Source organism: Staurois parvus, unplaced genomic scaffold (assembly GCF_062004578.1).
Source record: "Staurois parvus isolate SC_StPar_1 unplaced genomic scaffold, SC_StPar_1.0 ptg000581l, whole genome shotgun sequence".
In the NCBI taxonomy this organism is placed as follows: Eukaryota; Metazoa; Chordata; class Amphibia; order Anura; family Ranidae; genus Staurois; species Staurois parvus.
The window spans coordinates 8114208-8242295 of record NW_028318377.1 but is presented as its reverse complement, the minus strand read 5'-3'; the positions used below and the strand labels follow the sequence as shown (position 1 = coordinate 8242295).

Genomic DNA, 128088 nt, shown 5'->3' with positions numbered 1-128088 from the left:
ATCCGCACCAAAAAGGTGCAGGACCCTTTTTTGGTCTGCACTACAATCGGATCACATAGGTATTCACACTCATGTGGTCCGATTCTGCACATCGCACCGCGTTTTGCAGACAAATTTTGGGATGTTATTAACTTAACATACACACCCGCCGCGGTTCGCATGAACGGGGTGCGATTGTGATACGGTGCGGAATTTGCACAGAAACCGCTGCAAATTCCGCAGCTCATCAGTGTGAACCCAGGCTTAATGGGGCACTATTCCTTCCACTGACACCAATGATCGATTCATCCCACTAATACCAATAGTGGGGCACTATTCCTCCCCCTATTCACCAAAAGCACTATGTAATTTTTTTACTCCCACTGAATACTAAGTCTGAGACATTATTTAATCAAAATGATGCTGAGGCGTTTTCTACTCCCTCTGGGCAGTTTGGCCCCCTAAAGTATGAAGAACATTAAAGTGGTTGTAAAGGTTTTTTACCTTTGTGCATTTTATGCATAAAGATAAAAAAACCTTCTCTGTGCAATATCACTCCTCAGCCCCCCCCCAATACTCACCTAAGCCCCCTCTCCATCCAGTGATGTGCACTGGAGTCTCGGCTATCCTGGGACTCCCTCTCCTCATTGGCTGAGACACAGCCAGTGAGCCAATGAGAAGAGAGAGGGGGCTGGGCCAAAGGGATGAACTTCTATCTGCAGATGATGCCATTTAAAGCAACCTGGCAACTAAAAAGTTTGTTTTTGTTTTTTTCATAAAATGTTCCTCTGTTTAACCCTTTATTAACCCTTAGTTTGCTTAAATCTACCCTATATAAGCTATTATTCTACTTCTCCATTCAATTATTATTTTCCTGCTGATTTTTTTTGTTCTTTTCTTTTTTATTAACCATTGATATTTGAACTTTTTTGTTTTTGTTTGTTTTGTTCATTAATATTTTATTTTTACACCTTTAACATATAATGCAGGCACTGTTTGCTTATTCTGACAACCGTGGGTGCCAGCTGTCAGAGGGTGCCATGCCAAAACTGCACCCCTTCCCTCAAGTTTGGGGGTGCATCTTTATGCAGAATTTTGTATTCATTTGAATTGCTCCATATGCACAGCTATGTCATCCAGGTCTGGCACTGCTCACAGCGAGTTCCTATATTTTCCATCTGCCACTGTGGCTGAGGGATTATGCAGAGTGTGACGGCCATCCCTTCTCCCTCTTCAGTAGAGATAAGCTTGGGTGTGTTTAGATCCTAGTCCAAATCCATGTGAATGAGCCCTCCAGGAAGCCATCACTGTACTGGGCCAATCATCTGCTGCCAAGGAACTGCTGCAAAGGAATTCACTTGTGTGACGGGAGTCACTTTGGGTGGGGGGCCCATGGAATTCAGCTCACTTTGGAGAGGTGGGGAGACCCCTGTCTCAGCTCCCCATATCCCTCTTATGTGTAAGTCACCCTGTGCCTGTTAGAGGTACAGGGTGATCTGTCCTAATATTGTGTGGGGGTTGTGGATTGTTTGGTGTTATGTGGTTGCATCCCATTGTTCTATTGTTTGTCTTGCTTGGGAGCAAACTATTATGGGATGTATGTGTTTATGTGTATTAGATTGGTGGGGGGGGGGGGTCTCCAGCAGCCCTCCCTCCTGATGGGACTGTCTGTTGGTGTGAAGTTTGAATACCTGTGTGTCTTTTGTTACTAAATGTAGATTGCCCCGCCCTGTGTCATTATGTGGGGGGGGGGGATTTATCCCCTGAGTGTATATATCTTGTATCCGTGTTAAAATAAACAAGTCTTGTATGGTCAGTTGTGGTGCCTGTTGTCAGTGTTCGGACGGGGAAGCGGTATTCTAACGGAAGTAGCCAAGCGTAGTCTGGGGTCGGTTCCATTACACCTTGTATAAGCATGGCTGCAGGGAAGAGGATGTCCTGATTACAGGTGATTGGTCCAGTACAGGTGGCAGCTTCCTGGTAGGCTCACACATGTGGGTAGGGAATAGGATCTGAAAATACTCATGCTCATCCCTACTCCTCAGTATATCACACTGCTCTGTAGTCCAGCCGCACTTCATCCAGTCCCAAAATATCAAGTCTGTATTGAGGTCCATTCAGGGTAAAGCAACAGGTTTGCTTTAACCACTTGCCAATCGTGTTATAGCTGAAAGACAGTTAACGCGCAGTTGGCTAGTTCTGGGAGGGCGTCTATTTCTGGGCGGGGCATGCATCGGGCGTGCTCTGTGACCACTGTGTTCTTCAGACACAGCTGATCACAGATCGCTATAAAGGGCCAATCACCCTTTACCATGTGATCTGCAGTGTCCAATCACAGCTGATCACTTTGTAAACAAACCTGCCAGTTATTGGCAGTTGTTCCCTCATGTTCTGTCCCTGTCCTAATCCCATCAGTGCAGCCTGTCAGTAACCATCAGTTTAGTCTATGAGTGCCCATCAGTGCAGCCTATCAATGCCCATCAGTGTTGCCTACCAGTGCCTGTCAGTGCCTCCTCATCAGTGCCCATCCGTGCCTCCCCATCAGTGCCCATCAGTACAGCCTATCAGTGTCCATCAGTGAAGCCTATCAGTGCCTCATCATCAGTGTCCATCAGTGCTGTCTCACCTGTGCCCATCAGTACAGCCTATCAGTGCCCATCAATGAAGCCTATCAGTGCCCATCAATGCAGCCTCATCAGTGCGTATCAGTACAAAAAGAAAAATTACTTATTGCAAAATTTTATAACAGACACTAAGAAAAAAAAATGTTTTCAAAATTTTTGGTCTTTTTTTTGTTTGTTTAGCAAAAAATAAAAAAGCCAGCGGTGAATAAATACCACCAAATAAAAGCGCTGCTTTAAAAAAATGATACAAATTTAATTTGGGTACAGCATTGCATGATCGCACAATTGTCATTCAAAAGGCCGACAGTGCTGAAAGCTGAAAATTGGCCTGGGCAGGAAGGGGATGAAAGTTAGAGTTGCCACCTCATCCCTTTAAACCCGAACACATATTAAATACACAAGCTCTGTGACTGATTAAGGTGGTAATTAAACTCACCTTGTGCCTTATCTGCATTAAATTAGCCTCAGAACCTGTGTAATTAATATATGTTTGGGTTTAAAGGGATGACGTGGAAACCCTAGTGAAAGTACCTGGTAGACAAGTGGTTAAACCATCCTTCCCTAGCAGGATACACTTACCTTCTCTTTGTTCCCACACAACTCCACTCAGCGTACTCCATGGGTCACTCAGCTCTATCACAAAAGAAATTCATACCCTGTGTAAGCTACAACTCCAGTGACTCTACACAGGAGGCTTACATTCCTTTAATTCTCACCCTAGGTTCACATCTGTGCGGGTGGTGCCGCCGCGGATCCACACAGAAATACGTGCAGCCGCACCACCCGCATAGAGGAATGCGGACCCGTGGGTGGGTTCCATTAGTTCTAATGGCACGCTGCCCGCACTGGAAAACGCAACCATACTGGGAACTGAGGTTCCCATGCGGGCTGCGTTTTCCGAAGAAGTGCAGGGATTTCTTCCCTGCATGTCACGGGCATGGGAGTCAATTCAAATGAATGGGCTCTCATGCCCGTGCAAAATGTGGCCCGCACGGCCGCATATATGTGAACCAGGGGTAAGCTGCTGAACAGAGTGGGAAGGGGTGGGGGTGGGGGGGGGGAGGTTAGTGAAAGGAAGGCAAGCATATGCAGCTGTCAATAAAATGGGGGATGGTTAAAATGAATGTACATTTTTTCTGTGTGTGTCTAATTAGGAAGATTTCCTTTCCTAGACATGCAGCAGGAAGTGAGAGGAAATTTCTAAAAGAGAAATCTCCTGATAGACAACTGTCACTGGAACTGGTGTGCCTATTGCCCTTACCTCCTGTTCAGGTGACAACTCAAAAATGTTGGATCTCCTATTCTTTTAGTCTTACTGACAATAGTTACCAGAAAAAATAGGGTAGGTAAATCTACCTAGCGTGGCCACAGGCAGCTATAAAACATTACAGGGCTTCAAATACTTACAGTATGTACTCTAAAAAGAAAAAAAATTGGCTTTACATATCATTTACGTTTTGTTGCACACTGTCACAAATGGCTGTATAAGTTACAATACAGCTGTATTCTTCTCTACCGGAAGTGACAACTGCAGCATAAAGCTGTCGGCATTCAGCCTGTACAAATCAATGGCAGGCGATGGCTGGACCCATAAATATGCAAAATATGCAGATCTGATCAGTGGCAAGTGTAGATGCCATATGCACCTTCTCAAACGCAGTCAGCTTATGGGGAGTTGCATGCAGCCCTGTACCCATGCAGCCACTCCCATTTGTGTAAATTTGTATATATATATATATATATATATAAGTACACTTAAATATAAATAGGTGTGCCTAATAAAGTGGCTGGTGAGTGTATATATATATATATGTATATATATATATATATATATATATATATATACACACTCACCAGCCACTTTATTAGGTACACCTTGCTAGTGCCAAGAAAATATCCCCCACACCATTACACCCCCACCACCAGCCTGAACCATTGATACAAGGTAGGATGGATCCATGCTTTCATGTTGTTTATGCCAAATTCTGACCCTACCATCTGAATGTTGCAGCAACCAGTCTACCCATTCTCTTCTGATATCAACAAGGCATTTTTGTCCACACAACTGCCACTCACTGGATATTTTCTCTTTTTCGGACCATTCTCTGTAAACCCTAGAGATGGTTGTGTGTGAAATTCCCAGTAGATCAACAGTTTTTGAAATACTCAGACCAGCCTGTCTTGCACCAACAACCATGCCACGTTCAAAGCCACTTAAATCCCCTTTCTTTCCCATTCTGATGTTCGGTTTGAACTTCAGCAAGTTGTCTTCACCACGTCTAGATGGCTAAATGCATTGATTTCCTGCCATGCTATTGGCTGATTAGCAATTTGTCTTACCAATAGTGAAAAAAATGGGTGCTAATGCACTTATGGATGTATCAAATATTCCCAATAATCACTTGCAGCAGTACTAAATTGTGAACTTATAAACAAAACGAATAAATGAATAACCATATGGACCGCGCATAATAAGTGCAAAAATCAACATAAATTATATAGACAGAATGAAATAAACTTTATTAGAGTTTATTTAATTGTCTATATAATTTAAATTGATTTTTGCTCTTATTATGCCCGGTCCGCACAAAAATCCGTAGAGCCACACCACCCGCACAGAAGAATGCGGACCCGCGGGCGGGTGCCATTAATTGTAATGGCACGCCGCCTGCACTGGAAAATGCAACCGTACTGGGAACTGAGGTTCCCTTTTCGGCTGCGTTTTCAGAAGAAGTGCAGGGACTTCTTCCCTATGTGTCACAGGGCACGGAAGTTAATTCAAATGAATGGGCTCTCGTACCCGCGCAAAACGCAACCCGCACAGCCGCATATATATGAACCGGGGCTCAGAGAAGATACGGCCATTTGTGACTGTGTGCATGAAGCGTAGATCCGATATTTCTCTTGGTATTCCAGGGTTGATTTATTAAAGGAGGACTTTTTTCCTAACCAGTTTTCACCCCTGATCACATGCAAAGGAATTAATTACAAATGGCACGGGATCCTTGGCACGGGACTGGATGACTGAGTATAGCTTCAAAGAGCTAAGTGAAAAACATATCCATGCATACAAGACTAGAGTGAGATTTCTAAACATTCATGTATTCAAAGTGCCAACATCTTATAATAGATAGTATTCCAATAAGGAGAGATTTTAGGAAGAAAAATATAAATAGCATCAGTCCTAAGTGGAAAATGCAGATGCCAAATTCCTCCTTTATCTGAAGCTCAGCAATACCCAATTCCAGACCCTTGAACACAGATGTAATATCTAAAAATAGCTGACAATAGATATATGTATTTTTACTTAATCCAGGCTCCCAGGACAGGCCTAGGTGACAGCTGCTAGAATTAGACTTGTGCTGCCAACACTAACTTGATTTTCCTGGTAACTCTACACTAAGCTGGTTGTGAAACATATTCATGTGATTGTTAAAACAATTGCCAGGCTATTATAAAGCCTTGGAAGACCAAAGGACACTGAAATATCTAGTAAAGAAAAATCTATTAAATGTAATGTTGTTTCAGCTCCAGAATAATTATAGGTTGCTTCATTAGCCCATGTTGAAACTGCAACCTGGTTTTACATATATTTTCTTTTTTTTATTATTATGGTCATAACTAAAAACACCACCACTCCAGAGGATTTACCCCCCTTCCTGACCAGGCCATTTTTTGCAATATGGCGCTGCGTTACTTTAACCACTTCCTGACCAGCCGTTGCATATAAACGGCCGAACGGTGGCACTGCAGGGTCGGGTGGCTGTTTATAAACGGCCTCCCTGCACCCTGCTTGTGCGCGCTCCCTGGGAGCGCGCAGCACCGCGATCCGGTGCCCCGGTGATCACAGTGAAACACCGATCGTCGGACGGGACCTCTGTACGAGGTCCCAATCATGTGATCACTGATTGGCCAATCAGTGATCACATGCAAAGTAGTAAGCAAGATGTCACTTGTGAATGAATGATCACAGAGGTCACATGGTACAAGGCTATTCACAACAGCCTTGTACCATGTGACAAGCTGTGACCAATCACAGCTCACTCAGTACTTCTCAATGAGTGCAAGAATGCAGACAGAGAGAAAGAGAAATGATTGCTTTTACATCCTATATGGGTGTAAAAGCAATCAGTGTAAAAAAAAAAAAAATGTTCATCACCCCCCACAAGTAGTACAGTGTCACCATGGTGACACTGTACTGCTAGGGTGACAGTATGTAAAAAAAATAATAATAATAATAATATAAAAATGTTAAAAAAAATGTTTAAAAATTATAATTGTTGGTTATAAACTAATTTGGATTTTTGTTTTTTTTACTAAAAAGATAACGGAATAAATTTTGGCCAAGATTTATGATGAAATATTATTTATTTGCAAAATTTTATAAAAAAAACACTTTTTTTCAAAATTTTTGGACATTTTCATTTACATAGCAAAAAAAATAAAAATCCCAGCGGTGAAAAATACCACCAAAATAAAGCTTTATCTGTCTCAAAAAAATGGTAAAAAATTCATTTGGGTACAGTGTTGCATGACCGCGCAATTGTCATTCAAAGTGTGATAACGCTGAAAGCTTTAAATTGCCCTGGTCAGGAAGGGGGTAAAAGTGTCCGGTCTGGAAGTGGTTAACTGACAATTGCGCGGTCATGCAACACTGCACCCAAATTAAATGTACGTCCTTTTTTTTACCACAAATAGAGCTTTCTTTCGGTGGTATATGATCGCCTGTGCGTTTTTATTTTTTGGGCTATGAACAAAAAAAACCTGACAATTTTGGAAAAAAAACTATATTTTTGACATTTTGCTATTAAACATGGCTAGTAAAATGTTTATTTCTAAAACAAAGACTGTAAAAAAACAAAATTGTAAAATCAAGTTTAATCCCTGGTGCACATTGATGCAACTTCAAGAGTGACATGCAATTTATAAATCGCAGCTGAAGTTGCATCTCATGTACTTCTATTGTATAGGGAGGATTGTACCTCCTTCTCAAGTTATTCTATTTTTAAGGAAACCTGAATAATTACCTGCAGACGAGATAAGGCTCAGAATTATATGTATTGTTGCATATATGTATATGGGAAATACAGTGTCCGCCCTCATTGTATTCCACCTGCCATAGAGATTTTCTCCATTTATATATATCCTTTCTTGTCAAATAGCAACAGATGATAAAATGTGACACAGGGTGGAAAACAGCGGGCACTCCCCATAAAATGTTACACAAGCCTGCTGGATATGCATTTGTGTCGTTTGCAATAAACAACTAGAAGCATGCCTGATGAGACAAAATGGAGTACACAGAGCATCTTATAATATTTATATATGTGACTCAGTAAGGATCATAGTTATCCCTATACACCAAAGGCATTGAATTCAAATTCAAGGAGGTCTGGTCACTAAAATTATCTTCTGGCTGAGGTCCGAATAGGGTGTGCCTATCAGTGCGCCCCCTTACATTAGATGTCGCCACCAGAGTGCAACTTCACATCATGTATTCCCATCACATCAAGTGTGCCCATCAGAGTGCTCCTTTACATCATGTATTCCCATCACATCAAGTGTGCCCATCAGAGTGCTCCTTTACATCATGTATTCCCATCACATCAAGTGTGCCCATCAGAGTGCTCCTTTACATCATGTATTCCCATCACATCAAGTGTGCCCATCAGAGTGCTCCTTTACATCAGTTGTCCTCATCAGAGTGCCCTTTACATCAGGTATCCCCATCACAGTGCCACCTTACATCAGCTATTCCCATCACAGTGCCACCTTACATCAGGTATTCCTGTCAAAGTGCCCTCCCTCACTCAAAGTACCCCTTTCCATCATATTTTCCCCGTCAGATTGCCCCTTTGCATCATATTCCCCAACAGAGTGCCCCTTTTCATCACATGTGCCCACCAGAGCGCCCCTTTGCACAGTATGTGCCCATTTGTGCCCCCTTAACATAACATGTGCCCATCAGAGTGCCCCTTAACATAAAATGTGCCTACAGAGTGTCCCTTAACATAAAATGGGCCCATCAGAGAGCCCCTTAATATAAAATGGGCCCATCACTGTGCCCCTTAATATAAAATGTGCCCATCACTGTGCCCCTTAACATAATATGGGCCCATCAGAGTGCCCATTAATATAAAATGTGCCCATCAGAGTGCCTCTTAACATAAAATGAGCCAATCAGAGTGCCCCTTAATATAAAATGTGCCCATCAGAATGCCCCTTAATATAAAATGTGCCCATCAGAGTGCCTCCTAACATAAAATGAGCCCATCAGAGTGCCCCTTAATATAACATGTGACCATCAGAGTGCCCCTTAACATAAAATGAGCCCATCAGAGTGCCCCCTTAATATAACATGTGCCCTTCAGAGTGCCCCTTAACATAAAATGTATCCATCAGAGTGCCCCTTAATATAACATGTGCCCATCAGAGTGCCCCTTAATATAAAATGTATCCATCAGAGTGCCCCGTAACATAAAATGTGCCCATCAGAGTGCCCCTTAACATAAAATGTGCCTGTCAGAGTGCCCCTTAACATAAAATGTGCCCATCAGAGTGCCCCTTAACATAAAATGGCCCAATCCAGCAAAGAGACATCCCCAATCCAGCAAAGAGACATCCCAAAATATTTAGTAAAGAGACATCCCCAATCCAGCAAAGAGACATCCCCAATCCAGTAAGAAGACATCTCTAATCCAGCAAAGAGATAGCCCAATCCAGCAATGAGACGTCACAATATATTCAGCAAAAAGACATCCCCATATAAACAGCATAGACACATCCCCATCCAGCAGAGACATCAACAGTCCAGCAAATAGACATCCCAAAATATTCAGCAAAGAGAAATCCCCAATCCAGCAAAATGACATTTCTAATACAGCAAAGAGACATCCCAATATATTCAGGAAAGAAACATCGCCATATATCCAGGAAAGAACCTGTGCAATTAATATGTGTTTGGGTTTAAAAGGATGAGGTGGCAACCCTAGTGAAAGTATCTGGTAGACAAGTGGTTAAACCATCCTTCCCTAGCAGGATACACTTACCTTCTCTTTGTTCCCGCACAACTCCACTCAGCGTACTCCATGGGTCACTTAGCTCTATCACAAAAGAAAGTCATACCCTGTGTAAGCTACAACTCCAGTGACTCTACACAGGGGGCTTACATTCCTTTAATTCTCACCCTAGGTTCACATCTGTGTGGGCGGTACCGCTGCGGATCCACACGAAAATCCGTGCAGCCGCACCATCCGCACAGAGAAATGCGGACCCGCGGGTGGATGCCATTAGTTCTAATGGCACGCCGCCCGCACTGGAAAACGCAACCCTACTGGGAACTGAGGTTCCCGTGAGGGCTGCGTTTTCCAAAGAAGTGCAGGGACTTCTTCCCTGCGTGTCACGGGCATGGGAGTCCATTCAAATGAATGGGCTCTCGTGCCTGTGCAATATGCGGCCCATCCTGTGCCCCTTAACATAATATGGGCCATCAGAGTGCCCCTTAATATAAAATGTGCCCATCAGAGTTCCTCTTAACATACAATGAGCCCATCAGAGTGCCCCTAATATAAAATGTGCCCATCAGAGTGCCCCTGAACATAAAATGTGCCCATCAGAGTGCCCCCCGTAACATAAAATGTGCCCATCAGAGTGCCCCTTAACATAAAATGGGCCCATCAGAGTGCCCCTTAATATAAAATGTGCCTATCAGAGTGCCTCTTAACATAAAATGAGCCCATCAGAGTGCCCTTAATATAAAATGTGCCCATCAGAGTGCCCTTAATATAAAATGTGCCCATCAGAGTGCCCCTTAATATACAATGTGACCATCAGAGTGCCTCTTAACATAAAATGAGCCCATCAGAGTGCCCCTTAATATAAAATGTGCCCATCAGAGTGCCCCTTAATATAAAATATGCCCATTATTTATTTATTTATTTATCAAGTTTATATAGCGCCAAAGGGTTTGCTCAGCGCTGTACAATAGAGGGGGGACAATACATGAAACAGAACAGTAACATCAAACAGTACACAAGGGGTAAGAGGGCCCTACTCTTTCGAGCTTACAATCTAGGAGGGAGGGGGTAGAGGCACAGGAGGAAACGGCTGTGGGGGATGGAGTGGTAGGAGGAGGGAAGGGCAGCGGCTGTTAGGTGAGGGTGGGGTAGGCTTCCCTGAAGAGGTGGGTTTTCAGGGAGCGCCTGAAGGTGAGGAGGGAAGGTGACAGTCTGATGGATTGGGGTAGTGAGTTCCAGAGGATGGGGGAGGACCTGGAGAAGTCTTGCAGTCGTGCATGGGAAGAGGAGACCAGGGAGCAAGATAGAAGGAGGTCCTGTGAAGAGCGAAGGGTACGGGTAGGGTGGTACCTGGGAATCAGGTTGGTGAGGTAGTTGGGGGCAGTGTTGTGAATGGCCTTATAGGTCAGGGTGAGCAATTTGAATTTAATGCGTTGGGCAATGGGGAGCCAGTGGAGGGAGAGGCAGAGGGGGGTGGCAGAGGTGGAGCGGCTGGTGAGATGGATGAGTCTGGCCGCTGAGTTCAGGATGGTCTGAAGCGGGGAGAGCCTGCACTGGGGTAGGCCGGTAAGGAGGGAGTTGCAGTAGTCCAGGCGTGAGATAATCAGGGAGTGTACTAGTAGTTTAGTGGTGTCTGGGGTAAGGAAGGAGCGTATCTTGGAGATGTTCCGGAGGTGGAGCCTGCATGTGTTTGTAAGTGATTTGATATGAGGTTGAAAGGAAAGGTTTGAGTCCAGAATGACGCCAAGGACCTTGGCTTGCTGGGCGGGATTGATGGTGGTGTTGTTGGTAGTGATGGAAAGGATGGGGGAGGGGCGCGGGCTGGGGGGAAGACGAGAAGCTCGGTTTTGGAGAGGTTGAGCTTGAGGAAATGGAACGACATCCAGTCAGAGATGTCGTTTAGGAGGTGAGTGATGCGGGCGGAGAATGTGGGGGTGAGGTGAGGGGTGGATAGGTAGATTTGAGTATCATCAGCGTAGAGGTGGTAATTGAAGCCGTGGGAGTGTATGAGTTTGCCAAGGGAGGAGGTGTAGATGGAGAAGAGAAGGGGTCCAAGGACAGAGCCCTGGGGGACCCCAACAGAGAGGGGGAGGGAAGAGGAGGTGGCATCGTTGTAGGAAACGCTGAAGGAGCGTTGGGATAGATAGGACGAGAACCAAGAGAGAGCGGTGTCTCTGATGCCAAGGGAGAGTAGTTTATTAAGGAGGAGGGGGTGGTCGACTGTGTCAAAGGCCGCGGAGAGGTCTAGGAGGAGGAGGACAGAGTAGTTGCCTTTGGCTTTGGCGGTTAGTAGATCGTTGGTGATTTTGAGGAGGGCAGTTTCGGTGGAGTGTAGGGGACGGAAGCCGGACTGTAGTGGGTCAAGGAGGTTGCTGTCAGTTAGGTGGGCGCTTAGGCGATCGAAGACCAAGCGCTCAAGGAGCTTGGAAGTGAGTGGCAGCAGGGAAATTGGTCTGAGGTTGTTGAGGTCAGTGGGGTCCAGGGAGGGCTTTTTGAGTATGGGGGTGATGTGCGCATGTTTTAGGGGGGAGGGGAAGACGCCAGTAGAGAGGGAGAGATTGAAGATGTGGGTAAGGGAGCGGATGAGGGAAGAGGGGGGTGACCGGAGGAGTTGAGAGGGGATAGGGTCCAGGGGGCAGGTAGTGAGGCGGGCTCCTGAGAAGACTCTGGTGACTTCCTCAGTGGTAGTAGGGCTGAAGGAGTGCAGTGATGGGGGGGTTACGGTAGGCAGGGCCTTGGGTGTGGTGGAGGGCAATGCCGTTGCGAGGTCAGAGGAGGGGAGAGATGAGGGGGTGATGGAAGGGGGGAGGCTAGATGGGGAGGTAGATTGCAAGTTGACTATGTCCTTGCGGATTGCGTCAATCTTGTTGTGGAGATGAGTGGCAATCTCGTGGGTGGTAAGTGAGGTACTGAGTGGAGGAGGGGGGGGAGAGAGCAGGGAGTTGAAGGTGGAGAAGAGTCGGCGAGGGCAGGTGGAGAGGATGTTAATCAGGTTAACGAAGTAGGCCTGCTTGGCGGCGTGGAGGTGTAGGTGAGGAAGGTAGATTTGTAGAGGGAGAATGCATGAGGGGACCTGGTTTTGCGCCATAGTCTCTCCAGCACACGACTGCGACGTTTGAGGCATTTAGTATGGTCGTTCTGCCAGGGTTGGAGCGGTCTGGGTTTGATGTTGCGTGTGGTTAGGGGTGCCAGAGAGTCTAGGGTAGCTGATAGTGAGTCGTTGTACGCGGTGGTGGCTAGGTCAGGACATGACAGTGGAAGGATGCTGTCGTGTAAGCAGTCGGCAGCCGAGTGGAGGGGGGCCGGGTGCAGGTTGCGGAGGTTGCGGCTGGTGATGGTTTGGCGCACTGGGGGGGGGAGTTAGGGGAAGGGGAGATGGAGAACATGAGGAGGTGGTGGTCGGAGAGAGGGAAGGGGGTGTTAGTGAAGTGGTTAAGGGTACAGAGGTGGGAGAAGACGAGGTCCAGGGTGTTCCCATTGATGTGGGTGGAGGATTGAGTGTATTATGTGAGCGCGAAGGAGGAGGTTAGGTGGAGGAGTTGGGAGGTAGCTGGGGTGTTGTCATTGATGGGGATGTTGAAGTCCCCGAGGATGATGGTCGGTAGCTCAGAGGAGAGGAAGAAGGGAAGCCAGGCGGCGAAGTCATCCAGGAAGCGGGCTATGGATCCGGGGGGCCTGTAGATCACTGCGATCCTTAGGGGGGTGGGTGAGAAGAGCCGGATGCAGTGAGCCTCGAAGGAGGAGAAGGTTAGGGAGGGGGGGTTAGGGAGGACCTGGAAGGTGCTCAGCGGTGATAGGAGCAGGCCGACACCACCACCTTTGTGACCGCTCAGTCTTGGTGAATGGGACCAGACAAGACCTCCATGGGAGAGTGCCGCTGGGGAGGTAGTGTCAGTGGCCTGAACCCAGGTTTCGGTGATGGCTAGGAGGTTGAGGGAGCGGGAGATAAAGAGGTCATGGATGGCAGTTAGTTTGTTGCAAACCGAACATCAGAGTGCCTCTTAACATAAAATGAACCCATCAGAGTGCCCCTTAATATAACATGTGCCCATCAGAGTGCCCCTTAACATAAAATGTACCCATCAGAGTGCCCCTTAACATAAACTGTGCCCATCAGAGTGCCCCTTAACAAAGAATGGGCCAATCAGAGTGACCCTTAATATAAAATGTACCCATCAGAGTTCCCTTAGCATAATATGTACCCATCAGAGTCCCCCTTAACATAAAATGTGCCCATCAGAGTGCCCCTTAATATAAAATGTACCCATCAAAGTGCCCATTAATATAAAATGTACCCATCAGAGTGCCCCTTAGCATAATATGTACCCATCAGAGTGCCCTTTAACATAAAATGTGCTCATTGGAGTTCCACTTAATATAAAATGTACCCATCAGAGTGCCCCTTAACATAAAATAAGGGGCACATTTATATTAAGGGGCACTCTGATGAGCACATTCAATGTTGTGCCCATCAGAGTGCCCTTTAACATTCAATGTGCTCATCAGAGTGCCCCTGTAAGACTACACCCTACCTTGAGGGCAGACAGGAGCTGTGCCGGGATCCTTGCTGAAGGATGTGTACAGGCAGCGAGCCGGAGCGACAGTGAGCTGCAAGGGGTGTGATGTCATGTTGCTGCAACGACTGCCCTACTTCAGCATCTGGGATGCGCATGAAACACCTGCGCATCCCAGACACTGAAGATGGCCTCATTGCATGGGCAGACAGATCAGTACACAGGTGCAAATGAGGCCACGGAGAGGATGAATCTCCCTAACAGGGGCACAGACATTAATAAAAACCTGACAGGTGCTCTAATCCCTCTCTGCTCTGTCCAAAACTAAAAAGAAAAGTTTGGCTTTTAGTTATATGGGGGGGGGGGGGGTTTGGTGAGGGGTAATAAAACCATGGCTCAACAGTAAATTTTTATTGTCGCTGATGTGAATGAACCTTTAGGCCTCATTCACACTGGCATTCCTATGTTTAGCTTCCATCTTCACCAGGTCTTCCTTTCGGGTTCTCAGGCTTCAGCCGTTTTTATAGCTGAGCCACAATGATGCGACTCCTGTGCATGCGCACGGAAGTCACGACCACAGCACAGAATTCTGTATGGACATCAGAGCCCAGTGTGCATGAGCTGGTGATGTCACCGGCTGCTGCTAAATATCTCCTAAACGGTTTGCTGCCTGTGTCCCTGTTAATGAGGTTCACTCTCTATATTTATTCTGGCAATCGTTATCACTGAAAGTGAAAAAATATCTCACATTTTGGGTTGTCCCCAGAACAGGAATAGAGGGGAAACCTTCCACTGGTGACACTATTTCTAGTGATCTTACCAATAATACATAAGGAATGCCGGGCCATCTCAAGAAATCCTCATGACATAAAGTCACTGTCACTGCGTTTCAAGGATTTCTCGAGTTGTTGCAGCATTATTTATGTAATATTGTTTTTAGCATGGTGGGAACACAAGTTAATGTTTGCAGGCACTAATTGCATTCATCTATTTAGATATACACAGAGTTTTTTTTCTCAGAGAAAAGGTGCAGGAACTTCCCCCCTCCCCTGGCTTGTCGCCAGCCCTGGAATCGCCCCCTTTAGAGAACAGGAAACTAAGTATAATTTGGGGGGCTGGTATGAGCCCTTAGTTGTTACTGCAGTAAAGGCAATGATAGACCCACTACAGCAAGAATAGATCCCTTCAGCAATAATAGACAGTTCCCCATATATCCAGAAAAGAGACATCCCCCATATATCCAAAAAAGAGACATCCTCATAAATTCAGAGAAAAAGCCCAATCCAGCAGAGACATTCCAAAATATTCAGCAAAGAGACATCCCCATATATTTAGCAAAGAAATGGCCCAAATCCAGCAAAAAGACAGCCCCCATATATTCAGCAAATAGACATCCCCATATATTTAGCAAATATGTGGCCCAATCCAGCAAAGAGACATCCCCAATACAGCAAAGAGACACCCCAAAATATTTGGTAGACAATTCCAATCCAGCAAAGAGACATCCCCAATCCAGTAAGAAGACATCCCTAATCCAGCAAAAAGATAGCCCAATCCAGCAAAGAGACGTTACAATATATTCAGCAAAAAGACATCCCCATATATCCAGCAAAGAGAAATCCCCATCCAGCAAATAGACATCCAAAAAAATTCAGCAAAGAAACATCGCCATATATCCAGCAAAGACACATCCCTGTCCAGGAAAAAGACATTCTCAATCCAGCAAAGAGACATTCCAAAATATTCAGCAAAGAGACATTCCTAATCCAGTAAAGAGGCAGCCCAATCAAGCAAAGAGACATCCCAATATATTCAGCAAAGAAACATCACCATATATCCAGCAAAGACACATCCCTGTCCAGAAAAATGACATTCTTAATCCAGCAAAGAGACATCCCAAAGTATTTAGCAAAGGGACATTCCCAATCCAGCAAAAAGACATTCCTAATCCAGCAAAGAGACAGCCCAATCAAGCAAAGAGACATCCCAATATATTCAGCAAAGAAACATCGCCATATATCCAGCAAAGACACATCCCTGTCCAGAAAAAAGACATTCTCAATCCAGCAAAGAGACATCCCAAAATATTTAGCAAAGGGACATTGTCATACATCCAGCAAAAACACATACCTAATCCAGCAAAGAGACATCACAAAATATTCAGTAAAGAGAAATCCCCATTAATTCAGCAATGAGACATCCCCAATCCAGCAAAGAGACATCTCCATTTATTCAGCAAAGAGACATCCCTGTATATCCAGCAAAGAGACATCATCATCCAGCAAAGAGACATTCCCAATCCAGCAAAGAGACATCCCCATATAGCCAGCAAAGAGACATCCCCATTCAGCAAAGAGACATCCCCAGTCCAACATAAAGACATCCCCAATCCAGCAAAGAGACATCCCCATTTAGCAGATAGACATTCCCAATCCAACATAAAGACATCCCCAATCCGGCAAAGAGACATCCCAAAATATTCAGCAAAGAGACACTCATTATGCAGCAAAGGGACATCCCCAATCCAGCACAAAGGCATTTCTAATCAAGCAAAGAGACAGAACTACGGATTGCCACACTTTCTCTTTGTCTCTGGCCTGGAGGAAGTGCTGAACACCATTCCAGCACGTTCTGCCACAAAAGAAAGCCCTGGATATAAACTTATATTTGTTCATTTAAACAATGTTTTGTGTTTGCCTATAATGATACACCATTACACTTACTCATCACTAGGTAGTGTGGGAGTGTCACTTTCGGGTGATCTTGGTGACAACCAAGGATTCCCTGACTTTGGAAGGATTTCCTCTCACTTCCTGTTTTGGTTCTGGGACAGGAAGTGAAAGGAAATCTCCCCAACGGGACGCAGATGGCATAAATAAGCCTTACATTGGGGTATTACCCTCCCCCCTACTGAACATGGAGAAAACGTTTTGCCTCTAGTTCTGGTTTAACCTTCAAGTTTCCAGGCGTGCTGTAAGTCTGAGGGAAAGCTCACACGACAAATCGCGGCGACCAAAATGTTTTCCGTTAACTTTTCATCACAAGTTTATTTTTATTTTATTTTTTTAATTAAAGAACGTTGTTTGCACGTACCACGTCTACAGGAAGCCAGGGGGGCTCTTGCCCACAACAAAGATGGCGATAGTAGTTCCCACGAACCCCGCACGACTTCCGGTCACGGGAGTCGCCCAGCCGCTGGGATCTGCCCTGCGTCACATGTGACGTCACGGCCTACACCCTGCTGCTGGCCAGTCCCTCCGGAGGGGTGGGGGAAGTAGGAGAGTGAGACATGGCGTCGGAGGGTGCCATCATCCCGCAGCTAGTGGAGAGTATAACACAGAGCAGCAGCCCCTCTGCAGCCACTTGTAGCGTGCCCATGGCGGGGGGTGACATTAGTAGTAGTGCCCAACCCACCATCCCCTGCCAGACAGGTGAGTGTGAGTGAGCCCAGCCAGGGAACAGGCCCCAAACATGGAGGAGGGGGAGGGGAGGAGGGACTCAGGCTGTCCCATAGGGCTCTGTACGCCTGCTGTTGGGGGGGCATGCTGGGACTTGTAGTTGCCCAGTCCTGAGTAAGGTTTGTGTTGTGATGACATTAGTCTTTATGTACTATTATTATGGGATTGGTTGCCTAGACTACCCATGTTTGTTTATGTTGTGGGACTCCCCTTGGTCGTCCCTGTAGGCTTATTAATACCTGTAGCTGTGGGGTAGGCAGCCCCTGGCTGTCCTGGGTTGCCATGGAGCCCCCCAAGTGTCCCCCACCACTTCAACCACAAAGTCCCAATCTGTGGGTGGTAGCATGGGTGGTGTAAGGTGCTCTGAGCCCCCATCTGTAGCCTCAGCGTGCAAAAATATCAGGGGGTGCGCTGCTTGCCGCCACCCGTCTGAGTGCCGGAATCCTCTAAATGTGTCCTTTTAGGGGTCGTGTACACTTTCAATTGTGGGGGGTAAAACTATGTGGTTATTATACAGGATTTATATAGCGCCAACAGTTTGCTCAGCGCTTTACAATATAATGGGAGACAATACAGTTCACTACAAGAGGGTGAGGAGGGCCCTGCTCCTCGGAGCTTACAATCTAGGAGAGGTTGGGCTGCATTTTTTACCATCCCTCAAAACCCCCACCCCTATTTTGTTGCGGCGGCCGGGGGTACACACATTATAAAGTTTTGGTTTTATACCCCTGTCCCGCTTGGTCGGCGATACCGTCTGCTGACCATGACCCATTGAAGTGATTGGGGCCTATGCTGCAATGCACTCTGGTATTTAGGGGGTTAAAGCAGATGGGGAGGAGGTGACACAACGCCCCTCACAGATTTGTCTAACGACGGGCACACTGCGATTTGAGTGCAGCGCAATTTATCCCATTCACTTCTATAAGATTGTGCGGTTTCATGAAGGCCCAGCAATGTCCTGCATGGTATACCTTTGAGCGTTTAGAAAACGCACGGTCTAGCAGAAGTCAGTGCCGCGGCGTACCAGTGTGAGCCCAGTCTAATGATCTCTGTACAGCAAAGCAGCTGTAAATGTCCTCTAAGTACCTCGGTGATCAGTCCGGAGCACCTAGTGCTAGGCTTTCTCACACCTTGCAGCTCGCCTTCACAAATCCATTCCATATTTGTTTTAAATTGCGATGGAGTCCCTTCATTTTAAATGCCCCCCCCCCCCCACGCATAGATGTAAGCGGTCTGTGCCTTAAAGCGGTAGTAAACCGCAGGAAAGGGGGGGGAAAAAAAAGTCCCCTGCAAATTAACGTCATAATGTGCTGGTGTGCATCACATATTAGTACATTATATAAAACCTTAAAACGAAGCCCTCCATCGGCGCACTGTCGCCACTACAGAGGCTTCCATCTTTACCCGGTCTTCCTTCCAGGTTCGCGAGCTCCAACCGTCTGACAGGCCGGGCCACGATGACGTCACTCCCGCGCACATAGCTCTGAAAGAACGGCACAGGTATGCCATTCCTTCAGTGCACATGCGCCGGCTTTAGATGAGAGAGAATATCTCCTAAACGGAGCTCATTTAGGAGATATTCATTTTACCGATAGGCAAGCTTACCTGTAGGTAAAATTTAAAAAATGAGTTCCCTACCACTTTAAATAGTTACGTAGAACCTCAGTGAACGGCTGTTCTGTACAAACAGGTCTGGAGTACCTAGTGCTTGACTTTCTCACACCTCAGTCGTTCTTCAGAAATCCATTTGACGTCTACCATAAGTTGGGATGGGGTGCCTTCATTTTCAATGGCCCCCCCCAAAACACGGATGCAAGTGTTCTTTGCCTTACATTGTTACATAGAACCTCAGTGATCAGCTGTTTTGTACATGCAGGTTCGGAGAGCCTAGTGCTAGGCTTTCTCACACATTACAGCCTGCCTTCAGAAATCCATTCCATGTTTGTTATAAATTGTGGGGGTGCCTTCATGTAGAATGGTCCCCCCAACACATGGATGTAAGCGCTCTGTGCTTTACAGTATACGGCTTTGGGAAAACAAAGGTGTAGTAGCGCAACATTGACCATAGCAGCCACAGAGCTGCTATGGGGCCCAGGGTAGGAGGAGGCACTGATAGACTGTTAAATATGTTTAGGAGTGGCAGCTACAGATGAGCTTGGGAATCCTCCATATTCCTCTCTAAACCAGACTCGGGCCTGTGAGCTGTTGGTTTGGTCTTTCCCCTGGTCTTTCTGAATATGAGAATCCTCTAAATGTGTCCCACTAAGAACTTCAATTATTTGTTCTGTAGTCGGTCCAGATCACCTAGTGCTAGGCTTTCTCACACATTACAGCCTGCCTTCAGAAATCCATTCCATGTTTACCATGAGCTGCGATGGGATGCCACCCCCTCCTCCCTCTACGCACAGATGTAAGCGAACTAGCCTTATGGTATATCGCTTTGAAAAAAGTCCATGCAACTGCTATGGAGCCTGGAGTGGAAGGGGACCCCAATAGGTAGGCTGTTGGGTAAGGTTGAGGGCCTCTTCACATCTAGTGACTTGGGATCACAGGTAGTATGAAATTCCAATTCACGCTGTAATCAAGGCAAAATCCAGCACGCTTGTTTGTGTGGCATTCATTTTTAATGGCACCTAAAGCGTGGTACGGTTTTGTCATGATAAACCGTATGGTGCAAATCTTGTCACCCAAAAACCAGCTGGAGCTACTTTTGGGTAACAAGCATCGCGTGATGCGGTTTGCTGTGTGATAAATCACAGCACAACCGCACCGCTTTTTAGGTGCCATTACATTACATTTTGCCTGGATTGCAGTGCAGTTTGGAATCGCAGTAGTTCCATCCGTGATCCCAAATCACTAGATGTGACCAGGTTCTGATGGTTGCAGTTAGAGATGAATTTGGACGTCCTTTAAACTTCTAAATTTCTAACCCACACTTGTGCATTTTTGTACTCCTTGTGAGCTTCAGGGTAATGACCTGGCATGCAGCTCATTGGAGTGTAAAAAAAAAAAATGCAAGTTTGGGGAAGGAGGGGAGATGGTGGGGCCAAGTTAGGGGAGGGGGGGAGATGGTGGGGCCAAGTTAGGGGAGGGGGGGAGATGGTGGGGCCAAGTTAGGGGAGGGGGGGAGATGGTGGGGCCAAGTTAGGGGAGGGGGGGAGATGGTGCCTTAAAGCGGAACTTTCCCTTTTGGGTGGAGCTCCGCTGCTGGGAACCTCAATGTGAATCCAGCCTTGGCATTCATAGTGCTGGTGTACCTTCAAATAGGCTTTTGAATCATCGTGTTTTGGTGCCATGTCTTTTTACTGCAATACCAAAATGACACGGCACCAAGATTCTGACATTGGAAGGTCTCACTTTGAGACTTATTAAAAAAATAATAATCTGAGACATATTCCACTTAATACTGCTCAGTTTCTGCAATAAAACAGCTGATTATTAGACGTTCTAAGTAGGAAGCTCTTTCCAATTAGCAACAAGTGGGGGATGTCTAGCCTGCGTGTAATCGACACCATACACTCTCCTCGATCCAGCGTACAGTTTGGGACTTTGTGGATTTCTTTATTGAAAAAACAAGAATCCTTTCCCCAGTAGAAGCTTCAAATCTCTTTTATTTATGTCCTGGGAGTAATTATAGTCTCATTAATGTATGTTATGGGAGTGGGATTTACCGCGCAGTGTGATTTGGGAGTAGTGCTCTTTCCAGTTCTCCTGGATGCACAGTATGTGAGTAAGAGATTCTATAAAAACTATCTTCTGTTTATAGTATGCTGATGGGAATCTCTTAAAGGTTCCAAAATGCGTAATCTGCATCTAGGGATGTAACCAATATCCTCGGTGCAAGTATAATCACAGCAGTCAACACCGGTGTCCCTGGAATAGTAAGTGTATAATATATTGTGAGACGTCCTGTTCCTCATATATGTCTATTCTTGACACAGTGTGTAATAGATTCAAAAGGGCCCCTGGAATTAAATTCCCATTAATTTTTTGCTTGGAAGTTCCTAAGTTTGAGTGGGACTTCATTATACACCAATTTCATTGTTTTTTTTTGTTTTGTTTTCTACATAGCTGAAGTTTACACCCTACTATTTTGCTTTCATATATGATGTGATTGGGAGCCCCCTGGATCTGGTCTACGGTACATAATGGAACTGGGGAGCCCCTTTATCATTTCTATATATGGAATAATAAAGTTAACCACACCCTCCTTGACAGCCTCTCCATGTAATATGACTTAAATATACAGTTTTTGTTTAGCTTTGTGTTTGCATCCTTTGCATTTTTATGTTGAGAGATGAGCACTTCTGTGCTCTCCGTGTTATTAGAACTAGGGCTGGATACATCTCCGTAGCTAATAAACCTAATTGCAACCACAACTTTTGGAGCATCATTTGATGTAGATGTTCCCTGGCACCTTCAAATTGTGAGACTGGACCTACTGTCTCCTAACTTCTGTAGCAGCTTGTCCACCTCCAGCGCCGTGTTTGGTTCATTCTTAATACATGCAGGCCAGTGGTTCTGGGCAACTCTAGAAACTTATGGCATTTTAGTTTTGCTTCTGTCAGTTGAGCCAAAATCTTTCCTTTCGGTTTTGTAATCATTAATTCAGCTGTATATACATCAGCTAGTCCATGCTGACCTGTAGTTTTTTCCTTGCTCTTCTAGCACCATGGCCTTATGCAAACTGAGCTTTTTAACCCTTGTGCTTGAGATCTGTGTTGTGTGGGTAGAAAACACAGATGTACCGTCCGGCCCTGCTGCTGGCAGCCTGTAAAACTAGAAGAGGAAGAAAGCTGCTGCAGCTGGATGGTGCACTGAGTGGTACTAACATTTAGGCCACAGTGCCCATGGACAAATGCCTGGAATGCTGACTACTTGTATTGCAGGTATTCGTCCCTGGACGCCTACCGCCCTAAACGTTATTACCACTTTGTGTACCATACAGGCGCAGGAGCATTCGGCGTCTCATAAGGCGTTATTTACTAAAGCTGTAGAGTGCGAAATATGGTGCACCTTTTCATAGAAGCCAATCGGCATCCAGGTTTTAGGCTGGCCATACACTATACAATTTTCTGTTTAATTTCTGCCCAATTTTCTTTAGATTTACCTTCAGCTATATAGTGAAAGGCTGGCCATACACTATACAATTTTCTGTCCAATTTTTTCCCAATTTCAATTAATTTACCTTCAGCTATATAGTGAAAGGCTGGCCATTTACTATACAATTTTCTGTCCAATTTTTCCCCAATTTCAATTAGATTTACCTTCAATTATGTAGTGCAAGAGCCTGCCTAATTGGATACAATTGAAAGTATTGTTAGGTTTGACCTGCTATTATATGGTTTTTGGTAAATTTAAAACAAAAATCTCAGGAAAATTGTATAGTGTATGGCCAGCCAAAGGGCCTGCCTAATTGGATACAATTGAAAGTGTTTAGGTTTGACCTCATATGGTTTTTGGTAAATCTAAAGCAAAATTCTCAAGAAAACTGTATAATGTATGGCCAGCCTAATTGCCAAAGCTGAGGTTAGAAGCTGCGTGGCTTTCATGCACAGCTGCACCAGATTCTGATTGCTCCACTTTTAGTAAATCTCCCCCTATAGAGTTTTACAGGCTGCGGGCAGCAGGGCTGGACAGGTACATCTGGGTCTTCTCACCTGCACAGAAGCGACAGGATCTCATGCTAAATGACCAGTGTACATGAGGCCTATGTCAGCCACTTTTTCTAAGACACATATAACATGTAAGGCAAAGCCTAAAATTCTGAGTTTGGTACTTTTTTGACCAGTAGGAATGTTTTAAAGGATAGGTTCACTTTTGTAAAAAAAATTGCATTTATTTTTTTACTAGGAGCTTGCAAATCATTGTACCTGTGACCAGCACATCATGGGTGCAATGCAGGGCTCTTGCATACTGTCAGTGTAAGCTGTCTGCTTGTACAGGCAGGCAGTTCTAAACTAACAGGAAGCGTCAATGGACTACTGTATCTAGAGCACTCAACAGCACCATGGTAGTTCATTGAAACCTACAAGCCGACAGACGCAAAAGCTGACAGTAGTTGTAGTTCTCCCATTCACAGAACACTGTAGCTGTAAATGAAGGACATAGCTGGGTGAGTTCCACATGTCCGCGTTTTTCTCCCTACGTCTTCCAGGACAGCCATCTGAGACCTAGGGCTCCTCCCTCCGGATCAGGAAACACACCATCCCCCATGCCTTTAAAAGGCGGGCCTCCGGGCCTCACATCCAGTTTTTTGTGTTTCCTGAGCGGAAGGATGCACGCCGTAGGAGCCAGGGTGATCCTCGCACCCTCAGGAAGGCTGGCCTGGAAGGGTGTTGTCGGTCTGTACCTCCGTCCCCGGTGTCTTCCACGTGGTGGGGCTAGCATCTGGTGGTGTCCTTCAGGCCCAGGTGGGTAACCGACACTGCCGCGTGTCACTGGGGCTTGCCCCGATCGTTTCCTCTCCTCTGACCCGGCATTCAGTGGAATGTGCAGGGGAGAGGAGGGACTTCCTGTTGGGCGCGGCCTTGCGTTCCAGGGACCGGAAGTAGTAGGGCGGATGCGCTCCACAGGCGCATTTTTATATTGTGACTGTGAGCGCTGGGAGATCAGGGGTGTGTGGGTTCAGCTGCAACAGTAACATGTTACGTGTTCTACCCTGAGTATGGGTGTAACATGTTACAAAAGGTGATTGTATCCTTATAGCTGAGAATGTACAATATATGTAAAGTGCTGTGTAAATTCATGGCGCTATGCAAGTACCTGTAGTAGTAATAATTATTATTATACAGGATTTATATAGCGCCAACGGTTTGCTCAGCGCTTTACAATATAGTGGGAGACAATACAGCAACAATACAGTTCAATACAAGAGGGAATTGAGGGCCTGATCCTTGATAATAATAAAGCGGTATTAAAACCAAAAATGTATTATATTGCAGCTTACCAATCATTAGATGTGATGACTACATTAGTTTTCTTTTGACTTAACTCTCGGTTTTCAGCGGGTGATCTTACCCATTAACACACCTTCTGTATTAGTTGAAACACCACTCTGGAGGAAAAAGCCAGGACACAGCAGATGTCAGGCGGGGGGCAAGGGGAGTGTTAAATGTATTAGCAGATTTGAAGACAAACTCCAGCTTACACTTCATAATCAGTTACAGCAAACCGTTTCTTCCTTTTGGGATAAAGGTTTACATGAATAAATAAAAGCTGGTCATTTCTATCACTCCTGCCTGTGGTAAATGGTCTCATCCATGTAAAGCTAATACCTCCTGCTGGAAAGCAGAATTGCTGGCTGAATCACCACATGAAACTAGAAGAAGGCAAGCCAGAAAAGAAATGAATACAGCCATCACTAATAAGAATTAAGCTGCAAAATAACATTTGCTTTTAATACTGATGTAACTTTGTGTTTTAGTTGCTATTACCCAGTAGGAAAATTTCCCTTTTTCCTGTCCTCGTCAAACAGGACAAGCTATTAGGGTCGTGAGTGTCACTGGAACAAGGAGAGATGGTAATAAATATCTGACAGTTTCTCTTACACCAGCCTTTTTTGGCCAGGGTTTGTTCAGAGGATGCTGGGAGTTCCTCAGATTGTGGCTGATTGACCTATGTGACTGTGTCTGCACAGTTCTGGGTATAATGCTACTGGGCACATTCAGCAGCTTGACACTAGTGATATTCTTAGCTATCTAGAAGGCCCCTTTCAGGCAGGCATTCTGATCAGGTCTGCCTGTCAGGTGGACCTGATTGGAAAGTTCATTGATCCCTGTGGGCAGGTGGACTTGTTTCTGTTTACACCTGTCTACCGTTGTGTTCGATGCCCGCTAAAATAAAATGGCAGAGTACTCCATTCTCTAACATTTGAGCGGATCGGAGGTAGCTGGGTGTAAAAGGATAGCGGAGTCTGTTTACTCCCAGACACCCATAGAGCAGAGTGGGCTCTGCAGGTACTGAGCAGACACGAATGTGTCATCTGCTTGCTCTGATCAGCTCACAGATCCCCTTCTGATCGCAACCAAATCCACCCTATGGAAAAGGGGCCTAAGGGTGGGTTTCGGACCACAAAAGGAGCATTCATTTACTGACCACCAATATAAGTGGCGTTCTCCCAATCACCCAAATGAATTGCCCTTAGCAGGGGATCCCTGGGGTAATGGCTTTAAAAACAAAGTTTGTTTTTTTTTTTGTTTTTTTTTTATCATTTACCTAGGTGGATGCACCATCTAGCCCAGTGGTTCTCAACCTGTGGGTCGCGACCCCTTTGGAGGTCAAACAACCCTTTCACAGGGGTCGCCTAAGACCATCGGAAAACACATATTTCTGATGTGTACAGAGCAGCTACTGTGTAGAAAGCAGCTACTGTGTTGAAAGCAGCCGTATTGGAGGTAAAACGACACATGAATTATAATTACTGGGTAAAGAATTTTATGGTTGGGGGGGTCACCATAACATGAGGAACTGTATTAAAGGGTCACGGCATTAGGAAGGTTGAGAACCACTGCTCTAGCCGATATGTCATCTATCCTCTGCTGGTTCTAAGGGTGCGACCTGAGCGATCAGATACCACTAATTGTTACTGCTGATATTTCATCCTAGGAAAGACTCCGTGGGATACATCCAGTTCTTCCTCCAGTCTAGTTTAGTTCAGCATTAGGAGTTGAATACCATCAAAGAGCAAATCTCAGTCGTTTGGCCCCTCATACCTTAGGGCCTTTGTGCAGAGTGTTGCACGTTGTTTAGCCCTGTGACCCCATGGAACTTTAACCTGGTTCTTTCAGCCTTTCAAGGACTGCTATCACCTCTACACGTTTACATTTTACCAGGTGGATGTTCAAGCCTCCTCTGATGCCAGTTTCAGGCGTGAGATGCTACAAGCCGCTCTCTAAATTCTGGTGAGACCTTCTTCACCTATTATTTGGGCTGGTTGGCATTTTTTTTTGCTTGGTTGCCCACCCTGCTTTTGGACATCTAATGGTTAAAGATCAAAGATCCTGTGTCCTATACTATACAACTAAAAAAAAAAAGGCTTTGTGATTTCAAATCAATTTCTTTGAGTACAGTACAGGACACCGGACCTTCCCCTTTATTCTTTATGATCTCCCTATAGCTTGCAAAAAAACTGAGGCTAGCTGGAGGTGTGGAAGGGGTTATGTAGAGGATGTCCCTTCAGCTTTCTTTTTTTGTTTCCCCGGTGTCCAATCAGCTGAAGCTAGCTGCATATAACCCATGGTGAAAAACCAAGCATCTTGTGTCCTATACTGTACTTCAAGAAATAGATTTTATCGGAAAGTCGAAATTTCTGTTTTTCTGAAGGTAGTCAGCAGTGGCATCTCTATACATGCTTCCTGTAAGCTTCACTGTGGTGTTCCCTGCACAAATGACAGCTCTGCCAGCAGTCTGAATGGTAGTATTTATTCATGTTTTCCAGTGATTGCTAGGATTGGGGATTAACAAGGAGGCATGACAGAGGCTAGTATCTACAGCGTACCCTGAACTGCACACCGTGTGCCCCTGGATATCCTGAAAATGTGCGCTACACTGGATATGGGGGGATAGAGCATTTTCACCAAACATCTTCCAGGACAAGAATATTAAAAATGATTGGTTGTACTCCCTACAGCAAACACAAGTGTACAAAAAACCCTACTGCTCCCTCATACCTCAGTTTAGTTTTTGGGGGGTTTTCTGTCTGCCAATACTGCACCAAAATTTTAATTTTCCTCCTGAATGGAATGGTGTTGAGTCAGTGGTCTACTTCTAGTTCCAGTATTGCTATAGTCTATCTGGCTTAATGGAAAACTTATATCGCTGTGCTTAATGTAAATACCAATTTGAAACTTTATAACTGTATGAAAAAGATAGGGGCATCCACCAATATCCATAAACTGATAATAATAAATACCAGTATATGACCAATATGTGTTGTGCTGTCACTTTAAAAAAAAAAAATTGCCAATTTCATATCATGTGCAAAACATATAATCAAAAACTTAACCATATAAAAGGTATGCGCAAATAGTGCTACAACATATCAAACGTTTTAACATAATAGGGAATATGACTCTGACTTTTAAGGGATCAGTAAGGAAATCAGAAACGTGCCTCAAAGTGACCAGTGAATATGTGTATTAAAGTGGTTCTAAAGGCTGAAGGGTTTTTTTTTTTTTTACCTTCATGCATGAAGGTAAAAAAAAAACCTTCAGCGTGCATCTCCCCCTTAGCCCTCCTAACACTACCATGTCTGATCTTGATCCAGCGATGTGCACGAGAGCAGGGTCTTTCCCTCCTCATTGGCCGAGACACAGCAGCATGATCCATTGGCTCAATTACAACTAGTCAGGAGGGAGTGGGGCCAAGCCATGCTCTGTCTTAGACACAAGGGGCTCGGGGGCTAGCACACACAAGTGCCCCCCAGAACAAGCCGTTTTCTTTCGGGGGGGACCTAAGAAGAGGAGGTTCGGGACTGCTTTGTGCAAAACCACACAGAGTAGGTAAGTATGACACGTTTGTTATAAAACGAAAATTTGAACACTTGTTCACCAACATGAAAAGCACACCTTTTACCGGAGCATGAGATCCCTTAAAGGAGATCTATTGTGCCTTCCCAAACAAGGGGTTAATATGCATGGCATTATTATACAGGATTTATATGGCGCCAACAGTTTGCTCAGCGCTTTACAATATAACGAGAGACAATACAGTTCAATACAAGAGGGTTAGGAGGGCCTGCGCCTTGGAGCTTAAAATCTTAAGCATCCCCAGGAAGGTTACTCCAACACTTCCACAGCATCCGATTAAGCAATGGCCAGATTAGGAAAAGAGAGCACCCCACTTAGCATGCTATCATAACTTGGATTTACTAAATAATGTCAATACTCACAAAGCATGAAAACTGGCATCTTTGAAAAGCCGCACTACTCCGCATCTGTGCGCGGTGACATCCGATTGTATGCTCTGTCCTACGTCTTTCATCAGAATTGACGTCATCAGGGGCCAGGGACTTCCCTCTAGTTTGACCTATCCCTGTAATACAAGGTCTGCTCCCTGGTTATCCTCATTGCTCTTTCTGCAGCTAGCTTGCAAGTGTACACAAAAATTTTCAAGGTGCAGGTAAAGCAGTATTTTTGGTAGAAGAGATTTATAAGTATTCCTATCAAAAGTGTTGACTTTAAATGTGCCTACAGTTACTTTAAAATATATAAAAATAAAATAAATATATATATATATATTTTGCAGTGTAGCAGCTTAGACGTAGCACTACAATAGTTTTTTGTTTTTCGTGCTCTTTTTCTTGTTACCTGGTGATCCTGCCTGACAGTGCATAATTACATAGTTAGTCTGCCTGAAAAAAAAAAGTTATCCTACACCCACAGTTGATCCAGAGGAAGGCAAAAAAAAAAAACTAGCAAAGCATGATCCAGTTTTCTCCTGCTTGGAAAAAAAATTCCTTCCTGATCCCCCGAGAGGCAATCGGATATTCCCTGGATCAACCTTTACCTACATATGTTAGTATCCAGTTATATTCTGTGTATCTAAGAAACAATCCAGGACTTTTTTAAAGCAATACACTGAACTGGCCAGAACCAACTCTTGAGAGAGTCTATTCCACATTCTCACAGCTCTCACTCTGAAGAAACATTTTGGTGTTTGGAGATAAAATTTCTTTTCCTCCAGATGTAAATTGTGCCCCCTTGTCCTCTGTGATGACCTCAGGGTGAATAACTCTACACCGAGTTCACTATATGAACCACTGATGTATTTATAGATGGAGATCATATCCCCCCTTATGTATTATACATGGAGATCATATCCCCCCTTATGTATTATACATGGAGATCATATCCCCCCTTATGTATTATACATGGAGATCATATCCCCCCTTATGTATTATACATGGTGATCATATCCCCCCTTATGTATTATACATGGAGATCATATCCCCCCTTATGTATTATACATGTTGATCATGTCCCCCCTTATGTATTATACATGGAGATCATATCCCCCCTTATGTATTATACATGGAGATCATATCCCCCCTTATGTATTATACATGGTGATCATATCCCCCCTTATGTATTATACATGGAGATCATATCCCCCCTTATGTATTATACATGTTGATCATATCCCCCCTTATGTATTATACATGGAGATCATATCCCCCCTTATGTATTATACATGGAGATCATATCCCCCCTTTTTTATTATACATGGTGATCATATCCCCCCTTATGTATTATACATGGAGATCATATCCCCCCTTATGTATTATACATGGAGATCATATCCCCCCTTATGTATTATACATGGAGATCATATCCCCCCTTATGTATTATACATGGAGATCATATCCCCCTTATGTATTATACATGGTGATCATATCCCCCTTATGTATTATACATGGAGATCATATCCCCCCTTATGTATTATACATGGTGATCATATCCCCCCTTATGTATTATACATGGAGATCATATCCCCCCTTATGTATTATACATGTTGATCATATCCCCCCTTATGTATTATACATGGAGATCATATCCCCCCTTATGTATTATACATGGCGATCATATCCCCCCTTATGTATTATACATGGAGATCATATCCCCCCTTATGTATTATACATGTTGATCATATCCCCCCTTAATCTCCTCTTCTCAAGAGAGAATAAATTCAGTTCCTCTAATCTTTCCTCATAGCTGATCTCCTCCATGCCTCTTATCAGTTTGGTTGCCCTTCTCTGTACTTTCTCCAGTTCCCCAATGTTCTTTTTGTGAATTGGTGACCAAAACTGAACTGCATATTCCAGATGAGGTCTTACTAATGATTTGTACCGGGGGAAATGATATCTCTCTCTGGAGTCTATACCTCTTTTAATACAAGAGAGGATTTTGCTCGCTTTAGAACCCGCAGCTTGGCATTGCATGCCATTATTAAGCTTGTGATCTACCAGAACCCCCAGATCCTTCCCCACCATTGACCACTCCCCCCCCCAGATCCTTCACCATTGATCCCCCCAGTTGTACCCCCCCTAGTATGTATAATGTATGCATATTCTTAACCCCCAAGTGCAGAACCTTACATTTATCAACATTAAACCTCATTGGCCACATAGTTGCCCAAATAAACAGTGCAATTAGGGGCACTTTTATAAAGCAGTGACTCTATTTACTGACATTCTCTTCAGATAATTTTGTTGTATGAAAGTGATTGATTTACCACCAGTGAATGTTTGAAAATCATTTTTACTGCTTTATAAATGTTTCTCTTAAGGCTTGTTTATATGTGCAGCAGCCCTTGCCACCTCTCTTAAAAGCATTCTGTGGTGTATTGCCTTACGGAGGCATCTGACAGGCAATGAAGTGACCTTTCTCCTTGCTGCCGGTTTAAACCATGAAAATGCCGACCCACTGTGTTGCATTCAGCACTGAATGTGACATGCTATTTAATTTTTTCCATGTGTACAGCATGCTTTTGTCTAGTTGGACAGTAAAACTGCTGCGTAAATGCCTGCTTTTACCGCCCCCTGGTCTCCCATGTGAACAATCCCTAATTGTATCTATATCTATGTAGAAGTAGCAGTGTCACCCTAGACTTCTCGTGATTTATACGAAAAAAAGCACTGCAAAAACTTGGATGAGGTCTAAAGTAATGGGTTCAATAGACTGGGTTTTTTTTGGGGGGGGGGGTTTTGTGCTATTCTTCGCAAAATAAAACCCCCCTTCCATCCTTTTCTTCCCACCTTCCTCTATCCCATGCTGCAAGGTTTTCCTCATCTGCTGAAGGAAGTTATACTGCCATTTCCAGGTGTGGGACCGCTAACCAGCACTACAGATGCACCCGACTACCTTTTCCCTCTGCCAATGTTGCTCTTCTGGATTTTGATATGACTGTCACTGTAGAACCAATAGGAAGTGCCCATGTCATTCAGGGACATTTTGTAGATTTTTTATTTTTCTTGCGTTCCAGCGATCTGTTAGAGTGGGATAAACCTAATCTTGGATCTGGGCTTTAATATTCTACAGAAACAGTACTTGTAGCTGATTTTATATTGCAATCTGTTCAATCAAAGCAAGACAGAAGTCACCCACTGGGAAAATAAATGATAAACCGGCACCATTGATAAGGAAACCGAACAGTGGGTGTACATGCAATAAGTAGAAATGCAAGCTCAACATACAAAATAGATGTATCAATCTCATAATGAAAGTGTGAAATCATAATAAAAACCGCTTTCAAATGGTTTATATGCAGAAATCTGCTATAGTTTGCTTTACGTTCAGTAAACCTAATTTATAGCAAAGATTGGTAGAAGATTCAATATATAATCAGCATAACACAGATTATCGCTCGAAGGCAAAAAAAGTTTAGAGGAGCTATAGGAAAGGTGCTCAAGAGGCCTCACTAGTTTGCCAATAAATGGTGAATCCGTGGGTCCCACGTTTTGTGGACCTTGGCTTGGTTATTTTGAAGGGTACTTGTGAGTTTCACTAATAATCCAAATCAATTTTTGTTGAGGATTATAACCATTGACTGGGTCCAACAGCAAGGACTATGTAACAGGCCAGGCTTCAGAAGATGAATGTGGATGTAATTTGGCCACCCTAGTACGGACCAAGTACCACCTTAGTAAAGGTTTATAATTGGATTCCGCTAGGATTGTGTTGACACAAATGTTAGACAGGCCATTACCCATGTACTGCCATTCTTAACATGAAATTGAGATCTCTGTCCCATTGTTACGTGTGGCAGCTTATGATTAGGATCCGTGAGAAGCCTATCCTGATAGCGTTCTAGTTTTGCACGAAAACACAAACCTGGTCAGATATTAGACATACAGTATGTTTTAATTTAGCTTTAGGTAAAGATGTAATTTGGTTATAACAGAACGTCTGGTTTTAATTTGAGATCTGCAGGTAGAAGGTCTTACTTAAAGCTCTAACTTGACATGAAAACCAGACGGCTAACATGTATAGAAAGACAGCTCTGCAATGGCCGCCTCCATACCTCAGGACAAGTTTCCTTTAGTTTTAGTGTCTTAGACTTCAGTTCACAGTGAAGAGTATAATCAAAAAGAAAAAGCCGCACATCAATGACATCTTCACAGGCAAAACTTTAGCCGACAAGCTTCAGCACATAGGCCCATCCCTTGGACCACTCGTCTGACATGCTTCACCCAATGGACTTAGGTGTCCGTTTATGAACCAGCGGTAAATAATCGCTGCTCAGTTCTCCGGCATTCTTGGAGAACACAGTTCTCCTGTACATGCCTTTTATGAAGCGGTGTAGATCAGTTCTCCAAACGAAGGGAGAGCGATCTACAAACGCTGGAGAACGATCTCCAAACGCTGGAAAACGGCTGCTTTTACTATAATCTCGCTAGATTACAGTAAGATCAGTTTACTAAACAGAGGTAAATTATCGCTGCTTAGTTTGCGGTTCCTCCGATTCTCCAGCTCTGGGATGGAGAATCTGGAGGGAGAACACATCTCCAGTGAAGGGCTGACATCGCTCCTTGCTGATCTCCTGAGTGTCATAAACTGAATGACCAGAGAGTAGCTGCGATCCTCTGAATCGCAGCTATTCTCTGTGTCCTAAACGGACACCTTAATCATAGAGGATCGTTGTAAGCGGGAACACAGAAGTGGCCATTTCAATTGAAGGATGAGCTGGCACCTTTTGAAGTCCATCTGTAGTATTGGGCTGTAGGGAGAACTGTGATTTACCAGCTACTAAATGCTGGTTATAGATGATACATTTTTTTTTTTCCATTCAATCAACAGGTTGAATGATAAAAATGAACTCTATTCCCTTACCCACCCATTCCAGGTGGATGTGGGAATCCTTCCTGCTGACTGATTGTATTCTGATGGTGGGGATACTCACCTGCCATCAGAATACACAGGTTAGTGCTGCCAACTGTAGTTTGCAGCGCTGACCGAGCAGGGCCGAAAGGGCGTTTGTACAGAAGTCGATCAGTAGATTGACTTCTGTACAACCTCCATGCCCATACATAGATTGAAATTCAGCCAGTCCTTGCTGAAGCAGACAAATTTTTGATCCATGTATGGCTGGCTTCAGTTAGAGCTGTGCAACATAAACTTGTCAGATTGACACCTTCACTATAGGGGCTCTACTGTATTGGTGGCTGTGTGCAAACAAATTGGGTTTTGAGCTGTATTGCCTATATATTGATCTGATACAAGCCTGTTATTAGAGATGTATGGGGGCTGCCATAGCTAAATTGAATATGCTAGTATCCTGGCTGTTACTCTGAGCCCCTAGGTTTAAATGATAGCTGCATCGTCTCCTCTATTGCTAACCATCACCCCATCTCTCCTAAACTAAAGTGCACTTACCCTCCAACCCAGCTTTCCCACTTACCTGTGTATCATAGGCATGACCTACTCTGCTGTTTACATCTTTTGCCAGCTTTGGTGCTGGCCTATAGACTTGAATGGGGCTTTATATCAAAATCAAAGGATGAGGACCCCACTCCTTGCAGTTTTCGACCTTGGTAATAGATGGGTGCTCATAGTGACTGCAGCGGATGATGCCATGTAAATCACAGTAAACATCACCAGCACTCCTTTCCTGAAGCCTCGTAGACACGATGAGATTATGGTACGAATGATCGTACATTTTTTATTACATGCTAGTCTCATATGAAGAGTTTACTAAAGTTACAAAAGTTCTTGTATGACAGAACGCAACTTCGGAAGTTTTGTAATGTATTCTTTCAATTCCGAATGAATACTGTGCTGATTAAACAAAAATCGTTCGTTTTGGTATTGAGAAAAGATATTGCGTATGTCGCTTCGGACACTGTTGCGATCAGCTCTTGAAATCTGTGTACTAACAATCACATTATTGGACGATTGCTTCAAAGGCAGGATTTTTCATCCGATTTTCTCATCCTGTGTACGGGGAATGAGATGTGCTCAGCACTCCTTTGCAAACATATACACTCATTATTATTGTCTTGTTATTCAAGGCCTTAATAATGAGGCTATTTTTTGTATATGGCCCCATTCAAGTTATTGGGCATGGCATTAGAGAAAGGTGAACTTGCGACTAACCCAGAAAAAGTATGCTGATCAGGAACCTCAGAAGTCTCTATCTAAATGTCTGTTCAGGGCCAGTGACTCAAATTATTGAAGTCACAGAGCTCGTTTGGTGTCCAGACCACTAGTATTTTCTTGAGAGAAGCTTTGCATTGGCAGCGTGCCATTTTTTTCTCATGACGTGTTTCTGGCGTATCGGCGCATTTGTTTATACCACATGAATAGCATATTCTAGCGTATCGGCGCATTTGTTTATACCACATGAATAGCATATTTAGTTTATGTTTGAAAAAAAACATTTTCTTAAAAGCGAAGTCCACTTTTTAGACCATGTTCCACCCATATCTAAGAAGTAACATGTTACCAAACTGCTATTCCCCCCCAAAGTGTCTTAGAGTTCTACTTCCCAGTGGCCGTTGTCACTCTTGAATTTTGCACAGCTGTCTGATGTGTAATGTAATAAACTACAAATCCCTTCTTCCACAATGTCAGTGGAACTTGTATTCCAATGATACTCACTCCAGCTCCATAACCTTGATATGGACATGAAGCTGGAGACAGAATCTTCAAGAGCCTGTGCATTGCACCAAATTAATGAGGTTGTATTGCTTTGTAGGCTCATATGCAAAAATAATAATGCAAATGAGGGTGTAATTTTTTTTCCCGAATTGCAAATATGGGTGCATTTATGGTTAAGTGAAAAGCTACACTTGGATGTTACTGGTGCAAAGGTTCAGGGATCTCATAGTATAGGGGAAGTGCCTACATATTGTGGATGCGAAGTAGGCTTTACCTTGGTGAGCAGAAAGTTGGTTGTTTCACATCAAACCAATAAAATATTTACCTTCACAAAATACAGCTTTATTTTTATGTATTTTTTTATACATGTAATTAGGCTGTCGTAATGTATTTTCCCCCTTATTTATATACTGGTAGCATTTTTACCACTTTGGTACTAGCCTAGATAGACTCCTTCATTACCAGGCCATTTTCAGTGCTTTGTTTGAAAATTCCAACACTATACCAAAATTAATTTTATATAATTTTCTTGCTATATAAAAAAAGGCCAAACTTTTTGAAATAAAAACTTTTCCTTTCTGTTTATAAATCATATCAAATTAAAATTCCAGAACAGTACAAAACCCTCAAAATTGTCCCAGGAAGGTAGACACCCCAGAATGATCTCTTTTTTGCCACATTTTTGTGACAATGTACAGTATCTCACAGAAGTGAGTACACCCCTCACATATTTGTAAATGTTATTCTATCTTTTCATGTGACAACACTGAAGAAATGACACTTTGCTACAATGTGATGTAGTGAGTGTACAGCTTGTAAAACAGTGGAAATTTGCTGTCCCCTCAAAATAACTCAACACACAGCCATTGATGTATAAACCACTGGCAACAAAAATGAGTACACCCCTATGTGAAAATTGTGTTAAGTGTCAGTATTTTTTGTGGTCACCATTATTTTTCAGCACTGTCTTAACCCTCTTGGTCATGGAGTTCACCAGAGCTTCACAGGTTGCCACTGGAATCTTCTTCCACTCCTCCATGATGACATCACGGAGCTGGTGGATGTTAGAGACCTTGCGCTCCTCCACCTTCCGTTTGAGGATGCCCCACAGATGCTCAATAGTGTTTAGGTCTGGAGACATGCTTGGCCAGTCCATCACCTTTACCCTCAGCTGCTTTAGCAAGGCAGTGGTCGTCTTGGAGGTGTGTTTTGGGGTCGTTCTCATGTTGGAATACTGCCCTGCGGCCCAGTCTCTGAAGGGAGGGGATCATGGTCTGCTTCAATATGTCACAGTATACAGTCAGGTCCATAAATATTGGGACATCGACACAATTCTAACATTTTTGGCTCTATACACCACCACAATGGATTTGAAATGAAAAGAACAAGATGTGCTTTAACTGCAGACTGTCAGCTTTAATTTGAGGGTATTTACATCCAAATCAGGTGAACGGTGTAGGAATTACAACAGTTTGCATATGTGCCTCCCACTTGTTAAGAGACCAAATGTAATGGGACAATTGGCTTCTCAGCTGTTCCATGGCCAGGTGTGTGTTATTCCCTCATTATCCCAATTACAATGAGCAGATAAAAGGTCCAGAGTTCATTTCAAGTGTGCTATTTGCATTTGGAATCTGTTGCTGTCAACTCTCAAGATGAGATCCAAAGAGCTGTCACGATCAGTGAAGCAAGTCATCATTAGGCTGAAAAAACAAAACAAACCCATCAGAGAGATCGCAAAAACATTAGGCATGGCCAAAACAACTGTTTGGAACATTCTTAAAAAGAAGGAATGCACCGGTGAGCTAAGCAACACCAAAAGACCCGGAAGACCACAGAAAAGAACTGTGGTGGATGACCGAAGAATTCTTTCCCTGGTGAAGAAAACACCCTTCACAACAGTTGGCCAGATCAAGAACACTCTCCAGGAGGTAGGTGTATGTGTGTCAAAGTCAACAATCAAAAGAAGACTTCACCAGAGTGAATACAGAGGGTTCACCACAAGATGTAAACCATTGGTGAGCCTCAAAAACAGGAAGGCCAGATTAGCGTTTGCCAAACGACATGTAAAAAAGCCTTCACAGTTCTGGAACAACATCCTATGGACAGATGAGACCGAGATCAACTTGTACCAGAGTGATGGGAAGAGAAGAGTATGGAGAAGGAAAGGAATTGCTCATGATCCTAAGCATACCACCTCATCAGTGAAGCATGGTGGTGGTAGTGTCATGGCGTGGGCATGTATGGCTGCCAATGGAACTGGTTCTCTTGTATTTATTGATGATGTGACTGCTGACAAAAGTGTTTTGGGCAATATTTTCTGCTCATATTCAGCCAAATGCTTCAGAACTCATTGGACGCCGCTTCACAGTGCAGATGGATAATGACCCAAAGCATACTGCAAAAGCAACCAAAGAGTTTTTTAAGGGAAAGAAGTGGAATGTTATGCAATGGCCAAGTCAATCACCGGACCTGAATCCGATTGAGCATGCATTTCACTTGCGGAAGACAAAACTGAAGGGAAAATGCCCCAAGAACAAGCAGGAACTGAAGACAGTTGCAGTAGAGGCCTGGCAGAGCATCACCAGGGATGAAACCCAGCGTCTGGTGATGTCTATGCGTTCCAGACTTCAGGCTGTAATTGACTGCAAAAGATTTGCAACCAAGTATTAAAAAGTGAAAGTTTGATTTATGATTATTATTCTGTCCCATTACTTTTGGCCCCTTAACAAGTGGGAGGCACATATGCAAGCTGTTGTAATTCCTACACCGTTCACCTGATTTGGATGTAAATACCCTCAAATTAAAGCTGACAGTCTGCAGTTAAAGCACATCTTGTTTGTTTCATTTCAAATCCAATTTGGTGGTGTATAGAGCCAAAAATTTTAGAATTGTGTCGATGTCCCAATATTTATGGACCTGACTGTATGTTGGCATTCATGGTTCCCTCAATGAACTGTAGCTCCTCAGTGCCGGCAGCACTCATGCAGCCCCAAACCATGACACTCCCGCCACCATGCTTGACTGTAGGCAAGACACACTTGTCTTTTGTACTCCTCACCTGGTTGCTGCCACACACGCTTGACACCATCTGAACCCAATAAGTTTATCTTGGTGTCATCAGACCATAGGACATGGTTCCAGTAATCCATGTCCTTAGTCTGCTTGTCTTCAGCAAACTGTTTGTGGGCTTTCTTGTACATCCATCAGAAGAGGCTTCCTTCTGGGATGACAGCCATGCAGACCAATTTGATGCAGTGTGCGGTGTATGTTCTGAGCACTGACAGGCTGACCCCTCACCCCTTCAACCTCTGCAGCAATGCTGGCAGCACTCATGCATCTATTTCCCAAAGACAACCTCTGGATATGACGCTGAGCACGTGCACTCAACTTCTTTGGTCGACCATAGCAAAGCCTGTTCTGAGTGGAACCTGTCCTGTTAAACCGCTGTATGGTCTTGGCCACCATGCTGCAGCTCAGTTTTAGGGTCTTGGCAATCTTCTTATAGCCTAGGCCATCTTTATGTAGAGCAACAATTCTGTTTTTCAGATCCTCAGAGAGTTCTTTGCCATGAGGTGCCATGTTGAACTTCCAGTGACCAGTATGAGAGTGTGAGAGCGATAACACCAAATTCAACACACCTGCTCCCCATTCATACCTGAGACATTGTAATATTAATGAGTCACATGACACCGGAGAGGGAAAATGGCTAATTGGGCCAAATTCAGACCTTGTCACTTAGGCTGACCATACATTATACAATTTTCTTGAAAATGTTGCTTTAGATTTACCAAAAACCATATAATATGAGGTTAAACCTAAACAACGCTTTCAATGTATCCAATTAGGCAGGCCCTTGCACTACATAGTTGAAGGTAAATCTAAAGGAAATTGGGCAGAAATTGGACAGAAAATTGTATAATGTATGGCCAGCCTTAGGAGTGTACTCACTTTTGTTGCCAGCGGTTTAGACATTAATAGATGTGTGTTGAGTTATTTTGAGGGGACAGCAAATTTACATGTTATACAAGCTGTACACTCACTACATTACATTGTAGTAAAGTATAATTTCTTCAGTATTGTCACATGAAATGATAGAATCAAATATTTACAAAAATGTGAGGGGTGTACTCACGTCTGTGGGATACTGTACATGCTCATCCTGAAGTGAATAAAACGGAACTGGGTAATGGTTCACCTGTTGAAACATTTTACACTTGTATTTGGGGCGTAACATGTTCTCTCATCCCTGATCCCATCCCCATGTGACAGTGGGTGGGTGTTCCTCTCCCCTGCAGCTGCTGTCACATTTTATAATTGGCATGGTAGATGGACTTGTAGTTTCAGTGGACTGTGAGCATGCTGATTGGCATGCTTGTTGTCCCTTCACAAGTCCTGCAGCTTTCAAACAGAGAAACCAATACAGGAGAGAGCTGCAGGATTTGTCTGCAGAAGCCTGGCATTGCACCCGAGACCCACTGACTGTGAGTGCAATGCTTTGCAGGATACTGGGGAGAAAAAAAACTGCACTTTTTTTTCCTTGCAAAAATATGCCAATTTATTATTGTTTTTCCTCAAAAGTAATTGTAACCTTCAATATACAGGCCACATATAGTGGTAGTATAGGGATAAGGAGGTTAATGTGTAGAATAAGGGAGGGTGAAGGCTTTAATATACAGGTTAAAGTCAGGATAAAAATATGATGTATAGTTCCCACAAATTCCCCCCCACCTTGAATATGTTGCTTACCCTTTATTCATAATATATATATGGGTTAGACAAAAATGGAAACACTACATCACGTGCGGGTGTCAAAGTGACAACATGTTTCGTGTTGAAAACATGGGAGACACGTCTGCACCCTGTGTGAATGGACTCTTAAAGTGTACAACATAAAGCTGATCTAGCAGAGCTCTAAAGCCCAGTACACGCGATAAGAAATTGGATGAACGATCATTCAGTTATCCTCGATGTTTCACAGCAGGTTGAAATGAAAATTCTTGCACTTTTTTTTTTCTTGTTTTTCTGATCATGCACAGTCTTTTGTATCTGATTTTTCTCGTTCGAAAACAGTACACATTAAACAAAACTTGTTTGTTCTGTTCATGTATGAGAATAATTTCCCTATGGAAATTTTCATTTGGAATGTCAGATATTGAAAGTTGTGTACACACCATAACAAAATCGAACGATCATGCCTTGTAAAGAAATTTTTTCATAGTGTGTACCCACTTAAAGCAGAACTCTGTGCAAAAACTTCTTTACATGTCCTTGTTGCTGATTTCCCACCTGTACCGACTGTCATCCATCTTCTGGTTCACTCAGTAGTTGCTTTGAAATAGCCTATTCATTTTCAGATCAAACCATTAATTCTCTTTGGTTTCTTGCTTGTAAGACCGGTGCCTGCTATGCCTCCTATTCCCCCAGCCTCTGGTCTTGGCATATCTCTTCTGTAGTTCTTTCTCCAGGATGCAATGATGTGATTCAGCCCCACTTGCAGTGGTGGGTGGATCGAGACTCTCAGACACATTCATCAATTACAGGCCTAGTGTACCCACCCACAGTCACTACAATTCCCCGTGATTGATGGGAACTGTAGTTTCCTTTTACTTGAGAGAGAGGAGAGGATATCATATAATCCCGGCTGTTGCACCTCCTCCTTTGCAGAGCAGATTCTGTTATCTTTTGCATTACAGAGATGAGGTAATAAAAATTCAGTTAGACTTTTACTCCTAAATGGTAAGGATTTCCAGAATGTTATTAGCAGTTTGGTGTAGGGGGTGTACTAATGGGTGTGGTTTTTTGTTTTGTTTTGTTTTTTTACCTATCTCTGAGTTCTTCTTTAAGGCAAAGATGTGCACAAAACTGGAAAAGAAACCATTTAACCTCTTTTCCATGTTCCTACCTATACCTTTTTTTTTTTTTTTTTATGCTTTTTTTTTTTTTTGTTCACACCCCTATTTACCTGGAAATTGACTTCCAAATTGTACTCACATGATCTCTTCCTGCTTCTCCATTCAGTAGCGTAAATGGGTGAAGTAGAGGGGTGCACACAGGGAAATTGAAGCTGGGCTTTTAGGGTCCATGCACACTGGCCTAAAAAAAAATGCCAGCTCTTGGCAGAAAAAAGCTAATTTTGAGCATTTTCTTGTGCTAGTGTCAAGGCACGTTTAGCATTTTTTTATTGCCAGAAAACTGCTCTCAAAAATTCAAAACAGAAGGGTTTTAGTTTGCCTCTAAACATTAAGTTTAAAATATGGCTCTTAACGTCCTAATATGCATTGACACACAGGATATCATTGAGCTCCTTCTACAGGCGAAACGCTAAACTGCTTGTTGAAGCAGCGGTTTTTTTTTGGGGGGGGGGTTTAAGCCAGTGTGCATGAACCCTAAATCTATCATTCTGTGTGTGTATTGGTTTCCTCCTCGCTCTCAAGCCGAATTCCCCTGCCTGTCTTCAGTGCTGGGTGCAGGTGGTGTCTGGAGCTGTCCATGCTCCAGCACATAAAAAGAGGCTGTCTCCATGATTGAGGCCTTTTGGGTGAAACACATCAGCAGGGAGTTCCCATGGGCGGGGACTGTTACAGTGGTTGTGAGCTTCAATAAACTAGGATTTATGTGAAATCGTCAGCTTGCGGTTTACATAGTTACTTAGTCTGCTTGAAAAAAGACAAAAGTCCATCCAGTTCAACCATTAAAAAAAAATTAAAAAAAAAATTATAATCCTATACCCACAGTTGATCCAGAGGAAGGCATATAAACCCAGCAAAGCATGATCCAATTTGCTCCTGCTGGGAAAAAAATTCCTTCCTGATACCCCGAGAGGCAATTGGATATTCCCTGGATTCTGTGTATCTAAGAAATAATCCAGGACTTTTTTTTAAAGCAATCCACTGAGCTGGCCAGAACCAACTCTTGAGGGAGTCTATTCCACATTTTCACAGCTCTCTGTGAAGAAACCTTTCCGTGTTTGGAGATTAAATTTCTTTTCCTCCAGATATAAAGAGTACCCCCTTGTCCTCTGTGATGACCTCAGGGTGAATAGCTCTACACTGAGTTCACTATATGAACCACTGATGTATTTATACATGGAGATCATATCCCCCCTTATGTATTATACATGGTGATCATATCCCCCCTTATGTATTATACATGGAGATCATATCCCCCCTTATGTATTCTACATGGAGATCATATCCCCCCTTATGTATTCTACATGGAGATCATATCCCCCCCTTATGTATTATACATGGTGATCATATCCCCCCTTATGTATTATACATGGAGATCATATCCCCCCTTATGTATTATACATGGCGATCATATCCCCCCCTATGTATTATACATGGAGATCATATCCCCCCTTATGTATTATACATGGAGATCATATCCCCCCTTATGTATTATACATGGAGATCATATCCCCCCTTATGTATTATACATGGTGATCATTTCCCCCCGTATGTATTATACATGGTGATCACATCCCCCCTTATGTATTATACATGGTGATCATATCCCCCCTTATGTATTATACATGGAGATTATATCCCCCTTATGTATTATACATGGAGATCATATCCCCCTTATGTATTATACATGGAGATCATATCCCCCCTTATGTATTATACATGGTGATCATATCCCCCCTTATGTATTATACATGGTGATCATATCCCCCCTTATGTATTATACATGGAGATCATATCCCCCCTTATGTATTATACATGGTGATCATATCCCCCTTATGTATTATACATGGAGATCATATCCCCCCTTATGTATTATACATGGAGATCATACCCCCCCTTATGTATTATACATGGAGATCATATCCCCCCTTATGTATTATACATGGTGATCATATCCCCCCCTTATGTATTATACATGGAGATCATATCCCCCCTTATGTATTATACATGGAGATCATATCCCCCCTTATGTATTATACATGGAGATCATATCCCCCCTTATGTATTATACATGGAGATCATATCCCCCCTTATGTATTATACATGGAGATCATATCCCCCCTTATGTATTATACATGGAGATCATATCCCCCCTTATGTATTATACATGGAGATCATATCCCCCCTTATGTATTATACATGGAGATCATATCCCCCCTTATGTATTATACATGGAGATCATATCCCCCCTTAATCTCCTCTTCTCAAGAGAGAATAAATTCAGTTCCTCTAATCTTTCCTCATAGCTGATCTCCTCCATGACTCTTATCAGTTTGGTTGCCCTTCTCTGTACTGTCTCCAGTTCCCCAATGTTCTTTTTGTGAATTGATGCCCAAAACTGAACTGCATATTCCAGATGAGGTCTTACTAATGATTTGTACCGGGGTAATATGATATCTCTCTCTCTGGAGTCTATACTTCTTTTAATACAAGAGAGGATTTTGCTCACTTTAGAAACCGCAGCTTGGCATTGCATGCCATTATTAAGCTTGTGATCTACCAGAACCCCCAGATCCTTCTCCACCATTGATTCCCCCAGTTGTACCCCCCCTAGTATGTATGATGCATGCATATTCTTAGCCCCCAAGTGCAGAACCTTACATTTATCAACATTAAACCTCATTTGCCACATAGTTGCCCAATTAAACAATGCATTGAGGTCGGCTTGTAAGTTGAAGACATCCTGTATTGGATTTTTCCTTTCCTATCAAATTTAGTTTTTTTTATTAGTGAACTGAAGGATTAAGTACATCTTTTTTAACAATAATTTTTCTTTGCCAGCCATGACATCAAAACGTTATCAAGCATGCTCAGAGAATCCAGTTACAGCCATGGTTTCCATATAAAAATAGTGTGAGGAAAAAAGTTCCAATGATAGTAGGTGCTGTAAAGTGTCCAAGTGGTTTGACAATACAGGCAGTCCCTGAGTTACAAACGTCTGACTTGCATACAACTCATGCTTAAAAGCTGATGTCACGCTGGTCCCAGAAACCGGAGGTTGGACATCTAACTGCTCACCGTAGGCTGCCACCTACTGTCCGGCGGACCTGTCAGCAATCCCACGTCACTGTATGGCCAGTTAACCCTTCCCTATACAATCCAATACTTAAAAATAATTTTTTTAGCTAGTTACACTTAAAAAAATGTAGCTGTTCAAGCTTACATACGGATTCAACTTAAAGTGGAATTTAACTCCCTTAATCAACATTGATTATTTGTAATCCTTATGCTGCTAGCACTAGTGAATAGATAGAATTTTATTTAATTTCTTCAGTTGCTTCCTGAGTTCAATGCCTAGGCAAATGATGTCATAATTCTCAGGAGTCTTCAGGAGGGAAGAAGGGGTTTGCTGAGCTAAGCACACCTTTCTGCCTGTATGCCTGAGATAAGGGCAGATTGATTCCAGGAAGTAAATGCTACATGAATCTTCTGCACTTATTTAAGATGGCTGTAGCCAAAAATGCTAGAGGGTGTTTTTCAAAGTGATTTCTCAGTAAAATAAAGCATGTAGACATGGAATGAATGCCACAGTTTGCTTTGAAAAACAAGAATTAAATAGCGTGTTTGATACATATATCACCAATATCAATCATCATTCAAAATTTCCAAGTAGACTAGAACCAAACACAATGTTACCTTCAGATCAGTTCATTACAAGGAATTGATAATGTTATCAAATTTAAAAACCATATATACCTTTTTTATTATGTTTTTATATATATATATATATATATATATATACTGTATATTACATACACACACACACACACACGCACACCTTATTGTGAGTTATGAGGTCAGCTGTCTCTTGGAATTACCATATACAGCACATAGATCTGTCTTTTTCTTTAGATGTCTAGGGGGGTCTGTATGTAGTCTTCCCTGACCACTAATGTAAAGGGCATTTCTCCCACTGACCTCTGATAAATTCATTTTTTCAAGGGGTTTTCTTGGGTAAAAAAGATGAGAGAAGCTGATCTAAGGGGGACTTGAAGAGGTTTTTTCTAGGGATGCTGGCAGGGTAGTAGGGGTGCCCAGCAGAGAGTATTTTCACGAATACTCATGAAAATGCTCCCGATACATGAAACTGATACTTTGTGGTGCAATTTGCATCCATACAAAATATGGACGCAAATTGCACCGTAAACATAGCATGAGACTTAAGCAGGAATGCGATTACTGTCCAAATCACATTTGGTTTCCTCACTGCTCATGTGTGAACCCAGGCTGTCATAACCTGAGTTCACACAGGAGAGGTTCTGGAAACCTCCCTGCACCGATCCCATGCTGTCACATAAGGAAAAGCTGGGGATTTGAAATCCCTGCAGCTTTTTATCCTCTCAGTGCAGGGATGACAGTACAGGCTAGATGGCTTTTCATTGGTCAGCACCGCCATGATCAGAAGCCGTCTAGCCCATACTGTCATCCCTGCAAGGAGAAGAAAGAGAGCCACCAGAATTTCAAATCCCCAGGCCTGTGAAGTGCTTTATCTCCTTTCCTTGCAGGGATGATAGTATGGGCTAGACGGCATTTCATTGGTCAGCATGGTGGCGACCAATCAAGAACCATCTACAGTGATGACGAACCTTTTCAAGACCGAGTACCCACTCTGCAACCCAAAACCCACTTATTTATCGCAAATGCCAATGCTGCAACTAAACCTGAATATTGAGGTTTTAGAAAACAACCCATACATTAACATCTTTTGTCTTAAAAGAAAAACACAATAACAGCGCCTCCACCACTGGCCCCAGCACAAGGGGGCAGAGTTCCACTGGCCCCCAGCACAAGGGGGCAGAGTTCCACTGGCCCCCAGCACAAGGGGGCAGAGTTCCACTGGCCCCCAGCACAAGGGGGCAGAGTTCCACTGGCCCCCAGCACAAGGGGGCAGAGTTCCACTGGCCCCCAGCACAAGGGGGCAGAGTTCCACTGGCCCCCCGCACAAGTTAAAATCTTGTGTTTAATAACGAATGTATTAAAACTCACAGGCAGTCTAATATATACAGTATGTGTATATATATATGTATGTATATATATATATATATATATATATATATATATATATCCCTGGCAGCGCAATGACTGGCCATGCGAAAGCTTGGACGAGTTGCGGCTAGTGACGTCATCGCCTGGCGCCTCTACTCCTTTCCCAGCATGCGCATGGCCCCTATGTGCGCTGTTATCTGATGCTCGGCTGCTGGGGCAACTTGGCTCACGTGCTGACAGACGGGGCTCCGCGCGCCTGCTGTAGCACGCATGCCATAGGTTCACCACCACTGATCTAGCCCATACTGTCATCTCCCCAAATCCTCAATTTTTCCTTATGTGATCCATACAGGGAGATTTCCCATACTGCTCCTTTCTAAACTTGGGCTATGACAAACCTGGGTTCACACAGGAGCAGTGGGGAAACCGCATACAATTTGGACAGGAATTGCATTTGTGTTCAAATCGCATGCTATTCTTTGTGGTATTGGCGAATACTTGACCAAAAGTATTGGTACTCTTATTCACCGATTTAAAAATGGGTATCTGTGCATCCGTAGATTATACCCATTCACACCTGAGTGTTACTATTGCGCAACAAGCCGAATCACATTGTTTGTAATTGTCGCTCAATGAGAGTGACTGTAAACCATGACGCACGCATTTTCATGTGGTTTTATGTCTCAATAACTCCTCTACAACTGTTCTATTCTCTTTGCTCAGCCCAGGAAACACCTACAAAAAACTCATCAAATGCTTTTTAAATATTAGAAACAAAGCTCCCAAATCACCAGGAATCCACTCTGCTCTGGTGTGAATGCAGGCTTAGTATATTGCAGTCTAATGCCATTTCCTCAGATTATGTGTAATCTTTGGAAAGAAGCTGAAGTTGTGACTCTGCCAACCCTGTGCTGTGCCAAGAATATGAAGCGAGCCAAGTCTCCAGACAGCGGTACATGGGCTTGCTCAGGTGCTCCCTACTCCCCAGGTGTGAGACACAAAACATTGAAATGCTGTAGGGCTCGTTGTGATAGATAACCACTAGGGATCATGAGATGTGTATTGCCACTTTCAAACCTGCTCTACATAAAAGCTGCTGTTATCTGATTTTTTTTTTTCTGCAGCATTTTTAAATATGAACTCCTTTTTAAAGTGATGCTTAACATTTTTAGCTGGATGACCTGGGCATTGTGGCTGTAGGACCCTTTTTTCTTCCTGCGGCAAGGTGAAAATATCAGGACCCGATTTAATTAGAACTTCAGGATGAAAAGCTATCTAGGTCACAATCTTAAAGGTACATTTAATTATACTTTACGTGTTCTCATGATCCAGTGTTCTGGATCTCTAAAGTACCAGTTGCAAGCTCAGATATTGTCTCAGATGTGTTTCGCAATCTCAGCAGCAACTGGGGCAAAGCAGAACGGTGGGCAGAGGACAGAGGTGACATCTTGACTCTATGAAGATGCATATCTCTGGATCTTCAACACAGTGGTAAGTGTCCTTTAGTCCATTACAACTCTACAGATCCTTTCTCTGGACTTGTCCATCGTCCAGCAAGAACCAGTCTGTAGTGTACAAATCTAAAGGATATGCAGAGCTTGGTGCACTGTATAGACTGGTGCAGCTTGATCCCCAACTGTATGTAGATTGTGGAAGATTCCCCTCCAGGTGGGGCTGTGGAGGACTAGAAGGGGATCTTGCTGCACCAGACTACTATGTACTTCCTGCTGGTACTTATTGTTATTAAAACTTTGTTGCCAGGTGGTTGAGGACTACAGGACCCCACCCCTCTGTGTTGAAGAAGAAGAGAGGGGTGGAGTCCTGTTGTTGCCCTATTCTATTTCTCTTGTCTTAATACAATGGGTTAAGTGATCGTTATCACCTTGGGAAATGAAGTGTCTTACTGACAGGTCACCAGGTGAAAATAAAGGAATAAAGCTTGAAAGAAGAAAACTAATGCAACCACATTGTCTAAGGACTGCTAACCTGCAAGGAATGGCAGTGAGACCCTGTCCACAAACAGGGCTGGATTTTTTTTTTTTATTTGGACACTATAGGCCATGGTTTAGGGCAGGGGTCTCCAAACTGTTACTAACCTCACTGCTCCAAACTTTGCTAGTCTTTATCCAGCCCTTGGGGCACTATTCCTCCGACTGACACAACAATGGGGCACTATTCCTCCGACTGACACAACAATGGGGCACTATTCCTCCGACTGACACAACAATGGGGCACTATTCCTCCCACTGACACAACAATGGGGCACTATTCCTCCGACTGACACAACAATGGGGCACTATTCCTCCGACTGACACAACAATGGGGCACTATTCCTCCCACTGACACAACAATGGGGCACTATTCCTCCCACTGACACAACAATGGGGCACTATTCCTCCGACTGACACAACAATGGGGCACTATTCCTCCGACTGACACAACAATGGGGCACTATTCCTCCCACTGACACAACAATGGGGCACTATTCCTCCCACTGACACAACAATGGGGCACTATTCCTCCCACTGACACAACAATGGGGCACTATTCCTCCCACTGACACAACAATGGGGCACTATTTCATCCACTGATAACAATCAGTATGTACTGTTCATCTCACTAATACCGATGATGGGGCACTACTACTCCTCCTGACCACCAACCCTGAGGCCATGTTTATTCTCAATGATGCTGGGCGCAGGACATTTTGTACCCCCACTGACCACAATCTGGCCCCCCTAAAGTGTGAAAGACCGCAAACTGGTCCATTGTTTAAAAAGTTTGGAGACTCCTGGTCTAGTACACAACCACCCACAAATCATGTTTCCTAGCTTTCGGTTCTAGCGGTACTGATACAGAATGGGCAATCTGTGTCTTTCAGCCTGTCCACCCCTTGCCCTGTTGTGGATATGATGTCTTATCTTGTTGATGTGTTACTTGGGTTATTAAAAAAAGTAGTAAACTGCACCAAGAAAAATAAACAAAGTGGGCTCACTGTCTAAGTCATATTGTGCTAGTATGCACCGCAAACTAGAACATTATGACAGACTTACCTGAAAACAAAGCCCGCCAGTGACAACCAGCGCTTCTATCTTCACCTGGTCTTCCTCCAGGGTTCGCAGGCCTTGGCTGCATGAATGGCTAAGCCACAATGACGTCACTCCTGCGCATGTGTACAGTCACGGCACGTGTATGCTGTTCCTTCAGAGCACATGTGATGGTGACGTCACCGACTGCTGCTAAAGTAAATGTTTCTAAACCGTTCATGTTTAGGAGATCTTTACCTATAGGTAAACCTTATTACAGGTAAAATTCTACAGTGTGACTTTACTATCACATTAAGGCTCCATGCACACTAGTGGTTTTTATAAGCTCACCTAACGCTAGGAAAAAAAGGCTGATGATAGTGGTTTCGTGCTGGCTTCTAGTAGCATTTAGGATTATTTTTACTAGTAGTAGCTTTTTGTTTGTATTTTTACAGTACTTGTAGGAAAAAACTGTTAGGAGCTTTCAGTTGTTTTTTGTTTTTTTTCTCCCGGAAAAACGCTCCCAAAAACTAAAAGAAACCCAATTTTAGGAACTTAAAAAAAAATGCTTGTGTGCATGGAGCCTTAGTGGGACTATAGTTGAAAAGTAGCTCTTTATTGCAGAAGACACATGCTGTCTGTTATTAAAACAAACTTGCTTGCCTGCTTGCGAACTTCTTTAGGCTCCATTCACACTTGTGTGATTTGTCATATGACTTTGGACATCAAACTCTCATGACAATTTGCAGCCTATTCTTTTCAATGGCACCCATTCAAATAAGTCACAGTGACTTAGAAAAGGTGCCTGCACTACTTTGATGTGGCTTTTGATCCAGGGAGTGTAGGAGTCGCGTTGGAAATTATGCCTTTTGGAGATGCGGAAGTGTGAATGGAGTCTTAGAATGAACTGAGCCAAAGACTGGGCACTCAGAAGAGGCAAGGGAGATTCTACCGGTATTGGCAAGGGACCGTGTGGACTATCACGTCGCTGGAGCGGATGCTAGTATGTGTGAAGTTAGTCTACTTTATCTGCTGACTGTTTGTGGGGGAAGGATGGCTCAAGAAAACCTGACCTAGGGTAGCAGGAAATTAAATACGGCCCTGGCCAAAAGTCCTTGCAGTTTGGTTATGATCCGTGTGAAATTTTAAGCACTTGGAAACTTTCAGACAGCTGTTGTCTTGTCTGCATCTTATTACTGGTTTCTTTTGAAAATGAATGTGGAGTGTGCGACAACTACACACTTTCCTAACATTACTTTGCGAATGGCACACATCACATAATACGTATATGTACATTGTAAATGGCTGCCTGTGCTTAACCACATATGCCTTATAAAGATTTAAAGGGTAACTTCACTTTTTTTTGTTGGAAAAAATGTGCAAAAAATTTAAAATATTAGCATATATAATTGTAATGTAAAGCAGAGCTCCACCCAAAAGGGGAATTTCCGCTTTAAGGCTTTGTCCCCTGCTTCCCGTTAAGGATAAGCACCTTCGAGGGGTTGGGGGGGGAGCAGATATCCAAATGCGGTGCAGTCGCCTAAGGCAAACGGAAGCGGAAATTGTTCTCCCTCCCCGTAATCTTCTGGGACACGTGACAGGTCCCAGAAGACTACAGGACCATTTACAAGGCGCAGCAATACTCGCGCATGTGCAGTGGGTACCTGGCTGTGAAGCCGCAAGTTTTCACAGCCGGGTGCTCACACAGAAGATGCCGGAGAGAAGACAGCCTGTGAAACCAGCCGTGGTGAGAACATCTCTGGAGAAGGACAGGTAAGTGTCTGTATTTTAAAAGTCAGCAGCTACAGTTTTTGTAGCCGCTGACTTTTATTTATTTTTTTTTTTAATTCAACTGGAACTCCACTTTAAGTCATATTGTAATTGACTGTTATTAAGAATGACCTTTCCTTTTGAATCTGCTGAGCTGTAAATTGCAATGAAATATGGCTACCTTTTGGCATTCTGTACACAGATGGTGTACAGAACGCCCCCTCAAAATGTAATTTCCTGCTTGTGTAATTGACTTACTTTCCCAGAAATCTGCACTAAGGTACAAGTCAGATTTTTGGCATTCCCTGTAACAAAAATGGCATCTTTGATTAGATCCTCCCAAATGGAAATCACGTCTAAAGTGAAGCAGATCCTATCCTCATTAGACCCCTGCAAGTGAGGCAGTTTATAGATCATTATAAAAACACTCCCATACAGATTCACTCTGCACATGGACACAGACAAACAAACAGCTATTTGTTTTTGTTTAGAATAACAGTTATGAATCTGCTACAAAGTTTAACCACTTGCCCTCCTGAGGATTTACCCCCCTTCCTGACCAGGCCATTTTTTGAGTTACGGTGTTGCGTTATATTAACTGACAATTGCACGGTCATGCAAGGTTGCATCCAAATGAACTTTACGTCCTTTATTTCCCATGAATTGAGCTTTCTTTCGGTGGCATTTGATCACCTGTGCATTTTTTTTTTGCGCTATAAAAAAAGGGCCAAAATTGTGAGAAAAACAATATTTTTGACTTTTTGCTATTAAACATATCCAGTAAACATTTTTTTTAAAAATCAAATTTAGTCATTTAGGCCAAAATGTATTCTGCCCCATGTCTTTGCTAAAAAAAAATCCCAATATGTGTAAATTAATTGGTTTATTTGAAAGTTATAGCGTCTACATATAGTGCTATATATACTGGGATTTTGTTTTATTATTTTTACTAGTAATGGCAGTGACCAGCGACTTATAGCAGGACTGCGGTAGACATTCTGACAATGGGGGGGGAACTGACTTGCTGTCACTGACATCCCCAGTGCTAAAGGAAAAAAAAAAAAAAAGCACCGACACTGTACTAAGGGCAGGGCACTGGGCAGGAAGGGATAACCATGAGGGACGATCAAAGGGTTAACTTTGTGCTGGAAGTGTTTTACTGTGGGGCGGTGTCTGTGTGCTTCACTGTAAGCACACTGCTTTGGATGGCTGTGCTGTGCACAGCCATCCAAAGCAGTGTGCCTGAGTTTACAGGGAGGAAAACTGTTAGTAGACATAATCGTTCTCCTCCCCATCAGAGATCCTCTGTAACCACCGGCCGGGACTCGGTGAATGGCGGCGCGGGTAGGGAGTGCGCCTCCTACCCAGAAATGCAATATCATATATATATATATATATATATATATATATATATACCTGATTTTGCACTCCCGTGCCCCATGTACCTCTATTTCCGCTATAGATTGGTGAGGAAACGGTTAAAATCTATGCAATGTACTAAGATCATCCTCATTTTCTCAGCAACAGTGGAGTTATTCTTTAATTTTAAGCAGAGCATATGAACTGTACATCATTACTGGACAAATTCTATATTCATTTATATCTAATATCTATATTTAATTCATTCAGCCATATTCATTAGGCTTTTCACACTGCTCCTGGGCAGGCATTCCGTCTCTTGTCACATTCTTCTCTGCAGTGCAGCAGCATCCCTTTTATTCTTCAATGTTTGTGGGCAAGGTTGCAGTCAATGCAGGAGACCGAGGGAGCTGCATTTGAACCAGAGAAGAAACCGCACTGCATTTCTACAGTCTAAGAATCCAGACCATTTAACACCTGAAAAGACTCCATCACCTTGCCTTGAGTGCTGCACCTTTTCTTCTCCATAGACCAAAACAGAGAATGATTCTTTGGCACAACAGATTCTTTTGTCTATCGGACTATACATTACTTTTTGACATCAGTAGCTCAGGTCAAGGAATTTGTAGCAAACTCCCATTGACAAAATCAAACTTGAACATTACTGTGGGACACACCTTTTTATCCCCAAGTATTACCTTTCCCCAGTGCTTTTCCTCATCCTCACATTAACATGTAATCTTGTTCCTTTTGGCTGTTAGAGGCATGAGAACCGCATAAACACAGAAGCTTAGATCTTTTTTAAATGAATTTACTTTGTGTCGTTTAACCACTTCCTGGCTAGCCAATGCTGATCAACGGCTGGGTGCTCTGTTATTCTGGGAGGACATATGGTATGTTTGCTGCTCACATGCCTTGCACCTGCCCCCTGGGGGCGCCACTGGACACAGTGGATCATAGTGCTTGGCACCTGCCTGCCACGATTGGTCCAGGTAACGTGATCTTTGTGACCAATCACAATGGTAAACCACAATTCATGAAGGAAAGCCATGAAACCATTTATTTTTCACTGTAATAAGCTATTGGTTAAAAAAAAAAAATCACCTCCCCAGAGTAGTAGTCTCATTATGAAACTGTACTACTCAGGCGACAGTATGTAAAAAAAAAAGTGTGTGTGCATGTATGTGTGTGTGTGTTTTGGGGTGCAATTATAGGTATGCCTATGCTGTGTGTGAGCCTTAACTTGTTTGAAATGAAAACTTTGTGAAAAAAAAACAATTCTTTCCTCATTTTCCAAAAAAAGTGACAAAAAAAATTACAACTTCAAAAAACCCAACGTACCTCTTACTAAATACCTTAGACTGTCTACTTTCCAAAAAAGGGTCTTTTGGGGGGTATTTGTACTTTCCTGGCATTTTGGGGATTCATGAAATGACATAGGCAGTCAGTAAATAAGGGATTTTTTATTTGTTTTACCTTATTGCAGGGGTCTCCAAACTGGGGCCCTCCAGCTGTTGAAGAACTACAAGTCCCATCATGCCTCTGGGAGTCTTGCCTGTGGCTGTCAGTCTTTCAAGGCCTCATGCGACTTGCAATTCTTCAACACCTGGAGGGCCATAGTTTGGAGACCCCTGCCTTAATACATTCTACTTCTTGGACCCCCTCATCCCTAAACACCTGAGTCCTGTCAGTGATTCAGCGCTGTCCTGGCTGCAGGTCTTCTCCCTTCACTTCCTGGTGACACAGGCAGGAGCCCATAGGAGGGAATGGGTGACGTGGCTGAGCTGTTTGCATTTATGGATATAGACAACCTGGCTCGGGAGCGTGCCTACACAGGTGCCCCCTCAGCCTTTTAATATCACTTGAAATCTCAAATATCAGCAGCACTGTCCCATATTTCTATTTGGAAATTTGGAAAATGACATATTTTTACAAATTATGGAATTGCAGTTAGTGTTTTTTTTTGTTTTTTTTTAATCTGGTAATTTTTATTAATCAGATTTTTTTCAAAGACTCAAAAAAAAATACACATTACAAAAATTGCATTCTACATTTAGAAAAAAAGTACTACACTTCAAATACCAAATACTGAGCACATAATTCAGCATATAGAGAAATATGCTGGACAATTACAAAGAACTGTTTCTTCCATATTGTGCAATACATAAAGGACAGTCTACAGTCATCAGAGAAAAAGAAAAGTTACCTCTGAACAGCAACCAGTAAGGCTATATCAGAATTACTAGAATTTGCTGGCTAACTTTATCCGCTCACCAGATTTTAGTCCACCAACTCCATGACTTAAGCACACAACACATTGGCTCTGCCTACTTTCAGCCATCCACCTCCTCGCCCTGAGAATGAGGAAGGTGGGAGGGATTTTTGGATTCCAACCACCAGGACCAAATGTTTTTATATTTTTGTGGACATCCCCTCTGTTTATAAGTAAGCTCCTCTGCGTAGTGTGAAAGCAATGGCATCGTGCCGTTGGGTGAATGTAGGGGTGTGTGAGAGCCACTTCTGTAACAAGAGTTTACGGGCCAAATAAAGAGAGACCGTGTCCACAATAAATTAATTTCTTCAAGTAGCGCCCCCTCCTGGAATGATGCCCAATAAAATGTTGTTACCTTAATGCATTTTCTGCATGAAGGTAAAAAAAAAAAAATTTCCCATAACATTGCTCCCCCACCCTTTTGCCCATAAACACTTACCTGACACCATTCTCGATCCAGCATAGTCCTCATCGGCAGCCCCACTCTGCTCTCTTCCTGCATTTTAGGGGCTTTACTGACTGTCAAACCCTGTGAGGAAGGAGTAGGGCCAAGCGGTGCTGTGTGTGTGCGTCTATGGAGATACACAGCCACAGCCTATCTCTGGACAGCATCCGCACGAGTGCCCCCACAGCAAGCAACTTGTTCTGGGGACACTTGGAGAAGAGGAGGAGCCAAGATTGTATGCAGGAGACCCCAGAAGAGGAGGTTCAGGGCTGCTCTGTGTAATATCATTGCACAGAGCAGGTATGTTTGTTCTTTTTAATTAAAAAAAAAATGTAGCCTTACAATCACTTTAGGATACAGTTGATTAACCTCCCTGGTGGTATTCCCAAGTGTAACTCGGGGTAAAGTTTCAGTACCACAAGCGGTAACCCCGAGCTACACTCGGGAATACCATGCGGTGTTGCTCCGGGATCTGTTCTTCTCTTACCTTGTCCTGTGCTCCCGCGATGTCCCTCCTGCAGTGTCCCCGGCAATGTCCTCTGGCGGATGCTGGCATCTGTCTTCTGGGTCCCGTCCCCTGTGACATCGGGGCGTACGGGGGACGGAACAGCGGGAAATTTGAAAATGACAAAAAGTGACATTCACTAAAATCACATAGTATAACATTACTATATCAAACCATTTCACATACATTTTGTCCCGAGTGCTTTGTCCTGTGCACTGCCTGCATTTTTACTGTTCTTTCTGCCTGGAAACTGAGAAACGTCCATGGCGTCCAAAAAGCGTCCCTTTAGGTCAAAAGCGGTTTTAGACCGGCTAGAGAACAGCGATAGTAAATCAGAACCACTTGCAGAATTGAGTGATAATGATACGTGGGGGAAATTCATCATCAGACACTGAAAACGATTTTGCGACTTTGCTCAGTGATGTGCGAACTTGGCGCTCTATTTCAAATTTCAGTGTTTTTGGTTTGATTATATTATTGAATTAAATTTATTATATTATTTTTTTATGATTATTAAATTATAATTTATGATTTGGTGTTTCATTTTTTAACATACCCGGGATGTTTACTAGACTCTTGTTCGGACAGATTTCAGTGAGTTATTTCTAAAAATTACAGGCCTACAACAAAAAACATATGTCCATGCAAAAAAATGTACCGCTTTGAGCACAGAAATATGGACATAATCAGACCACTAGGGAGGTTAATTATAGTGGAATTGAGTGACGCATGTCAAGGGGGGGCACTATCACTATTGTGCAAATCTCTGTTTATCCTGCTCTGGGAGTGATAGCTCTGCATTCGCCGATGCACGTGTGCTACCAGTACCATCTTTTACAGAGTCTTGTCACTTTGCCTCTTTAGTACTACGCTTTGTTTTTGGTTTTTATTCTTCTAATTGATTTCCCTTCTTGCTTCACAGAAATTGTTTTGGATGAGAAAACCAAAAAGGAACTCTTCACAGACACCTTCTGTAGAGTGTGTGGAGCAGTTCTACAATTTGAATCCCACAGAAATGCACATTATGAGGTATGTTACTAGTTCTGTCTTCACCACGTTTCCCTGTGTGTAACTCGACATGCAGCTAAACCCTCCTTTTCTGCATTAAGCCAGACTGAATGTAATCTTTAATTTTTAGTAACCACTTCTTGACTGGCCATTGCATATAAACGGCCGGACGGTGGCAGTGCAGAGTCGGGTGGCCGTTTATAAACGGACTCCCCTCACCCTGCTTGTGCGTGCTCCGAGGGAGTGCGCAGCAACGCGATCCAGTGCCCGCTGTGTCCTCCGGACACAGTGAAACACCGATCATCAGATGGGACCTCTGTACGAGGTTCCGATCATGTGATCACTGATTGGCCAATCAGTGATCACATGCAAAGTAGTAAGCAAGATGTCACTTGTGACATCATTGCTTACTACGTGTGAAATCTGTGAATGATCAGAGGTCACATGGTACAAGGCTATTCACAACAGCCTTGTACCATGTGACAAGCTGTGACCAATCACAGCTCACTCAGTACTTCTCAATGAGTGCAAGAATGCACACAGAGAGAAAGAGAAATTATTGCTTTTACATCCTATATGGGTGTAAAAGCAATCAGTGTAAAAAAAAAAAAAAAAATCTTAATCACCCCCCACAAGTAGTACAGTGTCACCATGGTGACACTGTACTACTAGGGTGACAGTATGTAAAAAAAATAAAAAATAATATAAAAATGTAAAAACAAATGTTTAAAAATTATAATTTTTGGTTATAAACTAATTTGTATTTTTTTTTTTATGCTAAAAATATAACGGAATAAATGTTGGCAAAGATTTATGATGAAATATTATTTATTTGCAAAATTTTATAAAAAAAAACTTAAAAAAAAAATTTTTGGACTTTTTAATTTACATAGCAAAAAAAATAAAAATCCCAGCGGTGAATAAATACCACCAAAATAAAGCTTTATCTGTCTCAAAAAAAAGGTAAAAAATTCATATGGGTACAGTGTTTCATCACCGCGCAATTGTCATTCAAAATGTAAGCGCTGAAAGCTGCCCTGGTCAGGAAGGGGGTAAAAGTGTCCGGTCTGGAAGTGGTTAACAAAACAAGGTAGGTGAAACTATTGGGGAAAAACATATAAGTACATACAATCAATATATGAAATATACAAACACAGTGAAATGAATAAGCTGCGGATGGCAATACGTCCTTGCTCACCAGCAATGCTGCCTTTAGGGGATGTATGTTTAGTCTACAATAGGGGTAGGCAACCTTACAGTATGATAATAAATATAGACCCTTCATTTCTTTGTAAGTGGGCAAACTTACAAAATCTGAAGGGGCTCAAATAATTATTTTCCCCTCTGTACAAGCTGATCATAGTGAGCACACCTGTCAGTGTTAAATGGTTTGACTTATCCCTGTAACTGCATCAAGAGAGCTTGTTCTTTTGAAAAACAGACTTACTGGCTGGATCGCCAGATGTGTCTAAGACCTAAAATATGAAAACTGTTCTTGAATATGAATTTGACCTGTTCCTGAAGTACATTGTCCTGCAAAATGGCTTGACTAGACAACATTATGAGTTGAGCACATCATGATCATGAATCTCCTAGATTGTAAGCTCGAAAGAGCAGGGCCCTCGAACCCCTCGTATATTGTTTTGTTACTGTACTCTCATGTACTGCCCCCCACTATAATGTACAGCGCTGAGCAAACTTTTTGGCGCTATATAAATACTGTATAATAATAATCATGATGCAGATGGGTCTCAGGCAGTTTGCATCTACTTACACATATTCTCAACATTGCTACATGAGTAAGACAGCATTGTTCAATATAGATCTTTTCTGTCAGATCAGGGAGCGATTCTATCCACAAACCCAATCCTATGCCAGGCCTCAGAAGACACGTGCCTGCCTCTCAGAGCTTTCCTCTTCCGGAAGCAGAATCATGAGCACTTGCCCAGTGTTTTCAGGAATTACCATGAAGTTATGCTATGCAGTCACTTTTAGATGAAAATAGTTCTTAATGGAATTCTTGTTTAATGATTTTCTTACTATATTTTCAGGGAAAGAGACATGCTCAGAAAGTTCGCCTTTACTTCTTAAATAAAGAACTGGAAGAAATGGCATACAAGAAGAAAATAGATGAGAAAGTAGAGCGCATTAATTCTCGTGTAAGATTTCCTCTTTCTCCAGTTTTTCCATATTTTGCGTTTTATCTGGTAATCCAATGAACAGAGCCATGGCATCTAGCTTTATAGCAATACTAACTTCAGAAAAGCTGGTATTTGTATGGCTGTAGCAGTGGGAGCGGTAGGCAGGAGCACTGTGTACTGTGAAATGCTATGCAGCTGCAGAGTTACTTTGCTTTGTGACCCTTTTAACAGGTTTACATCTAAGCTCTATAATTTTCAGCCTGGTACTACAGTTGTTTAAAAAAAATGTTTTTCATTAATCTACACTCAGTCCCCTATAATGACAAAGTAAAAACAGAATTTTAAAAATTGTCTATGAATTTATTAAAAAGAAAAACCTGAAACATCACATGTACTTAAAGTGGTTCTAAAGGCAGGCTTTTTTTTACCTTAATGCATTTTATGCATTATGGTAAAAAAACCTGCTTGGTTCAGCTCCCCTCCTCCCCCCTCCTTCAGCACCACCTCATACTTAGTTGAGCCCCATCTTGTTCCAGCGATGCACATGAGAGCAACGGCTCTCCTGGGTCTCTCCTCATTGGCTCTCACAACAGTGGGAGCCATTGACTTCTGCTGCTGTCATTGACAGTCAGTGAGCCAATGAGGAGAAAGTGAAGGGTGGGGATAGCCGCTCTCTGTATGTGAATGGACACTATCCATTAAAAGAAGCACGGTTCGAGAGCAAGCCTGTTCAAATGCCCCCATAGCAAGAGACCTGCTAGTGGGGACACTTGGCAGGGGGGAGGTGCCAGGACTGCCAGTGGGGGACCCAAAAAGAAGAGGATTGGGGTTGCTCTGTGCAAAAACATTGCACAGAGCAGGTAGGTACAACATGTTTGTTATTTAAAAAAAATGTACAGCCTTTAGAATCACTTTAAGTATTCAGACCCTTTACGCAGAACTTTGTAGCAGTCTTCTTGTGTATGATGCAACAAGTTTTGCCACACCTGGATTGGAGGATTTTCTGCCATTCTTCTTTGCAAATCCTCTCAAGTTCAGTCAGGTTGTATGGGGTCTGTCGGTGGACAGCCATTTTCAGGTCTCTCCAGAGATTGTTCAATAGGGTTCAAGTCCGGGCTCTGGCTGGGCCACTCTAGGACTTTCACAGAGTTGTCACTAAGCCACGCCTCTGTTGTCTTGGCTCTGTGCTTAGGATCATTGTCTTGCTGAAAGGAGGACCTTTGGCCCAGTCTGAGGTCCTGAGCACTGTAGAACAGATATCTATGTACTTTGCTCTATTCAGCTTTCCCTCAACCTTCACCAGTCTCCTGGTCCCTGCTGCTGAAAAACACCCCCCACAGCATGATGCTGCCACCATTATTCTTCACTGTTGGCATGTATTGGGCAGGTGATGAGCTTCCTACAGATGTAACATTTAGAATTGAGGCAAAGAATTCAAACTTGGTTTCATCAGACCAGAGAATCTTGTTCCTTAGTCTGAGTCCTTCAGGTGCTTTTTTGCAAACTCCAAGGGGGCTTCCATGTGTTTTTCACTGAGGAAAGGCTTCTGTCTAGCCATTCTGCCATAAAACCCAGATAGAGGGCTGCAGTGATGGTTGTCCTGCAACTTTGTCCCATCTCCGCACAGGATCTCTGGAGCTCAGTCAGAGTGACCATCGGGTTCTTGGTCACCTCTTTACTAAGGCCCTTCTCCCCCGATTGGTCAGTTTGACCACGTGACCAGTTCTTGGAAGAGTCTCGGTTGTGCCAAATGTCTTCAGTTTGTGAATTATGGAGGTCACTGTGCTCTTGGGAACCTTCAGTGCAGCAGAAATTTTTTTGAAGCCATCTCCAGATCTGTGCCTTGCAATAATTCTGCCTTTTGAGCTCTGCATGCAGTTCTTTTTGACCTCATGGCTTTTGCTCTGGTATAGTATACATTGTCAGTTGTGAGGCCTTTTATGGAGAGATGTGTGCCTTTCCAAATCATATCCAATCAGTTTAGGCTACCACAGGTGGACACCAATCAAGGCGTACAAACATCTCAGCAACAATCAAGAGAAATGGGAGGTATCTTGGCTACATTTCAAATGTTGTTGCAAAGGGTTGGAATACTTATGCCAATGTGCTATTTCGGTTTTTATTTTTTCATACATTTGCAAACCTTTCTAAAATTGTTTCCACTTCGTCATTATGGGGTAATGAGTGTAGAAAAAAGTGAAAAAATGAATTTAAAACTGTAGTATCAGGCTGCAACATAACAGAATTGAAAAATAATGAAGGGGGTCTGAATACTTTATGAATGCACTGTATGTAGCCATCTTCCCAGGATGCAGTGTTCGGGACTGAAGTGGCCAGTTGCTAGATCCAAACACTTTCATTCCTGGAGGGCAAGCCATTTCTGTGCACAGCCATGCAAAGCAGTGTCCTTACAGTGAGGCACAAACACAGAACATCAAGTAAAACAGCACACAGTTAACCCTCTGATCACCCCACATGTTAACCCCTTCCTGCTCAGTGCCATTAGTACAGTGTCGGTGCTTTTTATTAGCACTGATCACTGTATTGGTGTCACTGGGGATGTCCGTGACACCAAGTCAGTTCCCCCCAGTGTCAGAATGCCCGCCACAGTCTTGCTGTCCCACTATAAGTAGTTGATCGCTGCCGTCACTAGTAAAAATTAAAAAAAAAAAAAGCCCAGTGTATATATACCGCCATTTTGTAAACTGTATAACTTTCACGTAAACCAATTAATTTACATGTATTGGGATTTTTTTTCCCCCCAAATACATGTAGCAGAATACATTTTGGCCTAAATTTACAACGAAATTTGATTTTTTTTTTTTTTATACTGGACTTGTTTAATAGCACACTGATTTGGGTTATTTTTAGCAAAGAAATGTAAAAATACTTTTTGGCCTAAATTTATGAAGAAAGATTATGTATTTGCAAAATTTTAATACAAAAAACGTTTTAGTTTTTTTTGTAAATTTTCAGTATTTTTTAATTTATACAGGATAAAATAAGAAAACCCAGTGGTGATTAAATATCCCCAAAAGAAAGCTCTCTTTGTATAAAAAAAGATAAAAATTTAATTTGGGTACAGTGTTGCATGACCAAGCAATTGCTAATTTAAAGTTGCACAGTGCTGAATAGCAAAAAAATGTCATGGTCATGAAGAGGGTAAAATGTTTTGGGAGGTCAAGTGGTAATGTTGCAACAAGCAGTTTCTTTAGCTTAAACAGATCATTTGTTTTTTTGTTTTACTTTTGTGTATAGTGTGTGCTCCGCCGTCAGACACATTGTTAAAGTATACGTTAAAAAAAAAAAAGGTTTATTGAAGCTTGCCATTCTTTAGATGTGTGGGCTGCATTAGTTTTCTTTTTTAAATGCATTAAAAAAAGAACATACCTTTTTTTTATCTTTCCTGAAATACTGTCCTTTAAAAAATTTCTGTGAGCTAGAAAGACAGCAAAAGCAATCTTCCTTTTCTTGCATAACCTCTAACTCCATTAACTGCTGTGTAATGGAGATGAACAATGGTGGACATGTTTGAAGCCCAGCTTGGATGGCAACCATGCTCCCTCCCCAGATACAGTGGAGTGGTGTATGTGGCCACAGAAGGACAGAATTACCAGGGGAAAACAAAGTGAGAAAAAAAATAATGTAGCCATCATTTGGGCTAGTAAGTTGCACACACTTTGTTTTTTGTTTACGTATTCTTTATTTATTACAAATATTTATAATTCACATCAGTCCCTGCCCTCAAGGAGCGTACAATCTAAGGTCCCTAACTCACATTCCAACATACAGATACTAGGGACAATTAACCTACCAGCATGTCTTTGGAGGGTGGGAGAAAACCGGAGTACCGGGAGGAAACTCATGCAGCACAGGGAGAACTTGCAAACTCTAGGCAGGTTAGTACCATGGTAAAGCAAACTTGTTTTCACCAGGTACATGAAACTCAGACACCTCCTGATTACGTCTGTGACAGATTGCCTGTCACCCCAATTGGGGCGTTTCCGTCAGAGAGCTGCTTCCTCACCACTGGGACTCAGTATTGGGACCCAATACATTGGTCCCAGTCACCACTGGGACCAAGGTATTATAGCTGTGCATTGCACCCAAGAACTGGATGGCACTAGCTCAGGTGCAACTGGAACTACTTTATTGAACAGAAAGGCATGGAGGAGCTCAGCTATGAGGAAAGATTAGAGGAAATGAATTTATTCTCTCTTGAGAAGAGGAGATTAAGGGGGGATATGATCACCATGTATAATACATAAGGGGGGATATGATCTCCATGTATAATACATAAGGGGTGATATGATCACCATGTATAATACATAAGGGGGAAATGATCCCCATGTATAATACATAAGGGGGGATATGATCTCCATGTATAATACGTAAGGGGGGGATATGATCGCCATGTATAATACATAAGGGGGGATATGATCTCCATGTATAATACGTAAGGGGGGGATATGATCACCATGTATAATACATAAGGGGGGATATGATCCCCATGTATAATACATAAGGGGGAAATGATCCCCATGTATAATACATAAGGGGGGATATGATCCCCATGTATAATACATAAGGGGGGATATGATCTCCATGTATAATACGTAAGGGGGGGATATGATCCCCATGTATAATACATAAGGGGGGATATGATCTCCATGTATAATACATAAGGGGGGGATATGATCTCCATGTATAATACATAAGGGGGGGATATGATCTCCATGTATAATACATAAGGGGGGGATATGATCACCATGTATAATACATAAGGGGGATATGATCACCATGTATAATACATAAGGGGGGATATGATCACCATGTATAATACATAAGGGGGGATATGATCTCCATGTATAATACATAAGGGGGGATATGATCTCCATGTATAATACATAAGGGGGGATATGATCTCCATGTATAATACATAAGGGGGGATATGATCTCCATGTATAATACATAAGGGGGGATATGATCTCCATGTATAATACATAAGGGGGGATATGATCTCCATGTATAAATACATCAGTGGTTCATATAGTGAACTCGGTGTAGAGTTATGCACCCTGAGGTCCTCACAGAGGACAAGGGGGCACTCTTTACGTCTGGAGGAAAAGAGATTTAATCTCCATACACGGAAAGGTTTCTTCATAGTGAGAGCTGTGAAAATGTGGAATAGACTCCCTCAAGAGTTGGTTCTGGCCAGCTCAGTGGATTGCTTTAAAAAATTCCTGGATTATTTCTTAGATACACAGAATATAACTGGATACTAACATTTGTAGGTAAAGTTGATCCAGGAATATCTGATTGCCTCTCGTGGGATCTCAAAGGAATTTTTTTCCCAGCAGGAGCAAATTGGATCATGCTTTGCTGGGTTTTTTGCCTTCCTTTGGATCAACTGTGGGTATAGGATTATAACTTTTTTTTTTTTTAATTGTTGAACTGGATGGACTTTTGTCTTTTTTCAGCCAGACTAACTATGTAAAATACTTATTTTCATACACTTCAGGAATAGGGGCAGTCCTCGTGAACAATAAAAACAAATATTATACATTAGGATAAACATCCCACAATAGTTTGGTAACAAGGTAAAATGGACATAATAATCACATCTCTAGCAGACAGACAAACAATAGGTGACTCAATTAACTCTATTAACAACGGGACAAGGACACAGTAAACACATACCACCTTAATAAATAGAATACAGCAAGAGACCTCAGAATCAGGTTGTTTTGAGCTGATTATATCAACATCATCTTAGAGTCTCTGAGTCTAGGAAGGGTGGGGTTGAAGCAGTCAATGCTGGTTTAGGCACAGCAACCCCAAATCTGAATCCTGGTACTCTAGTTCTGAGTGTGTGTTTTGGGGAGACATGGACTCGATTCCGAAGTAAACTACTCCAAAGGTTCCCCCCAGGCATACACCTCCCAAAGATGTCAGGGCAATGGTCAGTAGGCAAGTGACTAGCCTGCAGTTCCCTCTAAAAGCCCCTGTCCCGGGTTGGGTCTGTCACAGTGTCACACAGAGTTGGTAAAGTGTCTGGCTAACCTGACAAACAGGTGCTGTATTAGGGTAAGATTGAAATAGTAGGCTAAATTCTTACCCCATTTTGAAAAAGTAGTAATTGTTATATAACATTTTAACAGCATTATAAGTGACTGTAAAGGGATTGTTCAAATTAAATAAAAAGGTTTCTTACCGGCTCCATACAGTGGTATTGCCCGGAGCGGTCTCATACGTCCCCCACCGGTATTCTCTGCCTCTCTTATACGGGTACACACAGAGATACATACAGCACAGCTTGGCCACTCCCCCATGATCACCCCTCACAGGATTTGTCTGACAGCAGCAGCAGTCAATGGCTCCCACCACTGCCTGAGTTTCCTGTGAGACCAGGAAGTGAAGGGAGAAGACCTGCGGCCAGGCACAGCACAGCACATCACTGGATCAGATCATGTTTAAGAATTGGGGAGAGGGTGCAAATGTAAGAGGTTTTTTTGTGCATGAGATGGAGAACAACCACCATATCGCATGAAAAACTTTAAATGGGGGGGGGGGGGGTCTACTAAAATACCCTCCACATTTAGGATGTTGGGGGCACTGCTGCATATAAGCACTGCCCAGGAAGAAAAGGTATGATACGTTGAGAAAAGTATACATATGAAATAGGTGGGAGTGAATTATGGTGTCTATGGCGTATGCGCAGCACAATCTGCATTCACGGGATTCCAGAGAGCGCCTTATAGCAGCCGTGCCGTGACTCCCATGGTCTTCCCAATCAAGCGGACAGAAAGTGAAAACCCCAAAGGAAGACCAGGCAAAGATAGAAGTGGCGCTTTTACATCTTTCCACAGCATACAGCTGGCTGTCCATTTTTTAAAGGATAAGTTCACATTTTTGGGTAGATTTTCACTTTTCATAATAAAGAGAAGCGTTTTCCATTGCCATTTCTGGCCCAGCCTTCCCAATCTGCTTTTCTCTCACTTACTTCATCCACAGGCAGTTTTATTTTTGGTCAGGTTATGTGAGATTTTGAACAGATTTTCAGATCGCTCATTTCCTGTAGATGATAACTCAGCATTCACTTCCTGTAGACCACCTCGCAGAAGCCTTCACTTCCTGGTTTCAGCACAGAAGAGGGTGTGATAGGGCGAGTTCACCACTTTGGACCACACCTCCCTCATTACAATACTACCTTTCTCCCATTAGCCATGTAGTACAAGGGCCCGTCTGATTTGATACAAATTGAATGGATTTTGTCAGGTGTGACCTCCTACTCCATAGTTCTGGTAAATCTAAAGGAAATTGTACAATCAGATTGCATAATGTATAGCCATCTTTATACAAGTACATAGGAGGGTGTGGATGGAGACACTCGGTTATCAGGCCCCGTTCACATCGCCACGTAGTGAAGATTCACATTCACGTATGCGTTTGTTTTGGGTGTTTTGGAGTGTTTTCACTCGTGACGCATAGGGTAACCCATTCACTTCAACGGGCTGCCATACATACAACAATCGCCCCAAAAAAGCTCCAGAACTTTTTTTTTTGCAGTGGAGCACCATGTGATACTGAAGTTTTTGGGGTACCTTTAACATGTAGTGACAACACAAACATGATGCACATTTACAGCGTGTTTCTGAAGCGCATGGCAAAGCGTGCATTTTCTGTGCAGTTTGCCATGCATTCAGAAACACACAGATGTGAATGGAGCCTCATTGTTTTGTGTAAACGCACCAATTTCACTTTCAGGCCCCATACACACTGAGAGTAGCAGGAGCACATGTTTTTTGGTGCATTTTTCCAGTGATAACACATAGGGTAAACCATTGATTTTAATGGGCTGCTCTACATATGGAAAAGTTGCTCATGGGACATTTTGGTGTGATGCGTGTTGTACATTTTTTTACTGCGCATTTTGCTGCATTTGTCACCCATTTTTTCATGTGGCAAAATGTGTGCTCGTTTCTGTGTTTGGTGCGCCATAAACAATTAATGACACTGAAAGCGCAACTAGGTAATTTTAGGTGTATAAATGTGGCCATACATTATACAATCTCTTTTAGATTTACCAAAACTATGTAATAGAACTACACACCATCTATCCAATCACTCTATATTCAATCAAGCAGGCCCTTGGGCTATACCAGGGGTGTCCCTTGGGCTGCATGTGTCCTGAACCCATCTGTAGAGACATTGGGGTACTATTGCAACTCCCTTCTCACTGGCCTACCCAAACAAACGCTATCCCCACTCCAGTCGATCCTACACTCAGCGGCCAGACTCATCCACCTCACTAAGCGCTCCACATCTGCCTCCCCCCCCCTCTGCCAATCCCTTCATTGGCTCCCGATTGCCCAACGCATCAAGTTCAAGCTGCTAACCCTGACCTACAAGGCCACTCACAATGCCGCCCCGAACTACATAACTGACCTGATACCCAGATACTACCCTACCCATGCCCTCCGCTCCTCACAGGTCCTCCTGCTCCCTGGTCTCCTCCTCCCACGCCTGACTGCAGGACTTCTCTAGGACCTCCCCCATCCTCTGGAACTCCCTACCCCAATCCATCGGAATGTCACCTACCCTCCTCACCTTCAGGCGCACCCTGAAAACCCTCCTCTTCAGGGAAGCCTACCCCAACCTCACCTAACACCCGACCTCACCCAACAATTACCTCCACCTCCACTCCACCCACCACTCCATCCCCCACAGCCATCTCCTCCTGTGCCACCTTCCCCTCCCTCCTAGATTGTAAGCTTGAAAGAGCAGGGCCCTCGAACCCCTTGTGTAGTGTATTGTTACTGTCTTGTCTCATGTTATGTCCCCCTGCTACTGTACAGCGCTGAGCATACCCTTTGGCGCTATATAAATACTGTATAATAATAATAATAATTGGGGTAGCCAGGCAAATGCACATGGGGAAAGATCCCGGGATGCTGTGAAAAAATAGTTGATGGGTGAAGGAAGTGTACTGATGAGATCAGTGCAGGATGTGTGTGCTAATGAGGTCAGCTGGTAATCTGCTTCCAGGGTCCTACTGGCTCCTCTGTCTACATTCCAGGCATTGAAAAATTTAAGAAATTTACCAAAGGCTAAGGCCTTGCTCTCCAGATCAAAGAGAGCGTGTATATTTTTGCAACTGAGGTATATTAATGGTATATTGATGAATAGGGGAGCTGGATTTTACATTAAAAAAAAAAAGTGAACTTGGCCTTTTAAGAAACATTTCATATGTTCTGCAATTAGACATGTCCAGTCTTTCCTACAGATAAGCACTTGTTCCTCATGTCTATCCGTATTTGTTTTAGATTTCAAGGCCTCATTCACAGACCAGCAGTTCAGTAAGTATAAATGTATAAAACTGAAGTGAAATAAAATTGCTTTTACTGTAAATTTTTTTTTTTTTTTTTTTACAATGTATTAACCACTTTTCTGGGTAGGGAGCATGCACCGCTATTGGCGGTTATGGATGTCCATCACCAGGTCCCGGCCAGAGATTCCCCACCGGCACCCGTAGATCACCAAGTAACACTGACGGGAGAGAGCCATGTGTAAACAACACGTCTCTCTCCTGCCAACAAAAACATGCTGCTGTGCAGAGAAATACGCAGCAACATGTTTCCCTAGTAAATCACAAACCGCACATAGTTAACACTTTGATCGCCCCAGACGTTAACCCCTTCCTGCCCAGCGTCATTAGTACAGTGTCAGTGCTTTTCATTAGCACTGATCAAGGTATTAGTGTCATTGGGAAATCAGTGGCAGTTAAGTCAGTTTCCACCCAGTGTCAGAACGCAGTTACGGAATAAGTCGCTGATTGCCACCATTACTAGTATAAAAAAATAAATATTCCAGTATGTATACCGCCATTTGCAGACACTATAACTTGCATGTAAACCAATTAATTTACACCTATTCTGTGTTGTTTTTTTTTTTTGCTTTTAGCAAAGACGTAGCAGAATGCATTTTGGCCTAAATTTATGATGAAATTTTATTTTATTTTTTTAATGGATATGTATAATAGCAAAAAGATATATTTAAAATTTTTTGTTCAAAATTGTTGGTCTTTTTTTTTTCTCTCCTTTTTTATAATGCAAAAAATATTCGCACAGGCGATAAAACACCACCGAAAGAAGACTCTATTTGTGGGGAAAAAAGGGCATAAATTTATATGCAGCGTTTCATGACCGCAGAATTGTCAGTTAAAGTAATGCAGAGCCGTATCGCAAAAAATGGCCTGGTCGGGGGGGGGGGGGGGTAAATCCCCCAGAGGGCAAGGGGTTAAATCAAATTTAGTTTGTTTACCAAATTGCAAAGTGCTCCAGTAATAATAATTTGAAATTACCCATGATGAGATTAGTGTTTGTATTATATGTTGGTGTGTATTGAATCTGTAATCCATATGTTTATCTTTTAGAACACATTGGATTTACTTGGAATCTAATGGAGCTGTGCATGGTAGCTAGTCATCTTCTAACTTCAGCTTCAATTAGGCTTTGACCTTCCTGGAAGCAGATTGGTTTCTGTGCAGAGCTGCACCAGATTTGCACGCTCCAGCATTACTACATCCCAATTGTGACTATGCAGATGAAAAGCAAAGACCCTGTTGTGTATCACACCTTTAGGACTCAGTAGCATTGGGCTGTGTTGCCCAGCACTGTCCCAGTACAAGAAAAATGCAATTTGATTTATGTCCTATGGTTTCTGTTCACATTAACACATCATTTTCATGCAGCACGTTCTGATGCACTATGATGCTTTGCAATGCGCTGCAGATCATACTCTGCAATTAGAGCAGAGATTAGAGGCTGCTGTAGTGTAGTAAGATCAATGAAGGTGTAAAATAGCATCAGGGGATGTCTCTTTGCTTCATGGAAGTCTAGGCAAATGTGTAAACTAGTATAGTCCATTAAGTGTGTGGTCAGTATATCCTAAATAGAAATGGAAAAAAAAATTTAATTTGAAAATGTCTATCTTTCTATCAGTTATCCTTTTGCACACAAAGTGATAACATCATCTCAGGCTGGGAGTGTGTACAGATTGATGGGAAGCAAAAATGGGTGACAGACTGAAATCTGTAGTCTCTCTGTTTGTCATTTGTACAATTGAAGTAGAGTTAAGCTGGCAATGCATTGCTTAAATTCTGGCCAACTCCTGCTGATTTGAGCTGAATTGAACTGTGGTTGGACCCTTTTGACACAACCAGCTCATCAGAAGCTAATGGAAAAGATTCAAAGTCAGGTTGAAAATTATCGGCAGAACAGTGACTGGATACTCTCAGATGCAGTCACTGTTCGATGTTTCAGACAGCTGTGTATGCTATGGCTGGCTGAATACAATAGCTTTCAGGAGAGATTTCTCCATCCATGCTGTTTATTGTGTGTAAAGGAACATGCCCTGCAGGCTGAATGAGAGAAATCTAAATGTGTATGGCTAGCTTTAAAGCGTATCTAAGCCCAAATGCAAAAATGTAATACATTGCTGCTTACTAGTCTTTAGATGTAGTGGCTTTTTTTCCCCCTTTTTTCACCTGGTAATCCTTCAAGCAGGGCTACTGTTAGAAAAAGCAGGGCCCCATACAGTCAACCTGACAGAGCCCCCCCCCCCCCCAAAAAAAAACCAAAAAAACAGTTTACTATGCTTTAGTTACAAATGAACACAATGAGTGATCAGTACCGATCACTCATTGTTTTCATTCTGGAAAGGTAGGGACTGGTAAATGTGGCTTGCAGCTGCCAGAGGAAAGGAAAGGTGGGAAGCTGGCATCACTGTGGGTGGGGGGCACAAAGGAGGGCCTGGGCTGCAGGGGGAAATGTATGGTGCATTGGAAGGGTGCAGGAAGGGCAATTCCTGGACCCGATGCCCTGTATGGCTCTCTCTGCAGCAGCTGAAAGCCAGTGGGAGGGAGAGGAGAAGAAGCCAGCTTTCAGCTCCTACAGAGAGAGCTTTTCGGGGGTTCCAGTAATTGCCCCCCTGCCATGCCAATCACCCTCCCTGTCCACATCCGATTCACCAAGCTGCCTTAGCCCTATACAGGAGGACTGGTGGTACCCCCTTATCCATGGCCCTGCCTGCAAATAACACGCTTCTTGTCCTAGGGTGACTACACTCACTGCACTGTATTCTGTCACACTAGGCTGATCTCCTGCTTTTGGATTTATACTGACCACCTTATTTATTTATATATTTTGATATATTAGTTGAGTGCAGGAAGTGCCGAGGACACTGCATTTCTAGCAACATCAACAGGTATTTACTGTACTTGCTGAAAATGTTCTTCTGAAAAAAACAAAACTTTACTTTAAACATTGTGACAGGAGGTGGCACATACAGTATACTATACAGAAAAGCACAAAAAAATGTATAAATCTGATCTCCAGTTTTAGTGAAGTTTAAATGGTTTGGACCAAGGTGCTCCACACAAACAATTACCTTCACTAATAGATCAACAGCTGGGAGTGCTGTATAACCTGTATGTGGCCTCATCTACATGCAGTGTGTGGCACTGTGCTTCGGCAGTGGGATGGGAACTTTCCTTCTCACTCCTGAATAGAGTAAAATAAAATAGAGTTGGGCAGAGTGCTGCTCAGCCATTCACATGGAATGAATGAATACAAAGCTTCCTCTAGCTGAGGTGGGCGAATCCCGACATGATCTTTGACTCCTAGAATGCAAACCTCCCTGTGAAAGGCCGAGCACTGCTTGGCCTGACTCAGTTTTATTCCAGGAGTGGGACAGGAAGTTCCCATCCTACTACCGGAACACAGCGTTGTAGTATATACAGCGCTCCCAGCCGCTGCATCTCGTAATAGTTCACTTGGACCAGCTTGGTCCAAACAAATTGTTTAAACTTAAAGTTGGAGATCAGCTTTTTAAGCTAAAGCAGCCATGGGAGCACCGATCGAGAATCAACTGTTTATACAGAATAAAACTGCAGGCTGGTAGTTTTCAGTACTTCTTGAGAATCTCTCTACTCTTGTCTGACTGTTCTCCTTTATGGAAACCTTTATTACAGGTGTCTAACACTACTTTCTGATTTCAGGCGGATCAACAATTAGCCCAGGATAGAAACAAGTTTTGTAGCTTGTGCAACATGGTATTCAGTTCTCCGGTTGTTGCCCAGTCACATTATGTGGGGAAAATTCACAGCAAAAAGCTGAGGCAGTTGTCTGGGGAAACAAATGAGTGGACAGCCGAAGTCGGTGAGTCCTCAATGACCGCTCCTGATGAAGCAGGTGAGAATGTGTGCTAAAGAGCTCTTTGCTCTAATTTAATTCCATATAAAAGTTAGTAATCACACTTTTGGTCCAGATCTGTATTTTGAAGAGTGTATTCTGGAGCCATATTTAGGTATACTCAGACAGCAGAGACCACTTCCCTGTTTCCCCATAGCCTCTAAGGTCTTGTGATTTTTTTTTTTTCACACGAGGGAACTCCCAAACATAATACAGGCAATGTAACTGATATGCAGTGCCTTGAAAAAGTAATCATACCCCTTGAAATTCTTCACATTTTGTTATGTTACAACCAGAAATGTAAAGGTATTTTATCGGGCCATTATGTGATAAACCAACACAAAGTGGTACATAATTTTGAAGTGGAAGGAAAATGATAAATGGTTTTCAAAATTGTTTACAAATAAATATGTATAAAGTGTGACGTGCATTTGTATTCAGCCCCCTTTACTCCTAATACCCCTAACTAAGATATAGCGGAACCAATTGCCTTCAGAAGTCACCTAATTGGTAAATAGTCCATCTGTATGTAATTTATTCTCAGTATAAATACAGCTGTTCTGTGAAGCTCTCAGAGGTTTGTTAGAGAACATTAGTGAACAAACAGCATCATGAAGGCCAAGGAATACACCAGACAGGTCAGGGATAAAGTTGAGGAGAAGTTTAAAGTAGGGTAGGTTATAAAAAAAAAAAAAAGTATACCAAGCTTTGAACATCTCATGGAGCACTGTTCAATCTATCATTTGAAAATGGAAAAAGTATAGCACAACTGCAGACCTACCAAGACATGGCCGTCCACCTAAACTGACAGGCTGGGCAAGGAGAGCATTAATCAGAGAAGCAGCCAAGAGGCCCATGGTAACTCTGGAGGAGCTGCAGAGATCCACAGCTCAGGTGAGAGAATCTGTCCACAGGACAACTATTAGACTTGCACTCCACAAATCTGGCCTTTATGGAAGAGTGGCAAGAAGAAAGCCATTGTTGAAAGAGAGCCATAAGAAGTCCTGTTTTGCAGTTTGTGAGAAGCCATGTGGGGGGACACAGAAAACATGTGGAAGAAGGGGCTCTGGTCAGATGAGACCAAACTTTAACTTTTTGGCCTAAAAGCAAAACACTATGTGTGGCGGAAAACTAACACTGCACATCACCCTGAACACCCCATCCCCACCATGAAACTTGGTGGTGGCAGCATCATGTTGTGGGGATGCTTTTCTTCATCGGGGACAGGGAAGTTAGTCAGAGTTCACGGGAAGATGGATGGAGCTAAATACAGGGCAATCTTAGAAGAAAACCTGTTAGAGTCTGCAAAAGACTTGAGACTGGGGTGAAGGTTCACCTTCCAGCAGGACAACGACCCGAAACATCCAGCCAGAGCTACAATGGAATGGTTTAGATCAAAGCATATTCATGTGTTAGAATGGCCCAGTCAAAGTCCAGACCTAAAACATTTTGAAAACCATTTACCGGTTTCCTTCCACTTCACAAATATGTGCCACTTTCTGTTGGTCAATAACATAAAATCCCAATAAAATACATTTACGTTTTTTGGTTGTAACATTAAAAAATATAGAAAATTTCAAGGGGAATGAATACTTTTTTCAAGGCGCTGTATAGTACTGCTCCGTGTGTTATTGCATAAATAGTATCTGTAGCATCTCCTTAAAAATGGAGTACACTGCACATGTATGCTAAATACTACAGTCCAACATGTCCACAGTGGCTATTGTTTTATTGTTTCCCATCTAAAAGAAATTATTTAACAAGTGGCAATAGATTGTCCAGTACAGATGGCAATATGTGGCCGTGAATGGGATTTTACACAGTATACAGCTACAAGCTTTTAGCTGGGCCTCTGGACTGAAAAATGAGAGGTGCTATCTAATGGGGTAAAAATACTCTTGTGATGAAAACTTCCAGGTAAAAAAGGATGAAAAAAAGAATATAAACCCTGGATGTTAATACTCCCCATATACAATTACAATTGAATGGAGCATTGAAACCTGTCATGAACACTGTAATGAGACAATCAGAACAGGGATCTCCAAACTTTCAAAAGAAAGGGCAGGTTTACTGCCCTTCAGACTTTAGAGGGGGTGGGGGACCATGGCCAGTTGGAGTAGGCAATGTTCTGGAATCAGTGGGAGTAAACAAAGTGTGGGAGAGCTACCAGATTTAGGTCTGGCCACTGACCTGCAGGACAACAGAATATAGATATAGCTGTGCTCAGATCGCAGTAGCTTGTACATGCATATAATCTATCAGGTGCCAGACCTAAACCTAGTAGCTCTTCCCCACTTTGTGTCTGTTTGCCCCATTTTGGCATTGTCTCCACAGTAGCATTTGAGTTGGCAGCGCAGGACTGGCCAGGAGGGATTACTTTGACGCAATTGGCCAGCTAAAATGTGTATTGCAATATGTGTGAAGAAAAGATCCCTTTATTGCAAAGTTTGCTAAAAAGCGTATATAGCAGTGTGCAGAGGGTTTATCCAGAATTTTTCGTGGGAGGAATAGGGCCCCACCTTTGATGATAGTGTGAGGAATAGTTGCAACATCATAGGAATCAGTGGGTGGAATAGTTGCCCCATCATTGATGTCAGTAGGAGGAATGGTGCCGCATCTTTGGTGTCAGTAAGAGGAATGGTGCCCCATCAGTGATGTCAGTAGGAGGAATGGTGCCCCATCATTGGTGTCAGTAGGAGGAATGGTGCCCCATCATTGATGTCAGTAAGAGCAATGGTGCCCCATCATTGGTGTCAGTGGGAGGAATGGTGCCCCATCATTGGTGTCAGTGGGAGGAATGGTGCCCCATCATTGGTGTCAGTGGGAGGAATGGTGCCCCATCATTGGTGTCAGTGGGAGGAATGGTGCACCATCATTGGTGTCAGTGGGAGGAATGGTGCTCCATCATTGGTGTCAGTGGGAGGAATGGTGCTCCATCATTGGTGTCAGTGGGAGGAATGGTGCCCCATCATTGGTGTCAGTGGGAGGAATGGTGCCCCATCATTGGTGTCAGTGGGAGGAATGGTGCCCCATCATTGGTGTCAGTGGGAGGAATGGTGCCCCATCATTGGTGTCAGTGGGAGGAATGGTGCTCCATCATTGGTGTCAGTGGGAGGAATGGTGCACCATCATTGGTGTCAGTGGGAGGAATGGTGCCCCATCATTGGTGTCAGTGGGAGCAATGGTGCACCATCATTGGTGTCAGTGGGAGGAATGGTGCCCCATCATTGGTGTCAGTGGGAGGAATGGTGCCCCATCATTGGTGTCAGTGGGAGGAATGGTGCTCCATCATTGGTGTCAGTGGGAGGAATGGTGCCCCATCATTGGTGTCAGTGCAGAAACTATTGCCGTATTGCTGGTGTCAGTGGGAGGAATAGTGCCTTGTTTCAGTGGCAGAAATGGTCCCCCATCGGCCAGATAAGGCACACAAAAGGGCTCTGTTTGGAGACCACTGATCTAAAACATGAATAAGTCAGATGGAAGCTTTATACATTTATCTTCTGCCTCCTACTTACATGGCAATGTTCAGGACTGCGGATTGACTGCATCCTGGGAGAAGATTGCATTCTCTCCCATACCCAGAAAAACAGAGTATTTATTTAGAGCTCCATTGGAGTGATGAGGAAGCAAGACAAATATAAGGGGGGGGGAATCTTCCTATAGGACCTGAATGGGCAAAGTGACATATTCTTTTTAAGATAATGTACAGCGCTGAGCGAACTATTGGCACTTTATAAATACTGTATAATAATAATAATTCAATGGTTAGTTAGCCTTTATATCTAATGTTGACACCTTTTCCACAATACTATTTATTTATTGTGAGATTGTATTGATGCCATTTCTGAGTTTATATTCGGAGGTCTGCACACCTGTGCTTATTACAGTTTAACTGTTGGATTGTTAATTTAGTATTTTTAAAAGTATACCAAGAAGAAAAAGATGTAGGGGGTTTGCCAGATGGTACTTGGGTGCAGCAAATACTGATAGTATTTTACAGTAGAGAAAATGTTTGGAAAAAACTTCTGGCCCCTTGTTAGTAATCTTTTGTTGAGTCTCCGCTCTCCTGACTTGTTTCAGTAACCTCAATTATGTGTACATCTCACAGTCTGTAGTGCCAGTTGCTTTTCAGCTGTTTACTTCGCCTTTCTCTGCACTATTCCAGCTGTTCCACCTGTCAATGAGCAAGATGATGTCACGTCCCCTCCGTCAGAGAAATCCAACCAGCAGGAAGCGAGCTCCGAGCCATCCCCTGCTGATACTGAGATTGATCTCAGTGACCCTAACAAGTACTGCAAGCTCTGCTGTGCCTCTTTCAACAACCCATCGGTGGCTCTGCAGCATTACAATGGCAAGAAACATGCTCGCAATGAGTTACGACGGAAAATGATGGAGGAGATGGAAGATACGGGGCTCTCAGTGGACTCAGGGGGTAAGATTAGAAAAGTATACACGACCTTCAAAGTTCTACATAAACACCTATTATTTGGGTTTAATAAAACACACAGCCAAATGAACCCACCATCTGCAGAGGGAATCTTTGCCATAACCTACTTGCACATTAGTGAGGACTCACCTTTTACCCTCCTCCACTCCTAACAGTTCTCTGCTGTCCCTTGCCGTTTTGTTCGCTCCTGTCAACATTTTCTCTGGCAAGTCTTTTCCGTCTGCCATCTTCCTGCTCTGGCTTTTCAGCGGTCACTGATGATGTAACTTCTGTGCATGCGCAATGAAGTTTCATTGTCACAGAACCTGGCTCCATTCATATTTTGCAGATGCAGGGGTTGTACATTGCACTGTACAAGAGAGTGCACACAAACATAACATTTGCTAGGAGAAGAGATTTTTTTTTTTGAAGAACACACTTTTTCTTTTTTTTTTTCCCAATTCGCTTTAATGCACTTAAAGCCTCAGGGAGGGCAAATGGCCTAGCATTTCTTAGGACTTTAATGTAGGACCTTTAGACCTCCATGGACCTTTCAGTGTAGTATTGAAATTTTATTGGGGCTGGTTAATTAGGTGGCGTTGATGTGACTACCACTATAGTAACTAGGGAGCCCAAGTTGTGCAAGGCTGCATGGGGGTCTCTGTATTGATATTTAAAGGATATAGCCAAGAGGTTGTTTCATGTGGTGTCCCATTTTTGTCATGTGGGAGAGATTTTGATTTTTCCACAGCATAGAGGCTTTTGATTTTGGAGCTAATTTTGCAGAGTCCCTCCTTGTATAGTGCCACAACTTTGGGTGGGATAGATTGTTGTATTTTTATCTCCCAGGCTTCTTAGAGGTGCGTGGGTATGTGCACCCCCCAATTTTAAGTACATGTGCATGCCATATTAAGGGAGACTTAAATTCATAAGATACAGCAGCTATTAGGTTAAGTAATCTTTTGTTAGTTTGCTTTGAGATTAAAGACCAGTCAGTTAATTCACAGGTTGTGTCTATGAATATAGTGTTGGACAGGCCAATTGGGATTCAAGATTTGCTTCCAACATCTCAGATCAGTCAGTAGTCAATACATGTATCTATGGCGATAAGCTAGTAAATTGACTTTATCTGTAAAAAAAATATTAGTTAGAATGTTATTGTGGTATATTGTTTTTACTTCTGTATTCCTTTATTCAGACCAGACTTGGGCAAATTGCAGCTGGCCCTTTGGCTGTCCCTATCCGACCCTCGATGGCTCCATTGTCAACATGCCTCTCTGAACCTGTCAGCTTTCTCACTGAGGAAGCTGACAGGCTCAGAGGCATGCTGAAAGATATCCATGTGGAGATGTGCAAGAACTGGAAGGAGAGAGCCCAGGGAACTGGTTAGTACAGCGGGGAGGCTCAGTTCTGGCGGCAGAATGTTCCCTAGGAGACATCTTCCCGCCACTCTGCTACTCAGCCAAGTTCTTCTTATGTTAGCGTCTGCATACTGCAAACCCCAGGAGCCATGCACCAGATCTTCACTGCAGGTCAGGATCTGCAGAAATCCCTGCAGTATGGATCTGCAGAAATCCCCGCAGTATGGATCTGCAGAAATCCCCGCAGTATGGATCTGCAGAAATCCCCGCAGTATGGATCTGCAGAAATCCCCGCAGTATGGATCTGCAGAAATCCCCGCAGTATGGATCTGCAGAAATCCCCGCAGTATGGATCTGCAGAAATCCCCGCAGTATGGATCTGCAGAAATCCCCGCAGTATGAATCTGCAGAAATCTCGCAGTATGAATCTGCAGAAATCTCGCAGTATGAATCTGCAGAAATCTCGCAGTATGAATCTGCAGAAATCTCGCAGTATGAATCTGCAGAAATCCCCGCAGTGTGGATCTGCAGAAATCCCAGCAGTATGAATCTGCAGAAATCCCCGCAGTATGGATCTGCAGAAATCCCCGCAGTATGGATCTGCAGAAATCCCCGCAGTATGGATCTGCAGAAATCCCCGCAGTATGGATCTGCAGAAATCCCCGCAGTATGGATCTGCAGAAATCCCCGCAGTATGGATCTGCAGAAATCCCCGCAGTATGGATCTGCAGAAATCCCCGCAGTATGGATCTGCAGAAATCCCCGCAGTATGGATCTGCAGAAATCCCCGCAGTATGGATCTGCAGAAATCCCCGCAGTATGGATCTGCAGAAATCCCCGCAGTATGGATCTGCAGAAATCCCCGCAGTATGGATCTGCAGAAATCCCAGCAGTATGGATCTGCAGAAATCCCAGCAGTATGGATCTGCAGAAATCCCAGCAGTATGGATCTGCAGAAATCCCAGCAGTATGGATCTGCAGAAATCCCAGCAGTATGGATCTGCAGAAATCCCAGCAGTATGGATCTGCAGAAATCCCAGCAGTATGGATCTGCAGAAATCCCAGCAGTATGGATCTGCAGAAATCCCAGCAGTATGGATCTGCAGAAATCCCAGCAGTATGGATCTGCAGAAATCCCAGCAGTATGGATCTGCAGAAATCCCAGCAGTATGGATCTGCAGAAATCCCAGCAGTATGGATCTGCAGAAATCCCAGCAGTATGGATCTGCAGAAATCCCAGCAGTATGGATCTGCAGAAATCCCAGCAGTATGGATCTGCAGAAATCCCAGCAGTATGGATCTGCAGAAATCCCAGCAGTATGGATCTGCAGAAATCCCAGCAGTATGGATCTGCAGAAATCCCAGCAGTATGGATCTGCAGAAATCCCAGCAGTATGGATCTGCAGAAATCCCAGCAGTATGGATCTGCAGAAATCCCAGCAGTATGGATCTGCAGAAATCCCAGCAGTATGGATCTGCAGAAATCCCAGCAGTATGGATCTGCAGAAATCCCAGCAGTATGGATCTGCAGAAATCTCGCAGTATGAATCTGCAGAAATCCCCGCAGTATGAATCTGCAGAAATCCCCGCAGTATGGATCTGCAGCTCTCTCCTTCCAGTCACGGTACTTTCCAGAGGGCATATGGCAGGCACTGAATAAAAAATGCAGCGCTCTAACATAATACATATAAATATAAAAGTGAATGTGTTTATGTAAACCTACATGTGCAAACATCACATACTAAAACTAGCATATTAGGCAGCCAGGCTGTGTACAGTCCCACCAAGAAATATTGATAGAAGAATGCGCTGGATAGCGCCCCAGTGAGTGTATGAATTGCGTCTGATTATGGTGTGTAGGTGATAAAGTTCAAAATTCAGATTGGTAAAAATCCGTGCTCCAAGTGAGTGTGGAAATGAGAATATATTGCACTAACCAGATAGCGCAATAAAATGTGCCTTTTGAGTAACTCAGACCACTCCTGGTGATCATCATCCTAGGGTAACCACGAGGAACATCCGGCATATGTCTGCACGTCAGCTGATCCTCCACTGCTACTCTCTGGACTCCAGGGAAACTCCACTCCAAAAGTGTGTGTACCAAATAAAAGCACTTAAGAAATCCACCTTGAAAGCTCAGAATAAATGAGCCAGGAAGACAAAGTGCTAATATAGTGCAGTAATTTTATTAATAATTGAGTAATAAAAGAGAGATCACTCACATCTGGAATACAGGAATGCTGATAGTATACATGGATCAAAATCCAGCTTTAAAGATGGCCGCTAGCCTTCCTCATGGCTCATGTAGTGTCTGGCTTGGCTCCTCCCTAATGCATTTCGTGCACTTGCACGTTTTCAAAGGGACCATGCCATAGCCAGGATCTCGTATTTATATGATGCTCCGCGCATACTGGATTTTTATATAAAAAAAATATATATATAAAATATATAAAAATCCAGTATACACCGTAGTTTGCTATAACTTTCATACAGACCAATCAATATACACTTATTGGGACTTTTTGTTTTGTCAGGCATGTAACAATACATTTTGGCCCAAAATTATGAAGACATTTGATTTTTGTAGCAGAAATTAAAAAATATTGTTTTTTTTGTTTGTTTTTTTTCATTTATTGTGCATAAAAAGGAAAATAAAACAGCAGTGATCAAATACCACCAAACGAAAGCTCTATTTGTGTAAAAAAAAATTATACAAGCTTCGTTTGGGTACAGCGTTGCATGAACGCACAATTAGCAGTTAAAGTAGCACAGTGCTGAATAGCAAAAATGACCTGGTCTTCCAGAGCTCAAGTGGTTAAATATGTATTTTTTTTGGAGTAAATGATTAATACCTGTTGATAATGCCAGTTTCTGCTCTCTTTGAGGCCTCCTTTAAAGTTGAACTTAAGGAATATTAAAAAAAACTCACCCTGTGGTAGGGCTTCCCCTCTCTGCAAGAGTTAATTGATTGTTTTAGCTTAGAGTAGCATTAAAAAACAGCTTTACCTACCTTTTATCTCTTGCTTACATTTTTTTTTTCCTCAAACAGGAGATGGGATGTACGTGTGTCCAATCTGCAGCATTACCCTCACCTCCATAGAGATGTACCAATCCCATATGCAAGGAAACAAGCATCAAATCAAGTAAGTATATAGTGCTGGTCAAATGTATTCAACATGCAAGGTGCTTATCCCAAAATTGCAGAGCCATAAAAAAACATACAGACGAGGAAAAGAGATTTTTTTAGCACCAAAACTAGATAAGAAAAAAAGTCGTATATAAAAAATAGAAATTTATTGAACATAATACATCAATACAAACGATATGGACATGATACATGAAACAATTTTTTGTGTGTAAATGGCGATGATTAGGCTACATATTACCAAAGAGGAAAACCCCAACACGTTTCAGTTCATTGGATTTATATTTTGAATCTTCAGGTGGGAAAAAGGTGAAAAGCCGTGTACAATATTCTAAAAAAAAAATGAAATATAACAAAAAAAAAAGCAAAAAGCACCACAACAAACCATATTAAAAGTGACTCACATCGCCATTCATTTATATATATATATGAGATAGATAGATAGATAGATTGAGATATATATATATATATTTTCCCTCCCCGGGTCACAGCAATTTCTTTTGACATTGGATGATCAATGACATTTTGAGTTCACTTTGCCAAGTATCAAATGCTTACATAAGTGAACACATTGTCATTCAAATTTTTTTTAGATAACCTGTAAAAGAGTTGCCATTGGGCTAATTAGTACATAAAAGCAACATAATCTTAACATTGCATTACCAGTTTACTAAAACTGTTTTTTCACCCTGTGTGTCCCCAATTTGGCAACGAAAGGGGAATAATGCTCTCTTAAACCGCATTTGAGTTTTACCATTCCATTGTGTTACATGAAAGTCAAACTAATGTGAAATAATTCTAATCCGCAATTTTTGCTAATTATTATTTGGGCTAAATATATAGCGGATGCACAAATTATATAACTGATACACTTGGAAGAAATGACAGGAAAAAGCAAAATTGCTACCATACTAAACCCCTATCTCTCCATTAAAAAAAAAAAAATAAGATATGTAATATGTTAGTGTAGACTACAAAACCTTAAAGATTTTTTTGAGGTCCAGAGATTGAAATGGTTGAAAAAAATGCCTTTTAATATGGAGGATAATTTACACATGTACAATTTCCAAGATGTTACAGCTTGGTAGCTCACTGGAATATGGGGAAGGGTCAGTGTGGTCTTGATGGCTGAAATTGAAACATTTCTATGAGTTTCAATACATGTTGTTCAACTTATTCACTATAAACCGATACTGATAGAGACCCCCATCCTTCTATCCCAAATGCAAACTGGACAAGGGCAGTAGTCAACAGAGGACCTTGCAGCCCCCGCAAGTTCAGCTTTGCCAGTTTAAAACAAAATAAGTACTTGGATATAGCCCGAAATGACTCCTGATTTTACTAGAATGGCAGAGTTAGCCAGCAGGTGGCATGTCAGCCTTGAATTTGGCTTTTTACTTTCAGATTCTGTTTTTCACATTTTCACTGCTACTGTTTTGTTCTCATTTGGGGTAATTTTGCATTAGGGTAGGTTCACGCTTTGTGGATGCAGGACTGCATGTAAATTGCACCTGTTCCCGCACCCACAACCAAACCACACTGCTCTTTTGCAGACATGTGTTACTTCCATTCATTCTTAATGGCACTGCCACGCTTCTGAAGACTCAGTGTGTTCTTGGTTGTGAGAAATCGCATGGTACAAAAGCACCATGCAATTTTTTTTTCCCTGTGCCTGCATTTTAAAGGTATAGGAACCCCTTTTCCTGCATGAAATGCAGACACAGCAGCCCATTAAAATGAATAGGTGTCATGCCCATACAATTGTGGCTTGCCAAGCCACTTAGGTGTGAACCTAGTCTTAGTCTTTCTCAAATAGCTAAATGTCTAATGTATAATTAATTTATAGAGTAGATATGTTATAAACGTATTTGTCATTACAATAAATATGTTGGTGTATGTGAGGGCAAAAAAAAAAAATCCAGAATACATTTCTGCAATACATGTACAATTCCCTATCTTTTGTCTTTCAAAAATATTATTATTATTATTATACAGGATTTATATAGCGCCAACAGTAAAATACTGAAGTATTTGTAGCCCTGTCCTTGTCCTTCTTCCCTGCTGGACTACAGAACACCTGCCCGTAGGCATCAGCTTTTGCTGATCTTCTTTGTTGGTCTAGAAGGCCTGTAGCAAAGTAAAAGCTGCTCCACCTCCATGTCTCCATTAGGGCTACAGAAAATCTCTGCTGCTCAGCCAGGCCCCTGTCGGCCTACAGCATATAAGAAAAAACTGAAAAAGGCTGGCACCCAGTAATTACATTAGCGTGATTGTCTGGAGCTGTTGATTTGCTTTGGAATAAAAGTACATAGGACAGCTGGATGCTAACCTTTTTCATTTGCTTCCTAAGACACCTGTGCCAAATTGGTTTCACAAAATCATGAGCTTACTGCCCAAGTTTATGATTTTAAAAGTCCTAAACATTGAATTTTTTAATAAAATCCTGATTTTATACTAGACAGGGACAACTTTTTACATTTTGTATGAATTACTAAACTAAATTAACCAATTCAAGTCTGGACACTTTTACCCCCTTCCTGTCCAGGCCAATTTTCAGCTTTCAGTGCTATCACACTTTGAATGACAATTGGGCGGTTATGCAACACTATACCCATAAGAATTTTTTTGAGACAGATAAAGCTTTATTTTGGCGGTATTTATTCAGCACTGGGATTTTTATTTTTTTTGCTATGTAATTTTGAAAAAAGTGTTTTTGCAAATAAATATTTCATCATAAATCATGGCCAAAATTTATTCCGTTATCTTTTTAGTAAAAAACAAAAATAACCCAAATTAGTTGATAACCAAAAATTATATTTTTTAAACTTTTTTTTTTTTTTTACATTTTTATTTTATTTTTTTATATTATTATTTGTTTTTTTTAATGTTTTTTTTACATACTGTCACCCTAGCAGTGGTGACACTGTACAACTTGTGGGGGGTGATGAAGATTTTTTTTTTATTACACTGATTGCTTTTACACCCATAAAGGCTGTAAAAGCAATAATTTCTCCTTCTCTCTGGCTGCATTCTTGCAGCCATTGAGAACTACTGTGTGAGCTATGATTGGTCACAGCTTGTCACATGGTACAAGGCTGTAGCAATAGCCTTGTACCATGTGACCTCTGTGATCATTCACAGATTTCACACGTAGTAAGCAATGATGTCAGAAGTGACATCTTGCTTACTACTCTGCATGTGATCACCGATTAGCCAATCAGTGATCACATGATCGGGACCTCGCAGAGAGGTCCTGTATGACGATCGGTGTTCCGCTGTGTCCTCCGGACACAGCAGGCACCGGACTGCGGTGCTGCGCGCTCCCAGGGAGCGTGCACAAGCAGGGGGAGGGGAGGCTGTTTATAAATGGCCACCCAACCCTGCACTGCCACCGTCCGGCCATTTATATACAATGGCCGGACGGGAGGTGGTTAATAAAAAAAGAACAATGTGATTGGTTTATAAAGTTCTAATATTTTACTCAAAACTCCTAATATATGCTTTCCTAGAGTGAACCACCATACTAGTAATTGCTTCTTTTATAGGTAAACGTATGCAAATACTGGAAATCAGGACATTTTAATATTTGAATAGCCGAAAGCTTATTCTTCCTTATTGTCCTTTTTGTATGGAAAAAATCTTTATCTTATTTCTGAACATCTGTATTGTATTAGTATTTCATCTTTGCATAGTAAAGGTGTATGCAAGCAATTTGTAATACTAGCTATGAATAATATGCAGATGGTGCTATGAGTTCTGAATTGTTTTTGAAGGTGTAGGCTACAGGGATGTCAGCCATTACTACTTTGTGGGTTAAAAAGCATGTGCTTAGCAGGTGTCAAGACGAATTTCCACATTTCCACATAGAATGCTCCCTGGGTAGAATACTTTTCTCCAGGAACCCAAGGCTTCATCATAGAGGATACAGTATTGTATGGATGATAAAAAAAAAAATCATTGTTTAAACCATCTATTTTCAACCAGGGTGACTTCTGGAATCTTCAGGTGTGCATTGGCAAAATGCTTGAAAATTATCCCAAATAGTGTCAACAAGCTAGTGAGAGGATCGAGCCTACCTTTGTATTATTGTATTACACAAAGGCACAGGATTTTTTTTATTTTTTGCAGCATTGGAAACATGGGCACTGTGCTGGTCAACCATTGGCATCCTAACAACCAATGACTACATGGGTTAATAAGGAGGACATTGTGTGCCTGCGCAGCATCCTTGATTGCCCCTCTCTGTCAGTACTGGGGTCACGTTAGCAGAGAGAAAAAGAAATTGAGGGAGAAGAGAAATGCTAGAGTACTAGTCAGGTGGAGGAATAAATCTCTGTTAAGTGGCCCACGTGTGTGGATGCTGCTGCAATATGTCATACTGTTAGTTTAGCCTTTACATTTTAGAATGTAGTGTCATCGAGATTTGTGCATCATTCTGAAGGGTGCCTTTGTCTGAAAAAGGGTTGAGAAACACTGGTTTAAGCAATGCTAAGATGATTGTTAAAATAAAAATGTTGTTCTTGTATTTTTCTCAGGGAAAATATAGTGGCCCATTTAATGAAGACAACAAAGAAGAGCTATGACTCTTTTGAGAATGAATTAGAAGATTATATAAAAGTCCAAAAGGCTCGAGGCTTGGCACCAAAAACTCAGTTTAGACCAGAAAAAGATCAGCAAGACAGTGCTGAGGAAACAGAACCGGCACCAATTCATCCAAACCCCAGTCCTGCTGCTTACAAATACTTTGGTCATAAGACCCGGCCATATTCATCTTATAATTCCCATCATGCAAGTGATCCTAGAATGGCTACCTGGGAGCTGGCTTACTGGCCACCAAAGCCCTCAAGGATGACCGTGAAAACAGCCCCACCCAGAAAACATCCTCCCCCCAGCCCTGACTCCAGTGAATACTCTTCTTCAGAAGATAGCAGTGACTCCCACAAAAAGGAGAAACGCCATAAAGGGGAACACAGAAGCAAAGAGCGGAAACACCACAGCAAATCAAAGCGAGAAAATGGGAGCAGCGAGCGAAAGAAGCGAAAAATCGAGGAAACGGACTCAGGCAAAGAAGACAGCGAAAAAGAAAAGAAAACAGAGTCTTCTGGAGACAAACCCAAACAAAAAAAAGAAAAGAAAGATAAGTTGCCTACTGATAAAGAGAGTAAAAAACACAAAAAGTCCAAAAAAGTGGAGGACCAACGAACAGAGGAGGAGATGTTATGGGACGAATCCATCTTGGGTTTCTAACACCTCTAGAGTAATCAATATATAAAAAAATATATATGTTAAATATCCTTCAGAGAATCATAGGTTAAGGACCTTGGGAGTGGATGACTTTATTACACAATCGATCGCTTCTCTGAATATGAATAAGGTCAGCAAGAGAAAGTAGTCCACCATCAGGTAGACTGTATATGGCAGGTTTTTGTCTCGCCTAGAATGCCGTCTAATTTATTTAAATTTTTTTTAACTTTTTTTTTTTTCTTATCAAATTGGTTGTTTTCCTTTTACACTTTATACTTAAGTTAGGCTCCAAAGTCTCTCAGCTGCTATACAGAGGATTTATAAATTTGTGATGTTCTTATGAGTAAGTTAGCAACTTTTTCTATCAGTAAAAATGAGCCATCTAGAAGTTGTTGTCTTTTTATTGTGTTTCTTTTTATTGTTTGGTGTGAACCCTCATTCTGCTACTTTTGAAGGCTATATCTTTTAAAGGTCCTCTTTTATCCTAGTCATACTATAGCTGATAGTAGTTAGTCACATTAAACTGTACTTGTTCTGTAAAGTTGAAGATATTTTTCTACTCATGTGAACAGCATCCCCCGCTCTAATTAGTGTGGGGAATATACCCCAGCATTAATATCTACACAGGCAAGCAAGTCAAGGCAGGTTGATGATAGTCCAAAATTGTTATGGGGGTGTGAAAGCTTGTGACGCTATCCTGTTCTAATTACATAATCCATTCACCATTAGGGATAGGCGAATCTGCCTTGGATCATCGAATCCTGTTTGAAATGTGAGAAACTTGAACTTAGCAGCGAATCCTATTGAAGTTTATGGAGGGAAAATTTCAATACTAAATTCTGGCCACTTTCAAGAGTAAGAGCTCGTGTACACTGAGGCTAAAAAAAGTTGCTTTTATAGGTGTTTGAGCTTCTTTTTTTTTTTTTCTCTGCCACTGAATTCCCCAATATGTTGGCCTATGTGTCCATGCACAATATAGAAGTGTTTACAAGTTTAAGAGCAGAAAATAAAAACCCTCCAAAGTTGCAATAGTTTTTGAGCTCAAAAAATGCTTGAACACTCATAAACACTCCTAAATGCAGCATTAAGGAGTGTTCAGCATTTTCAAGTGTATATTGATTATAGTGAAATCGAAGCAGAGAGGAATGTTTTGTGGGGGGAAACAAAGCTTATAAAAGCAAATGCCTGTAAACGCTCAAACTCTTGTGCAATGCTAGCCACTGAGCATTTTTTATGCTGCTTTTTCTGCCAGAGGTTCTGGTATTTTTTTCAGCATCCTAGTGCGCATGCACCCTAATTGGAAAGCTGTTGTCAAAAAGACAGGTTGCTGGGCACTGCCATAGGGGATATTTATAAAAGCAAAAAAAAAGTGTAAATACTATACAGTGGGGAGAAGATTCTCGTAATATTTTCAAGGGCAGCTTGGAAAGAACACCAATCCTTTACATTACATACATTGGAGATGCCTTTAAGCTGTACATGGTGTTACTGGACAATATGATTTTCACACAGTGTGTCAGGTACATTTGTATTTTGGCATAACATTCTTTGTGTAGTTGATTTTTTTTTTACTTTTATCTTGGTCTATATACAGCAACAGCACCCCAATTTGATTATTTTCAACTTGACAAACAGCTTTTATCTTAATCATACAATATACAGCACAAGAAAAGTATTCATAGACCCTGGGTTATATGGTCGAACCTTTAGGTGATTGGGTACTGGAAAAACTTTTCAGGTCTATAACCCTACCCAACTCTGTGAGTCTTAACTTTTTTGCTAGTGTTCTAAGGTGATGGACCTCTTTTTACTTGTGGAAAATCACTCTTCGCATAACTCATTTATTATTTTGTTTTATCTTCAGATTCTACAACTCTTCAATCATCTCCTTTACTGTCATCTAATACAATAGTAGTACAATAGCAGTGCACCCAGACTTACTTAATCTCAATAGAACCGAGGGAGCTTCACCTCAAGCCGTGGGGACAGCCTATAATTTTTCTTCGGGCATTAGATCCTGCACGGGTGCTCATCTTGGCACTTGGGGGCTGATTCACGAAAACGGGAGAAGCTGACATTAGCAGCTGATTGGCAACCATGCACAGCTGCACTAGATGTTGCACACTCCACTTTTAGTAAATTAACCCCTTAGTGCCATGCACTGTAGTCAGCTGCAGGGTACTATAAAGGTGCATGGATGTGGTCCATTGTTATGTGACCCAGACCCTAAAGACCCCTTTGGGGTATGCCCACCATGACAAGTAAAACGGTTACCCTGTATCTCTGACTGTTACTGTAAAAATTGGGCTATGTTTAATATATTTACTTTACAGTGTAAAATTTTCAAGCTTGTTGCGAAGACCTAACCACTTAGAGCTCCGTTTCAACCAGGTGTGACATTACACCGCAGGTCACATCCTTTACTGCCATATCTGCCTAGAGCATCTATAAGGTCCTCAGGCACTTCCTCCTGCCTTTTCACCATGAGAATTTGTTATAGGATGGTCTACACCCGAGTTGCTGTGTACTCTTTCCAGACTCGCTTACCCTGTTTTCCACACCTTACTTCTTGAGTACCCCATAGACTAATACCCTTACCTGTAGCTTTGGTGGAGATCAGGCAAAAGGGGGCCCTGGCTAAACCTCAGGCAAACGTTTGCGCTGCAGAAGACCCACACAACATTCAACTTCAGTGATGACGTTTCCTTTGCACACTTTTTCTGCCCCACACTTTTACTCTTGAAACTGGAGCTTCATGCAACATGCTTGCGAATGTGGATAAGCTCACTGCTTATTGTGCACAAAAGCTTTGGCATTATAGTTCATGATTCACCTATGCTTTGCAAGGTCCCATTGAAGGTACAAAGAGACCTTCAAAAGCTGTTAAGATATTCCACATTTATTAACAAATGGGATAGGAAGTCTATGGCAATTGAATTTCTCCATAAAAGATTTTCGCTCGTCCAAAATTTTTGCTGAAGTCTATCTGGTGGGAAAAAGAGTTCTCTAAATAATGATCTTTTCCTGTAGTTCATTCTGCAGGCTCAGTCTCAAACGTCTCAGTCTACCAATTGAAGATGTTCCTTCATTCAAGGATTCTGCAGATCGAAAGTAGAGAATCTCTCCAGAAGAGATTTTCACTCCTCCAAAATCTTTGCTGAAGTCTATCCATAGGAAAAAGAGTTCACTAGTGATCTTTTCCTGTAGTTCATCCTGCAGGCTCACTCTTAAAGGTCTCGGTCTACCAATTGAAGATGATCCTTAATCCAAGGATTCTGCAGATCGACAGTAGAGATGCTTCTGAAGGCTCTCTTTTCTCTGGCAGGCCCAGCCATGCAACAAACTTGCTGCACTTTCAGTATGTCAAACGGCAGTTAACTGGTCTATGGCAATGAACAACCAAAAGGATCCTGTATTCCAGGACTGTGCTTTGATTGTGCAGAAAGGTTGGAGACCCCTGTTCTAGGGCTTTAACAAAAAAAACAGAGCGGAAGGTAAGTTCTGTAATTGCACAAAGGGCCAGTTTACTGTTCTGCAGACTTTAGGGGGGCAGACTGTGGCCTTTGGGAGAAGAAAATGTCCTGGTGTCAGGGGGAAGAATATTGCCCCATTGTTGATGTCAGTGGGAGGAAATAGTGTCCCTCAGTGTCACAGGACTAGTGTCCCGTTGTTATTGAGAGGGACAGTGCCCCATTGCTGGTGTCAGTGGGAGTAATCGTGCCCCAAGGCCAGAGAGAGGCAAGCAAAGGGCCGCATCAGGCCCCCAGGCAGCAGTTTGGAGACATGTCATGGGACAAATTTCCAGAATGCCTCTAATCTCCATTCTTAAGCGCAGAAACGTGTGTCTTTAAAACCTGGACACCTGGAGCTGCCTGCGAAAAGTGCCTCACATATATGCCTTTTGAAGACCAGATATCTTTTTTTGGGGAGGCACTTGACCAAATCATCAAAGGAGGGAAGGTTTTAGTTCCACAGAAGACTTCAAAACCCTCCTCAGGAGTCTCCTGTTACCCCTAAACTGAAGAGCACCTACTGTAACTGCTCTACCCAGGCTTCAGCATCAAAACCTAAGTTCAGTCCTTCCTATCAGGACAAAAATTGGCCCACAGTCCCCGAAGTCTTCCCCAAAGCCCTCTTCCCAGTGAAAGTGCATCCTCACTCTTAAGAGTGGGGGATATCTGTTTGCCTCTCTTTGGGTAACAGACATCCCCGACCTGTGGGATTAATTACTGGTTTTAAAGGGTTGCAAAGTAGTGTTCAAAATCAAGCCCCACCCCTGCCCTTTCACAACCACTTCTGTCAAATCAACAAAAAACTGCCCAAGGACAGTCAGATTTACAAAATTTCCTGAACCATCCCTTCTCCAGGTAGTAGTTGTGCCAGTACCTCACCAAGAGGGGTTCAAAGGAATCTATTCAAACCTGTTCACAGTACCAAAGCCCAGCCAAAGGCATTTGTCCTATTCTGGACTTAATTATCTCTTAACAAAGACCTTTACCAACCTTGCAGATTACATGCAAATGTTTGGAATGTAATGTCCTCCTTTGATGGGGTATACCTGCCATCTGTAGACATCCCAGATGCCTGTCTGCATGTTTCCGTATATCCACCACATCAGTGCTTTGTAGTGATAGACAGCCATTTCCAGTTTGTTGCACCTTCACTTATCCTTCTCAGAACTCAGGCGTCCAAGTCACAAGTTATTTTGATGACCTTCTCATAAAGGACTCCTCTCTTCCAGCTCCCTGCAAATGTCCACTGGACAATTCAAATGCTCCAGGCCTTCGGTTTGGTGATCAGTTTCCAAAATCTGCTCTCCAGCCTTTTCTTCACCTATAACACTTGCATCTGGTACTGTACACATGCCAAGCTAAAATTTTCCTTTCAAAAAAGATTCTTTCCCTTTTTAGATGTCATGCTAAAGATCTGAGATCAAAGAAGTATCCCACAATCAGATTCTCCCTGAGAGTTCTAGACCTAATGTAGGCTTCATTCAAGGCTTTACCATTTACTAAATTTCATTCAAGACTTCTCCAACACAATATCTATCAACCTGTAACAAACCTGCTCCTTATCTCGACCTACCCATGTTCCTGTCCAGCCATGCAAGGGATGCCCTAACTTGGTTGATATCCAGACCAGCCTAAACACTAGGGACTTTTTTCCTTCCTCATCTATGAGAAGTGATAACAGATGCTAGTCATTCAGGCTGATGGTCCAGGGAACACGGTCACCTGTGAAAGCCAAACTCCCCATCAACATCCTGCAGCTGAAAGCAATACAGATAGCTGTGCAACACTGGACCCTCCTTCAGCAAGAGCACCCAATTAGGGTGCAGTTAGACAGTGCCACAGCTGTGGCCTACATCAACAACCAAAGGGGCACCAGGAGTCAATCAGCCTTTAGGAAATTAGGCCACATAATCTTATGGATGGAAACTCGCTGTCCAGCAATCTATGGTCCACATTGCAGGAGTGGATAACTGGAAAGCAAACTACCTCAGCCCCCCCACATAAATCAAGGGGAATGGGACCTTCACTCAGACATCTTCTATTTGATGTATCAGAAATGGTGGCCTCCAGATTAAACAACAAACTACTTCTTTGTGGCCAGGACCAAGGATCCTCTAGTGCTGGCTTCAGATGTCCTAATATTGCCTTGTTTTCAGTTCAAGCTAATTATTCCCTTTTTGCCAGTGCAAATTCTGCCTCTGCTGCTCAAAAAGGTAGTACAAAAGTGGAAAACTGTGATTCTCATTGTACCAAACTGGCCAAGAAGAAGTATTTGGTACACAAACATACTCAGACTTCTACCAGATGACTGCTAGGCTCTCCCCAACAGGGCTGATCTGCTGTCTCAGGGCCTTGTACTCCATCCTGCTTCCTATTCTCTGGCTTTAACAGTATGTCTGTTAAAGCCCAGGTCTTAAAAGATAAAGGGGTCTCAAAGAATGTTTATTCCTACCTTGCTGAAAGCAAGAAAAGCTATTTCCACAAAGATCTACTGTTTCAGGAAATTCTTCTTTGCCAGGCATTGCAACCTCAAATCTTAATCTGTGCCATGCATAAAGCCCTGTCTACAATAAGGTCTTTACCAGAATTTGGCTTCAAGCTCTTTAAAAATTCAGGTTTCAGCCTAGTCCATTCTATTTCACAAGCCTAGGAAGTTCCCCTTGCAGCACCCTGTTCTTCCTTGGGATCTTAATTTAGTTGTCTCTGCCTTACAGAAGCCACCCTTTGAACCCTTCAGGGATATGCCTTTAGATGACCTTCCCTGCACAGTGGCCCTTTTGGTTGATCTGTCAGACATATCTCTGAATTTGTGGCTCTCTGTCTTGTGAGGAGCCATTTCTTATACTTCTTAATGACAATGTAGTCTTGCGTCCAAGACCATCATTTCTTCCTAAAGTGGTGTCAGTCTTCAACCACAATGAGGACATATTTATGCCCTGCTCCAAAGCATCAAAAGGAAATCTCTCTCATTGCCTGGATCTTATCAGAGCTATTAGAGTCTACCTCAAAGCAACGCTTTCGATCAGGAAGATAGAGTCCTTATTTGTCCTGCCCTTTAGGACCTTGCAATGGACACTCTGCTACCGATTCTACTGTTGCTTGATGGATAAAAAATCTGATCACTAGAGCTTACACTCTCAAGGGCAAATCTTATCCTGTGCTTTTGTGCACCCACTACGCCAGATCGGTAGGAATTTCCTGGGTTTTCAGACATGAGGCCTCTGTAGCCCAGCTTTGTAAGGCCGCCACCTGGTTCTCTGTTCATACCTTTTCAAAGTTTTACCAGGTGGCATCCAATCTTCTACGGATTCAGTTTTTGGCCACAAGGTTCTTTCAACGGCACTCTGAAGTTAGGTCTTTTAAACTTCGTTGTGCCTGTTAACACAGTATACTTGAGTATGTCCCAGGGCCTATAAATACTTTGCCTGTATCCTGTAATATATTATTAAGATAAGAAGTATTTTGAATTACACAGGACACTCACATTCATTGGTTACTCTGCATTGCTTGCGACAAAACTGAGGTCTTTCAGAATATAGGGGAGGTACCCAAGGGTGTGTCCTCTAAAGCTTTGCCATTGTCAATCACCGGAAGGTTTGAGCTGTTAACCCAGGGTCTGTCAATACTTTGCCTATGTCCTATACTGTACTCCAAGATATGGAATTTACAGGTAAGTCAAGTTTCCTCTTATTTGTTTGGCAGTTTTGGCTGTGACACCTGACTTGTTAATTATTTTTAGCAAGCAGTGTAAGGCCTGAATTAACAAATGGAAGTAGTTGCCACAGCAAATCTAAAAGCTACAGTTTCCGCTTAAAAAGAAAGAGAAAAAAAAAAGTTACGTGTGGATTCACACATGTGCGATGCAAATTGAAGCTCTGTTTTCACAGCAAATAGACACAGTAGTTGTAAACCTGACCTACACCATTGAACATCAGGAGAGAAAACCTCTCTGAAATTGAGTTCACAAACTCCTGACCTGCGATTCAGAAGGTGTTCTCATAGAAGTCAATGAGCCTTTAATCCGCACCTGAACCAGACCAGACTGCTCAGAAATTGGACAGTACTCTTTTTCAATCCGCACTGCCAATGCATAAGACGCATGTGAACAGGCACCATAGCAAGCAATGTTATTTCACATGTCATGCTGATTGGATGTGGTTCAAACCGCATCCAATCTGCATATATGTGAACCTCTGCTCTAAAGCAGCATTAAACCAAAAAACATCATAACAGTTGGTTCTGACCAGGTCAGTGGATTGCTTCAAAAAAAAAGGCCTGGATTCTTTCTTAGATGCACAGAATACAACTGGATACTAACATTTATAGGTAAAGTTCCAGGGAATATCCAATTGCCTCTCAAGGGATCAGGAAGGAAATTTGTTTCTGAGCAGAAGAAAATTGGATCATGCATTGCTGGGGGTGGGGGGGGGGGGGTGGGGGGTTTAATGGTTGAACTGGATGGACTTTTGTCTTTTTTCAGCCAGACTAACTATATCATATTTCAAATTGGTCTATTACACCTAACCAATTCTTAGATTTGGTGGTTGCATTTGCTTCCATTGTTTTCCTTTTTTGTTTTTGCCTGATGATCTGACCAGTAAGTTTATTTTCCTTTTAACAGACCAAGCTGTCCAGCAAAAGTGGCAGAGGGTTGAGACAAACAATTTTAGGCCGGCTGAAGTGCTTACAATGGACAGATTTAATTTTTTTTTATTTTATGAAGAATCACTTTTTGAATCTGCCCATGGATGAGGCAAATGTTTCCTGGAATGGTCCTATGGGCACTGGGCTCTGCATTTAGTACTTTCCAGACCTGTGGTTAGCTGCAGAGCACTCTCCAGTTGTAAGGCACTAGTACTGGCACTAGTGTCTCTCTCTGTGAGTATACAGTACCTCGGAATGTGAGTAGGTTATGTCTGTGTGATCAACTCTGCATGTGGCACTTTTCAAAGCTGTGTGACTGGGCAGTCAGCTGCAGAGCACTATGCAGTTTTTTGGAGCATTGGTAGAGCTCTAGGTTATCCCAGTCTCTTGAGGATTTCCTGTGTAAATTTACTGCAAGAAATTTTGAAGACATCCTGATATGTTACCTTCGCATGCTGTGCTCCATATTATGGTGCTTTTTAGACCCATGTGTTCTGAGTCAGGCAAGGAGCATTCTCACTATTTCAGAGTAGTTTTCTTCTTCTCTGGTAGACCTAGTCTCGGTTAACATGAGTGTCCATTGGAAACATAAATGATCTCAAGAGCATACTCCGCTCTGACGGTTGCTTTTTCCTGTCCTAATAGTAAGCATGCTAGTTGCAGATTGCTGTTTCCAAGTTCAGAATTTCGACACAGTTCCTGTGTATCCCAACCTTTAAACACTCACCGTTAGTAGATATGTTTACAGGTGCTATATAAATCCTGTAGAATAATATGTGACCTTTAATCTATGGATTCTGCTTTAAAAGAGAAGTATGGTATTTTTAAACAAACTAACAAGAAATATTGCTGCCAGGGAATGGGAAGATCGCCGCGGCGATCGAATCTGTACATGCGTAGAATCCTGACAAAACATGCAGGCAGGCACTAGGACCCCGGCGTGCCTCTCACCAATGACGGCGCTGGGCAGGCACTAGGACCCAGGGGCGCCTGTCAGGAGTCGGGCAGGCTATTTAAACCCAGCTCTTGCTATGCTCAAGTGCCGTATGGTCTTGCCTGTTTCCTGAAGTTCCTGTTTAGTAGATTGTTGCCAACCCTGCCTGACCCTGATTTGCTGTCTGTCTCCTGTTCTGATCCCTGGCTTGTCTGACCATTCTCCTGCTTAACCCTGCACGTTCTGATCTCCTGTTAACGAACCAGGCTTGTGACCTGTTTATTCCTCTGCCTGCTGATTTTGTACCACGCCGCCACCACTGTTACTGACCCAGCCTGCCTGACACTGCTCTTGTGACCTCCTCACATCAGACTCTCACCTGCTATACACCTCCAACGGTGCTTCTACCACAGCTGGGTGAACTCAGGGGCCGCGACCTGGTCTCGGCCTGCTCCAAGTCCATCCCCACCATCAGGGGCCCTGGTGAACAAGCAGGTAGGGACTTAGATTCTGCGCCTTGGGGGAATCCGGTCTGTGGAACGCTAGAGGCTACCGCTGTAGGATCCCTGACAATTGCCCATTGGACTTTTGTGGGAGTTGTGCCCCCCACAATTCATGACAATTTGCTTAAAAGAACACAGAATTAATTACATATTAAAATATTGAACAAACACGTGTGTCATGACAGACACACAATACCCATATATTAATATGCATTAGTTTAGATATATACAACATTATAAGCACAGTTAGAACGATGCACATTTAGGCTAAGATCTCAACAAGACAGCCAAATTTTGTGTATCTGGTTGAGACCATGTTGCATGAAATAACAAGAACAAGCAAAAATGGACTTGTATGTAGTATAAAACCACTAAACAATGAGGACTGTTCATTAACCACATAAACATACTTACATGTCAACAAAAGAAATTAAATAAAAAAATTGGAAGCTCAAAAGAACAAGGAGAATAAAAATGGCGTGAGTAAATCTGAAGGATGAGCTTTTTTTTTTTTTTTTTTTTTTTTTGGTGCCGGGGCAATATAAAGTGGGGCTATCTTCCTGTGGGGATGTTTTTCTTTTTTGTGGCTGCATCACACATCACAGTGGTTATCTTTGGCTGTGCTATTGTTTAGGTATGTATACATGATCCCCTTTGGGATTAACCATGTTAGTTTGACTTACCTATTCACTCATTCCTCACAGTATTTGTATATTTTTATGCTTGGACCTTTACATTATATAATCTGTATGCAGTGCCTTGAAAAAGTATTCTTACCCCTTGAAATGTTCCACATTTTGTCATGTTACAACCAAAAACAGTAATGTATTTTATTGGGATTTTATGTGATAGATCAACACAAAGTGGCACATAAATGTGAAGTGGAAGGAAAATGATAAATGTTTTTCAAAATTTTTTACAAATATCTGAAAAGTATGGTGTGCATTTGTATTCAGCTCCCTTTACTCTGATACCTTTAACTAAAATCTAGTGGAACCAATTGCCTTCAGAAGTCATCTAATTAGTAAATAGCGTCCACCTGTGTGTAATTTAATCTCAGTATAAATACAGCTGTTCTGTGAAAACCTCAGAGGTTTGTTAGTGAACAAACAACATCATGAAGGCCAAGGAACATACCAGACAGGTCAGGGATAAAGTTGTGGAGAAGTTTAAAGCAGGGTTAGGTTATATTAAAAAATATTACAAGCTTTGAACATCTCACATTGCACGGTTCAATCCATCATCCGAAAATGGAAAGAGTATGGTACAACTGCAGACCTACCAAGACATGGTCGTCCACCTAACCTGTCAGGCCAGGCAAGGAGAGCATTAATCAGAGAAGCAGCCAAGAGGCCCATGGTAATGCTGGAGGAGCTGCAGAGATCCACAGCTCAATTGGGAGAATCTGTCCACGGGACAACTATTAGTCGTGCACTCCACAAATCTGGCCTTTTATGAAAGAGTGTCAAAAAGAAAGCCATAAGAAGTCAAGTTTGCAGAAGTTAATTGCAGCAGAAGGTGGTTCTACAAGGTATTGATTCAGAAGCTGAAATAAAAAATGCACGCCACACTTTTGAGATATTTGTAAAAAAAATGTGAAAAACATTTATCATTTTCCTTCCACTTCACAGTAATGTGCCACTTTGTGTTGGTCTATCACATAAAATCCCAATAAGATACATTTACGTTTTTGGTTGTAACATGACAAAATGTGCAAAATTTCAAGAGGTATGATTACTTTTTCAAGGCACTGTATATCTTCTATAATCCACTATTATTAGTACCTTTTGGTCTGAGCTTTATCAGCTACTGCTTAGCTTTGTTTCTTTTATTTTCACCACTATACTATATTATTGGTGTCTGTTTGTACTTCTTAGGGTTTCTTTTGTGACCCTGCTGGTTGCTTTGGCTCTGAGCCTTCTCCACTCTGAGCTCCCAGACAGAGCTTACCCCCCGGATTTACTCCCATGCCAATGTTATTCTCCTTTTGAATTGTGCTTCCAATTTTTTTTATTTTTATTTCTTTTGTTCACCTGTAAGTATGTTTATTTGGTTAATGAACAGTCACTATTCAGTGGTTTTTATAACACATACAAGTCCATTTTTGCTTGTTTTTGTTTTTTCATGCAACATGGGGTCACTGCAGAAACAAATTTTGGTTGTCTCCTGAAAAAGTGAGCACTGTTCCACGAAATGCGTCAAGATTTTAGCTTGAATGTGCATGTTTCTGTGTTTATGTGTTTATAATGTTTATATCTAACTAATGCATATTAGTATATGGATATTGTGTGTCTGTCATGACACACGTGTTTGTTCAATATTTTAATATGTAATAAATTCTGTATTCTTTTAAGCAAATTGTCATTAATTGTGTGGGGCAAAACTCATTAAATTTCCTATAGGCAATATTTCTTGCTAGTTCATTTCGTGGTTTGAGTTCTGCCCTCATCTATGTCCTTTTCTGCGAAGTTTTTTGGTTTGTTTTTTTAAATCAATCATAAAGCACCAATCCCCTGCTGGCTCTAAGGCTGAGAACTGAGCGATCAAACGCTGATCGCTTAGTGCTCCCTGCCTCTCAGAGCAGAGAGCAGTGACTGTCAGTCATCGCTGTCTGCTCTTTCCCTCCAGCACTCACTGGAGCACTGTGCTGTGGAGGGGGTGGGAGCGGCTGGCTCAGGCTCTCAGCAGATCACTGATAGCCTTTGCCAGTCTAGGCTCCTGGGTGGATCCCAACCATATGGTCGTGATCTTTCCCCAGCATGAACCGGATTTGTGATTTCAGCTGATGCTTTAGCCCGCTGTCCGCTGAATATGGGTCACAGGAGTGCAGAATGAACTGCACTCCTGTGATCCACAGAAGAAGTACAGCCAAACAAGCTTTGGCTGTACTTCTCCTTTAAGTATGGCATCAGTATACAAAAGCCTCCTATCCAATCTTAGAGCAGTGGCTCTTTTCTGACTGTTACCCTGTCCCTTTTGCTATTTTTTTGTTTGAGTAGAGTGATGGCGCAAGATGAGTAGAAATTGTCTCAAAGCTTTTGTTTAAACTTCCTTTTTTAACTTTCCCACCTTTTTTTCCCTGATGTAATGCCTCAGCACTGACATCATTCTAATTATAGAGCATTGTGTGTACCTAACCCTCTCCCCACTTTGGAAATAAAGTCGGTCATACAGGCATCGAATTCTGAACAAATTAGAAATTTTGGGCGTTTTGTAACCCGATGGTGCCACCATTTATTTTGAAATTGAACCAACCAAGCCTTCAATTTCACCTCATCTTGCTACAGAAAATAATTTTCGTGGGCAAGAACTTTCTTTTCTTTCCAGGTCCCCGCTCATGCTCATTTCTTTTTCGTTTATATTTCTCGCACGATTCTCCCATCATTGATTCGAAATTTGTTTGTTTTTAAAAAAAATTTCCAACATGCCCGATCACTCAAATTCGATGGTCACACGAAAATCGTCCGTTTCTGTGACACCACTAATGGTGCGAAATTTGAACGAAAATTCTTAGAAAAGATTTTCGAAAGAAAATTATTTAGGAATCGACCCATGTATGGCCGGCTTAAGTATATTGCTACTGCTGTTGTTTAGTGACTCCGCCTTAGTACTCTGGTCTACTCCACCAACTGTCAAAGTGCCTTTGTCACCTCTGGCCTGCATCCCACTCCTCCTCTGTCCTCCGTGGTTTTTAGATATGCAAAGCCTTACCTCCCTTTGGGCCTAGTTGTTAACTGCATTAACCTACAGCTGTAATATGTCTTTGAAAGATGTTTAGAGGACAGTCCTTACCAGGCCTTCTCCACCTTTTTCTATCAGTCTGCGTGCACCTAATGAATCAATTTGTTCCAGAACATTCTGCCGCTACCTTTTTGGCAACACACACTGTACGTTTGACCCTTCAGGCACTTTTACCTCTAAGTATGCCTGTGGCTCCTATTATAATTCCTGACACTGATTTAGACCCTCCACAGCCTACTCCAGTGGGATCTGGTTTTATTCTGTTTCATTCTTCTATGGTTTATGCTGATATAAAGAACTTCCCTATGTGAGGACTGGGAACTTCCAATACTTTAATGGCCTCCTCTTGACCAAGTTTAGATGTATTTACCTTTGGACAAGGAATTCTTGAATATTGGTCCCCACCTTCTATAATACACTTATAAAAGAAAAAGCAATACAGAAATAGGAAGAATCACAAAGGTGTTGGTATGTTCAATGTATGGCTCATTGTACAAAGTTATAGATGTCAGTTCAGTAAAGCAAAGTGATTTTAGCAACAGGGTCAAAGCAGGCAAGGCCAGGTCAGCCAATTTATGCAAGCATGGAAAGATGCAGCAGCAGTAGAAGGCAAGCAGAGTTAAAAGGCATCCGTCATAGCAAACAGAGCATGATTTACATTAATGGAAAGCAGTAGAGCCAACCACCAGTCCACTCAGCCCCAAGCCAAAGGAATCACCTCTTATACATCACCAGCAATCCAAGGGGGAGAAGGTGCAGGGTCAATCACGTTCCAATATTCTTCTTTGGTGTCCACCATAGCTGCAGGAGCTAGACTCAGTTACTCTGCCCTACAGCTAAAACACTGGCCGGTTCCATCCAGGCTTTACCTACACACCCTTTAGAACTGTCAAGGAACCGAACCCAGACCACACTTGGGTATTTCCGTTATACTCTTGCTTCCCTGTCCAAACACAGATTCCAGGACACCACCCTGACCATACAGGACATAAGACAGGACCAGACTCTTCTTAAGACAGGAAGTCTACTGCTTTATTTTAACACAAACACAACATATATACGTTCAAGGGAACAACCCACCTCCCTGCATATGGACACAGGGCGTGGCAAACCAAATCTAGCAACCAGAGACATCAGCAGACACCCCCCACCAAGCCAATACACAAACACATACAACCCATAATAGTTTGCTCCCAAGCCAGACACACAATAGAACAATGGGACAACCACATGGCATTAAACAATGAACACCCCACCAAACCAAGACACACAATATTAGGACAGATCACCCTGCACCCCTAATAGATACAGGGTGCCTACACATAAGAGGAACATGAGGAGCTGATATAGGGGTCCCCCCACCCTAAAAGTCACTCCCGTCACAAAAACGTTAAAGCTTCCAGGCGTGGTGACATTAGCACGTCTACTCTATAGTCCTTCACCTTATTGATCATCTTATTACCTTTATGGAATAATGCCTTTACATTCAGGGACTGAACAAATGTTCAACTGGAATCTTTGTTTACTCCCAGTTTGAGTAATCTGATACGACTCCCTCTTCTTGCCTGGCAGTGACTTTAATTTGGAAAACCATGTCTGAATGGATCACATCTTTCAAACTGAATTCTTCTAACAACCCATGATCCTGGATGTTTACAGCTTTTTTCAAAGAACAAAGGTATACCGCTCAGGCAAACAATCCAGATCAATCCATGACAGGTGTAGGCTCTGGCTCCCCACCACACACGATGCAATAGGAAGAAGGGTCAGCCACACACCGGAGGATAGATGAATATAGTGTGTATTTATTGATCCATAGGACACACAAAACACCAGGACATGAATACAGGACTTGTTAACGTGTTTCACACGATCCGGTTATGATTAAGCACGAGATCGTGTGAAACACGTTAACAGGTCCTGTATTCATGTGCTGGTGTTTTGTGTGTCCTGCGGATCAATAGATACACACTATATTCATCTATCCTCCAGTGTGCAGCTGACCCTTCTTCCTTTTACAGCTTCTTTCACATAAACATGAAGCATTTTAGAGGCAGCTACATTAGTGACTAGCATGGTAGTTGTGTCTGTCTATAGGAACTGTGCATAAAACAATGGGGTTGGTTTACTAAAACTGGAGAGTGCAACATCTGGTGCAGCTGTGCCTAAAAACCAATCAGCTTCCAGGTTCTTTGGTCAAAGCTTAATTCAACAAGCTAAAGTTAGAAGCTGATTGGCTACCATACGCAGCTGCACCAGATTTTTCACTCTCCAGTTTTAGTAAATCACTCCCAATGTTTTATTGGTTTACCCTTTCAGTGAAGAAGCATCTTTAGTCACACTCTTGACAGTGGCATGCCTTGATTCTTAACCTTAGCTTCCGTTTCAGTGCAGGAGATATGGACATGAGACAGTATAACCTCAGTCTTTAGTTAATACAGATCTTGTAGCCATAAATTTTCTGCTTAAAGGTATGTTCTCACCTTTACTGTGGGTGTTGTTTCCTCTTTCTATTGGATCATTTGAAATCCAATAATTTCTTCCTTTTGAGTTTACATGCTTAACCTTCAAAGTGTAGTTGCTACTCTTCACCCTGCTAAATGTTCTCTGGTTCTTTTACCATTTCCCAGTCTTCCGGGTTTTATGTACCACAGTATACATAATCCAGAATGTTTTGGGTTCCCCACATCTTTAAGCTCCTTGTTGTGTTCATCTCTCCTAAAACTTGTCTACTCCAGAGAGACTTCTTGACCTACGAGGTTCATAAATATCAGTTCTTGCTGGTTTCTTCTATTCTCTGTAGCATTTTTGACAAGGGCCAAATTGTAATGGATAGACAGCTGGGTCAAAAATGCAGCTCTTGTAGGATGTTCCCGGTCTGCAGTGATCAGGACCTACCAAAAGCGGTCCAAGGCAGGAAAACTGGTGAAGTGGTGTCAGGATCATGGGTGGCCAAGGCTCATGATGCATGTGGGGAGGATAGGCAGGACCTTGCTGTCTGATCCAATAGAAGAGAGACTGTAGCTCAAATTGCTCAAAAAATTAAAGGATAAGTTCACATTTTATGAAAAAATTATAAATGCACATCTATTAGCGGGTAAAAATAAAATGTGCATTTTATTATTTTTTACACTGGAGCCTGTAAAGCACTGCACGCGGATCAGCAGATTGCGGGTGCAATGCCAGGCTCCTGGAGACTCTCAGTACACTATCTGCCTGTACCTCCTATATGGGCAGGCAGTTACCGAATTGGAGGAAGAATCAATTAACTACGAGAGCGCTCACCAACTACAAGCTGTTGGCTGCAATGGATGATGGTTTTTGTAGTTCTTTCATTCACATACTCTGAATGTATGATGCGGCCTTGTGGGTTCATCCACGCTGTTATGCAGTAAGTTGCACATGGATGGGCAATGCACATTTCAAACAAACAAGAATTTCTCAGCACACTTATCAGCTAGCCTTTTCTGCAGGGTAAGTGTGCTGGGCAGTTTTTGTATGTTTGAGATGTGCATTGCCCACCCATGTGCACCTTACTGCAAAGACTAGGTATAAATTGGGGTGGTTGGTATGTTTTTGTATAGCTTGTTCGCAGGAATTGGTTCCCTTCAGCTACCATTGTGCTTTTGGGCTTCCTCCAGGCAAACCTGCCCTTCATTTATCCACTGCCATATATGCTCCAACTTGGAGACTCTCAGAAATTTGGAGTTAGGATTGCAGTATACAGAGAAGCACTGCAACTAAACTAAACTTTTTATTGTGAATTGTTAGACCAGGTCAATTTGGGTTTGTTTTTTTGGGGGGAAGGGTGGGTTTGCAGGCTAGCTGATAAGTGTGCTGGGAAATTGTTGTTTATTTGAGATTGGTCCAGGTGCCCATACTGACCCATGTCCACAGCCAAAAGCATCTGCAATGGGCACATGAGCATCAGAACTGGACAATAGAGCAAAGGGAGAAGGTGGCCTGCTCTGATGAATCATGTTTTCTCCTTTACATCCTGTGGATAGCTGGTTGTATGTGCATTGCTTACCTGGGGAAGGAGGCAAGTCCACAGAGGCAGTGTGATGCTTTGTCTGGTGGAGTACATGCCTCGATGGGTCAAGACTTTTTTGGCAGCAAAAGAGGGACCTACAGTCAGGTCCATAAATATTGGGACATCGACACAATTCTAACATTCTTGGCTCTATACACCACCACAATGGATTTGAAATGAAACGAACAAGATGTGCTTTATCTGCAGGCTGTCAGCTTTAATTTGAGGGTATTTACATCCAAATCAGGTGAACGGTGTAGGAATTACAACAGTTTGCATATGTGCCTCCCACTTGTTAAGGGACCAAAAGTAATGGGACAGAATAATAATCATAAATCAAACTTTCACTTATTAATACTTGGTTGCAAATCCTTTGCAGTCAATTACAGCCTGAAGTTTGGAATGCATAGACATCACCAGACGCTGGGTTTCATCCCTGGTGATGCTCTGCCAGGCCTCTACTGCAACTGTCTTCAGTTCCTGCTTGTTCTTGGGGCATTTTCCCTTCAGTTTTGTCTTCAGCAAGTGAAATGCATGTTCAATCGGATTCAGGTCAGGTGATGGACTTGGCCATTGCATAACATTCCACTTCTTTCCCTTAAAAAACTCTTTCGTTGCTTTTGCAGTATGCTTTGGGTCATTGTCCATCTGCACTGTGAAGCGGCGTCCAATGAGTTATGAAGCATTTGGCTGAATATGAGCAGATAATATTGCCCGAAACACTTCAGAATTCATCCGGCTGCTTTTGTCAGCAGTCACATCATCAATAAATACAAGAGAACCAGTTCCATTGGCAGCCATACATGCCCATGCCATGACACTACCACCACCATGCTTCACTGATGAGGTGGTATGCTTAGGATCATGAGCAGTTCCTTTCCTTCTCCATACTCTTCTCTTCCCATCACTCTGGTACAAGTTGATCTTGGTCTCATCTGTCCATATGATGTTGTTCCAGAACTGTGAAGGCTTTTTTAGATGTCGTTTGGCAAACTCTAATCTGGCCTTCCTGTTTTTGAGGCTCACCAATGGTTTACATCTTGTGGTGAACCCTCTGTATTCACTCTGGTGAAGTCTTCTCTTGATTGTTGACTTTGACACACATACACCTACCTCCTGGAGAGTGTTCTTGATCTGGCCAACTGTTGTGAAGGGTGTTTTCTTCACCAGGGAAAGAATTCTTCGGTCATCCACCACAGTTGTTTTCCATGGTCTTCCGGGTCTTTTGGCGTTGCTGAGCTCACCGGTGTGTTCCTTCTTTTTAAGAATGTTCCAAACAGTTGTTTTGGCCACGCCTAATGTTTTTGCTATCTCTCTGATGGGTTTGTTTTGTTTTTTCAGCCTAATGATGGCTTGCTTCACCGATAGTGACAGCTCTTTGGATCTCATCTTGAGAGTTGACAGGAACACATTCCAAATGCAAATAGCACACTTGAAATGAACTCTGGACCTTTTATCTGCTCATTGTAATTGGGATAATGAGGGAATAGCACACACCTGGCCATGGAACAGCTGAGAAGCCAATTGTCCCATTACTTTTGGTCCCTTAACAAGTGGGAGGCACATATGCAAACTGTTGTAATTCCTACACCGTTCACTTGATTTGGATGTAAATACTCTCAAATTAAAGCTGACAGTCTGCAGTTAAAGCACATCTTGTTCATTTCATTTCAAATCCATTGTGGTGGTGTATAGAGCCAAAAACGTTAGAATTGTGTCGATGTCCCAATATTTATGGACCTGACTGTACTCAATATTACATGGGTGGTCATAATATTATGGATGATCGGTGAGTATGCTTATTAAAATTACACTTCTGCATACAGGTATTCTTACTCTACTGTCACTATGCAAAACATCAATAGCCAGTTACCAAAAAAGAATGAAGCATTAACCTCCCTGGAGGTATTCCCAATTGTAGCTCGAGGTAAAGTTTCAGCATGTGGTAATCCCGAGCTAGACTCGGGAATATCCTGCAGCGTTGCTCCGGGATCCCTCCAGCACTTACCTTGTCCTGTGCTCCCGCGATGTCCCTCCTGCAGTGTCCCCGGCAATGTACTGCGGCCGATGCTGGCATCTGTCTTCCGGGTTCCGCTCCCTGCGACGTCAGGACATATGGGGACGGAACTGGCGGGAAATTTAAAAATGTCAAAAAGTGACATTCACTCAATACACTAAAATCACATAATATAACATTACTGTATCAAACCATTTTACATACATTTTGTCCCGAGTGCTTTGTCCTGTGCCCTGCCTGCATTTTTACTGTTCTTTCTGCCTGGAAACTGAGAAACGTCCATGGCGTCCAAAAAGCGTCCCTTTAGGTCAAAAGTGGTTTTAGACCGGCTAGAGAACAGCGATAGTAAATTAGAACCACTTGCAGAATTGAGTGATAATGATTTGTGGGGAAATTCGTCATCAGACAATGAAAACGATTTTGCGACTTTGCTCAGTGATGTGCGAACTTGGTGCTATATTTCAAATTTCAGTGTTTTTGGTTTGATTATATTATTGAATTAAATTTATTCTTATATTATTATTTTTTATGATTATTTATTAAATTATAATTTATGATTTTGTGTTTCAAATTTTATCATACCCGGGATGTTTACTAGACTCTTGTTTGGACAGATTTCAGTGAGTTATTCCTAAAAATTACAGGCCTATAATAAAAAAACGGCATATTTCCATGCAAAAAAATGTACCGCTTTGAGCACAGAAATACTGACATAATCAGACCGCTAGGGAGGTTACCATGCATAAAAAACATTGCAATGCATCAAAAATGCACTTAAAAATTCAAAATTCATGAAGATCAGAAACATGGGTCTGAAACTAGCTCAAAGAAGAACTACAGGCAAAACTTTTTTTCATATTGGATAGAGTAGGGGAGAGTTATTACCCCTGTCAGATTTTTTGTCACCATCTGTGTCCCATTGCAGAGATTTTTCTTCAGCTCCTGTCCCATAGCCAAACAGGACGTGAGAGGACATCTTCTCAAATTAAGGGAACTCCTTCGGGACTTCCAGGTCAGCCGGAACTAGTGTCCCCAATGGAAGACTTCCCCTCTATTACGTTTCTGGGGATAACGCAAAATTTGGGATTTTGTTTTACTTTCACTTTCAATGATAATCATAAACAGGACAAAAAGAGAGGGTGAAGAGAGGGCACAGACAGCAATCAAATCTGACGGGTTCTAATCCATCTTCACTCTGTCCAAAACTAAAAACAACATTTTGCCTTAAAGTGGTTGTAAAGGCTGAAGTTTTTTTACCTTCATGTATTCTATGCATGAAGGTAAAAAACCTTCTGTGTGCAGCATCCCCTCCCCCCAGCACCCTCAATACTTACCTGAGCCTCATCGCGATCCATGATGTGAATAACAGTCTTGGCTGTCCTGGGTCTCTGCCTCGTCAATAGCTGAGACAACAAGCGGGAGCCATTGGCACCCACTGCTGTCAATCACAGCCAGTCAGCCAATGATGAGAGAGAGAGGGGTGGGGCCAAGCCACGGCTCCATGTGTGAATTTGGCTTGTTGTGAAAGTTGTTTGCTGTGGGAGCACTCGACAGAAAGGAGAAGCCAGGAGAGCCTGCAGGGGACCCGAGAAGAGGAGGATCCAGGCTGCCCTGTGCAAAACTACAGCACACAGTAGGTGAGTATTGACATGTTTGTTATTTTACAAAAAAAAAAGAACCTTTAGAATGGCTTTAAGTTATACTTTGTTGCATGCAGCCTGAAATGAAGACAGACATAGTTTTTGTTTTATCCAGCTGTATTTACCTAGTGCAACTTACAGTTAGGTCCATACACAGTATATTTGGACACAGGAACAATTTTATTTTTTTTCAGGTATTTACCAAAATATATTCAAGCTATAGTTATATAATGGATATGGACTGAAAGTGCACACTGTCAGGTTTAATTGGAGGGTATGTACATCCAAATTGGAGGAAGGATTTAGGAATTACAACTCTTAGGAGTAGCCATCCCCTCTTTTTCAAGGGACCAAAAGTAATTGGACAGTTGAATCAAAAGCTGTTTCATGGCCAGGTGTGGGCTACTCATTCGTTATTTCTTCATCAATTAAGCAGGTAATAGGTATGGAGTTGATTCTAAGTGTGGTATTTGCATTTGAAATCTATGGCTGTGAACCTACATCATGCGTTTAAATGAGCTGTCCATGCAAGTGAAACAGGCCATTGTAAGGTTTCAAAAACAAAACAAATCCATAGGTAGCAGCAACATTAGGAGTGGCCAAATCAACAGTTTGATACATTCTGAGGAAAGAAGAACACACTGGTGAGCTCAGCAACATAAAAAAGGCATGGACGTCCATGGAAGACAACAGTGGTGGATGATCGCAGGATCCTCTCTATGGTAAAGAAAAAAACATTCATAATATCCTGACAAGTGAAGGACGCTCTCCAGGAGGTGGGCGTATCATTGTCAAAGCCTACAATAAAGAGAAGACTTCATGAGAGCAAATACAGAGGGTTCACCACAAGGGGCAAGCCATTCATAAGCCTGAAGAATAGAAAAGCCAGATTAGATTTTGCTGAAAAACATCTGGCTTTTTTAAGCTAGACTAGTTCTGGAAAAGCATTCTTTGGACGGATCAGAATGATGGGAAGAAAAAAGTGTGGAGAAGGCTTGGAACAGCTCATGATCCAAAGCACACAACATCATCTGTAAAACATGGTGGAGGCAGTGTGATGGTATGGGCATGCATGGCTTCCAGTGGCACTGAGTCATTGGTGTTTATTGATGATGTGACAGAAGACAGAAGCAGCCAGATGAATTCTGCAGTGTTTACAGATATACTGTCAGCCCAGATTTAGCAAAATGTAGCAAAGTTGATTGGACACACTTCACAGTACAGATGGACAATGATCCAAAACACACTGCAAAAGCAACCCAGGAGCTTTTGAAGGAAAAAAAGTGGAATATTCTGCAATGGCCGAGTCAATCACCTGATCTCAACCCAATTGAGCATGCATCTCACTTGCTAAAGGCAAAACTAAAGGCAGAAAGACCCACAAACAACAACTGAAGACAGCTGCAGTTAGAGCCTGGCAAAGCATCAGAAAGGAGGAAACCCAGTCTTTGGTAATGTCCATGGGTTCCAGACTTCAAGCAGTCATTACCAGTAAAGAATTCTCAACAAAATATTAAAAATTAAAATTTTATTTATGATTATATTCACGTTTCCAATTACATTTGAGCCCTTGAAAATAGAGGACTGTGTATAAAAATGGCTGCAGTTCCTAAAATTTGTACTTGTTATTTATGTTCAACCCCTTGAATTAAAGCTGAAAGTCTGCACTTTAAAGTCAGTTGGATTTTTTCGTTTTAATTTATTGTGGTGGCATACAAAGCCAAAAGTATGAAAATTGTGCCTGTGTGCAAATATATATGGACCTAACTGTATAACATCCAAGTGAAAGATAACACCAACATGTAAAAAAAAAAAAAAAATTCAAAGACAGAATCACTGATTTGGAAAAAGGATCACCTCTCTCCTAAAAATTACTTGTAAACTCCAGCCAAATGTAGCTAATCACCTTCTCAATGGCACACAAAGCCATTTGACTTTCAACTGTGATCGGCTGTGGCCATTTTGATTAGCTCAGCATGAAAAGAGCTTTTCTGGAGCATTTCAGTCCCAGGTAGTGCAATTGAAGCAAACAATCAACTATGAGTGGCATGGCACTGTCAAAAGATCTCCGGGATAAAGCTGTGGACAGGCACAAGTCAGGAGATGGATAAAAAAAATGTAAAGGCATTATCAATGCCTAGAAGTGCAGTGAAGTCTGAAAGTGAAAGGTATTTGGTGCAACACAGACCCTCCCTGGATCAGGATGTCGCTCCAAACTGGATGAAAGAGCCAGGTGGAAACTGGTGAGAGAGGCTACCAAGAGGCCTACAGCAATCCTGAAGCAGTTGCAGGAATTTATGACAAAGAGCGGTCATTGTGTGCATGTGACAATATCACAAATGTGGCTTGTATGGGAGGGTTGTAAGAAAAAAAGCAACTCCTCAAGAAAGGCCACATTGATTCTGTTTTTGAATTTTTTTTTCTGACATGCTGGTGTTATATCTTTCACTTGGATATTGTAAGTTGCACTGAGTAAATACAGCTGGATAAAGCAAGAAATGTGTCTGTCTTCATATCAGACTGCAAAGCAACAAAATGTGATTATTTTAAAGAGGGGTGATTCTTTTCTATACCCCCTGTACAGTATATGTCTCAGCATTTAAAACGTTTACGGTAATATCTTGTTTACTCATTTCCCTTTGTCGTATCAGTTCATTGCTTGGTCCTTTCCGCTACCCTTTTCCTTTTTTCTTTTCCTCCTCTTTTCCTTCTTTTTTTACTGTATCCTGCATCTGCTGATCTTAAAAACACTGATTTGGCATACTAATCGATCACTCTACACTTACACTATGAGTGTCCACTAACTTGTTAGCCTTTTTAAACAACATTATATTACCAAAAGTATTGGGACATGAACTTTAATGGTATTCTAGTCTTAGCCTGTAGGGTTAAATATTGAGTTAGCCCGCCCTTTGCAGCTTCAACTCTCCTGGGAAGGCTGTCCACAAGGTTTAGGATGGTGTCTATGGGAATGTTTGACCATTCTTCCAGAAGCGCATTTGTGAGGTCATGCACTGATGTTGGACGAGAAGGCTCGCAGTCTCCACTCTTAATTAATCTCAAAGGTGTTCTATTGGGTTGAGGTCAGGACTCTGTGCAAGCCAGTCAAAAAATCCTGCCCCCAAACGTGATTATCCATGTCTTTATGGACCTTGCTTTGTGCCCTGGTGCACAGTCATGTTGGAACAGGAAGGGGCCATCCCCAAACTGTTCCAACAAAGTTGGGAGCACAAAATTGTCCAAAATGTCTTGGAATGCTGACACCTTAAAAGTTCCCTTCACTGGAACTAAGGAGCCAAGCTCAAACCCTGAAAAACAACTCCACACCATAATCCCCCCTCCACCAAATTTTACACTTGCCACAATGCAGTCAGGCAAGTACCGTTCTCCTGGCAACCACCAAACCCAGACACGTCCATCGGATTGCCTGTCAGAGAAGCATGAATCATCACTCCAGAGAACACCTCTCCACTGCTCTAGAGTGCAGTGGCGGCATGATTTACACCACTGCATCCGATGCTTTGCATTGCACTTGCTGATGTAAGGCTTGGATGCAGCTGCTCGGCCATGGAAACTCATTCCATGAAGGTCTCTATGCACTGTTGTGCAAATCTAAAGGCCACATGAAGTTTGGAGGTCTTTAGCTATTGACTGGCAGTTAGTTGGCTACTTCTGTGAATTGTGCGCTTCAGCATGCGCTGACCCCGCTCTGTCATTTACGTGGCCTACCACTTGGTGGCTGAGTTGCTGTTGTTCCCAGTTGCTTCCACTTTGTTATAATACCACTGACAGTTAGCCGTGGAATATTTAGTAGCAAGGAAATGTCATGGATGGACTTACTGCACAGGTGGCAACCTATCACTATCACAGTACCACGCTTGAATTCACTGAGCTCCTGAGAGCGATCCATTCTTTCACAAATGTTTGTAGAATCAGTCTGCATGCCTAGTGGCTCGATTTTATACACCTGTGGCCATGGAGGTGATTGGAACATTTTAGATGTAGCATTGTAACAAAGTAGAAAAAGAATACAGAGGAACCTTGGCGAGGCACTGCAGCTTTCATATATATTTGCAAATGTGTGCAACTAAACCCTCTGCTTTTAACGTGAATTGTTAGGGTCAATTTGTTTTTGTTTTTTTTGGCACAAGCATCTTGTTTTGGATGGGAATCCCAATCATCCTTTTCGTCACTCCAGCTGTTATGCCATTGAATTCTCCTGATAACTGTTGGAGAACTGATAACTGTTAACATGGAGAGAAAAAACAAGATGGACATTTAAGACGCAGTACAGCTAAATATAAGGACACCTAACAATTGCTAATTTTTGAATTGTAGAAAAATGTTGGCACTTATGTGCAAAGCCAGGGAATGGATTACGTGGCTGACAGTGCCTTTTGCTGGAATGTCAACTGTTGTTGTAGATGTTTTGGCCACACATTTCCATATGACTCATATAAAATTCAGTTCATTTGTATATAATGAACTATAATTCCTTACATTTATTTCCTGGCAGGCTTTCAGAAGTAAAATAGGAAGTCATCTTCCTATAAGTTTGTTCTGCCCTAGATGCTGGCCTAAAGCCTTTGCAAAAACCCAATTCTGATAACTGGTCCAAAGGGAAACCTGTAAACTTATTGCAGTTCCCATTCAGGTTTCGCACTTCATACTTCCAGGCAGGCAGTTGGTTGAAAGTCATCATGTGATCACTCACGATGTGAAATAGATTATTAAAGATGAGCAAGGTGCCAAGTAATGTTCCTAGAAAGAGGGGCAAACTGTGTCTTATCATTTCAGTGCAGCAATGTTTTTCTGGAGTAACCACATACTGAAAAGAGAAGAATTCAGTTATTAGTTGCAGCAAATTACCATTAAATAAATGTTTTACACAAAATTCACACAAATTTGCATTAAGAATTTATACATTTTCATAATGGAATCCAATTTGAAATGTGTGAATCTTGTGTGAAAACATGTATAAACATAACCCTTAGTGTAAGCAGCAGCCTACATCTATGACTTGTAGAGGTGCCGTCATCACCCTTTATATTGACAAATGCCATGTAAGACGCACAGGGGTTTATTTACTAAAGCTGGTTCACTCAGAATCTCCTGCACTTCTACATAGAAACCAATCAGCTTCCAGGTTTTATTGCTAAAGCTTAATTGAACAAGTTGAGGTTAGAAGCTGATTGGCTGCCATGCACAACTGCACCAGATTCTGAGTGAACCAGCTTTAGTAAATACACCCCACAAAATGTAATTTCATGTTAGCTTTTTTATATGGCCAGAGTTCTTCTTTCTAGCTTAGTAAATATTTTGTAGCAATAATAGAGCAGAAAATTTACCACGCTAATATTGGTTGTCAGAACTGATGGCATTCCCAGCAGCATGAAAAGAAAAACAGGATCTGGAGACAATAGAGTCTAAGGGAGGAAGGGTTAATATTTTTTTTCTTTTGCTCTTCCACTGCATTTTGAGGGTTTTTCTTCCCAATATATATCAGAATTAATATCTACTTTTCTGTTACAGGTCCCCAGCTAATCTATGTGAAGAACCCTCTGCAGTTAATATATGGGACCTGCACAAAGGTGAGATACACGGCTACCTGCTTCTACAGTCTGGAAGAAAAACCCTCTATTGCTTCACAGTGACCTATCCTATAGACTTTCAGACTGGATGGAATTTAGAGATTATTATAGAACAGCATGGACACTTCTGAGACATTTTAATAATGTGGCCCATTATATCTGAGAAACATCTGTTGTTCATAGTTCTGTGAAGGTCTTCAAGTTCTAAGAAGTAGGATTTTACATTTCGTGATCTACATGGGAGAGAATACGGACATAATTAAAGAGCGAGTCCAGAAAGGCACTATTCTCCCCACTGACACCAACTGTGGACCATTATTCCTCCCACTGACACTAATGATGAGGCACTATTCCTCCCACTGACACTAATGATGAGGCACTATTCCTCCCACTGACAGCAATGATAGGACACTAGTCCTCCCACTGACACCAATGATGAGGCACTATTCCTCCCACTGACAGCAATGATAGGACACTAGTCCTCCCACTGAAACCAACATTAGGACACTATTCCTCCCACAGACACCATCATTGGGGCATTATTCCTCCCACTGACAGCAATGATAGGACACTATTCCTCCCACTGAAGCCAACATTAGGACACTATTCCTCCTGCAGACACCATCATTGGGGCACTATTCCTCCCACTGACACCAATGATGGGGCACTATTCCTCCCACTGACACCAATGATGGGGCACTATTACTCCCACTGACACCAATGATAGGACACTATTCCTCCCACAGACTCCAACATTGGGGCACTATTCCTCCCACTGACACCAACATTGGGGTACTATTCCTCCCACTGGCACCAATGATAGGACACTATTCCTCCCACAGACACCAACATTGGGGTACTATTCCTCCCACTGACACCAATGATAGGACACTATTCCTCCCACAGGCACCAACATTGGGGCACTATTCCTCCCACAGACACCAACAGTGCACCATTATTCCTCCCACTGACACCAATTATGGGGCACTATTCCTTCCACAGACACCAACATTAGGACACTATTCCTCCCACTGATACCAACTTTGGGGCACTATTCCTCCCACAGACACCAACACTGGAGTACTATCCCCCCTAATACAAAAAATGGGGCATTGTTTACTCCCACTGACACCAAGACATTTTCTATTTCCACTCTCCATAGTCTAGCCCCTTTAAAGTCTGAAGGACAGTAAATCAGCCTTTTTGGTTAGAAAATTTAGAGACCCCATGCTCTTGATAAACCAGAGACCGTCATTATTTCCTATAGGATAGTTGGGGAAGAGAAATGCTTCAGGGGATGGAAAGAAAGTCCCATCTCTTGGCAGGCCTTGGCTGTTTGCGCACTACATGTCCAGTGTCTGCAATAACTTCTTATGTGCAAGTTTTTTTTCAATACAATACAATATAAAAAGTGTTCCTATCTTTGTGTTTGGCTCCAACATAATTCTACAGTATTTAAAAGTAGTCATTCATTTGAATAACAATAGAAATGACTGACGTAGGAGATAGGACAAAAATTGGAGCTAGAATTAGGGTTTAGACCCAAAAAGACCAATGATTATTCTGATTCATTTTCCCAGAGGCTGCATTAGTTTTTTTTTCCCTGCATTTCAACCTCGGAATCTTCCCATTAAGATTGCTGGCTGAATGAACAGCTTTTTTTTTTACTCACACCTGTCAAACAGATATATTAAAATGTTTTCAATGGAATATTTAACACATAAAAAAAGAAGGCAAGTAAGAGAAATGTCTTGTTAGTTTACATACTTTTTAAGCAACAATAGTAGCCTATGTGTATTGATTTGCTACTGAAATATTCAGGTCTCGTAATTAAATGATTTAGATCACTATTACACAAAAAAATGACTATTAAGGCAGATTTGATATTTTTTAAATATTTTTTTTTTCATATTTAGTACATAGCGGTATGCAAAAATCTAAAAACCAACACGTGTGCAAAAAAAAAAAGAAATCACTAACTTACAACAAGCAGCATGTGAGCATCTGAGAAAAAAAATTGGCTGCTTGCATGTACGCTGAATAGGATGCATATGCGGTACGTCTTGTGGTGAGGTTGTGTTTGCTAAACCTTGTGTCATTTGCCATGAACAAAACTTAAATATTCTAGCTATTGTTTTTTCATTTATGATTATGATTTTTGTATTCATATTCATTTGTTTAAGTTAAACTTTTTTACTCTTAATTACCAAGTTACTTGTTTTTATTTAACTCGCAACAACTTACCACTGTAGTTTTATGAACTTTTGAAGATCTAGATACATTTGTTTTCCTAAAGTTAATATTTTAGTTCAAAAGGTTTTTCAAAAAATGTACATTTGTGATTGTGACTATTTGTGCCATTTTAAAAAACATGGTGTACAACACATAAGGAGGAAACATTGTACTATGCTGTTAAATGGAAATGTTGTTAAAAATGGGAATATTAAAAAAAAAAGTTTACAAAAGAATGTTAAAATGTTGTTACTTCAAATAAGAAAATAGGGTTGTTTAAAATTGCTCAAATTACATCACTGTTTTGCTGGTCACACAAAGATAAATATTTTACAATATACTTTATTTTTCTTCTTATGGTAGTCATACAAAGATTGAACATATCATATGATACAAGTGGTTTTTTTTTCCAAAATTAAAGTACTTAACTAAAAATTCTCAGTTGGTTGAACATTGTCAGTTTAGTACTTACACGGGGTTTTCTTTTCTGGTTACCAGCGGCTGAAAAAAGCAGCACAGAAGCAAAGAAAGGTGAATATACTATATGCTGTTGGGAATGGAGCAGTTATGTGACCCTTTCATTTGGTCCTACATGGAGAAAACAAAAAGGCACTATTCCTTAAGTACTGATCAATACATGTATATGAAAAACACATTTGAAAATGAAATTGACTGTACTTAAACCCTAGTGGATTTTATGTGTTGGAGTGTACTGCAATTTGATTATCCACTTCTTGAGAAGATTTTACTGTGCTACTTTAACTGTCAATTGCACGATCATAAAACACTGTAGCCCAATAAATTTGTCATTTTTTTATGCAAACAGAGGTTTCTTTTGGTGATATTTGATCACCACTAAGTTTTTTATTATTTACACAAAAAAGACCAATAATTTGGGGAATATAAACAATATTTTTTACTTTCTGCTATAAAACATATCCAATAAAAAAATCTAATTTCTTTATAAATATAGGCCAAAATGTATTCTGATACCCTGCTACCCTTCTCTGCTTCCCTGTTTGTATAGAGCTCTGTATTGTTTATTGATACAGAGCTCTGGGCTGTGACACAGCCGATTCGCAGTCCCAGCCATGAATCATTGGCCAGGATCTGCTGATGTATTCCCGATGTGTCAAATCACAGGGAAGTAGGAGGGAAGGGGAATGCTCCCGAAACCCAGAAGAGGCCAGCGACATACTGATATGTTGCTGCGACTGTAGCTGCTGCAGTAAAAGTACTGTGGTGAGTAACTGGATTTATATAGAGATATTATTATTATTATACAGGATTTATATAGAGATATTATTATTATTATTATTATAATACAGGATTTATATATAGATATTATTATTATAATACAGGATTTATATAGAGATATTATTATTATTATTATTATAATACAGGATTTATATATAGATATTATTATTATTATTATTATAATACAGGATTTATATAGAGATATTATTATTATTATTATTATTATAATACAGGATTTATATAGAGATATTATTATTATTATTATAATACAGGATTTATATAGAGATATCATTATTATTATAATACAGGATTTATATAGAGATATTATTATTATACAGGATTTATATAGAGATATTATTATTATAATACAGGATTTATATAGCTCCAACAGTTTGCTCAGCGCTTTACAATATAACGGGAGACAATACAGCAACAATACAGTTTAATACAAGAGGGTTAGGAGGGGTTAAGAAGATATACTACCATATGTTTTTGAGTTTCTGAAGGCAACAACAAAATGACAAAATAATTATCAAAAGTATAATTTTTCTTCAATGTTACCATTTGTTCAATTTATATAGCAACAGAACATGAACAGAAGTGAACTATTAGCATCATTCCATGACCCGGGAACATTTAAAGTACAATGGCCACACTCCTACAGATATATGCTGGTCATACATGTATGAGTGTATGCAAATGAGTTTGCATCATTCATTTTATTTAACTGATCAATATAATCGAAAAAACTTTCTGAAGTGAGCACAAATGGCAAATACACCTACATCTATCTAATCACTTCCAATATTAAAAATGCATTGGAAAAAGTAAACAAAAATCAAACGTTATCATCACAATAAATTCATATGCCATGCAGTCAGATCAAAAAGTATCCAGATTTTTTAAACTATGTGATTGCATTTATCAACCGCATTCATTTCTTTCAAATCGGTTAAATTGGTGATTAATATGGTAGTGGTTGTCCAAGAAATAATTTTTTGAAACATTAGATCAATATTTGTATGGCCAGCAATAAACATACAGTTTGACCAATTAACATTCACTGAAATTAATTAGGTACATTAAAACGGTAGTAAACGTGGAAAAAGAATCTCAAGAAATCTTCTCCATGCAAGTTAAGAGCATAATGTGCTAGTATGCATCGCATGAAAGACTAACCTGAAAACAAAGCCCTCCAGTGGAGCACTGTCATGGCTCCCCAAGACTTCCATCTTCACCCATTCTTCTTTCAGGGTTCACGAGCTGCGGCCATCTGATTGTCGTCATTCTTGCGCATGCACGAAGGGAGTTTTGGCCACAGCACGGCTCAGGCTCTCTCAATGGACAGTGCGCCTTCCATTGAGAGCGCAGTGCACATGTGTTGGTGACATCACCAGCTTCTCTACAGTAAATATTGTATCTCCTAAACGGTGCACCTTTTTAAAGGCTTACCTGTAGGTAAAAGATGCAAAATAGAGTTTACTTCCACTTTAAAACAATAGTAAATGCTCAATTAAAACTTGTACAGGTAAGATTACAACAAGTCTCACCTGTAGGTACAATGAATATCTCCTAAACTGGCATTGTTTAGGAGATATTCACAATTTCAGAAGCCGCTGATGTCACTTGCACACCGAGTGTGCCATCAATTCAGTGCACTGTGCCACAATCACGACTCCTATGCGTATGCACGAGAGTGATGTCATCTTAGCCCAGCCAATCAAATGGCCAGAGTGCAAAAACCCTAAAGGAAGACTGAGATAAGATGGAAACCTTGGCAGTGGTGACAGCGCGGTGCTGAGCTTCGTTTGAAAGGTACTGTATGTCTGCCATAACGTGCTATTATGCACATTATGGCATTAACCTGCGGAAGCCTGCTGATTTTTTTTCTGACTTTACCACCACTTTAATAGTGGGTTTGGCCTCCCTTTGCTTCCACAATTGCCTCAGCTTCTTCATGGCACCTGTGTTGACTTGATTTCACAATTATGCGGCAAGTCTCCCCTTCTACCACATTCCAAAGATGTTCTATTGAAATCAAGATCTGGTAACTAGTATCAGCATAAATCGGAAGCCATAAGACCAGGCTACATTTTTCAAGTTTTGGTGAGGCTGTGCCTACTGCAGATACTCAGCTTTCCATTCTTGACTGTCATGAGTGGAATCCAACGTGGTCTTCTGCTTATTGTAGTCCATCTGCTTTAAGGAACAAAGTGTCGTGCACAGGGGCGGACTGACCATTTGGAAACTCGGCACTGCCCGAGGGCCCAGGGTCAGTAGGAGGCCCCATGAGATGCCTTTGGTACCTATAGGTTTTTTGAGTTTGGACAAGGACACAGGGGCCCCATGATCCCCTATTGGGATGAGTTGTCAGTCTGCCCCTGGTCGTGCATTCTTAGACCTTTTTCTGATCACCACAGTTGTATAGAGCAGTTATCTGAGTTCTTATAGACTTTCTGATAGCTCCAACTAGACTGGCCATTCCCTTCCTCCTGACCTCTTTCATCAACAATGAGTTTGCATCTGAAGAACTGTTGCCAACTAAGTGTAGTAGGGTTCATGCACCGTTCTAAAGACAGTTATGTGTATCTCAGACGTACTGAAACCAGCACATCTTGGTCAGCTCCTGACCTGTATCTCTGTGATTTCATACATTGCACTGTGGCCATGTGATTGTCTGATTAGTGCATGAAGAAGTAGATTTAGGGGTACCTAATAAATTGCTCAATGAATGTAGTTTTGCATTGCTGGAGAAAAGCCAAGCAAACACAGGGTGAACATGCCTGCCAGTCAGACAGCATCCTGTGGGAATCAAACCCATCACCCCAAGTACTGAATGACCAGAGATGTTCTGTATTTTAAAATCATTGTTTTTTCTACCTGAAGGGAATTCTGTATATGTGCATTGACACCAAATTACATATTCAGGTTTAGCAATGACAACTACAGAACAGGATGAGTCTAGAAATCATTCTAATAAGTCATCAGTAGAGAGGGATTTCCTGATTACTAAAAATGTGAAAAAGCTCAGGTACACCTATTACGTGACTATATTTCCGGGTTGCCTGAATGGTAGCCCTCGCCACAAGGCACCACAAGGCACCACAAAGCACCACAAGGCACCATCATAAACCAATCAGACAAAATAAGATGTGGAAGCTGTTAGAGCTTTGGTGAATACCATAGACAGAATCTATTGCCAGGCTTTGTGTAAGTGAAAGTAAACCAGGTCAGTTATAAAAAAGCTTTTGATAAATGGACTATGTGTTTGATCACATAATGTCTGTATTTCATTTACTTGTGCTTTTACAGCAGTACTGTGCAGCAAACAACACTAACAACTACAGATACGGCCTGATCTTAACAGTCAGGTCATTTATCACAATTTTTGGGAAAGACAAAACTGAAGATGTATGATAGTCACAACACACATGTCCTGGTGTGGTCATCGGTTGACAGTCCATTCTAAATGGAAATGGTAATGGAACATAGAAGTGTGAAGGGGCCCTTAATGTTAGGTATTAGGTTAACCCCTTGGCACAAGCGTCTCCTGAATCTTTAAGGGGTTTGTGACCCCATGAGGCAGTGCGGGGTTTATGGTCATGTGACTGCTGTGATTGGCTGTCACGGCAGTTACTTGGTCGGAAAGCTCCTGACCACAAGTGCTGGGAGCACATACGGTGTGTGCTCTTGGCACATCCTTTGTTTACATTGGGTATGCAAATATTTATTTATTTATTTATTTCAGGTACTTATATAGCGCCGTCAATTTACACTTTACATATATATTGTACATTCACATCAGTCCCTAACCCTCAAGGGGCGTACAATCTAAGGTCCTTAACTTATATCCATATATTAGGGCCAATTTAGACAGGAGCCAATTAACCTACCAGCATGTCTTTGGAGTTTGGGAGGAAACTGGAGTACCCGGAGGAAACCCACGCAGGCACAGGGAGAACATGCAAACTCCAGGCAGGTGGTGCCATGTTTGGGACTTGAACCAATGGCCTTAGTACTGCCAGGCAGAAGTGCTAACCATTTAGCCACTGTGCTGCCCCCTTGGTACCAAGGCCCAGCCGTCAAGAGACCACATATTTGTGTGTACTCGGCACCGAGGAGTTAAAGCAATTCTAAAGGTTCTTTTTTACTTTTTTTTTTTAAATAAACATGTCTATACTTAGTCTCTTCTTGGGTCCCCCACAGGCTCTCCTTACTTCTCCTGTCTGTTGGGTGTCCCCACAGCAAGCAGCTTGCTGCTGGCACCCGCTGCTCTGTGTGTTCATTCACACACGGAGCCGCTGCTTGGCCCCACGCACTCTCTCTCCTCATTGGCTGACCAGCTGTGATTGATAGCAGCTTGTTGTCTCAGCCAATGAGGAAGCGTCATATGACATCCTTCCTGGATCGCGCTTTGCGCGTGCCCGCAGGGCCGCGGTGTGGCGAGATCTGTCACCGTCCGTGTACCTCGGACACAGCCGATGACAGATCTGTGTACCGGCCCCGTTGCCAGTACCATGTGACCTGCTGTATACAATGGATGGCTTCCTTTCATGCCATCCATTGTATACAAGTGTGTCTAGCTGTGAATGGTCACAGTGATCGCACACACAGGCTGGGCCAATCACTGCCCATCTGTGTCATGTAATTAGCCATGGCCAATCACAGCTAATCACAACAAAAAAAAACCTGAATGAATCAATTTCATTCAGTTAAATACTTGCTTATAGCAAAGAAATTCTTTGCTATAAGCAATCAAATTGTTTAAAAAAAAATACTGATCACTTCCCCAAAGTAGTACAAGGTTACTATGGTAACATTATACTACTTTGGTCATAGTGTAATATGAAAAAAACCCTTAAAAAAAGAGAAACAAATGTAATAAAAAAAAAAAAAAAATAAAACAATATTGAAAATAAATTATCATTTTTTTTTTTCGTACTGTCACCAGTCAGTGTCCCTGATCACCGCCACACCAGTTATATGATGACGCTGTACTGTGCTGGTGACAGTATGTAAAAAAAAATTGTGAAAATAATTTTATTAATTTCTTTATTTTCTAAAAAATTATGACAAAAATATTACAACTTCAAAAAACTCGCCATGCCTCTTATGAAGTACGTCGGACTGTCTACTTTGCAAAAAGGGGTCATTTGGGGGATATCTGTACTGTTCTGACATTTTTTGGCCTCAAGAAATTAGATTGGCTGTCAGTACTTTAGGATTGATCAATATTCAGATATATCCCATAGTTTGTGAACTCTATAACTTTCCTACAGACTAAATAATAAATACTGATTTGGGTTATATTTAGAGATGAGCGAATCGAACCTGGCGAAGTGGAATTCGTTTCGAATATCAGGAAAAATTCGATTCGCATCGAATCCGAATTTTAGCAAACTTCGGGTGCACGAATCGAATTTTTCCCGATCAGCCGGCAAAAGTGTCACTGCAGAGAGCTCCGCTATTTCTGACAGTTCTGACAGTTCATTTACAGCGGTTGAAACATTGTATCTATTTGTTTCCATTTAGGATACAGATGTTTTTATTCGGAAATAAATAGATACAATGTTTCAACCGCTGTAAATGTGAAGGAACTGTCAGAGAACTGTCAGAAATAGCGGAGCTCTCTGCAGATACACTTTTTGCTGTACTGGAATACTTCTTCTTTTCATTCTTCTTCTTCTTTTCATTCTTCTTCTTTTCATTCTTCTTTTCATTCTTCTTCTTTTCATTCTTCTTCTTCTTCTTTTCATTCTTCTTCTTCTTTTCATTCTTCTTCTTCTTCTTTTCATTCTTCTTTTCATTCTTCTTCTTCTTCTTTTCATTCTTCTTCTTCTTCTTTTCATTCTTCTTTTCATTCTTCTTCTTTTCATTCTTCTTTTCATTCTTCTGCTTCTTCTTTTCATTCTTCTTCTTCTTTTCATTCTTCTTTTCATTCTTCTTCTTCTTCTTTTCATTCTTCTTCTTTTCATTCTTCTTTTCATTCTTCTTCTTCTTTTCATTCTTCTTCTTCTTCTTTTCATTCTTCTTTTCATTCTTCTTCTTCTTTTCATTCTTCTTCTTCTTTTCATTCTTCTTTTCATTCTTCTCATTCTTCTTTTCATTCTTCTTTTCATTCTTCTTTTCATTCTTCTTCTTCTTCTTTTCATTCTTCTTCTTCTTTTCATTCTTCTTTTCATTCTTCTTCTTCTTCTTCTTTTCATTCTTCTTCTTCTTCTTTTCATTCTTCTTTTCATTCTTCTCATTCTTCTTTTCATTCTTCTTCTCATTCTTCTTTTCATTCTTCTTCTTCTTCTTTTCATTCTTCTTCTTCTTCTTTTCATTCTTCTTTTCATTCTTCTCATTCTTCTTTTCATTCTTCTTTTCATTCTTCTTCTCATTCTTCTTCTTCTTCTTCTTCTTCTTTTCATTCTTCTTCTTCTTCTTTTCATTCTTCTTCTTTTCATTCTTCTTTTCATTCTTCTTCTTCTTCTTCTTTTCATTCTTCTTCTTCTTCTTCTTTTCATCCTTCTTTTCATTCTTCTTCTTCTTCTTCTTCTTCGTCGTGCCCCGTGACTGCCCAAATGAGTGAAGTGTGCGGTGATTCTAAGATCGACGGCACTCATCTGCATGTCATACTGACTGACAGTATTATTTCTCTTCCCCAGCAGACTCCAAGGGCATTTAAATTAAAGGTACAGTGTTCTGCACTAATATAAAGGCTCTCTGAAGCCTAGAAACCCTTTTAATAAGTTAAATTCGCGGCGAATAAATTCGCATCGAATCGAATTTCTCCCGCAAATTCGGCGAATCAGCCGAATCGAATTTTTGAATAATTCGCTCATCTCTAGTTATATTCACCAAAGACGTAGCAGAATACATTTTGGCCTAAATTTATGAACAACAATTATTTATTTGCAAACTTTTAAAACAGAAACAAAGAAAAAATGTGGGTTTTTTCAAACTTTTCAGGCTTTTTTGTTAATTTAGCAAAAAATAAAAACCCCAGTGGTGATTAAATGCCACTAAAATAAAGCTCTAGTTGTGTGAACAAAATGCTAAAATTTTAGTTTGGGTACAGTGTTGCATGACTGCATAATTGCCATTCAAAGTGTGAGAGCGCTGAAACCTGAAAATTGGCCTGGACAGGAAGGGGGTAAAAGTGCCCGGTATGGAAGTGGTAAAAATGGTGGTATATGTACTGGAATTTGTTTTTTTCTTTTTTACTACTAATGATCGTTGATTAGTGACTTATAGCGGGACTGCAGCAGGCATTCTGACACTGGGGGGGAACTGACTTGGTGTCACTGACATCCCCTGTGACACCAATACAGTGATCAGTGCTAATAAAAAGCACTGACACTGTACTAATGTCACTGGGCAGGAAGGGGTTAACATGTGGGGCGATCAAAGGGTTAACTGTGTGCTGGGAGTGTTTTACTATGAGGCTGTGTCTGTGCTTTCCACTGTAAGAACTCTGCTTTGTATGGCTCTGCTATGCAGAGCCATACAAAGCAGTGTGCAGGAGCTGACAGGGGAGAGAACTGTATTGTCGGTAATACTCGGCGATCACCGGGTGCCAGCGAGTAACCACCGGCCGGGACCCGATGTTTGACAGCCGAGGCTGCGAATGGTGGTGCAGGTAGTGCGCATGTGCAGCTCATGCGTGCCCCCTACCCGGAATTGCAAAATCATGTATATGTGATTTGCGCACCCGATCCGCCCTGTAGCAGTATATCCGCTATAGGGCGCCAGGAAAGCGGTTAAGGAAAGGGTGAGTTGATTTAGTTGGATATGCTTTCCAATTAAGCTTGGCATATGGATGTTGGAAATAGGCCACCCTTTAATATGTGACCTGTTAGGGGTTAACATACCCAATATTATAGTTTCAGATACTTTCCCAATATGTAAGAGTGGAGATGCAGTGGGGGGGAGCTACCTGTTTTGTTGGGGTGTGTCCACAGAATGCTTTTCTCCTTTTCTCTTCTTATTCGACTCTTTCTATGTGTCAGGGAATATAGGCCAGTGCTTTTTTTTCACATTTTCAATCACCAAAAACCTCACATGAAATGCTGTGTCCTCGGCACCAAAACCAAAAGCGATGATAAGCAAAGCAGTGAGATGTTTGAAGCTTCTGTGAATTTATTTTTTGTTTCTTGTTTCACACTGGCTGATGTTCAAGGCTTTAAAAATTACAGTTGGAGATTTATCACGCAATTTACCAACAGAAAAAGGTACATTTCTCATATCTGTAATCTAGTACCACATTTTGTGCATTTTTTGAACCCCTATGCCAGAAATCCAGGGCAAAGCAAAGAAAAATAGAAACAGACTATTCCATAACTGTAAATTGTTCAACCAGAAAGTAACCAATTACCTTTGGGGACAGAAAATAATGTTTTCCCGAATGGAGCAAATTCTACTGTGCTTTATTAGGGGTTAAAGACCTCCTCATCAGCTGTGGAATTAACTTTTAAAAAAATGGAAATAAATATGTGCCATCACGAATAACTTTATTTTTTTACAGTTCTTCAACTCTTATGAATTCCTGAATTGTATTTATTAGTAAATAATTATTAACAAAAAAACACATACATTATATTGCCAAAAGTATTGGTCGGCTGCCTTTACAAGTACATGAACTTTAATGGCATCCCAGTCTATGGGGATGAATATTGAGTTGGCCCGCCCTTTGCAGCTATAATAGCTTCAACTCTTCTGGGAAGGCTGTCCACAAGGTTTAGGAGGGTGTCTATGGGAATGTTTGACCATTCTTCCAGAAGCACATTTGTGAGGTCAGGCACTGATGTCAGACGAGAAGGCCTGGCTCGCAGTCTCCACTCTAATTCATCCCAAAGGTGTTCTATTAGGTTGAGGTCAGGACTCTGTGCAGGCCAGTCAAGTTCCTCCACCACAAACTCGCTCATCCATGTCTTTATGGACCTTGCTTTGTGCACTGGTGCGCAGTCATGATGAAACAGGAAGGGGCCATCCCCAAACTGTTCTCACAAAGTTGGGAGCATGAAATTGTCCAAAATGTCTTGGTATGCTGACGCCTTAAAAGTTACCTTCACTGGAATTAAGGAGCCAAGCTCAAACCCTGAAAAACAACCCCCCACCATAATCCCTCCTCCACCAAGCCTTACACATGACACAATGCAGTCAGGCAAGTACCATTCTCCAGGCAACTGCCAAGCCCAGACATATCCATCGGATTGCCAGCCAGAGAAGCGTGATTGGTCACTCTGCAGACAGTTGGCATCTTCTGTGCACTTCAGCATGCGCTGGTCCCGCTCTGTCGTTGTATGTGGCCTTAAGTGGAGTTGCTGTTGTTCCCAGTTGCTTCCACTTTGTTATAATACCACTACCAGTTGACCATGGAATAGTTAGTAGCAAGGAAATTTCACAGATGAACTGTTGCACAATTGCACAGGTGGCAACCTATCACGTTACCACCCTTGAATTCACTGAGCTTCACTGAGCTCCTGAGAGCGACCCGTTCTTTCACAAATGTTTGTAGAAGCAGTCTGCATGACTAGGTGCTTGATTGTATACACCTGTGGCCATGGAGGTGATTGGAACACCTGAATCCAATGATTTAGAGGGGTGTCCCAATACTTTTAGCAATATTGTGTATAAAGCAAGTTATAATTTAAGTGCAATGGTTTTTTAGGACTTTTTCCACTTTCAGGTGGAATACTGCAAAACATACCACTTTTTTCTGTATCTCTTCTCTTGTTCAGCAAGAATCCTCCATCTTAGAACCCCCGCCTGTCAGGTGTTTTCCCAAAATCACTGTGGCCACCACCTACTTCCCTTTTTTCAACATGGCCTTGGAAACTCATATTGTAGTGGATTCCTGAGAATGCGCTTTCCTAGTTTAAGAAAGATCCAGCTGCTGATCATGACTTTTTGTTTTGTCATCGAGTGCAGGAAATGTATTTTTGCTGAAATAGCTGCTAAAAAGTCATTATTCAGTCACACATTAGTACCACTTTTTTACTGTTAAATTTGCCCTAACAGTAGAGGCTCACACTGTGTGCAAATGACTTTGTTTAGATAATGCTGAATAATACAGTGGCAAATATAAGTATTTGATCCCCTGCAGATTTTGTAAGTTTGCCCACTTACAAAGAAATGAAGGGTCTATAATTTTTATCATAGGTGTATTTTAAATGAAGAGACAGAATATCAACCACAAATCCAGAAAAAAACACGATACAAATGTTATAAATTGAATTGTAATTCAGTGAGTAAAATAAGTATTTGATCCCCAAGTAAACATGACTTAGTACTTGGTGGATAAACCCTTGTTGGCTAGCACAGAGGTGAGATGTTTCTTGTAGTTGATTACCAGGTTTTCACACATCTCAGGAGGGATTTTGGTCCACTCTTCTTTACACATCTTCTCTAAATCCTTAAGGTTTCTTGGCTGTTGGTTGGTAACTTCAGTAAGTTTCAGCTCCCTCCATACATTTTATATAGGTTTAAAGTCAGGAGACTGGCTAGGCCACTCCATGCCCTTAATGTGCTTCTTCTTGAGCCACCCCTTCTTTCCACTTTTGCTCATATTGCCTAGGGGATGCAGGAGGAAAGCTGGCCCCTCCTCCCTGCCAGCAACATCCTGAGACACGTCACAGGTCTCAGGAGGCTGCGGGATCATTCACAAAGAGAAAGGTGGCTCGCACATGTGCAGTAGGGAGTTGCCTGTGAAGCCTCTGGGAGTCACAGCCAGCTTCCCTCTGTTAACATGGCGGTGTTGAGAACCCAAAGACTGGCAATGAACCAGTCCAAATGAAGACAGCAATGGGCTGATAGGTGTCTTTTTATTAACCCCTTCCTGCTGACAGTACACAGATATGTGGCCTCATGGAAGTGGGTCTTTATCAATGAGGCTGTCTTTGTGCTGGCACAGCATGCACCCAGGACAGAGACTAACGACCAGGACATGGGACTCCCAATTTTCAGTCACCTGATCACTGTTATAACCTCTGATTGGCTTTCACAGTGATCAGTTTCTGTGCAACCCATTCCTGTTATTTTTTCTTTCTCTTCCAAATATAGAGAAAAATATATTGTATCTTTCTCTCCTTGCAGGAGAGGAAGATGGCAGCAAAGTGTGTGTGAAAAAAAAAATTATAAAAAAAAAAAGGAAAATTAGCTAGATCAAGGTTTGATCTAGAACAGTGCTAGTTAGTGTTAGGTTAAGCTAAGGGTCAAAGGTCATGATCAGGATTAATATATTATGGATAGGATTCTTTTTTTTAAAACTTTTTTTTAAATTAGCATCAGTGTCAGTGCGGTTTAGATTGGATAAAAAAAGCAAAATGCACACTATTGTTTCTTGGCCCCACTACAGGTACAAACAACTAACTTGCATTACACTTGTGTGGTATGCCTGCGATCGACAGGAGCAGGAGAATTTATTTTGGGTTGTTCTTTGGTGTTAAGTTATGGTAATAGCAAGAAATATACAGCTAAATGAATTTAAAAAACAATATTATTTTGGCCAGTTTTCCTTTGAGCTATCCATTACCATTTACCACCAAAAGAATTCCTAATTTATCCTGAAAAATCCACCTGGATACACAAAGTAGTTGCCAAAATTGCAAAATTGTGTTCAGGTATTAACATTTGTTTTACCCTCTGCCATTAAGGGGGTAAAGGTCAGCAGCTACAGTATTTGCAGCTGCTGACTTTTATTTTTTTTTAAATCTGACTGAAGCTGCTCTTTAAACAGGGCTGTGCAGTTCCTAAAAAGTATTTAGACACTGCACAGAGGAACCTATAGTTAAGGTATTTGTATTAAACTGTTTTTCTGTTACATTGTTTCACTTTATAGCATTTTCATTTATAAATCCCAAACACAACATCCCAAAGTAAAATACAAAATGTGTGAAT

The 128088-nt window shown here is 42.0% G+C and overlaps 1 protein-coding gene across 3 annotated transcripts; it reads left to right on the top strand.

Annotated features, from left to right (window-relative positions):
- The first annotated feature begins 17394 nt into the window (after positions 1-17394).
- On the top strand, positions 17395-86489 carry LOC149450170 (zinc finger matrin-type protein 1-like). Of its 3 annotated transcripts, XM_089692323.1 has the most exons (9): positions 17436-17564; positions 21358-21472; positions 56446-56552; positions 58583-58690; positions 67999-68031; positions 71733-71925; positions 76091-76357; positions 80762-80855; positions 85393-86489. In XM_089692323.1, exons 4-9 carry the CDS (start codon positions 58640-58642, stop codon positions 86102-86104), a joined length of 1350 nt encoding a protein of 449 aa, XP_089548449.1. In that variant the 5' UTR covers positions 17436-17564; positions 21358-21472; positions 56446-56552; positions 58583-58639; the 3' UTR covers positions 86105-86489. The 3 variants fall into 3 exon arrangements, with proteins under 3 accessions (XP_089548447.1, XP_089548448.1, XP_089548449.1); XM_089692321.1 differs by lacking the exon at positions 21358-21472 and having other exon boundaries at positions 17395-17564; XM_089692322.1 differs by lacking the exons at positions 21358-21472; positions 67999-68031 and having other exon boundaries at positions 17395-17564.
- Positions 86490-128088: the final 41599 nt, after the last annotated feature.

Coding starts and splice junctions, on each gene's coding strand:
- LOC149450170 (XM_089692321.1), top strand. CDS start 17,423: ATGGCGTCGGAGGGTGCCATCATCCCGCAGCTAGTGGAGAGTATAACA. Junction 56,553..58,582: donor ACAGAAATGCACATTATGAG/GTATGTTACTAG, acceptor CTATATTTTCAG/GGAAAGAGACATGCTCAGAA. Junction 80,856..85,392: donor GGAAACAAGCATCAAATCAA/GTAAGTATATAG, acceptor TATTTTTCTCAG/GGAAAATATAGTGGCCCATT.